The 141,369-nt window shown below is 57.1% G+C and overlaps 1 protein-coding gene across 2 annotated transcripts; it reads right to left on the reverse strand.

Annotated features, from left to right (window-relative positions):
- Positions 1-917: 917 nt before the first annotated feature.
- CLMN (calmin) lies at positions 918-107,312 on the reverse strand. 2 transcript variants are annotated; one of them, XM_045822039.1, is made up of 14 exons: positions 107,124-107,312; positions 43,295-43,356; positions 37,898-37,993; positions 36,069-36,152; positions 31,400-31,492; positions 29,365-29,555; positions 27,356-27,549; positions 26,483-26,565; positions 21,154-22,797; positions 17,058-17,257; positions 12,842-12,902; positions 12,167-12,237; positions 11,657-11,753; positions 918-10,188 (listed from the first exon to the last, which is right to left on the reverse strand). In XM_045822039.1, the coding sequence occupies exons 1-14, from the start codon at positions 107,203-107,205 to the stop codon at positions 10,021-10,023; spliced, it is 3,126 nt and encodes a 1,041-aa protein (XP_045677995.1). In that variant the 5' UTR covers positions 107,206-107,312; the 3' UTR covers positions 918-10,020. The 2 variants fall into 2 exon arrangements, with proteins under 2 accessions (XP_045677995.1, XP_045677996.1); XM_045822040.1 differs by lacking the exon at positions 11,657-11,753 and having other exon boundaries at positions 918-10,192.
- Positions 107,313-141,369: the final 34,057 nt, after the last annotated feature.

Raw genomic sequence — 141,369 nt, forward strand, 5'->3', positions numbered from 1 at the left:
TAATCTTCCTTCCCCGTCTTTCCTATAGCACGCACTGACACGTATCTGACACACCGTACGGTTCACTCACTCTGTTTCCGTCTATCTCCCGGCTCCCGAATATCAGCTCTGTGAGTACAGGGACTTTGGCTTCACTCATCACTCTATGCACAGCAGCCAGACGGCGCCCGGTGCCTCACACACGTGTCGTGCATCTTCGCCGCACCGCCTCTTACTCGCTTTCGGTCCCTTCTTGCCTTGCCCTTGCTGCCCTGAGACTGCGCCCACCCCCCAACGATGCCTTGGCACCCACGCTCGACTCGGGCTCTGTTTTCTGGGGAGCCCAGGTAACCACAGGGACTTGCTGTAGGTCACACAGCTGGTAAGAGACCCAGGCACCCGGGCAGGCAGTCTAACTCCAGAGCCATGGTACTTCTTCTTTTTTTGTTTAATTTTATTTATTTATTAGAGAGGGAAGGGAGGGAGAAAGAGAGAGAGAGAAACATCAATGTGCGGTTGCTGGGGGTTGTGGCCTGCAACCCAGGCATGTGCCCTGACTGGGAATCGAACCTGCGATGCTTTGGTTTGCAGCCCGTGCTCAATCCACTGAGCTACGCCAGCCAGGTCTCCATGGTACTTTTGCTACTATTATTACTACTGCTGTTACTGCTATTACTAGTGCCAGTACTACCACCACCACCACTACTATTACTACACTATTACTATGACTAGTAAGACTGCTATTTCTTCTTGGAGCTTCACATGCAAAGGCTCAAGGCAAGTTAAAAGGTAAAAAGAGATTGTTACAATCTCTACCACCAGCTGGTTTCACTTTTACCCTGGCAACAGTCCTCTTTGTCAGGACAAAGGAAAGACAGTGTCCTTTCTGGTTGGCAGAGACACAAATGCACATGGAAATAAAAATTATCAGTGAGGCAGTCGGTTCATGAAATTTATACTCAAAAATTTTCTTAAGAATACATGTAATTTTACAAGACCATTCATCGTAGCACCAAGCCTAAAATCCCTTAATAGAAAACAGTCAGCAAATACTCCAGTTAATTTCCCACAAGTATAAATTATGCAAATAGTCATTTATATCTTCATTTACAGTCATCAATAAATAAGAGTGCACATTCACACCATGTTTTACAAAGATCCCCTTTTACAAAGCTACAGCTATGTGTATACTAAGTAGACAAAATAACCCTTGTACCACAAAATAACATTTCACTGTTTTCAATAGTTCTCTTAGAGCTCTCAGTAAAAATTTTCGCACATTGTCCATTAAGTCTTGCATGGCCTTGAGAGAAACTGTGGCATTAACTCTGAAACACACATTACCGACCTTGAAAAAAATAAACACATATTACCATCCAGTACAGTACACCCTGAACAAACCCCTGATTCCAGGCATAGTGACTCATCCCAACCGTGTACAAGAGGGCAAGACCACTTTCCCAATTTCATGGCGTCTTTGGCTGATGTGACCAGCACCAATGCACATGGTACAGGCAGCTATTTGATGGTGCAATTTCAAGGGTGAAGGGCTGGTCTCTTTCTCACGGCCCTGACCAGTGCCAGGCCACCCCAGGGACATTCCACACCAACGTGCCAGCCTTTGACATAAGGGACCCAGTACTAGACCGCAAAGGGCCTTGGGCTCCGAGGGGACTCTCTGTGTCCAGTATTTTGGGTCTGCTTTGGGGGTGGCGTTGGGGGGAAGGAGGGAAGCAACAAGACGGGAGAGGCAGGCAGGTCCGGTCAATCACCGCTATCTATCCCCACAGCTGCACGCCTCGATTTGATGCACTTCCCCCGGGAAGCTGCCCCCAGTGCTGGCCGAGGAGCCCGGTTCGGTTCCAGGAGCCCTCGGAAGCAGATCTCCCGCGTTCTACTCCCAGATTTCATCCCCACGCCTCTAACATGCTACCTTTTATGTTACCAAACCCCCCTAGGCACCTTTCTTGGATACAAACGCCGCAAGCAATGCTTTAAGCTTTGGAATTCACTTAGAAATACAGAGGTACGTTATTTTAAGCAAATAGGCCACTTACTGAGATTTTATAAAGATAATCTAGGTTGCTAACCTTTGGATTTTTTAAATCTAGGACTTTTCAAAACAGGTCTCCCAACTTCCAGCCCAGAGAGGTGGATTCAAGGCGTCACTGCAGATGAACCACAGCTAGGATGTGGGTTCCCGACGCCTGGGCCAGCTCGTCCTCCTCCGGAACAAAGTCAGCTCTCCGGGTTACAGACACTCCCAGTGTTCCCTTTAAAAAAGGGTTTCCAACCTTGCGTGACGTCTAGGAATCCGGGCCTTTGGGGCTGTCCTCTCTTGTAGCATCATTTGCAGAGAATAAGCTTGTACTGAGTTTTGGTGGGACCACTATAGAAGTGGTTGCTGCTGCAGAAGGAATACATCTACCAAAAGCTTTTCCTATTTGTTCTTTTTTTTTTTTTGCAACAATGCAAAAATCACCACTTTTAAACTTAAAGGGGAAGTTACGATCCCCATCTCAGACCAGACAGTTAGGGCTTCATCCAAGCAATCCACGTTCGCGGTCCCACTTCAACTGTGGGGTGCCCGGCCCAATGGAACGGATGTCTTCTGAAAGGGAGAGCCGGACACCCTACTCAGAAGAGCACCTGCTAGTGGTGGAGGGGGGAGTAGCAGGGGGCGCGGCAGGACGCAGACTTCACTGAAGTCGCTGAAATCTTTGATGTTGAACGCCGAGATTTCACTAGGACAGGCCCTGCTGACGCACGTGGTTGCAAATTCGCCACCACAGGCTAAAACAGGAACCTGGGGCCTCCTCCGTCACTGTCACGTGAGTACTAAGGAGCTATTTAAGCAGTCTGCATAGGGGGCTGGGGAGCAGGGTGTGCAGAAGCGTGGGGACAATGGATGCACGGCGGGCGGGGAGCTGCAGGGTGCCCTGTGAGGTCTGCCCCCTGCTCACCTCTGAGACTTTCCACCCACCACTTGCCCAGGAGGCCAAAGTCACTGAGAATCAGAAATCTCATTAGGGCACAGCTTTATTTGCTCAGCAGTGCTGCCTAGGGTGAAAATCGGCATCTGAAAAGGAGTCCTGTGTTCCCGGGCCTACTGCGTCCTCGCCCGTGACCTTGCTCTCTTTCCTTCCTGTGCTTTAGTTTCCGCTCCGGGCTAACCACCTCCCGCGATTGTTGTAAGGGTCGGATGAGTTAGTGGGCACACGATGGCTTCAACTTCCTCTTGTAAAAGGCGTGCGTTAGATCTGACACCCAGCAGCTGGCCAGATGAGGGTGGGTCGGGGAGAGGTTAGGAGGGGCCACGGAAACGGAATGCCAAGAAAGGAGGGGCATTCGAAGCCTGGAGAGGGGGGAAAGGGGGACCGAGGAGCTACCGAGCGTTTCACATCCTATCAAACGTGCCAGGGAGCTCCAGGTCATTCAGCAAATACACACCGAGGGTCTGCTCTGCAGCCAAGATGCTCGGAGAGCTTGACTGGCCCCGACCTCCCAGCTCTCTGGTGACAGAGCCGAGATGCGAACTGACCTCCGGCTGACTCCCGCGCCTGCCCTCCTTTCTGACCCCACAAAACGTCCTGCAGAAGGAGGAAGTGACCTTTCAAGAAAATGGGTTCAGTTAAAGGGAGCCCTGCCAGATGACAGCTGGACGTGACACCTGAGTGGCAGGGAGTTTTAGAAGTTAGCGGAGGGATCAGGGCCAGAGACGGTGGCACCGTGAGTGCGTTGAAAGGCCATGTGCTCCCACAGCACAAAATACTGGTTGTTTTCTTCCTTATAAACAAGAATGTTTTCTGGCTTGAAATCACAGCCCCGGGCTGGGAAGAACTGCCACCCTGAGGTGTCTTCCCAAGATCCTCAGAACAAATTGTAAACGCGAGTCGGTCCCCCTGGCACCGCGAGGCCTGGCGCTTGCAGGAGTGGGAGGAACCCCTGAGCCGCGGGCCTCTGCGGACTCTCGGAGAAGCCGGAGCTCCGAGTCTCCAGGCCCCGTTCCCCGATCGAGCTCCCTCTGAGCCCAGGCCCGTGCACAGCGGTGGGGAAGTGACGAGGCCTGAAGACCGCTGTGTCACCTGGAAAGATCAAGAGCAAGGAGGGCCGAGCGCTCACGTGGGGCGTGAAGACCTGGTGGCGTCTGATGGGAATGAAAGATTCCGGGTGCAGTTCACACAAAGCCCACGCTTCTCGTGCATCGGGCGCCCCTCCCTGAGCAGCTGGCTGTCGTTCACGCGCGCGCACACGCCCCACGAGAGGCAGGGCGGGGCAGATCGGTGGAGCGCAGCGCCCAGCACAGAAGCCGCGTCATTTCCTGGCTCCCGCACAGAGCTGGCTAACTGTTAAGGCAAACTCTGCAGCGATTTCTAGCAAATGAGCATGATGTCACCCATGCCAGCTTGCAGCCGTCACCCACCCGCCCCAGCACCTGGACGTCGTCGCCGGAGCAGCCCCACTCTCGAGCTGGAGGGGCCAGAGGAGGCACCTGCTCTTCGTGGGGGATCCCAGGGCTTCAAATCTCCCCCGAAGGCGGTTTCGGCAGGGACTGTGCGATGTCGGGGCCGGGAGAGCTCTGTGCCGGCTCCCTGGCCAGAGGGTCACCGAGAAGGTTCTGAGAAGCCACATCGGCTTGAAGCTCTGACACAGCCCACTTTGGGGGCCTTGGGTGGTAAAGCTGACTGTGGGTGGCTCCCTGGGCAGAGGTCCCCGAGGGAGGTCTCCAAGCAGAGAGGAGAGAGGCCACGTCTCAGAACTCCGGTGGGGTTTCTGGAGACCTTCCGGGCATCTCAGAAAAACCAAGCTCGCACGCAAGAGTTCACAGGACCACAGTCCAACGACGGAACCGCACAGACCCGTTCTTACCCAGAAGCCGTGAGGCATTGTCATGAGTAAGACCCGTTCTCCCCTCGGTCACTCTGGCGTGTGTTTGAGAGGTTCGCCCCGGGCTGTTCTGAGTCCTTGGCCAGAAGCGGAGGGCAGGTGAGCTTCAGGGGCCGGGGACTGCAGTTTTGCAGAAAACCTAACTGGGAACCCGGCTGTCCCTCTGGGGGGCACCTACTAGCAGTGTGACTGTCATCTCCACGTCCCAATCTTGCTTTCTCATTTCTTAAACGAGGTGCTGGGCCCTCACACGGTCCCCGAGGCTATGGAATAACCTGCACTTTTGAGGAAGGACTCCCCAGATGCCTCCAAGTGCTTCTGCCCCCCACCGTTTGGCCTAAGAGCAGGCAGGCACTGCACGGAGAAGAGTGGGGGGAACGACGCTGAACCCCAGACAGGGAGACGCACTGTGTGTCCTGGGTGGCTGTCTAGAGGGCAGGGAGGACATCCTTCCCAGTGCCCGGTCCCGGCCGGTCTGGCCAGGAAGAAACACCCCCCAGCTCCGTCACAGAGGGGCCACCCTGTTGGTTCTCTGGCCAACGCCAGCGTGGACTGCTGGTCTCCGAATGCAGTGGGGGTGGCAGAGAAGACCTATGAACTGTATGAGCTTGTGGAGAGGCGGGAGATCTGAAATTTGGGGGGGGAGGGGTGGAAAAGGGGGCTAGAGGAGAATAATTCTTTGCAGTGTGGCATTCAAGAGAGCCCGTGGGTGCTATTTCACCCTCCTGCACGGCATTCTACAAAGGCACCCAGAGGCCGCGGCCCGGCAGGATAGACATCCCCAGCCCTGGTTGGACTCAGGGCGAGTTCACAGACAAGTCCACAGAGCACGGAGCCACCTAACAAAGTGGGGAGAAAGCTCAGATGGGACCTGTGATTCATGATGCTGTGTTGAACATGTGGGCTGCTTTCTTCCCGGGTGACGCCCCACGCAGAGAGCAGCAGAGGCATGGAGGTCACACAATCTCGAAGACCAAGGACGGGAAGGAGGCGGCGGCAGGCGGGAGGAGCCGGGGCAGAGCTGCTGGAGTGAGCTGGGCAGAGGGCTCCCGCAGGGGCGTGTCGTGAGCAGCCCGTGCAGCTGTCCCGCTCCACGGAGGATCTGGAGGAGGTCCAGCCCAGCGACACCAGGCCCTGCCAGGCGGGAGGAGCTCAGTGAGCCCACATACCCACTCGGATGGGACGGCCTGCCCAGAGCTCAGGTGCCCAGAGCTCAGGAGCCGGGCACTCGGCTGTGCGCTGGGATCTCCGGGCACCACGGCTCTGCACAAAGGTGCTTGGCTGAGGTGCAATGAGGAGTTAAAGTCTCGCCCTTGGCACCGCTCCTCAAGCCTTGCCCGTGCTCAGGGCTGCGTCTTCCTGGGGGAACGGGCAGTAGGTACCCTCTGCCAATCAAGCTAAGTGCTCAGAGGTAGCTTCTGCCCGATGTGGGCACCTTTTTTCCTGAGCCATCCACCCGAGGGCACCGCCCAGGCTGGGAGCAGCCCTGCGTGCGCCCCTGTCTCCCAGGCACGAAGGAGAGGAAGTATCTCTGAAGACACACAGTGAGCCCCGGAGGAAAGGCCTGAAAATACTGCGACGCGGGTCCTCCCCTGAAGACTCCGGGTGCGCCCCCGGTGACCCCACAGAAACGCCCACCACCTGCCACAATGAGCTTCCCATTCATTCTCTGATGCGTGACTCCTAAAAACGGCCAGGTCCAGGGCATCACCAGAGGTTTGAGGGGGAAAAAAATCTTGTCACGTGCAAGTCAGAGACTGAGATTAGCTGAGAAAACCGAAACAGGGAGGAAACCAAAGCGCAAGGAGAGCAGAAAGGGGCTCCCCAGAACCCCGCTGTCCCCAACACCCACAGACATGCACGGCCTGCACCCGGGCAACGAGGACAAGGCGCTAGGAAACAGAAACAGGAGGCGGAAGAAAATGATGTGGAAATTAAAAAAGACACAAAACATTCATCAGGTGTATTGAGAAGATAAGACGGAATGATTCTCCCTGGAAGCAGATAAAAAAACAGACGAAAGATAGAGAAGGTGAAAAATACTAAAGGGTTCACCAGAGAGGTCCCACATGGCAGACACAGGTGGTCCGGAGAGAAAGGTAAACAATCCAAGAAAACTGAAGACCCTCCCCAGGAGATCGGCATGGGGCATGCCACCAAGGGCATGCTACCCTAGGGACAGCCCGGAACACTAACCATGAGGGGACTGTCCATGGTCCCTGGGCGTGGGAATCAGAGGGGCATCAGAATCTCAATGACCACGTCGGGGGTGGGGGGATGGGGAGAGGCATTATATTATTTCCCCCTGCAATTCTATCCCAAGCCACACTTGGGTGAGGGCAAAATCAAGGCATTGCAAGTTATGCCAAATCTCAACATATTTACGATGTTTACTCCCAGGTTCCTTTTCTGAAGGAGCTACTAAAGAATGTGCCACACATCTGATTTGAAAAAAAAAATCAAATCCAGGGGGAACAAGTGGACAAGAGAGAGCCCGGAAGCACGGTGCACCCCGCGGTTTGGGGGTGAAGACGTCCTCACGCAGCCGCACGGAGCAGAGGCGCACAGACACCGCGGTCTCACCGCGCCGGCAAACTACGGTGGGGGGCGGGTGGGGTGCGAGCCCCATCTGCCACACTGGCCGGCCGGCGGATGCTTCTGAATCAACTTTGAAGATGAAAGTACGCGCGTGTCACGTAGGAACGCAAAGGTAAATATTCGAAAGAGCTGAAAGTGTTACTTCCAGAGAGCAAGACTCAGGGGCTGCTTTTCATTAAAAGCCTCGCCGTGTTTGTTTCTTTTTAAACTACGAACATGTATTGCTTGGATGAGAGTCTAAAACAAATTTTTTTTTTGAAAAATTATAAGCCACGGGGTGGTGTATCCAGCAGGTTTCTCTATCCACCGTTAATATCCAGCTTCTTCCGTAGGAGCCTATACTCAAATGAGACATTTTATTTTTCCCTTACAAAAAAAAAAAAATCAGTTTGCTGCCAGCCTGAACCAAATGACTTTCCGGCATCTTGCCAGCCGATGGTTTTAAACAATATTACAAGTTGTACCGGGCGAGAAGAGAAGCCTGCAGAGGTTTTTCTCAACCAAGCCTAGACCCATAAATGAAACGATGAATGTTTGGGTCAGCTCTTCCCCGGCCCTTTCTAACGGAGGTGCACCCTGCGTGGTGTTGGGGGTTATAAAACATCGCACGGGTAATCTTTATCATCTGCACCTTTGAGCTTCCCATGATGCCCGGGCGCTCGCGAATGAGCTCATTTTCCACGGGACGCGTGCCCTCTGAGGTGGAGCCCCTCCAAGCTCAGCCCGGTTTGCAGAGAGAAGGCAGGCTCTGCAGTCAGTCCAGAGCGGGTCGGGGGCCGGCGTGGGGCTGTTGGCATGCACATGGGCTGCGCTAGTGCTCTTGGCCATGCTGCAGTTCTGCAACCTGGAACCTTACTGCTGGAAATAAGGGAGTCCTTGGCTTGCTGAGAGGGGAACTAACTCCTGGAGGGAGAGCAGCACCGGCACGTCAGCCAACAAGCTGTCAGAGCTGTTGAGGGTCCCCCGGACAGACAGGGGACGAGCCTGAAGTGAGTATGACTTTGTGGGAAAAACGTGAGAACAAAGTGGGGGTGGAAGATTGGCATAACAATTCTGTTTTTTTTTTTTTTATGAGGCTGTTTTTATCTAATGATTTTATCTTTTTTTTCCCCCAGGACATCCATGGGCACAACGGAAGTCCCCTAAATGCGGTGAGAGCTCTGGACTGGGCGCCCTGTGGCCTGAGCTGCAGACGACCTTGGATGACCCACGCTGCCTCTCTGCGTTCGGCTGGACAAGATGCTGTCTGGTGGTCCCCTCTGATCTGATAGTTGGTGACTTCATATGTGTCACCTAATTCATGCTCACTGCGGAGAGGGCAATGGGAGGAGAAGCCAATGCACCATCACTGTCGCCATGACCCGCATCTCCGCAGGAAACGGGGTGCAGGGGGAGCCCAGGCTGGAAGACGGAAGGGCTGGTGGGTGCCTCTGTCCACTCACAAACCACTGCCTGCTCTGGTCCACTCCTCGGGGTGTTTTCCAGAAAGAAAGCCTTTCCAGGTGACCCCCCGTGAGGGACCACGGAGGATGCCTGAGCCAAGGCTGCGCCCTGTAGCAGGTGCGCATGCAGCCTTTCCCGGGGCAGGAACCTGCTGGGCCACGGCCAGCCCTCGCCTCAGCCGGACTGGTCCTGAGCCAGCCTCTTCTGCTCTCCTCCCCAGGCTCTTTCTGGGGCTTTGCAGGGCCCAGGGGGTCTTGGGGATCAGCACAGATGCCGCAGGAGCCAGTGATGGAAGCCGGGGGGGCTGCCGAAGCAAAGCGGAGGGACCCCCAGTCTGCCCTGCATCACCCAGAGCTCCGCTTTGATCTGTCATCAGGACTGGCCACACGCCGCCCCAAGACTTCCTTCGAAAGGAGGGTTCCATGTGTGGAAAAGGTCTGAAAGTCCTGAATTACCCCAATTCGATCAATGCAAAAGCAAATTTAAAATGCGTCCCACTTTCCCTGCTCAAAACCCCAAAACCGAGGGTGAAAAAGCTCACGACACAGCGTTCACTTTCCTGCTTGGATTCGGCCATTCCCAGATGCTCCCTGCAGCTGGCAGCTGGGCGTCCCTGACATGTCCCCACCCCATCGCCAGACCACACACGTGCAGGGACACTGGGCATCTTCACTCACACGGCCCCTCCTGGAGGAAAACGTGCCAGTTTCCTCCCCAGCAGAGGTTCTGCCCGGGGCATCCACCCTCTTCCCCACCGGAGGGACCCTCAGCGGAGGGGAATGTAGCTCGAGTCCATCCAGGACCTTAAGAACCTGCGTGTGGGATGGACTGAGACCGAGTTATGGCTAGAAACTAGTAACTGACAGAGCAAGGCACACGAGAATAGAGCCCACCCAAGGGTCCGGCATACCCCTGAGTGCTGAGTACGTAGCATGCTTAGGATTCACGAGAAGAGAAAAAAAACATAAAAGAAAGAAAAGCAAGGAGTCCAAGTTTCCTGGGAGATCCTCAACCGTCTGTCGAGGCGCCCTGTCCAGACCCCGAAAGAAAACGAAGTAGAAAGGTCTCCCACCCGGGCAGGGTCCTGTTCTTTTTATTATGCGGACGCGGGCATCAGAGGCGGGTGACGTCCAGCTGTGGGAAGAGCAGCAGGCAGTACACCAGGAGCCAGAGGAAGAGGATGAAGTACACCATGTCCGGCTGCTGCACGAGCTGGGTCAGCGAGTCGCTCTGCGGGCTGGCGCTCTCCTCCTGCAGGGTGGCTTCGCCAGAGTGGTTGGCCTTCCTGCAGGGGTGACACACGGGCAGGGCTGTCACAGGCGGGACCCCGGTTCAGCGGACCCCGCTCGCTCCCCCCACGTGAACATTGCCGCCCAGCTGGAGAGCTGAGGGCGGCCCAGGGAGGCAGCCGAGACACCCCGAGTTGCACGTGTCGTCGCAAGGTGGGGGGGCCGGGGTGCCTGGAGGCCCTGTGGGCGCTCACAATACTCAGTCCGTCCCCACGACGTGGAGAGGGAGGGGCTGCTAGCCCATTCCACAAGTGGGCACACTGAGACTCACAGGGTGGTGGAGAGGCCTGTCCTAGGCCACACAATGACCGTGACAGAGTGGGGCCCCGGCCCATGTCCCACTCCCAAGCCAGGACAGTGTCCTTGCCACCGCAGTACCCTTCACATGGTTAGATACTGGCCGTTGTGTTATTACTGAGTAACAGAGGGGACTTCCCGTGTCACCCAAAGGAACAGGGAGTTCCCCAGTTACAGAGTGTTTGAAAACAGCCATCAGAAACCAAAACCAAGATAACCACCACCAAGTTTGGTTTCTGGTTGTTAAAGCAAGGGCTAGATTTGGTTTTGGTCAGATTCCTCTTCCCTCTTTCATTTTACAGAAGGCAGTGTTAAGGTGACGCTCAGCTCTTCTCTGGAGGACAGAGCCCAGGAGGGCGCCGTGTGGTGGTGACCGAACTTCCACAAAGGGAAGGGCTGGGGACATGCTCAGACTGGGAGGGGCGCTGGGAGCCTCTGCTTGTAGCTGTGCTTCTAGAAGCCAAGTGTGAGCTCTTTGGGGTCCCTTGGGACTTGTGATGGAGGTTATGAGTCGAAAACCCCGTCACCCGCAACTGTCTCCTGACCCAGGGACAGCCCGGGCCCAGAGGGAACCGCACTTCCGCCCTGCTCTAGAAACCGAGGGATTCAGATGCAATAGACAGGATCGCTTTCCCTGCCTTAAAACTCTCCTGAAAGAAAACGTAACCCGTGTTTTTTATTGCACAGGTAGCAAGTGCCCCCAAACATGGAAAACACGACGGATTGCATTTCTCAACCCTGCAGGCTCAACGTTCAAAGTTTCTATCTCATAAAAGCCGCAAGTGCTTTTTTCCTATGAGTACATCAGGCCTAATGGAAAATGTGCATGAATATTTCCATTTGGCGGCAGGGGAGGGAAACAGAAATCGCCTCTTTTCAGGAGCCAGAGAGGTGGAATTCGAGGGGTCACACTCCTGGGTGTTGGACAATATCCTGGCAAAGGTTTTCCGTTCCAATAATTGAAGTCCTTCCAAGCCAATTAAAATCCGTGGCAGATTTAAAAAAAAAATCAATTAAATTAAGTGATTGAGTAATGCTAACAGGCATGGGGGCAGGTCAGACTTGTCGATTTTAGGGATTTCTCTGGTTTTCTAGGTCCTAAGCGGGCCGGCACCGCAGCGGGCCTGGCCTAGGCCGTCTGGTTCTCCGAGAATCAGAGATACTTTCATAGACTTCCTGGCATGTCTGCCTTCCCTCTTCTTGTCTGCTCTGATGCCATAGAACTGTAAGATCAGCTCAGTGAGCTTCTGAGTTTTGTACCTGCAGTGGCGACAAGGAAGGAACGTCGTGGTCAGGCGGGCCGGGCGGGGTGGGGGCAGCACTCAGAACACAGAGCATCACAGGCTACCTCTCCTGCCTGGCTCTTCCTCGGACAGACAGCTGATACACGCCCCCCCCCCCCGCCCTTATTTAAATGAGGTGTGTGACCCACACCCGTCTCTAAAGGGAGCCGTTCTTCTTCATTCACATCTACTTTTCCTCTCACGCACATTCAGTTTACATCCATTCTCTCTGAGATGGTTAATTCTTTGCATTATCTCGGACTCTTAATCTCGCTGTCCACAAAGCATAGCTGGAGAATAGCCCCCCGCGCCAAGAAGGTAGGCTGCATAATGAGACAAGAAAGAAGTTTTTGGGAGAAAGCGCACAGAACTCGGAGTAAAGCCACCCACCTGGTTGACATTCGATTTCTTCTGTCATCCTGATCGGCTGCGTTCCGCAATTGAACATAGCTAAACTGATCCTACAGTGAAATTTATAAACAAAACCCCCGCAAACCCAATTAGTAAAGATGGAATCTCTGAAACAGAAAATGAAACAATTTTAAACATACCAAGCCGAGCATGCCACGTTTTCTCAACACTGTAAACATCTAGTACTCAAGTCAAATTGCTAAACATTATTCTACCCTCTCCCCCGGTCCCCGCACCGGTGGCCCCCCTCCCACCACCTGAACCAGGGGTGTGGACCACGGGGCTTTGAGTTCCAACACAACCAGAGCTAAATTGTTGCAAATATAGAGCACACCCTCCCCTTTGGTTGCACCTGTCTTTGAACTTGATCTTTCTGGGTGTATGCACAGGGGTGGGTGTCTTGGATACATTTTTTTTTTGGTATAACAAAGAGGCCTTTAGGCTTTAAAATCATCACTTTATTTACATCCCCTATTGCCCAAACTGGACATCCGACTGGACTGTGCCTAACAACAAGATTTCAATTTGCTTGTCTTCCATCCAAAAGTGTAGCTGTTGCATGTTAGTCATTTCAAAGCTCTGGGCTGGGGAGGAGGAAGGACGGAAAGGGACTGATTAGCAGGGCAGCGGGGAAGAAGAAATTCACATACTAACCGATTCCAAAGACCTATTGGTATGTCGCCGGATGTAAATGCTGGAGTCGCTGTGGCTGGTCCTGAAAGACAAACACACGTTTTGAATTGGTGCCACCACCGAGAGCTCCTCGTGGCGCAGCGGGCCCACCCCCTCCTGAGGCTTCCGCATGCGGACTTCCGCAAACCACGCCTCAGACCCAGCGACGGAAACGAGACATGTCACCCAAGCCATCCATCCATCTGGGCTGGAGTGTGCTTACAAATGTCAGGAGGGATATGAGAGAGACACATGGACCCTCATCAACAAGAAAGCGCAGAGAGTTTTAAATAGAAAGACGACCACACATTCTTGAAAACCACAGGACTGCACGCTGGGAGGGAGTCTCCTTCCCCAAGCATCCCTAAGTCTGGGCACTTGGCGGATGTCCACAGCTAGCTCAGGTCGGACCTGGGCCAAGACCTGGTACCCAGCCCCCTTTCCAGGGCTCCGCTCTGTGCACGAGGCTGCTCTCCACTCGTCCGACTCTCGGCTGCACCACCTCCTTTCATGCACGAGGAGGCTACTGCGACGGCCTTGTCTTTGAGGCGGACATTCAATAGTTCTCTGACCTTCTCCTGGAGCTGGCTTGCCTAGGACCCAGGCAAACAAGACCCAGCCAGAGGCCTGGGCTGTCATCCTGGCTTCTCGATTCACTGGCAACCTTCCTTAGCCAAGGCCTCTGATCGGTTTTCCTCATCTTTAAAATGGTTCATCGTTCCCGCCCCCCCTTCACGGAGCTGGTGGGGACGACAGTGTGATGGAGGTCAAAGTGGCCTCATCGGACTGCTCAACAGGAGAGCTAGGTGTTGGGTGTCACTGCGCCCAGGCAGAGAGACAGTCACCTCGGCTTCCTCCAGGGAAACCTCCTGTGTGGCATCCTGGGGTCCAGAAAAAAAGGCATTTGATACAGAAGTTTATCCCAAACGTTTGCATCATGGGCAGCCATGGTTCCTCTACCCACTGCTGTTCCGAAAACTTTAACTAGCTTTTCCTTTGTATTGGGCACGCTGCCAGTGAATAGTTCCTGAGCACCTACTATGCGCCAGGTGCTTGGCCAGGCCTAGGGGAAACCTCGGTCCTTGTCCTTGGGTCTGAAGTCTGTGCCTGTTTTTGCTGGCTGGTCTCACAGCACAGCAATGAAACGAAACGCACCCACAAGGAGAACGACCCCTGGTGTGGTGCCCGTCAGAGCTGACCCGGCACACCGAAGGACCCGGAGAGGAAGGGCAGCTCTCCCCGTGTTTGTGAAGCTTCTGGTAAAAAGCACGTCCCCATTAGGAGGGGCCTCTGCCCCTTTCCCAGCATGCTCTGTTTCAGGTAGTTTCCCTGTTACAGCACAACCCACAGGAGACTTCTGCAGGTTTTCATTCCGAACTTCATCGTCTCAGCGAGCACCAATGCTATCAAGAGCCTACTGTGTGCCAGACCCTGGGCTATCAAGAGCCTACTGTGTGCCAGACCCTGGGCTAGGTGCCGAGGACCCGGCTCCCCCAGGAGCCAACCACAGACTGAAACCTCATGTTCACTCATGTATTCATTCTCGCACTTGGCATTCTCGGGACAAGAATTTGTCCCGAATACCAAGTGCAAGGCGGGGGCTGGGCTAAGTGCCAGGGCAATGCTGGTGTGCCCTCCCCGCCTCCAGGGCGCTGGCTCAGCACCTGGGAGGGGAGCGCATGATGAATAATTATGCAAACAATTAGGGAAACTAGTGTTTTGATAAGAGTAGGGACTATGACAACATATAAAGGAGGATCAAAAATAGCCTGGAGGAATCCGAGAAGGCTGCCTGGAGGAAGTGAAAGTGAAGCTGGGATCCGAGGGGGCAAGGCAGGAAACAGACAGGGGATAGTGGGTCCCTCAAAGGGGAAGGGCCTGGGTGAGGGGTGAGCATTCAAGGGCCTCGACTAAGAGCAGGGGGCCTGGAGCTGACTAGGGATCAGAGGGGAGGATGACCGAGGGCGGACGGAGGTGTAGCTGGGAGACAGGTCACGATGGCTCCAGCAGGCTGTGGAACAAGGGGCCTTTCTGCCTAGACTGGCAGGAAGCCACAGGTGGGGACTGAGTCAAGGTCCAGCCGGGAAAACATCCTGGGAAGAGAGGTGCCCAGGGCTCAGTCCCACTCAGTGGCCTGGGGCCAGCACCGGCTGAACCGAGCACGGCCCACACTGCAGGGAGCCAGTGAGAAGGCCGGGCCCACGGGTGGGGCTCTGGGGTCCCCACGCATTCCTACCACTGAGCACACCTGTGCACACCTGTGCACACCTGCCTCCGTCTGGCATGCAGTTTCCCTGGCTGCACTGCATCCCCATCATTACAGGAGAGATGGGAGGGGGGGCTGCAGGAGGCTGCCGCCCGCCCCATGCGGAGCGGTCAGAGCAAGGTCCACCAGGTCTCTTCCCGCGCACGCCGAGATACCGGTCTACGTTTCCGTCTCTATCCGAGTCTCACCCTCACAGGGACGGGTTTTGCTGCTACTTCCTGATACAGCATGCAGCCCCGATGCTCCCTGTCCCCCCACATCCTGTTTCTCCTCCCACCCTCGCATCCCACGGACATTTGCGGAGCGCCCGCAGGGTGCCGGCTGCTTGCCCTGGCCGTTTCTCTCACCCGGAATGCCTTCTCCCCCTCTCCCAGAGCCACACCCCACGTCCCCTCAGTGCTCCACGCAAAAGGCAGGCCAGCCCCTGGGCTGTCCTGACCCCCTCCCAGCCGGCACCCCCTTCTCTCCCGCTGGCTCCGAGGCCCCGGAGGGTGGCGCTGTGCCCGAACGATGCCGCGGCTGACCTCTTCTCAAGTCCCCGAGTCCAGCAGCCTCCGCCACGGAATGGCCACGCACAGGTCACTGAGAACTGACTTGCTCAGGGAGAAGCGGAGCGGTCTGGCAAGTGGCCAACGCCCCCCCCCCCCAGGTTGTGACGAAGTAGGAGACGGCCCCGGGCCGGCTGCCCGTAAGTGTTCGCCAGCACCTAGAGCTCGGCCAGCTACACAGCAAGACACTAATGTTCGCTGCACCGTCACGAGAGGGGCGGGAAGAGGGACTCTGGGAGTCATGGTCAAGGTTGGCAGTGGCCTTCCACTGTGCCTTGCCCCTCCCCACCCAGGCTCCGGGCTAACTTTCCTTCATACCCCATTGCTCCGGGCACGAAAGCTGGGCAGACGGGGGACAGAAAGCTGGGCGCCCACCAGCTCCGTCCCGGCTCCCCCCGTCTGAGCTCCTCCCCACGCACTCCCCGAATGCACATCCCAGCCACGTCCCTCTGCAGCCGGTACGGCCCACCCCCCACAGGCAGCGAGGGGTCAGGAAGGGAATGTGGTGGGGGGGCTCGACAGGGCTGCATCCAAGACCCCCGCTCCGCCACCTCCGGAGCTGAGAGGTGCCCGAGCCCCCTTGTCTGTCTGTCACGGCGGTGTCCGTGAGGATGGATGAGGAAATGCACGGGAGACGCCTGGACACGCAGGGGGTGTACACAGTGACCGCTGTGACGAGGAGTGACAATGGGGAGAGACCAGAGTCTTCTGAGAGACAGCAGTGAGATATTTTCCCCGGGACAAATCTGGCCCATCCTGTGGCCGTGGAGTGAGTGACACATCACATGTGCGCTACGAGACTCCTGCAGAGCGGTTCAGGGTCATTATCCTCCCTGAGATGAATGAGCCATCCTCAGTTCTTCTGAACCAAACTCATGGATGGAGCCATAATATTCAAGTCCAAATTCTATGTGGCGGACCCGAGAAGTCCCCTCCGCACGGAGGCAGCTCGTCCCTCCCGGTTCTGCGGATGCTCATGACCAGCCAGGTCTGACCGCCCCCAGCGGTCCCCCGGGGCCGACACAGCCTCCGAGTCTATTGCTCTTCACACCCCACGCCTGCCTACGGTCCAGCCATTTCCCTGCTCACCGCTAGCTCCCACTCGGGGGCACTGGGAGCGAGGAGAGGAGGCCAGATTCCTATCTTCCTGCTCAGGCCTGGTGAAGGGGAGGCCAGCGGGGGGACCCAGGCGTAGGGCTGAGGATGCTTTTGTGTTCCCGACTCTGGCAAATGACCGCCTTGCCGGATGAACTCTGTGTGGGTCTGCATGAACCTTCTCACCGGGTTCCCTTTGCCGTCAGCCCGAGCCCTGCCACCCACCAGAAGCAGACAGCATGGGGAACCCCGGCCGGGACCCCTGGGGGAGGGGACAGGAATGAGATACCTGGAAAGGACTCGGTAGTCGCCAGCGTCGTCTTCTAGGTCATCTGAGGATCGAACGGTTCCAGGTGCTATAAATATTGAACTTTCTACGTGGTCCACATGTTTCTTTTTCTCCTTTTTTTTACTGCTGATGGCTTCTCCCACGACCTTTCCTTCGGAAGGGTTCGCTACATTTTCCGAGTTTGGGGATGTTTCCTGGGCCTGAAGGACAGGACAACCACACTCAAGTCAGCCCTTCACGCTGCGGCGCCGGAGGAGCGGTGCCCCCCAGCTGTGCTCTGCTCGGCTCCGCCTCGGTTCCAAGGCCCAGCGAGGGCGCCCCTTCTGAAACGGCCTCTCCCGGGAATTCCTTCCGGGGCAGCCTGCCTTGGAGGGGAAGCCCACCCGAACTCCTGCCCCTGCGCGGAGCTCAACACTGCAGGCTGGTGGGGTGAAAACAGACTCTAGCATGAGGTCCAGAGTCTGTAGTATCTAGTTTAAAATCCTGCCTGAGCCCTGGCTGGCGTAGCTCAGTGGATTGAGCGCGGGCTGCGAACCAAAGTGTCACAGGTTCAATTCCCAGTCAGGGCACATGCCTGGGTTGCAGGCCATGACCCCTAGCAACCGCACATTGATGTTTCTCTGTCTCTCTCTTTCTCCCTCCCTTCCCTCTCTAAAATAAATAAATAAATAAAATCTTTAAAAAAAAATCCTGTCCGAGCCAGCTATCGGACCTTGAGCGACTGCCTTTACCTCTGATTCTCAGTTTCCTTGTCTGACAAATGGGTATATCAGTCACAACCTCCCCATGACACCAGTGTTTCCTATAGAAGACGTCCCTCGCATGGGCAATGAACCCCGGGAGCGGGGTGGGGGGGCACCGGGCGCAAAGGTGGCCCCGGAGTCTGGAGAGGTTCACGCACAGGCGAACGTGTAGTTGGTGGGATGGTGCCTCACTGTGCCTCTGGCTGAAGGCGGACTGTGGTGCCTCTCTAGCGTTTATGTGACCAGGGATAATCTTTGACCCCTGTCCACACCAGACGCTCCGAAACCCACCAGCAATGCTCCTGAGTGAAACCAAGAAGCGTGGGAATTGTTGGAGCCGCCTCGCAGGAATTCCTTCCGGGGCCGGAAGAACCCGCTCAGCGGGGGCCGGGATAAGAGGTTCCAGTGGCCGGGCCGCGCACCCACGGGACAAAGCTCTGTGCAGACATTAAAAATGGTCTCGGCAGTTCGAACCTCCGGTCCCTCCTCCATCATCAACGGGATTGTTCTGAGAGGTGAAACGTGGAGGTGACATTATTTTAAAGACTACAAGAACTTGCCGTTTTCTAGGCTATGTCGAAGATATAATATATATATTTAAAGGAGGGCCAGATGCCAGAGAAATGGTCCATCCGGCGCTGTCTTGTCTGCCTGGATGCCAGACTCACAGACCTCGCCTGTCATCCCGGGCTGCGCCCCCTCCCTCCGCGTCCCCACAGGGATCCAGGCCAGGCTGCCCTCGGGAGCCGACTGCAAGGTGGGTTTGCCAGCAGCAGGCACCTGCTGGGCGGACCGGTGAGAGCCAGAGGCGGCAGATCGGAGCCCAGGGTGCGGAGCACACAGCACCGCTTCCACACGGCGCCGGGGCTGCCTGCGCTCACCCCCAGCTCGGTGTAAGGATGCTGAACCCCAGGGCTGCCAGCTCCCCGCCCCGCCCCGCCCCGCATCGCCTGTCCGAGTGCTGGTGCACAGCCTACTTCTGGAAGGCAGCAGGGAGCGAGAGGCCACGTCTGTGGTGCTGTCGGCCACACTCACTCAGCTGGGGAGAGGGACTGACCCCGTAAGTGGCCACTTCAAGTGACACGGCAGGCTTTCTTCCCGCCACCCCCTCAGCCTCCTTTCTTTGGTCCCAAAAGAGGGTTTTGGCCCATAATATCCCGGAGAATCATCCCAGCTACTGTCACAGTCCCCCAACCTGAAGACCCCAAGACCTGAGCTCACTGAGGGACATCTCTGACCCCTGGATCTTGGGTACAGTTGGCTTCCAACAAGCCCGCAGACAGTGCATGGGGCGGGGGATGGAGGGGCAGGGCCGGGATGGGGCGCCTCTGGGTGCAGGCAAAAGGGAAAGACAGCAGGTGGGCCCCGGCCCCTGAGGGACCACCGGCCCTCCATCCCAAGATGAACACAGAGTGACTGTCCCCCACCCCAGAGGGCCCAGTGGCCCTGCCACACTTGCCCCCTAGGCTGTTACCGCCTGAGACCTCTGTCCCCAGCAGTGATCCTGGCAGCTCTGCGCTGCCGTCCAGAGCTAGCAAACCGACCAAAGCGAGCCACCTCGGCTGGCCTGTCTGAACCCTGAGTGTCTCCTAAGGCTGCTCGGACTCCCCCCTCCCCCATAGGCCTCTGGGCTGCCAGCCTTTGCATCGCCCCGAGCACCCTGGGCCTCTCCCTCAGCCCGGTCCCTCCGCTGCCATGAGCCCGAGTGTCGCCCTTTGCCTTGGAGTCCAAGGCACCCTACCTTCTCCTTACGCCCCCAAATCATCACACAATACACCTTTGATCCCTACTTCGCACGCCCTGTCAGGCTGGTCTCTAGGGTCCAAACCTCAATACACCAACGCTCACCCTCTGCCTGGGAGAGAAAATCATCACAACCCACGAAACCCAGCTAAGCACTAGGGTAGGAAGGATGAAGCTTCATTGGCTCCAGAGGAGCTGGGAGGGCTCCTGGGAGGAGGTGCCATTTGTGGGAGGTGTTGAAGGTAGGTAAGCCCTCGCCAAGAGGTTCGGGGGAAGGCGCTGGGACCAGCTCAAGCAAAGCCTGGAGGCAGGGGAGAGACAGGGTAGCCGGGAGCCAGGGAGCCAGGGAGGGAGCTGGTGTGGCTGGAGGGGAGGGAGAGAAGGGGAACCAGGGGGGTTGGGGCCAGGCGGGAGAGGGAAGAGTCTTAAAGGTCACGCTAAGGCATGCGGACTCTATTCTGGGGATTAGAGTAGGGCAGGGACAGGAGGAGATTTGGGCTTCAGGAGTCACTGCCCGATGGGGCGGGGCTACATGGGGAGGAGAGACAGGAAGGCCTGGGAAGAGCCAATGGGATGGCGTGAGGAGTGGGAAGGATGAAGATTTATTGGCTCCAGAGGAGCCAGCACATGCAGCCTTTCTGGACCTGGGCAGGGGTCTCCCTCTGAAGGACTCCCTCTGAATCCCTCTGCTGGGCCCCATCTCTTACGTCTGATGCCAAGGCCCCTCCTAGCACAGTTACTGGGCACGCAGCATCGAATGCTGAAGGCAGGTTCTTCTTTTTGTTCGGCTCACTTTGCACACTGCCTGGCACAGGCGAGACTGAGTGGGCAGGTGGGCGTGCCTGGGGCCCTGCTCCTCCCAGGCCAGCTCACCCCGGGTGCCCTGTCTGCCCTGCGCCTGCAGGGGCCCCGTCAGCATGGACGGGGACCCTGGATTCCCAGTGCTGCCGTGGGCGTGCTTATTATCAGGGCACCTGCAGCAGGGCCCCTCCCGCTGCACCCTGAGAGCGTCACACCAGGTCCCCCACCCTCTCCTGCACACGCCAGTGGCCCCTCTTCAGCTGCTGGGCTGGATGTAATGAGAACCTCAAGTGGCAGGTAAGTGCATGCCAGCTGCTCCAGCTCAGAAGTGCGTGTCCCCTCCTTGCCCTATTTACACACTCCCCTTCAAACCACAGGGGCCAAACAATAACAGTGCCAAACAGGCAAACGGCCTTTGAAAGTCAAGGCCAGAGCCAGCCGTGAGGTCTCCCTTTGGTTTCCCGGGCCGCAGCAGGAGGCGGGGGCACCCAGCGTGCAGCTGTGGTCACTATGGAAAATGATGACGGTGTCTGCTATGCTGGACTCCCATGCTGGACTCCCAGACAAAACCTTGCGGATCCTCCTGGCAGAGCTGTGGGCAGGGTCAGGACTGGGGGAGGCCAGTGTGGCACCTGGGGTACGAATTTGAAGGAGTCATCCCTCTCAAGGGCTAGGGCTGCCCTTGCCCCAGCCTCAGCGAGCACCTCCTTAAATGTGCCACCCCGGACGTCTGGGAGGGACCCTGTTTTACGGGAGACACGGAGCTCAGGGAGGGCAGGCAGCATTCCCCACGCTGGGCAATCAAGTACCTGCTGACTCTCCACGGGGGCACTGTCCTCGGCCTCCCTTTGCTGGTGGTCCTGCTGGGCGGGCGGGGGAGTGGGCTCCGAGGCTGGTTTGGCACCCTCTGCGTCCCTGTCCAGATGGGGTTCCTCGAGGGTGGACGGGGGCTGGTCCTCGCCCGGCCCTGAGGAGCCGCAGCTGCTCTCGGATGCCTCGGGCTCCTCCACCCGGGGCCCCAGGTCATACAGGTAGCCCTCTGCCTCTTCGAGGTCCAGCTCTTCGTTTTTCAAATCCTCCACGCCTTCCGCGTAAGCCTCCAAGACCGCAGCCAGGGGGACCTCGTAATGCGGGTAGTAGAACAGGTCGTGGGGGATGACAGAAATCTTGGAGAGGGGCGGGGAGGGTTTGAAATCCAGGCCTTCCTCGCTGCGCGTCACGAGGGCGTCCAGGCTGACGCGGCTGCAGGGCGGGTTGCGAGGCAGCTCCCTGCGGGGCTCCCGGGGGCTTTCGGCCTCCCCGTCCTCCTCCCCGCGCCCGCGACGCGGGGATTTGCGCTTCGCTTTTTCATGCACCTCCGGCTTTTTGTCCACCGGTACCTCCTCAGGGGCCAAGAAATAGTCTTGGTCTTCTTGTCCGGGGACCTTGTGAGGGTGTTGCTTGCCGGGTTTCCCCGGGGGCTCGTCTGAACCCTCCTGCTGGTGGGCAGGGGTACCCCGCCTTCTCCCCAGTGTCTCAGCGGGCTCCCCCACGAGCTCGCCCTCCTCGGATGTTTTCTCAGGGGGCGAAGGGTCCTCATCGAAAGCCTGGCTGGTGGAGGCGAAATCGGCTAGGTCGCTGTTAAATTTAGAGGCTTTTAATGGTATGCCTTCAAAATAGTCATCTTTATCCATAGCTTCCACGGTCTGCAGCTCAACCTTGATCTCCAGGGAGTCAGCCACAACCGTATCCTCCCCAAGGGGTGAATGGGGCCGACCTCCCACCCCGGGGCTGGCTGCCCTCTCGGACGATGCCCCGTTCCAGGAGGGAGAGTCCTGGGAAGTCGGAGAGTGACCCATCTGACCGTCCTCCAAGGGAACATCATCCAGGGCCTCGTCAGAGGCTGCTTTGGGGATGTTGGGGACTTCCTGTTTTGGCTTTTCCTCAGCGACCTCCAAGACGCGTCCATCCTGCCTCGACGGCTCCTTCGCCCCCTTGGGGCTCCCTGCAACGCCGCCGGCGTCCTGGCCGTGGAACGTGCCCTTGCTGCAGGACGCGTCGTGGTAGGAGTCAGCCTCGAAGTGCACACTCTTCTTGATGGGCAGGTGGTTGGAGCCCCGGTTGTCCTTTCTGGATAAGATGGAAGAATCTGAAGACGGCTCACCGAGGTTGCTGGTCTTACCTGGGACGTCTTGGAGGACCCGGTCGATGACCTGGTGGATGACCTTGGTGGCAGTGTCCGACAGCACCTGGCTGGACACGCCGCCCAGGTAGGGTCCTGCGGCGCGCTCGGGCCTGTCACAGACAAAGACTTTGGAGGGCGGCGGGTGGCTGGTTTCGTGGTTGACGGTGTAGGCGCGCTCCCCGTCTTCGCTCAGGAACAGCACCGTGCTCTCCCGCTCAGGAGGCGCTTCCTTAATGCGGACGAAGGTGGACTCGATCGGGGCTCCTCTGTCCGCATCCACAAAGTCCTCCTGCAGAGGGACACAGGGCAGCCGGAGTCAGGGGCGTGGGCAACGGACACTCCCCTCTCCCGGAACAAGAACCAATGCATAAAGAGCTGCTTCAGAGCCAACGCTGAGTGCTCTAACTAGGTTGTGGGTGGTTGCAGAAGACTATCGTTTCTGCCAAAGTAGTTTTAAAAATACTATTTTTTTCAAGCTGTGGATACAAAGAACTCATGGTGAACTAAACTGTAGAGTGAGCCCTTCTCAGGGAGTAGAGATTGTCGGCTGCTTCTTCCCTGTGGGCCAGGCCAGTCTGGGGACAGACAGGAGAGCTGACCCCCCCCGAGACGGGGAAAGCCCAGCCACCCTGTCACCGACGGCGTGGGCCGGTGTGACGGAGTGAATCCAAAGGGCCCCAAGTGCAAAACCAGATCTCCGTGTGCAGGCGGATTCTCCCACACGGGCACGTGTGCTGTGTGGAAACGGCTGTGGGCCGGGCTGAAACGCAGGGATTGGTCTGGGGTCACGGCTGTGGTCGGCTCCCAGTGCGCCAGTGGGCTCTGCGTGGTGGCCTCACCCTCATATTATTTGAAACCAGAAAGCTGAACTTAAATAAAACTGCAGCATATCCCTTACGGACTCCCGAGAGGGCCAAAATGATGAGTTCCGCAACATAAATACTTGTTTGGGAGAGGACTACGTTCTCGGGGGGTGGGGGTGGGGAATGTTTATTTATACACCAGGTCTGGCATAAAATAAGAAATTTCAAGACCCCAAGACGCAGGGGAGTGAGACCCACCCATAACGAAGAGGAACAACAGTCCTGAGGAGTACACCCAAATAAGACCCAGGGTTAGGACTAGCTCTAGATCAAGACTCTAAATTAACTATTTAACGGACGCTACAAGAAATACAAAACTAGTTCTTCATGTTGAAGAGAAATGGTCATAGATGGAAGCCAGGATCTGAAGGAGGGAATGAAAAGTACCTGAAATAGTAAATATATGATCAGTATAAAAGACTGAAAAGTTTTCTTAAAAAGTCTTCTGACTGTCTAAAGCACAACTGTAACAGTGCATTGGGATTAAAACATATACAGAAGTGAAGTAAATGACAATAATAGCACAGAGGAATGGAGAAAAGGTGAGTGGAATGAAATGTTTGCACATATGAAAACATATAAAATATGCACTTTTCTTGAAGTGCTATAATAGGAATTCAAGGTAAACTGAGGTATGATCAAGATGGGTATTATCATCCCTAGGACAACTACTGAAAAGATAGAATGAGGAGAGGTGGCTACAAAGCTAGTAGCAGAGCTAAAATGGAAACCAAAAAAATAATCGAGTAATCCAAAAAAAAAAATTCAGGGAGGAAAGACAAAGAGGCGTAACACAGATAGGACCAATGGAAAACTAATCAAAAGGGTATTTAAATCTCTGTAAGTGAATGAAAAGCACACTAATTAAATGACACACTAGTTCTTGTCAGAATGGATAAAAACCAAGACCTGACCATCCACTGTTGATAAGAGACGTGTTTACCAGCACACACACGGAAAAGAAAAAGATGAAAAAAGACATATCACGCAAGCAGCACGTGAAAGCTGATGCAGCTAGGTGCCTCTCAGACAAAGTACCTTACAAGGCAAGGACAGAAACTGCCTAAAAATAAAACCACCAAGTCATCAGGAAGATACAATAACCCTAAATGTGTATGCACGTACAACAAAGCTTCAACATACATAACGCAAAAACGGACAGAGCTAAGAAGAAAAATAAATCCACAGTCATAAGCTGCAGATTTTTATATGTCTCTTTCACACTCCTTGCTAGGAAAAACAGAAAAAAATATCAGTGCGCAGACAGAATATGAGAACAGCATGTTAACCCACTTGACCTAATTGATACTTAAAGAATGTCAATTCTTTCAGTACAGGAGACCCATTCTTTTCAAGCGCATAGGGTACATTTCACCCAAAGAAACCGAATGCTGGGCTGTAAAGCCAGGCAGGGTCTGGAACCCCGACGGCCACGGCCGAAGGGATGTTTATGGCAATGCACTAAACTCAGCAGCGGAACCGTTCAGGAACGGTTCAGAGGGTGCCGGGACGTAAGCTGGGACTTGTCATCCCGAGTCCCCTGGGGACGTGTACGGACTGACCGCTCTGCGGTGACACACTGTGTTTGGTGACTCGGGATGACTTTCCCAGGTCTCATCTCTTGCTCCACGTCTCATCCCCCTGCCCTACCCGACGGCCCTGGGGAGACCCAAGTGTCGGATTTGCTGAGTCCTGGTTGTGACTCCCACAAATACCACACTTTTTAGGTGATTTCAACCTCGACTTGCGTCTTAAGGACTCGAGGCTAATGAAACGCCTGATGCCTAGTATCTCTGAAGTTAGTAACGGGCTAGGGATATTACAAAATATTATTATGCCATATATTATATTGTATAATGCATACAATTACACAAATTAGTATGGTATACTACATGCTGTATTATTACAAAAATAATAACAACCAGCACCATTTGCTGTGCATCAGCTGTTCTGCCAGGCACGGAACTAGCATCTCATACAGACGTGCATCAGAGAGGTGAAGTAAGCACCTTAAGGTCACACAGCTTCAAGTGGCAGACTGACGTTCCAGCCCATGGAATTTCTGCTTCTGACTTACTGGGAAGTGATCTGTGGCTCAGGGGCAGTTGGGAAACACACACACACACACACACACACACACACACACACACAGCTTGGGGCTGGAATGAAAGCCACACGTGGGTTCAGATTCAGCCTTTGGAACCACGGAGACCTGGGGTCACAGAGCTCTGGAGCTGCTGGCTGTGCGACCTTGGACGGGGCTTGAAGCCTCCGAGCACCCGTGTGCTCATCTATAAATGAGGATGATGAGGCGGAGCCAGGTGGGACCGCAGGAGGGGCCGTCAGTTACCTGCCCAGCCTCCAGCTAAGAGAGGAAAGCTGCCCTGTGCCCCTGGGAGCATTAGCTCTTTGTGCTCATGGTTTTGGTCTATTACTTATAGCTACTTCCAACTGTAACGTATTTGCTGACTTGTTCACTGTTCTATCAGAGCAAAATTACTCAAGCTCAGGGGCCTCGTCCACTCAATTAATTGCTGAGACCCCCAAGCCAGCAGGAGGTGTTCAGTAAATTACCAGTGAATTCAGTAAAGGGCTGTTGATATTGTTGTACTTGTCGCCCTTATTATGGTCATCTCTGGGCTGGGCGGAGAGTCAGTGGAGCCGTGACAACCTCTAAAAGGTCTCAATCTGCTCCAAAAAGAAAAAAAAAAACTGTCGCCAAGTACAGTCTGAGACTCTGGAAAAGGTGTTTTTGACATCGACTTCTGTGGTTTTTCAGGCTCTCACAAAGTCTGCTAGATTGCTAAAATGTTCCATCTGCTGTCTACGAAATTAAGTAAGTGATCCATAGTACACGTGAGCATCTTTTATAACCTAAACCAAGTTTGGTGTGGGAAGAGATTTGAGAGAGGGTGGCTGCCTGACTTCCCGTCCTGCTGTTGAATGTGATACACGTCATATATGATTTTGGAATTAAATGTGGCAAGGCAGCGCTCACGGGCTTGAGATCAACTTTGGATTATCACTGGCCCCCAGACCACCACGGCCCAGGCCCAGCTTCGTCTGGTAGAAATACAGTATCAGAATTAAAGGTAAAGAAAAGCAACATACGGCTTCCAGCTCCGGGAAATGTTCTAGAAACTGTGCCACGTACGTCACAATAGACTGCTCGTCCGGAGTGTCCACCATGATGTCTGTTGAGAGAGACACAGGCGTTAGAAGGACACACGGACACGCAATCTTTCAGGAGGCCCACGGGACGCTGGCCAGTGGAGGGCCCCACAGACCACGGAGGTTTTCTCTTCCTCTGACACGGGAGGAAGTTTAGGCCCAGACGGGGCGGATCCTTTGACTGAAGGCGGATGAACAGAGGGACCGGGGTGCAGAGTCCAGGACTCGTTATTCCCGGGACCACCTGCCCTTCCTCATTGCCGGAGGGAGCCCCACACTAGCCCGCCCCACGTGGAAACCAAAATAGCCAAGCACCTTGAAAAGGTGTCCCTTCCGACTCTGTCACCAGGCTGAGGGGACCTGGTCCCAAAGGCGCCTCATGCAGTGAGAGTTCGCCACAGTGTTACATGTAAACATGACTATTTCTGAAACAACCTCGATGCCCACCAGTGGTAGAAGAGCCTAGTGCATTCTGGTATGCCGCAAGATGGACCATCATGCAGCCCATAAAAATGTATAATGAACACGTTATAGCTACATGCAAATACTTATGTCAAAATTAGAACGTTAAATTAAAAAAAAGAGGCTAAAACTATACATACACTGAATAATCCCGATTATGTAAAAAAAAATTGTAAAATGAAATGCACCGGAAAACGCTGGAAGAATGATCTCAGTGGCAGGAGTATAGGAAATGTAAAATGTCTTCATTGGATTTTTTTCTGTCTTTTCTAAGTTTTCCGCCTGGACAGCCAGTGGCAGGCAGGGGACGGAAATCATTCCGAAGGAAGAGAGCGAGGGAGCCGCCGTTACCTTCCGGCTCCAGGAGCCTGGGGATGTGAAGGGCGTCGTGTGCGATGGTGAAGGCCTTCTCCAGGTTCTCCCACATGGAGTCCTCCAGGGCCTGCTTCATGTCCACCAGGCTGGGGTCGATGGCCTTAATCACAGCCAGGAAGGCCAGCCCGCTCTTCCAGCTGCCCGCAAAGTCCTGCACCGCCACGCCATACCTGGGGAGAAGCAGCAGGGCGGCCGCGGGAGGTCTCTTAGTAAAGAGACTCAGTGATGAGGGGTCAGCACGCAGTGGCCTCGCAGGCCTCCGAGTGGGGCCGCGAGCTGCTGATCTCACGAGGCCGGGTGCCCTGGGCCTCGAGCCCCGGGAGAGCGACACAGAACCATCCCACTTGCATTTCTGGATGAGCAGAAGGAGGAGGTACGCGTCGTACAAGAGGGCAAGACAGGACCTTCTGTTCCCCAATTTCCAAACAGATAAATGAGCAGATTTATACCCTGTTCATCTTATCAGCGACATTCAAAACAGCAAACAGGAAGTGTTGCACAGTAAAGCAGAGCCAGAGAGTCCCACGGGCACCCGAGGCTGCCCTGTCTGGACTTCCTGCGCCGTGACCTTGGGCAGGTCCTGTACCGCCCTTGGACTCAGACTCCTTAATGGTAAAACAGGGATGCCCTCGCCGTGACCTCCCGGTGGTGGCTGTGGGGGGAGTACCGGCTTGAATCCACAGGAACGACCACAGCAGGTGGACCCCTGCGGGCGGCCCATGGAAGCCCCTCACAAAGTGGGAGGGGCAAAGGGGGCTACTCCTGCCAGGAGCTCATTTCCTTTAGAAACCATCCCCTGAGACCTGCCCGTCTCGTCTCTGTGGTCACAGAATTCTCTTACAAACAAACAAACAAACAAACAAACAAACAAACGAAAACCCTGTTTTATGTAGAAACCACACTAGATTCCTAAGCTGTTGCAAAAGCAGAGAGCAGCGTGCATTCCCCGAGTGTGTTATCCGAGCCGGGACGTTGGGACGAGACTGTTAATGAAGCCCCGGGCCTCATTGGGTCCCCACGCGTTCCTTCTGCACGGGGGTGATACACGGACCATGACACGTTAGCACAAGCACAGCGTCCTGGAGCCACGGCCGCCGTGGAGAAGCAGAACTGCTCCATCGCCCCAAAGACACCGCTGCCTCCTCAGTCCCCCTGACACCCTTTCGGCTGATCCCTTCTCAAACAACCTGTCCTGACGGTTCGCGTTCATCAACTCGACCACCGTGTTCCGCCCCTCAATCAGACTCCGGAGACCCAGCCTCGCTTCCTTCTTCTTTCCTTATGTGCTCACTCCCATGCACTGGGGAGAAGGAATCTGGTATTTGTGAAGCGATTCTGATGGGCTGGTCCTATGCCAGCACGTCGTTCGTGGGGTCCACATCATTTCATCCTAACTGTGCTGCCAGGCAGCGGATGGTGAGCCGCCAGCTTGCAGACGCGGCCGGTGGGGAAAGGGACCCGCCGGGATCTCACCCCGTGCGTGCGTGGCATTGCTGAGGTGGCCCTGAGTCGGTGTGGCTCACACCACTCGTCACATCCCACGCGCTGGGAGCCCCCTTGATTTGTACTCAGATCCTCTCAGCAGCTTCCTGCAAACTGGGGTGACTACCGTTTTCTGGGCACAAAACCTGAGAGACGCACAGCATCCCCCCTCAGGGGGGTCTAACCAGCAGCCCGCGGGCCTCATGCAGCCCAACACGGAATCATACATTTACCTAAAACATTGTGAGATTTTTTTTTGGGGGGTGATTTACGTGTCACAATGTATTTAATGTGTGGCCCAAGACAACTCTTTTTTCCCAGTGTGGCCCAGAGACGCCAGAAGGTGGGACATGCCCCTCTACGTGAAAGGGCAGGCTTATACCTTGCATGTCACTGAATAAGAGTTCACGCCCCTTTCCTTCGCCCACTCCAGGACGGTCCTCCCCTCTCTGCCTGGCAACAGTGTGGGGGTCGGGGGGTGGGGGGCAAGGCGCGTGGCTTACTTCCTCGTCTTCCTCTGCACCCATGCCAGCAGGGTCCTGATGGCCTTCCTCTGGTCCTTCACCGACAGCGCCGCGCTCCTCTCCGCCGTGGGCGTGGGCGGGAAGGAGGAGTCTGAGTCTGTGCCCCCCGAGCCGGGAGACAGGCTGGAAGACGGGGAGCTCCTGCTGAGGTTGCCCGTGAGCTCCTTGATCTGCAAGGAAAAAGCCACTTCAGACCCAGAGCGAACCGCGTCTGACCCCAGGGACCGAGTGCACCCTGACTGGAGGGACAGGCTCGTGCAGAACCGGGTCCCCGGATACGAGGAGACCCCTCCCAGTGGCTGCGGGAGGGGTCAGGGGACAGGGCAGGGCCCATGGTCGCCCGACCGTTTCGTGGGGCCTGGAGTGCCTGCAAAGACACCCCATGGTGGGGGTCGGGGGGCAGCTCTCCCCGGTCTCTCTAGCTCTGGCCGGCCTCTGCACAGGCGTCTTCCTGACCTGACTCCACCTCCCCCTGTCCCCTCCTGGGCTGTCCCTCCCAGAATGCACCACGTTGTTTCAAGCCCCACTGCCTACGCTCATCCGGGTCCGTGGCCTGGATGGCACCTTCCGTCCTCGCTCGATTCCTGGCTGCCCAGAAGGGGGCGCCCATCAGGGGGCACTTGTGAGCAACACAGAAGCCCGGGCCCTGCCCCAGAACCCACAGAATCCGAGTCGGAATCCGCATTTCAGCACCACCTCCTGGTGGTTCGTGCGCACGGTCGAGCCTGAGAGGCTCTGGTCTAACGCGCTCCTACTCACCCTTCAAAACCCAGCTCCGCTGTCACTTCCTGCAGAAAGTTTTCCTCACTCCCCTCTCCCCCTGAGGTCACTGCCTTTTTGCTCAGCGCTCTTACAACACGCTGCCTATAACTTGACCATGGCCTGCAGCGCAGAGCTCTATGGTATGGGGCTGATTTATCGGCAACCCCAGAGAGCCATGAATGCAGGACTCTGTATGTGCAGAGCCTAGCCCACAGGAGAAACTCCACAGACATTGCACTCAATGAACAAACGAAGGTCTGGGGGGCACATCCAGCCTTGACTTTCTACGCAGGCTCAGGAGACCTCCAGCGCATGCCAGGGGACTGAATGATGACCACCAGTAACAGAAGTCTGCACTGAGCAGCCCAGTTGGCCACAGGCTGTCCCACACAGCACCTCCGCATGCTCAGCCCCTATTGTAACCCCTCTCCCAGGTGTGGAAACGGAGGCTCAGGACGAGTGCCTCTGGTTTGAAGTTTAAGGCTCCCCAAGAACTATGTCTGTTGTCCCCAAACTATGTTCGTGCTCACCCTTCCCAGAAACACCAACATTGAGCCAAAGCCCCCAGCAAACCACCTCCATGCAGACCAATTTTACTCGGGGTGGGGGGGGGACAATTAAATAATGAGCCCTGATGTTCTGTTCCAAAAGAGGGGGATTTAAGAAGATGAAAACATCAGCTTCCTCCCTGCTACTCAGGGAAAAGAACCGGAGTGCGATTTTAAATGCCGCCTTCATGCCCCGCCCCCCGGCCCCCACAGATCCTGTCTGTCTCCACAACACCTGCGTTTCCAAACACAGGCTGCCGTTGCTAAGGACGGAAAGGGGCGTCCCCTGTCGCACACGGCTCTTCCTGCAGCTGTCTGGCAGACAAGCCCTTTAATCATCTCTGACAGACCCGAGTCATCTCAGGAGAGTAACTCCACCAAGTTCAGTCCTTGCAAGTCTTTCCCCTGGTTCTTGTGACACTGTAGAATGAAATTACTTTTCGAAGTAAATATTTAATCCTTTCATTCCCAAGAGAATACACAGACTCCTCTGGACAGAGAGGGCTCCCGCCTCTTCTAAAACCACAGGGAGGCAAACCTCTAGCGACCAGAGCCCTGCGGCTCTTTTCCAGGAAAAGGCAAAGTCCAACGTCTGTCAGAAACGGAATCTCATGGTCACCCTTGACCTGCCCCACCCATTCTGTTGGCCCTCAGAGGACACAAGGAGACCATGGCTGTGTGTCACAGGAAGGAAACCGTCTTACCTGGAAGAAGAGAATTATGTTCCATATCAGCCCAAGAACCAGTGAGGGGTTGCCATCCGCTATTTCTGCCGCGTCTATGCTAACCAGTTTTACCTGCAGAGAAGACATTTATGAGCTTCCCCGGGGTGGCCAGGTACACTGAAAACAGGTGGCTTTCTGATGCCCTCACGGACCTGCTTCTCTTTCTCACCTGTGCTGTTTGGGGTTGCCCAAGGCCACCTCTCAGGGACCCCCGCGTGCAAAAGTACGTGTGTATTTAAAAATCACGTACATCGGACTTACCAGGTGCAGTTACTATGCTAAGCTCTTTGCGAGTATCAAATCAGTTCACCCTCAACAATCCCCCTAGGCAGGTACTTTTACTAACCCTGTATTTCAGGTGAGGAAGTTCCAGAGAGGTCAAACGGAACGTCCCCCAGGTCATACACTGACGTCTAGATCACCTTGTTCAAGGACAGACGGTGAGTGCCCATTCGGTCTGGGTGCTACACTACTCACCGCCCCCAAACCTGCAGATCGAACACGTCTTTGGACAAACCGAGAGCGCTGCCATCAGCAATCACGGGCCGAGATGGGAACGATAATTATCTGTTGCTTATCAGAAACAGCGAGTAGGGATAAGGCTGATGGCCAGAGTATCTGCGTCATTACACAACATCCTCCTGAGTGGTTGAAACTGCCTGTGTGAGAAACCCTTAGGACCTTTTCCACTTACTTAACCAGGATGTGGTCACAGGGTGATGCTCTGAGCAAATCCCTGCGGCAGCGGTTCTCACAGTGTGGTCCCTGGATGGACCTCCTGGGAACTCCCTAGAAAGGCAAATTCTGCCCCAAACCTACTGGATCGGCAGCTCCGGGAGTGGGGCACTTCAGCCAGAGCTCCCGGCGATGCCGCTGCCCACTCAGGTGCGAGAGGGGACCCCTGCCCTGAGTCACCTGGGTCCACAAGCAACACCTGAGTGCCTAGCTCAGGGGCCTGCGAACTTCTACAGAGGGACACAGAGGGTAATGCTGAAGGCTTTGCTGGCCACCACGGTCTCGGCCTCCCATTCCTCAGGAGGAAGAGAGGAGAGAGTCAAGGTAAATTTCCAAACGTACCCTGCGAAGTTCGGCAGGGAGACCTGGGGAAGAAAACAGACGGCTTCATGCAAACACTCCTTTCTCCCTTCCCCTCAGGGCTTTTAAAAATGTTTGACAAGGGTCTCTGATCCTATCGGCTGTCTCCAGTTTCCGAAAACACCACTCAGCAGGGCCTGGGATTTCCTAACCCAGGGAGAGGGTTCCCCGGCTCAGGGCGTTTTGCAGGCTGATGCCAAGAACATCCTTCAGCTAGCAGGCGCTCATCACGGGCGGGCTGGATCCAGGACGGAAGCTGTCACCATCGTGACTAGCTCGGCCGATCACGTTTGGGCCCGGTATTCCCTCTACATCCGCCACGGCCACACATCCCATGCGGTGAATCGCGGAGCCGCCTTGAAGGGACCCAGTGGACAGGACGGTGCCCCATCCCAGGGGAGGCCAGGGACTGCACGCCTGGCCGAGGGAAGGCGCTGACTGCAGCTAGTCCAAGGCCTCAAGGAGCAAACATTCCCAAGGATCTTGGGCGCCCAGCCACGTTGGGCCCTCTGTAGGGAGCAATGTAACAGCCTCACAGCAGGCGGAAGCTTCGGGGACAAAGTCCTCCCCCTCCTTTTCCCCGTAACTCAGTGGTTTTCGTCACACTGACAAGTGGGCCAAGAGGCTCATGGGAGTGTTCCTCCTCCCCCTCTGGTTGCCACCCAGAGTCTTCGGCAGCAACAATGGCCATCACAGTGCATCCGACTTCTGCCAAGTGGCTTTCATGAGTTAATTCGTTTCCTGCTCTTAACGTTCCATTTCGCAGACGAGGAAGCTGAGGCCCAGAGGATGGAAGTCACGGGGTTGGTCCCGCAGGGCAGCCAGTCTCTGACAGCGGAGTCAGGGCGCTGCTCTGTGACTCGGAGTTGTGGGGGAGGGGGGGAAGGACATCGGCCGGCCACACGCACAGCATCTGAATCCTGGGGCACAGGGGACCTGCTTGGCATGGATCACCCAGTTCTGGGCCCTTCTTTGGCTCAGCAGAGCCACACTGCGGCCCATCCTCCCTCCCTCGAGCTGGGACATTAGGACACGGAGGGGCCGGTAAGGGCCCATGAGTGATGTGTGGCCTCTGGGAGTGGGACCCAGGTGGCACCTGAAACGTCTGTTTCCTCCTGTGTCCCTCCCCGGTGCCCACCCCTCCCTTCCACCACGGGGGTCACTCACCTGTCCTACCTGCCTGGCTAAGGGGGCACAAAGATGACAAAACACACCCACAGTTGGCATGTATCCAGATTTTTAAATGAACAAGAAAGGGAGGGGGGACCTTTAAGGCTCTGTCGTACCACAGGCGGCTGCTGCACACAGCTTGGGGAACATTTAAGGGTGGGTAAGAGCAAGCCCGCCGGGCCTTCAGAGCGCAGCACCACCACACCCGGGCGGGGCCAGCCCCTCCTGGAATGCCCGCTGCCCGCCCACCCGTTATCACAAACACACGCCCCCTGGAGTTCGGGCGTTCAGGGGAGCCCGCCCAGCGGCCCCTCCAGGAGCAAGGGAGGGAGGAAGAGCCTCGGCTGAATACCGTCCGCACAGGCACCCCCAGTCCTCGGCGGCTCTCTGAGGCAGGCCTGCTTTCCACCGCCCCTGTTTCACGGACCGGGAGGCTGGGGCTCTGAGGGCCCACACCACCTTCCAGGACCAGAAGCCGCCGCCACAGCCGGGCCCCGAACCCGTGCCCTCCGCGGCCACGTGGGAGCCGAGGCTGCCGGTGAAGCCAACTCCGCAGGGACACCAGCATTCTCAGAAACGTGCTTCTTCATGGGGCGGCTCTCCTGAGACGGAATTTATATTCCGTCCAACCCGCCCACTCAAAGGATGCGACTCGACCGTTTTCAGTGAACTCGCTGAGAGGCACAGCATCGCCAGAGTCGATTTTAGGACATCGCATCACATGGGAAAGAAACCCCGTCCTTGTCGGGGTTTCTCCCCATCTCTCTCTCCCCCTATCTCTCCCCGCAACCCCCCCACCCCCGCCGACCTCACCAACCGCTGATCCGTCTCTGCCTCTAGGGATCTCCCTGGCCTGGACATTATTGCACGGGAGTGCAATCACAGAATAAGCGGCCCTTCGAGTCTGGCATTTTCATAAAGTTTTCACCCGGCTGGCGTAGCTCAGTGGACTGAGTGCGGGCTGCGAACCAGAGTGTCGCAGGTTCGATTCCCAGTCAGGGCACATGCCTGGGTTGTAGGCCATGACCCCCAGCAACCACACATTGATGTTTCTCTCTCTCTCTCTCTCTCTCTCTCTCTCTCTCTCTCTCTCTCTCTTTCCCCCTCCTTTCCCTCTCTGAAAATAAAAATAAATAACATCTTTAAAAAAAAGTTTTCAGTGTTCATCCATGCGGTAGCCTGTGCTGGTGCTTCGTTCTTTCTCACGGCTGAGCGATTTTCCGCAGTGTGAGTACACTGCACTTTGTTCATCCGTTCGTCCACGGACGGACCCGGGGGCTGCTTCCACCTTTTGGCCACTGTGAGTGATGCTGCCGCGAACGACGCTGTGCTTCCTGGCCACCACTGTCTGAACGCCCTCCCACGTCTGGGGCTTCCCCCACAGCACGGGAGGCAGAGCCCACCTCTCCTTGCGAGACCCCAAAGTGCTTCCCTCACCTCCCCCCGCCCCCCGGCAGCTGAGATGAGGGGAGGCACCACGGCTTGGTGATCCGGGTCTTTGAGTCTGAATGTGTGACACTGAGCTCATTCCAGGGGCTGTGATGTCCTTGTCTCAGCAGCAGTGGGCACAGTGCAGGGGTGGCCGTGCCCACACAGGTCCTTGAACGGGGGGCACGGGGACCTTTGCGGTGGGCCCGGCGCCTGGCACCCCTGGGTTCCACCCCTGGTTTCCCCAGGCCCTCTGTTCGCTACTCAGCACCCTGTCCACAGCCTTTTCTGCTGAACTCAGCCAGTCTCAGCTTCTGCTGCCTGCCACCCAGAAGGCCAAGTGCACTGCACTTTATGGCCGAGTTTTAGTCGCGCAAGCCGCGGTGTTTCCGCCCGGGATTAATCGCGGACGCCTAACGGAAAGGGGAACCCTGGAAATCTCGTCCCCTGGAGCCATCCGCTCCCGTTTCTGAGGGACACGAAGCAGAGTCCAACACACCGAAAAAGCTCATGAAAGTCTAGAAAGTTCTATCCAAGAGGGGAGAATTTTGTAAGTTTCCCTGGCTCTTTTAGCCTCCCCTAACCCCCCCGGGCTCCTCACGTCTTTTGAGTTCAAAGAGACAGCTTTGAACTCTGACGTGCTCCCTTGCACTCTTATTCAAATAAGGGGGAAAAATGTCAACTAATTCCAAAGAGCCGAGCCCCGATCAGCTGGCCCGCCCTTCCCAGGACTGGGGTCCAGTGGGGTCTTCCTCCCGATGGAGACGGAGGGAGGGCGGGGAGGCGGGCCGAGTCGCCAGCGGACGGGTCAGCCGAGTTCCGTTCAGTTTGAAATCAGTCCCATCTGACCGTCTGAGCGGGGTCCCGCTCCACGCTTCTCCCGTGACCTGCTAGCCCTCTCCTTTGCCGCAGGGCAGGCCTGCGTTAGTTAACCAGAGGCGCCTCGGATACTCACGTTGCTGTCTTCCAAAAACTTAAGGGCTTTCGCTATGTTGTTCAGCTGAAAGATGCGGTGGGACGAGGACTTGTACTCGTGGAGCTGCGACACAGAGCAGAGCAGAGCCCGTCAGACCGCCCGGGCCCCACGGCCCCGCCCCCTCTGTCTGCACCTCAATCTCGAGAGAGAGAAAGTCGGGGCTCCCGGCTGAAACCCGCCCCTTATTTATGGTTCCCGGGACTTCGCTCAGTCGAGCTGGTGCATGGGGGACCCAGGGGTGAAACCAGGGGCAGATGCGTCAGGCTTTTTCTCTCTGACCCAGCTCCTGGCTTTTGACAGCCCCCCCTCCTCCAGAGCCCTTGGGTGACACGCCGTCCTCGCGGGCTGATGGTTTCTGTCAGAGCAGGAGCTTCCGCCAGGAGCATCAGCACGCAGCTGCTAAATCACCCGGCGAGTCCCTCCCTGGGGTGGCAGATGTTCCTGCTTTCTGGCCAAGAGCTTTGTGAGCAGCTGTCCCAGGTCGGGGGAGGGGGCAGCGAGAGAGGGGAAGGGGTGGGGAGAGAGAAAAAGCGGGGGAGAGGTGGGGCAGAAAGAGGCAGAGAAAGACAGAACGGGGCAGAGACCGAGAGAGACAGAGACAAGGAGACGCAGACAGAGGCTGAGGCAGGCAGATGGGGAAAGACAGGCAGAGACAGAGGAGAGAGAGACAGAGATACAGAGAGAGGGGAGAGAGATAGAGCAAAGCGGGGAGAGAGAGACAGAGGGAGAGACAAAGAGAAGCCGAGGGGGGGGAGAGAGAGAGAGAGAGAGAGGGAGGTGCCCGCAGAAGTAAAACTCTGACGACGTCAGCGGCCCACGCCGGGAGGGCCATCAGGATGAACACCCTGCAGTGAAGCCCGTGACACCCCCCCGGTGGGGGAGGTTTACGTCCCAAGGCAAACCAGTGGGCGCCAGTCCCTCCTGGCATGAACGCAGGGCCAAGCTCACGGGTCACCGCCGCCTCGCCGTGTCTGCCACCACAAGTCCACTCGCACCCTGGACTCGAGAGCGGGGTTCCTCAACATCAATACGACTGGCATTTTGGCCAGACCGTTGTACCCCATCCCGGGGACATCTGGCAACGTCCTAGGGACGTGTTGGGTTGTCACACTGGGGGCACTGCCGGCACACAAAGTGGGCAGAGCCCAAGGAAGCCGTGATGCCGATGAACATCCCGCGGTACACAGGACGGCCCACCGGGGGGACCCGCCGCACCCAGACGTGACAGCACTGGTGTGGAGAGCCTGCTTGGAGAAGGGGAGAGACAGGGCCCACCTGTGCACGGCGCGGCGGACACGCGCCACGAGACGAGGCCTGGCCGAGATCAGAGTGAAATAAGCCTTGAGGTCGGTGGGTTCAGTCCAATTTTGGCCATACTTACAAGAAGGTTCTAGAAGCTAGCAGTTCTAATTTTGGCCTCGGGATGGATGCCGGAAGGTGGTTGTAAGATGCCTTCCCCACCTTCCCGATTCTTAGCTACCATTCTGGTTTAATGGACCGGCGGGGCCAGTTAAGCCCTGATATTCAAGTTCCGATCTTGATTGAGCCTTAACAGACTCACGGAAAACACTGGGCATTTATCCATTTACTTACTAAAGTAAACTTGCTTTGAAAAAAGATACAGCTGAGTTACACGTGATTCTATGGGTCCTGGTCACTGAGGAAGGAGCGTGACCCTTCAGTTTCTTGTCGCAGGATTTACGCATGGCCGGGACGCACACACACATACAGATCTGTATCGAATAGAAACCCCTCTCCCTGTTTCCCTTGGCATTTTATTTCTTCCTGACCCTCTCTGCCATACATACCAGATTTCGCCCAGACAGGACTTCTAACAGAGCCATCAGGATCTTGCCATCTTGTATGTCAACGAATAAATCTTTAACTTCTAGAGGAGGGTTGCACTGTGGAGGAAGGCAGAGAAAGCAGCTGATCAGCGGCCCGTGTGACCCACGGAACTAGTTTGCAGGTGCAGGTTTTGCTCGAGAGAAAACTGCCAGACACCCACTGCTGTCCACGGGCAGCAAGGCCCACCCATGGAGGCCGTAAGCCTGTCCCGCTGGAGGTGACGCCTGGGCAACAGGTGCGCTGGGGAGCTGTGGACGAGCCAGCATCGGGGGCCCCATCAAACACGTGACCCTTGGGACCCTCCTAATGTGGTATCTCAGACCCCAGAATCCTATTACACGCACGTTTCTGCTTAAGGGTAGAGAGAAAGGGCGTGTCTTCATTACAGACTCCCACTGAAGGAAATGATCCCAGAAGCAGGGCTCACATCCAACCCCCTGGGCCAGCCCTCCATCTCAGATCGGGGGCCCCCTGAGGCTCCAAGAGGCTGGGTGGCGTGCCCAGGGTTTGGAGAAGTCAGCTCTTTGGTGCAGCCCTGTGCCGCATCAGGACACGCTGGCTGACCACAAGTGCAGCTCGGACGGACACCGTGACGACATGACCCTGGTGGGTTACCCTCTGGGCCGGGGTCCCGGGGGCGTCAGGGCTCCTAGATCTCCAGTGCTGCGCAGTCAAAGCGCACGCGCCTTCCTGGGGGGGCTGCTGTCACACCATCCACATTCAGCCCAAGTCTGCAGTGGGGTGCCCTTGGCAGAGGAGGCCAGGAAGGAGGCTGGTGTGGGCAACTTGGGAGGGGGCGGAGGCCAGATGGACACACAGCTGGCCCGCGGACAGCCGGGTGGTTCCGTCCACCCCCACGTCTGCAGGTGTCAGGATCCCGAGGTTTGAGAGCCTGATTTACACACATATGTAGATGCATATTTATATGGTTGGGCGTACAAGGTAATACAGGTTCATGATAGCAAATCTAATGAAAATTGTATTGAAATGCTCATCAGTGGAGTGTTACTGCCTCTTTCCCCCACAACACCCGGGCTTCCTGAGACAGGCCCTTGGCTCAAGGTGCGCCTTTCGCCTGTTTTACTCAGAGGCACCTGAGTTCAAATCCAGGTCCTGCCCCCAACAGGACTCGGCCTTGGACATTTTCCGTAACCTCCCTGGGCCTGAGCGTCCTTGGTGACAAGGTTGGGTTGTGGAATGAGACTCCCCGCAGAGGGTGGGCGCTGCCACGGCATGGATCGTGCCGGCAGAGAGCCCGGCACGGCGCCTGCTTTCCCGGAGTAGTCCCACACCACCGGCCAGACCGGACTACTACCGAGCGGCGTCCTGCAGACTCTTGGGGGGCCCTTTCGTGTACGGCACTCCCGCCGGGGGTGCACCCTCCCAGCTGTAAGTCCTGAGAGGCAGATGTCCTCCGCTGGTGCCCTTCCACAGAGAAGGCCCTGGACGCGTCGTCTCTCTGCCCCATTTGCTTCACTTCCTGGGCTCCCTGGGTCAGCAAAGGGCACCCTCGACCCCAGTTCGCCGGGCTCTTCCCTGTCCCTGGGGGAACAGACCGCTCTCCACACAGGATCGGGACTGGGAAGGGGCCTGCGCGGGAAGTGCCGGAAGCACCCCCGCCCCCAGGTCCTTCTCTGAGCCGAGACCCGGAGGGGCCTGCCGTCTGTGAGCGGACACTGCGGCAGGGTCCACTGAGAGTTTGGCCCGACCAGGCCTGGAGCGCACGGGGCTGGCTGCAACTTGTCGGTCAGGTGCTCGGGCCCCGGGATCAGCAAACCGGGCCTCCCGGAACCCCAGGCTTCAGGGGAATAGTGTCCTAGCGGGGCCCAGGCGCATCGAGAAGGAGGCTGACCCGCTGCAGCCCTTTCATGAGAGATGTCCAGCTCCTACGGGCCTCTGTCTGGGGTCCCAGGCAAGAAGACTTGCCTTGAAGAAAGGTTCCTGTTGACAAAGGCTGGGTGGTAAGTGCTTCCACGCGGCTCGGTTAAGACTTCCCGCAGCAGAATCTCCAGGGACGGGACCATACACCTGCACTGTTACTAGGCCCCCGCTGTAGCACAAGGTCTGTTTACCTTTCAGCACGGGGCCTCCCTATTAGAACAGTAAGGCCGGGCGCTCTCCACTCCCAGGTACAATGAAAGGGGGTGTTCACGGCGGAGATGAGGAGACAGTATAAATGGGGGGTGGGGGCAGCAGTAACCAGCCAGAGACCCGGGCTTAGGAGGGCCTTGGACGCGTTGGGGAGATGGGGCCCAGGCCCCCTGTCCCGCCGGCAAGGCCTCCTTCCCCGAGAGCCTTGGAGGGCCCACGTGTCCTTTTTTTATTAAGGAAGGTGGCATTTCCTGAGGCCTTGTAGGAGCCCCTGCCCTGCCCCCCGCCCCCATGAGAGTCAAAATACGGGACGATTCCACCCACAGGTGCACAGAAAAGGACTTGGCTTCAAGGGCAACCATGACTTTGAACTAAAAGGCAGATTATTTTCTTTTCCTTCTTTTTTTTCCCCCCTTGCAAGCTCCCGCAGCTCCCTGGGCACATTCCAGGCGGAGCACGAGGGCATCAGGTTATGGAGACGCTTGAGGAAATATCGTTCCCGCTAATGTGAGGCAGAGATCTCGGGGCCCCGAGCAACACACCCCCTGATCGATGGCCTAACACGATGTCCAGTCGCCGGCCCCGACCGGGGCTGACCCTTGGGCTGGAGGGGAACCTGGAGCACCATTCCTGTGCACAGTGTGTGTATGAGCCCCGGCCGGCAGCCGCCGCCGCCGCCCACGGGGCCTTGGCCTTGGTCCACCCTGCGAGATGGCGGGATGGCGGGAGCGGAGATTGAACCGGCTCCAGAGCAAACACTCCTGGGGCCCCCAGCCCGGCTCCGCGGGCTTCATGAGCCCGGTCTGGCTGTGCAAACGGCACCCCGAGGGTTTTCCTCGTGATCTAACTCCTTCGGTAAATTAAGGAATTTTTCCAGAAGCCAGAGGCGCGGTAAATATTTCTGACAGCCTTCAGATGGCAGTTAAGCCCAGCTCCCCGAGGAGGTCCCGGGTTTCCTTCACATGAAAGGTTGCTCTTGAAAGTCTCGAGGTTGGAAACGCGGCTGTTAATTTTGCCCTGTTTATTAGGCATCAGGTTCAGGTGCGATCTGATTTATCTCCAGAGCGGGCGCTGCCCACCTGCCCCGCGGAAGGAGCCGGAGCGTGGCTGAGGGTAAAGCCGGATAGGACACATGCTAGCAGAGGCTCACTTGGGGTGGTGAGCGAGTGCATGGGTGTTTGCTGTATTACCCTCCGTACGTCCCTGAATTTATTTTCTAATAAAAAAAAAAAGACGGAGAATGAGAGAAAGACACACTCCGTCCACCGGGAGGACTCCGCAGCGACCCCTCCACACATCAGGCTCCCGTTTAGGAGCCCAGGGAACTCAGGGTTGGACAATGGCCTTCCTTCCCTCCAGAAATAATACGTCACACGATGAGCCCCGCCCACAGTCAGAATAACGGGCGGGTGATGTATCCCGCTGCATCCCGACATCCCGACAGGCAGTCTTCCACCTGAAGAATCCGGGAGCCTCCTGGACTTCATTCCACAGTGTGGGGGGGGGTGCAGAGGCGTGGGTGGCCCCGGGCTGTTCGGGAAATATCACAGGCCCCAAAAGTCGACTCTGTGAATGGCAATTTCGGCCAAGGACTCCACTTCCTAAAAACCACACTTCTCTTCTCTGCTTTCTGATCATTTCAGTGATTTCCTCCAAGAACCTCCACCTGGGTTAACGCTAAGGTCCACCAGTAGTTGGACCTGCTAAGGGGCCAGGAGGGAAGGGAATCCGCCCGCCCGCACTACCGTGGAGTCCTCGGATCCTGCAGGTTTGGGAAGAAATGAGACTGCCGGCCGGGCCTGGTGGGAGAACCGGGTCATGGAATTTCGGGAGAAGGAGGCCACGGGAGGGGCATGAATATCGCTAGGTCAGCTTTCCTGTAAAGAGGGACAGAGTCTCTCCTGCCCCAGCCCCGGGCCACACGGAGCATTCCAGTCAGGGGCCACCCCAGCGTGTGAGGGGGGCTGGGAGTTCTCACTCCAGCTGTGCGTCCAACTCACGGCTTGTCCTTTTTTTCTGCTTCACAGCCCGAGACACTTGCAGACAAAATGCAGTTCAAAAGTGGCTGGCCAGAGAACGTCAGACAGAAAGAAAAGGGGCAGGAAGAGTCACCGAGATGGGCCGCAGAAGCCGAAGGAAGAGTTTCCTTCTCAGCAGCGGGACACCGGGACTCCTTAAGCCTGTTTCCTTATTCATAAGGGCATTGGGGGTGGTGGTGGGGTGGGGGTAGGGGTGTGGGGGAGGGGGGCACTGAGACTTGTCATGGGGATTAAAGGAGACGTCTGATGCACTAAGAAGCTCCTGGTACCTGCACCTGAAGGGTCAGGTAATATTACTGATCAACAGCAACAGCATGGAACTAACGAGGGAATCTGGCTTTGTTAAAAGGTGTCAAGGGTTCTTGTACAAATCAACCCAAATTCCCACAAAAGGCTCCTCATGAGAACCCCCCTCCCCTCACTGGACATCAAGAGCCCTCCTGCCTCCTGTCTGTGGAAGTGTCTGGGTTGTGCAACAACGAACGTCTCCTAACCTTCCCTCATCGTTTCTGTTTAAAGGTAGACCTTTCGGGGTGTGGCGATGTTCGTTCCTGGGGTTCGGTGGTCTCGGCTGGTGGGCGGTCACTGAGCTGGCACGCTGCAAGAGTCTGCTGGCTCTTCATCAGCTCGCCCGGGGGACCACAAACACCCCTTCATGGGGGGACTTTGATGGAATGTTCCAGAAAAGCCAAAGCTACTTGAGGAAGATAACGGGATTCCAGTGCGCGGATGTCCTCCCGTGTGGAGCCACCGTGATTCCTGAAGCTGGTGGGGCGGCACACACCACGTGTCTGCTGGCCCTGGCGTCACTTCCCAAGGAGCAGGACCGACTTCCGTGTCTCCTCCCAGCGATCCGCTCGTTCAGTTTCCCTCGGCTTCTCGAGGGGCCAGTCAGCCGATCGATGACCGGGTTCTTCTTTGGGGGGTTCAACGTGTATTGACCGGTACTAACAGCCACCAATAAAGCTGTCTTTGCCATGAAAAATACAAGACAGACCTTTCCTCCCCCAGCCAGACAGACTCACAACCCCAGGAGGACAGAGCCGCGCCTTACTTACCTCCGTGTTCCCAGCCCGAGAATGATACATGTTTCAGTGAACGAGTGGCGATAAAAGCAACAACAACAACGGAAAACACAGAGCCACCGTGTCCCCTCACTGGGCCACTGATCCGCACTCGGAGTGACGGACGAACCCACCAGTTCCCAGACCCAGGCGCCCCGCCTACCTTCTCCAGGTGCAGGTTTATCCATCGAGTGAAGGTCCTCTTCTGCACATTCTCCCTCTCAACTGGAAACAAAGAAATGCTGTCAGCTGGGCAGAAAGAAACATGTTGCAAGATCCCGCCCTCCTCTTCGCAAGGGGGATTCTAGGCGGATGGCGGGCAGAGCCCCGGAGGGTCCCGTGTACGAATGCGAGAGGGGTGGCAAGGGGTTGGGGGGTACCTACAATCCATTTCCCCCAGCCCCGCCCCCCAGTATCTTAAATGGATGAAACATCCACGACTTCAGACGCAGAGAACAAGGTGTTCTACACGACCGGAAGGTGCACATGCAGGCACCCGACTGCCCAGCTGGAGAAGCGCTGGTGGCTAAGACACAAATTGAACCCCAAGGTGACGGTGCTGCACCCCTGCCCGGAAGGAGAGATGCAGCCGAGGAGCTGGGGCGCGGGAGAGACGGGCGAGAGGGGAGGCCAGTGACGAGGAGTGGGGGTGCGGGCTCAGGAATGTGCCAGAGTGTGGTGGAAATAACAACAGTCCTGGGCTGGGCGTCTCCCGGCCCCACGTCTGATCTGTGCACTCCCAGGCTGCTGGGAGATCCCTGCGATCCTGCAAGTCAATTAATTCAGCACGGTTCTGGGCACAATGGCTGCTCTCTCTTTTTTTTTTCTTTTTTGTCACTATGATTTCTAGAGCCAGGGAGCACTTGACCTTGGCCCGGAAGGCAGAACTCGGCAGGAGTCTGCCGCAGAGCCTCCATGAGCCGGGAGGACATAAACCAGACGCAGGTCCCTCCTCCCAGGGGACAGCCTTTCCCAAACAGTCTTCTCAGGAAAGATCTTTCGTTTTCAAGGGTTACTGCCATCTAGCCAGCACTAATTGCGTCCTGGACACTTTGTTTCCATTAATCTTTAAACCCGACGACACCTCCTGCAGAGTAGAGATTTATTTTACAGATGAACACAACGGGGCTCAGAGAGGCGCCGTGACTCGCCCAGGGCACCTGCTGCAGAGGCAGAGCTGGGCGAGACCCCCAGGTCTGTCTGCCCCCCATTCAGCACCTGGAAATGGGCGGTCGGGGTCTGAATCCCAGGAATTCCAATGATGGCAGAAGCATCTGCAATAGCTAATATCTGCAATAGCTAATAGCAATGATAATGACTTAAAAACATTTACGGAGCGCTCCTAGGTGGCAGGTACCCATCTAGGCACTGGATTGGCATTCATTAATTTACTCCTTCCCTTGGAGGCCGATGGGGAACCTGGGGCACATGCTGTAAGTCCCACAACCGCTGAGGTTAATGCTCCTCATTTGCATATGAAAAAACTGAGCATTGAATAACCAATAAGCATCAGAGTTGGGACTGGGGGCTGGACTCTGGGCTTCTCCCATTCCCTCCCCAGCTCCGTGGCCTGAGCTGGCTTGGCGCCTTAGGACCCGAAGGGAATCTCGAGATGGGTGCCGGTGCCAGTCCCAGGGCTGGGTGCTGGGTGGACCCAGGGCTGGGTGCTCGGTGGACCTGGCAGCGGGCCTGCGGCTCGCGCCACTACGCCTCCTTAGGAAGCTTGAAATGTCGGCATCGCCGACTCCCGGCTTGCCAAGTTCTGGATTCCAGCATGCTGGAAGAACACATCACACATGCTTAAAACCATTTCACATTTCTTTAGCAATAAGAAAATGAGAGGCCATTTATCTCCTGGGGGAGCCAAAAAAAAGGCTCCAGTTTTCTGTAACGACTGTGGTTCCTTTTTCCTCTCAGCCTCATTATTGGGCAGATAGTGGTGCCCATAAATCAAATTTTAATATTGTGCCTTTCAATCTTTCTAATTGAAGAGGCAGCAGACAGTCATTATGCTTTCTATGACCGGCTTTCTCTCGTTTTCCTCCTTTTCTGTAAGGGGAGGGCACTGCCGGCGAGCAGGCACAAGGACTGAGTGTCTCATTCTAGTAAACCGTTTCGGGGGGAGGAAGGGGAAGGAGAAAGGAACAGAAGTTGAGAGAAATGAGGTAGGGAGGGGGGCGTTCGCTGGGAGCAGGAGTGACGGAGTCCCAGAGCTTTCTGGGAGGTTGGAGACGCCCTCCCGCAAACCCCGTTTTAGCCTCTGCGGCTTTTCCGTAGGACGGGTGTCCCGGCCCCGCGGCCGCCCCTCTGCAGAGGGGCACTCGGCTCCCGCCTGAGTGTCGCTGTGAGGAGCAGCCCTGCTCAGGCCCCCGGGGGCGCGGCTCTCGGTGCATGAGCCCACGGGTAAGTTTCTCGGGCCTGACAGCGAAAAGTGAAACTGCCAGGCCTCGGTGGTAGGCACATTTAAAATTTTAATAGCTACTTCCAAACTGCCCTCCCCAAAGGCTGCCCCAGTTTATACTTTCACCCCCAACTGTCTTTAAACAAGTTTATGGGGATTGTAAAGTATTTACACACACATTCAAACACTCAGGCTGGCTTCTCCATATGGCTTCAGAGAGAGCAAAGTATGAAACAGAAGTGCATTCAGGGAGAGCCTGAGAGAACCGGGGTTAGCTGCTGGTTTAACTGTGCAGAAAGGTGTAAATGAGGAAGTGGGTGTCTGTTAGTCCGCATGTGCTTCATCCATCCATCCATCCATTCACCCATCCATTCATCCATCTATCCATCTATCCACCCACCCACCCACCCATCCATCCACCAGTCCGTATGTCCATCCATCCATCCATCCATCCATTCATCCATCCACCCACCCATCCACCCACCCATCCATCCATCCATTCATCCATTCATCCCTCCATCCATTCATCCACCCACCCATCCATCCATTCATCCATTCATCCCTCCATCCATCCATCCACCCACCCATCCATCCATCCACCCATCCATCCATCCATTCATCCATTCATCCCTCCATCCATCCATCCACCCACCCACCCATCCATCCACCAGTCCATCTGTCCACCCACCCACCCACCCATCCATCCACCAGTCCATCTGTCCATCCATCCATCCACACATCTTGATACTTCGTCACTGATGATTACATGCCAGACACTATGCCAGACCCTGCAGGCATAATCAGAGATAAGGAATTAGGCAATCACAGCATCGGCGCTCCAAGAATTCACAGCCAAGTAGGGGCGAAGGCACGGGCACCACAAAGCACACGTGGAAGGGGAAATGAATCAGAAACTTCCAGGACTGAAGGGATGGGAGGAGGTGACCTTAGACCCCATGGGGATGTGAGATCTTCCAGGAACCGGAAGAGGAGGCCACGGCAGAAGCGGGGACATGGCGGGGCTCCCGAAGGCAAGGGCACCATTCCCAGCTCGGCCCCGATCCGGAGCCGACCTCAGGGAGGCGTCAGCTCCATTCCAGCCGCGGCCAGGGGGCAAACCCGGGGCCAGACTGGCTTGGACAGCAAAGGTGCCCCGTGGGAGGGCAAGGGGGTGGCTGAAGATACGGAGGGGCCAGGAGGCTGAGTCATAAGTGAGAGACGAGTCCCAAACTGAAATCGGGCAGAGACCACCTTCTCTGAACCTGAAACTGGGACACACCACTCAACACAGAGGAGAGAGAGTACGTGGCCGGGCCCGGAACATCCACGCGAGAGCCACACGCCATGAGCTGGGCGACCTTGGGCAAGGTCATCATTTTCCAAATACTTTGCCTCAGCGTTCACTCTGCAGAAAGAGGGTAACTGTGCCTCCCTCACAGGCGGTCACCCCAAAGGCACCCCCAACGGCCATTCTGTAAGACCTTTCTCCTGGGCCCCACGGTCCACGGCACGCCGAGGCCGTGGGCTATGTTACCTGGTGTCCGACACGACAGTCTGACACGCGCTCACAGATTTATCCATCTCGGAACCCCCACCCCCACCCTCTTCTACTTCTAGCCTGCCAAGACTCCATAAACTTTATACAGTTTCCATAAATCCAACGGCCCCTTTTTTCCACCGCACCTATCACGTTGTAAAGGTGTAGGAAACCATTTCTCAGGAAGGGTCTGGCCCTCTCACGCGGTGTTGGTGGGGCCCGGTGTGGGTTTACTGGGCAAGAACAGAGTCCTAACAGCGCAGTAAAAGCGCCGTCCCCGGCTCTGCCTGGCCAGCCGGGGTGCCTGAGTGCCGGCCAGGCTGGAGGAGGCACTCAGCAGGCCCAGGACGCCGGGGACAGAGACGCAAAGGGAGGCCCCTCCTGCAGGCCTCACGCCACCATCTGAGAACTCCCAGGCGTGAGTCCGGCCCGGCTGCGCCCACAATAGACAATGACAATGGGAGCGTGAACAGCGTGACCTTCCTGTCTTGTCTTCCGCAGGAGCTGGGAGCCACAGAGAGAGGGACACGGCCCGGAGCTCAGAGAGCTTCACCGACACGTGCGGCCTCCGTTCCCTTGTCCACATCCCCGCCCACCCACGTCCTATGTCACAGCACCTCTAACGTGTCTGCCCTTCCCGCCCAGGAGGAAGGCTTGATGGCTTTATCGGTTTATAAACATTGTCCACTCGTTAAGCAAACCCAGACAGGAAAGCATAGAGAAATGTATCTAAGATCTCAACATCTCGCCATCCCCAGGGTCCAGCGCTATGGACACTTTACTGAACACCCTTCCGGAAACACACACAACGCACGCACACACACACACACACGGAGACAATGTGTGTAGACAGATACTCCTGTCCACAGTTTCCATGTGATCCATCCAAGACCCCACGCTTCTCGAAGCAGGGCCCACGGATCACCCGTGGGGAGCCTCCAGGTGACGGTTCGCAAGCCAGTTCCTGGCCCCCACCCCTGATCTACTGACTCTCTCTCGCTGGGGCTGAGGCATTAAACCAGCTCAGGGGGAGACGGCGGTGCCCCGACAACCCGGGTGCCCGCTGGGGAAGAGACGAGTGGCACAATTCCTGGGCAGAGCAGAGCGTGCCATGGGCACATGGCCTGGCCCACGGGGGACAGACAGCACAGGGCTCCCCCGCAGACCGGGGGACGGGGCGCGGCACGTGACTCCCAGGCTTGTGACGATCACATGTGACACTGCTGACCGGCACCGGGCAGGAAAAAGCCACTTCCTTTTCTTCTCTGTCCAAAGGGCTCTTCCTGAGAGCGACTGAGTCTGTGTAGTGGGGAGGTCTCTGAGTCTCCTGAGAGAGAAGTCAGAGTTCCCCGAGAAGGGCTGAATCCCACACGGGAGACTTAGGCTGTGACATCTGTCCTGGTGGGTCCTCGGGGAGCGTTCGCCTCCAGCTTCAGGGGCGCTGCCCGGGCGGGAGGGGGGACGCAGGTGGCAGCACCGTGGCCCCATCACCGTGCGCTCATTCCTCCGGGACACGGGATGGGAGGCCGAGGGCGTCAGCCAAGCAGACCCCCTGCAGCCCACCCGAACCTAACGCCGGGGCAAAGGCTCAGGGGGAGCCACAGAAGCGCACTGCCCCTCCGCCACCGAAGCCGGTATGCAGTTGGAGAGGTGCCAACTGGGGCGCCCACCTCAGGGAGCAGCGGAGGAGGCCTCACAAGTAGCCGCTGGGGGCCTGAGAGCAGAGGCTGCTACCTCCTGTGTGCAAGCACCCAAGGAGTCGCCCTGCCGTCTCTTTTGTAAAGACATCCCCATAAAACTGGCCTAGAACTGTCCCCATTTCACAGATGAGGAGACTGAGGCACAGAGAGATTAAGTTACTTGGCCACTCACTGGAAGACTGGGATTTGAACTTGGGCTCCAGGTGGCGCTGCTCGATGTACCCCCCACACCTTGGCAGGGTCCTCCAGGTGCCCTCTGCCAGCTTCTCTCATGAGTGCCCTGGGGGTTCTGTCCCTTGGCCAGGCAGCTGGTCTCAGTGTCCCTGCACTAAGAACACCCTGTACAGGTGGGAGCCCTCAAGGCTACCTCTCAGCCAGGGGTGCTCCACCAGGGTGACTCTGCCTCTGGGGGACATTTGGCAGGGGCTGGAGACATTTTTGATTGTCATGACTTAGGGGCCATTCTATTGGCACCCAGTGGGTGGAGGCCAAGGATGCTGCTCAGCACCCTGCAGTGCCCAGGACGGACCCACCCCACCACTGACCACAGAGAATGATCCGGCCCAATGTCAGAAGCGTCAGTGGTGAGCAAACAGGAGAGCTCTGCTCTGGGTGACCTTGAACATGGGAGGTTCTGCTCTCTGGGCCTCGGTTCTCCCGTCTGTATAGTGGGAATCATTGTACCGACTTCAGTGGTTTCCAGGGTCAAATGCATTCAACCTGTCCTTACCACACCACGTGCAGGTGACAAAAAGCCACCAGCTGACTGTCCCCAGCCCATACACGGGCACCCATCGCCCCACAGACAGTGCCCAGAGCAGCCGGCACTTGGGCGGCCCCTGCCTGCCCCCCCCCCCCAGCCCTCGGCGCGCCGGACTCCCCGGGGCCAGGGCCGCGCGGAGGAGAGGCCCGCCCCGTCTGGATGCGGCCTGGCCCTGCCCGGTGGTTTCGCTCCTTTCCCATCTTTCAACACCTCCCAGAAACACAACCTCATTACATGGCCCCATGCTGGTTCACTTGAGAAATAAAACTCAGAAACAAATTAAACGGCAATTTCTTTTCAAACAGGAGAGGGGCCAGGCTTCGGGAACACCAGGCCGACGTCCTTTGGTTCCGGCTCCTGGGGACCACTTCCCCCCACAGGCTCTGGCGGTATTAAAGCCGGGGCCTCCATGGGGTCTGCACCAGCAGCGATTTTTGCATTTAATTTCCTTTGTTTTTCCTCCCTGAATGTTTGCTCTGACTCGAGTCCCTTTTATCGAGGCTTTGGTAATAAAATGCAAAACCCTCCGCGGGACCACAGCCGAGAGCGGTGTGCACCCCCTCCAAATAAATGTGCGGCGGCGCGGCGGGCGGGGGCTGGCGGGGCCTTGGTTCCTCCTCCGCTGCCTGCTCCTCTTTGTCCCCGTGCAGGCTGGGGACGTGCGGACCACGGGCATCGGGACAGAGGAGGAGGCACAAACCAGTGGTCTGCCAACCCACGCCCGCGGAGAAAAATAAAACTGCCAAGCTCATTCTAGCTGGGGACTTAAATCCAATTCTCTCACGGGTCCCAGAGGCCACCAATTAACATACCAGGTTCTGCACGGCTCTGGCCCTGCTCCTCAGCTGCTCCAAAACACATAACCCACGGCTCCAAAGGGCTAGTCCCAATTACACACCAAATTAAGTTTTAAGCTATATATATATAGGGCTGGTGCCTGTAACTAAAATAAAAAATAAACTTGCTCTAGTTTTTTTTTTTTCTTTCCTGAGAGGGATTCTAACCTCAGTGCTAACCCTCAGCCCACCTTGATTTACGACCGATGACGCCAGCCAGCCATAAAAACCCAAGCTTAGGAAAAGAGATTTTAACGTCCACCCAGATGGGCACGCCGGGTGACCCGAGCCGTCCCGGCCGGCTGCCCAGACACGAGCTGCTGAGCCCGAGACAGGGATCTGCGTGCTGCTACGCGGTCACGGACGCCCGCGTCCAGACAGTGAGGACGCCCCGCCACAGATCAGAAGATGCGGACCCCTGTTCTCTGGGGCTTCCTTGGCCAGGCTCCAGAAGGAAGGACGGAGAGAGGGGGAGAAGGAGAGAGGGCAGGAAAGGGGACAGGAAGGAAGGGTGGTAGAAAAGTACTCTCTTCACAGGCCAGGGTGCCTCGCTTCATGCACCCCGGACACCATGGTCCCCGGGGGTCTGAACGTCCTGCTGTGGACCACAGACGGTGGTGATTTCTTTACACCCGAGTTTTCTTGAAGGTATCCTGGTTTCTGAGGATAAACTTGGGCAACTTCTAAAGCAGGGGTTTCCAAACCCCACTCCGCGGAGCACGGGCTCTAAACCGCCTCTCAGAGGAGCAGCCGGTGTGTCTGGAAAATACTGCCTATCTTCCCGCTCATGGATGCCTGTGATCAGCACATTAAAGGCTCTGGGAAGTCGCGCAACAGGGACTTTGGTTCCACTTGTCCTTGGAAGCCAGACCCCTCTTCTGTGTACACGATCTCCTTGCAAGATGTTCACGCGTGGGGGGTTCACTCATGCACCTCTCACCCTTGTCAGATGTACAGCCCGTGGGGCCCACGCAACCAGGGAATCGGGCAGCCACACTTCCTACGCCACCGGTCCCCCAAACCCTGCTCCCTCTTCCCCTTGGGCGCTCGGCCAAACTACATTTCCCAGCCTCCCTTGAGGTGGCCGGGCCAATAGCAAGTGGCTGGGTGCCAGGCAGGCCACTTTCAGACCCGGCCGGCAGAGTCCCCTGTGGCTGGGGACCACTCACAGGGGCCATGCAGAGGACGCAGAGGAAGACAGAGCCACGAGAGGGAAGGAGCCCCAGACTCCTGAGTGTCCCCTTGGATGGGGGTCAGCCAGTGCAGGGTCAGCCAGTGGAGGCGCTGTCGTGAGGAAGAGCGTTGCTGGACCACCGAGGGAGTGAGAAACACACCTTCACAGTCACATGGGGGTTGTTGCTAGAGCACCTGCCCACCCAGCTCATACCTGTCTCAGGTGGGCTCACACCCACCAGGCCCCCACCCTGCAAGGAAGGGAGGGAGAAAGCCACCACTTACGAAGCCTCCTCCGGGCTGTGAGGACCCCTTGATGCCCACTGTCTAATCCTCATGGCAACCACGGCAGGCAAGAGGTGACGAGAAAACTGTCTCGGACAGCAGGTGACTTGCCCCAGCGTTGGCCGGCATGGCTCAGAGGAGATTCCAGCCGAGGCCCCCTCCCCGGCACTGCGCTGGGCTGGCTGAAGCCCTGCAAAGCCCACCTCAGCGAAGGACCTTCACGGAGAACCTGTCCCGTGCCCAGGATGGCTCAGCTGCAGAGTAAAGGCCGGCCTGGTGCCTGCCCCTTAGGAGCAGAGCTTAACAAGCCTAGTAAGAAGTAGCCCAACCTCTCGGGTTCAGCTACTTTGTTAAAAGGACATTAAAAACACTCACTTCATACAAGTGACCTTGGTTAGCATTGTAAGGGCATCTGTCTTAAAAAAAAAACCCACACTCACCAGTGGAATACCATTATTTTTATGAACATGCACAGGCCCATCAGCTGCTTGAACCTCTGGTATAGGGTGACCCACCGTCCCAGTTTGCCCGGGACTGAGGGGGATCCCGGGGCACAGGCTGCTCAGAGCTAAAACTGGAACGGTCCCGTGCAAACTGGGATGAGCTGGTCATTCTAGTTAGCAGACCCCCGAGTGTGTCCAGGGGAGCAGACCCTCAAGGGACAGCAGCAGGGAGGGGCAGCAGGCCCCGGGTTCCCCCTGAGAGAACAGACATGAAAGGCAAGGTGGTTAATATTTGCAAGGTGGTTGGTTAATATTTGCAAAGGATAAAACAAACTGTGAAATTCCCATTTACAGCTTCTACCTGCCAACGAAAAGTGACACAGGCGCGAATTGAAATTCCTGTCCTGAGCAGGAGAGGTAATGACTGGAAACTGTGATGGGGAAAGGCCAGAGGTGTCAGACTCTCCCAGAGCTCGAAGTGTCACCAGCGTTTCTTGTTCATTCACAGGAGAGACCAGAGGTTGCCTAGGCCGGAGCCGGCGAAGGAGCTGCACCCAGACGACAAATAAAAAGGTTTTACACACCACCGGTTCCTTTGTGAAACGCATTTGCTTGAAAAGACAAAGGTATTACTTACGTAAACCATCCAGATGCACAGACTCATGTGTGCCCACCTGTGCGGCATGTGCAGACGCACACACAAACATGGACACACAGACACACATGGACACACAGGCACACATGGACACACAGGCACACACAGACACATGGACACACACAGACACATGGACACACACGGACACAGAGACACACATGGACACACACAGACACATGTGGACACACAGACATACACGGACACACACATCCCTCGCGGTAATGTGGCTCACCTTCAACCCTCTTCAGGGACAGGACCTTAGGGTCACTGGGGAGACTCATCATTACAAGGTCTCCCTTATGCCACAGCACAGTGGTTCAGACCTCAAGGGCTGCACTCTGACACTGAGGTCAAGGTCTGGTCATTGTCACTGGGCGGAAACTCGTAGAACGGCAAATTCCAGCTCTGTAATCTTGAAAAAGAAACCCACTGAGACCAGACCTGTGACTCACAGCCCTGGCTGCACGTGACGGCCACCTGGGGAAACCTTACAAAATACCCCTGGGCTCCGCTCCAGACTAATTGAATCTGAATCCCCGGGGCCAGGGGCCCAGACCTCTGCATTATGGGAACGCACCCCAGGTGACCCTGACACTGAGCCGGCACCGAGAACCACTTTTCTGGGCCAGGCGTTGGCAAGAATTTTCCTGCCAAGGCTCAGACAGGGAATATTTTAGACTCTGTGGGCCCTTTGGCCCCAAGGACTAGTCCACTCTGCAGCACGGTGGACAGCAGCCAAGACGACACCTACACGGGCCTGACTGTGTTCCAATAAAACTTTATTTATAAAGAACAGGCGGTGGGTTGCTGTTGGCCCAGCCCCACTGCCAGATGCAAGCAGTCTTTCTGGATCTTACTGGTGGTTGTTCCCCTCACGGCCCAACTTTTAACGTTCGGTGTCAGGCTTCGGCAGCCAGGGTTTGTGCGAGTTCTGCTCACAAGCAAGTCGAACAGCAGCGGCAGGGCGGCGGGGGCGGCGGGAGTGTGGGGGAAATGAGAAACGGAACACCGAGGGTTCGCTCCTGGCGAGTTAGAGCAACCGGCCTGGGTTTTCTCCTCCCGCCACCAAAACCAGTTAAGGAAAGTCACATTTGGGCAACCAGCCCTTTAACTAATCCTTGCTTAATCCTTTGATTAAGGATTGACAAAGGAGAGCCTTTGATTTCCTTCTTCAGCAACCCACGCTGTTTCAAATCGAGTCAGGTCGCATCAACTACTCCTTTCACTCTGCTTCCCTGACTAAAGGCCCCCTTTGTCTGGAGAATCCAAGGGGATGTGGAGAGGAAAAACGACCCCAAACAATCACACGATCTTTTCTTCTTCTTCTTTTGTAAAGTTTAAATGGAAGCAGATACAAAAGAAAAAGTCAAACGCAGCTAGTTGTAGGTAAAATTTCCCAGACGATCAAATTCTGTTCAAGGAGAGCCATCTCCCCCATTTTCTTAGCACCACAAGGAACCCAGACTTATTCTGCCTGTCGCGGCACTTGGCAATCCTTTTTTCTGATTGGGCCGAGCCTTAGATACCGAGGGTCATTACCAGCCAACAATACCGTCAAGGCAGTCATCCAGAGTCTGCTTGAATGCCTCCCAGGATGAGGAGCTCAGCATCTATCCAAACTCAGGCTTGCAATATCTCAAAGCTCTCCTTGTGGAAAAGGGGAGAGTTCAGGAGTACGAGGAGGACCAACAGTTAGGAGGCAGGGATGACAGGTATGGGGTCCCTGCCACACCCTGGCCTTTGGGAGCAGGGACCCCCGTACTTTCCCTAAAGTAATTGCAACTTTGTAGCTTAACTGTGCTCCTGTGGGCTTCTGCTGGCTACAATTAAAAGCATCCTCACCAATTTCTTCAACAGGCAAACTGCAAGCGAGAAAAGAGAAATGAAGGGAAACCTGTATTTTAGGAAAGGCTTGGGGACCCCAACCCATTGCCATGTGTGGTCCTCACTTAGATCCTGATTCACACAAATTACCTTTTAAAAAATATAATTGTATTCTGAAAGCCTTAAAATGTAACTAAATAAATTTTTAGGAGAATATAAAATGTCAAAATTGGGACTAGAAGAAATACAGAATTTAAATACATCGATAAATGTTAAAAACAAAACAAAACACCATGAGGAGTTCTTCACGGCAGCAGTCCTGTGTTCCCCCTTCCAGAGGCACTGACCAAGGCAGGGACAAGTTAGGTCCCCGTCTGGTAAGTGACAGAGCAGGTCTCACACCCAGGCCTGGCCTGCAGCCGGAGTCCTACCCATGACCCGGCACCGCCTCCTGACCACGCCTCTGACGGGCACCGCACGCCACAGCCGACTGACCGAGCGCCTCCCAGTAAACCAGGACGAAGGTCATTCGCAGAACTATTCTTACTCCTTCCAATTTAGGTCACCACCAAGTGCACCACGGCCTGCCACCTGGGGGGGTCCCTGTGCAGGTAGACACGCACTTTCGGCAGCAGTGTTATTAGTTAGCAATTTCACACGTTTCGGTCAGTCCCTCCTCCCTAAGCCACAACGTCTGTGAGGCAGAACCCTGTCTTCAGGGGCAAAAGCCACACCAGGGGGCGGCGGGCCTGAAGGTGGGGAGAGCAGGGTGAAGTCTCCTGCTCTCATTGCCAGCTGGTCTGCACGTTTTATTTTGTAAGATATTGTGCACATAGTTCATTGCAATTTCAAGTTTTACTTTAAAGCATTACTAAGTAGTCAATCCTGGGCACGGTGCAATGTTTCTTCTGATCCATTATCCTCAACACCATTAGGGGAAGTATTTAGCAAGGTAATGTTTGACGAAGGAACTTTCTGTTTACGAAATGGATAGATATGGATAACAGGGAGAAAATGAAACACACACTAGAAAGAGAAAGTCACACGGATGATTAAATGATCCCAAGACAGCTGACTTCCTCCCATTCTTTCTTTGACATGCTTTTCAGCATTCTTGCTGGTTCGCCTTAACGTGATTCTGACCATTTTATATACGCAGTGAGGCATCGTGTGGTGGGCGCTGCTGGTTGCCTGCCCGCATCTCTTCTGACCTTTCCTGAACGGTAGTAGTTTGCTGCTGTTGTTGTTGTTACTATTATTATATTTATTTGGCTCCGTCTCCATAACTAGGTTGCCGGAGGAGGGCACACAGCCTATCAGTTTACAGACGCAAGGAACCAGACACTCTCAGACTTGACGGGGACGTCGGCACAGCCCCTCGTGACCCTGGCTGTGGAGCCCTGGCTGCAGCACCACCGTGGACCCTCGCGACCTTCCCCTTGGGAAGGAGGAGCGGGAGTTCCGATGTGAAAAGAAGGCATGTGTGCATGCGAGGTAGCTAACGGGGCGGACTGGGGCAGACGCCGCCGGTTGCGTCCCCAGTACCCACCCTTCCCTTCTTCTCGACTCACAGAATCTTAATTTCGAGTCAGCAATCTGCCTGGTGTAAAAATGATCATCCCCCAGCCTGCCCTGCAGTTAGGGGTGGTCATGTGACAAAGCTCAGGCAATGAAGAGGATGCAGAAGTTAGGGGGTGGGGCTTCAGGAGTGCTCTGTGATGGGGAGCAGAGACCGCTGGTGTGTGCCCCTTTTCCTTGAACCCTCTGGCTCCTGGGGTGGAGCTAAGATGCTGGAAAGCCCAACGGCCACTGCTCTGAATGACTGAGCAGGGGACACGGGCAGCTGTTACCCCGAGGGCCCTGCTGGGCCCCAGAACTGGCCCCAGGCTGCTTATCTCTAGGCTTCCTTGCAATAAATCCTCCTGGGTGAGGTCACTGTAAGCTGGGTTTTGCTACTTGAGGCTGAGCACAATCCTAACCAACACAACACCCATCTTCTTGCATGTATAAGCCCATTCTTTTTTTATAAACAGAACATCTACTGAACCACATCCCTGTTGCTGGATAGGCTAGTCCCAAGTTTGTTTGTTCGTTTGTTGCCTGCTGTGAATACTCCAGTCATCAGCACTTCGATACATAAACCCGTGGGCCCCAGCATGTCTACAGCACTTGACAATCTGAGAAACCCTTTCCCCTCCATCCTCTCAGGCAGCCAGAGGAGGAGGATTCGTGAGGTGGCTCAGCAGCCACACCATGGGCGTCGCCTTCATGTTCCCCCAGCATCTATCTAGGTTCTGCTCAAAAAACCAGCCGGCCTCGGGAAATAGCGGCTGCTGGGTCTAACGAAGCGAGAAATGAGAACCAAGGACCCATCGTGAAGAGCTGAGCCTGCGTCCTCCAGTTTCGAACCCCCGCAGATGAGTCCTGCTGGAGGTCACCCAGGGAGGCCAGGGAGCCTGTCTCCAACTGCGGGCGGCATGGGGGGGCCACGAGCAGGAGCTCGTAAATGCTGCATATTGCTCGGGGCCTCCACACACGGAGGGGGATTGGACTAAATCCCTGGAGAAAATGAGACCAATCTGTGTGTGTCAGTGGGGGAGGGGTGGGCCGGTGGGGGAGGCGGGAGACTGGGAAGGACCTGCATTAGAAAAGGTGGCAAGGCCGTGAGATCTTGAAAAGGCATTATTAGGAGAGGGCTGTTCACAGCGACGGTGCAGGAAATCTGCGGCCGGGGCCACCTGGAACGGCATCGCCCTGGCTAACCTCTGGGTCTCCTGAGTGCATTTGATTTCCCATGTGGCACGTGCGCTTGGGGTCTGCACACAGGGACCCCGTGGGGGTGGGGGCGGGGAGATGCAGAAGGGCCAAAGACAGTGTCCACCTTTCTCAGCTCTCAGAGGGTGAGGGTCGGCCACCACCCAGCATTCTGAAAAAGCTGGGGGCCCTGCACTCCTGTCAGCCTTCTGACGGGGCCCAGTCATTCTGGCCGTGGAGCGAACCCCGTATTCTTGCCGACCGACCCTAGGAAACCAGAGACGCAGGCTCTGGTTCCAAATGAGGCTCATCTCCCAGTCGAGTGGTCTTCGCAGGTGTTTAAAAACACTTGCTCCTCACTTGCCCAGTTCCGAATGCCTTCAATCCTACACGGAGCATCATTTGTTAGAGAACAGGGCGCGCCTGGTGTCAGAAACACGAAGGCCACCTGTCCCCCCTGCCCGTGAAACCCGGGAACCCATCTCCGTTCCGTGCTGGGCACCGCGAGGCGGGTGTTAGCACAGCTGCCCCAGTTAACACGGGCGGAAGCAGGCTCAGAGAGGGGAGGGGACTGGTGCTCAGGACCACGCGGGAGGTAGAAAAGGAGTCCCAAGCGTCTTTGGTGGATGCGCTCTAGTTCCTGGAGCGAGGGTGTTGCGGAGAGAGCCGCAGGGCCTTCGCTGGTGAATCACCCCGCCTCCCACCCACTCCACCGTGTTTTTCCTAAGTGGGAGCCCTTCCGGGCCTGGTGTTTTTCCTGAGAGACACATCTCTTTACTTCTGCTTCTCCTCGAAGCTGCAGGCCCAGGTTTTAAACGCAGGTCCGAGGGCCAGAGCCGGGTCTCTTCACGCAGAGAAGATTTCTGCCCCTGGCCGCTGGGGAGGAGAAGGATTAGCAGGCAAAGCCCAACTTGATTGGAAAATAACGCCCCTCCAGGTGCTTTATGGTTTTGCACCTCTTCCTCCCAGCGCCGGTGGAGTCTGACCCTGGGATGGGCGGGATCAGCGCCTCCGCCGTTCCCTCCAAGGGGCCGGAAATTGCCCCAGGAGCACCAGGGGGTGCTGAGCAGGCCACGGGAGGCAGGGCAGTAACTCAGTAATGGGAAAGTCCAAAAGCGATCGCAGCCGGACGGTGAGGGGTCACGGTGCTCTGGCTCCACCACGCGCCAGCTCCGTGATGGTGGGCAAGGTGCCTCCCCTCACTGTCCCCATCTGTAGAGTGGGGGGAGGGGACGGTCCGAGGCACCACGGGGTTGACGTGAGGGTGAAATAACTGACGTGATCGCACAGTGTTTAGAACCGGACACACGGCGGTGACAGCAGACGGGTCACCCCCGTCCTGCGTCTCAGTGGACACACGTGCGTTCCCCAGACCAGCCGCAGCCGCTTCTGCCCCCAGTTCTGGGTGGTCCGGCCTTTGCCCTCGGCTTCAGGGAGGTCATCTCCATCACACCTGGTAGGAGTGTCTTAGCTCAGGGCAGGAGCTGACCATGCCTGATCTTAGTGAGGGGCTGACCATGCCGAGACCAGCCACGTGAGGGTAAACAGCGATACAAACGAGGCCACCGAACCTGGCGCCGGAGCTGCCCTCCCAGAGGAACCAGCTCGCATGTCTTACAGCCCGTGTGAAAACGGAGCAAGATAACCTGTAGACTGGGCGTAAGCAACCTCGGACCTCGTACAAGAACTGTTTCCCAAGACGACAGAGAGCAGTCACCGTGACCGTTGGACTGATGACTACCGGGCAGGAGATCAAAAACACTGCTCAGAATTAGCATCTCTGCGTCACGTCATCTGCACCAACGGAGATGCCGTCCTTCCGCTGATACATTGTTCCCTCCCCGACTCGCGAACACCCACGGCCTCTGGCTCCTCGTCGGAGCGCTGTCTAGGCTTCTGCCTGAACAGCGTGTCCCGCGGAGCTGCTCTTACTGATCTTCGCACGTGCTTGTCACCTCTCCCTTTGAAAGGCCCTTTTATTTTCAGGTTTCCGTGACTTGGGGTGGAGGCTGTGCACCACACGGTATCCGCCGGCCCGGAGTTCCACCGCGTGGCCAGTCCATCAACCACGCCCCAGTCATGAAGCCCCAGTCAAAGCTGGGTGCCGGAGCGTCACGTGAGCATAAATGCGTACTGTGTCTTTCCAATGAATTATCCCACCGGACAGAGTCTGGAGAACGCCTTGAACTTGGGGCTGGGGTCAGAAGTGAGGGTGGTCTTGTGTGAGACTGTTCCCTCAACCTTGGCAGTCTGGTGAACCCCAGACAGCTTCCCAGACAAAACCCCTCCAGAGCCAGCCCCCTGCACTGTCACCCTCCTCCACCACCCAAGCCGGAAGGGACATGGGGACACAGGCAGGGAGCTTGTGCCCACCCCAAGGGGAGGGCTTTCCAGAGGTGGTGTCACGGGGGCCTCAGTGTACACGTCTGTGGAATGGGACCCACCATGCTTGCATCTCACGGCTGTGAGCTACCCAAGAGCTCAGGGTCCGACTCCGTGACCTGAGCCCTCTGCACGCAGCCACGCTATGTGCCAGGGGCTCAGCTCAGCGTGGGGCAGAGACAGGCCCACCTTCAGAAGGAGGTCCCACTCGAGTGGAAAAGGCCACTTTATACATTTGAATCATCACAGTTACAAATATGGATCAAGTCTTGCCTCCATGCTGGACACAGGTAGGGCAGCGTCACCTAACTTGCCGAGTCACGTGGAAGAACCACGTGGATGCCCATTAGCATGGCTTCCTAGCCCAGGCCCGACTGGCAGAATCCAAAGGCCAGAGAGGAGCCTGGGCAGCTGTGTGGTTGACAACCCAGTGCGGGTGGCTCTCTCAGGGCAAGACTGGGGGACACGTCAAGGTCAAAGTGGCCTCAACAGGTCCCCCGACCCCATGCAGGCAGCACCTCACGCTGCTGGGCGAGTCCCAGGGTCTGGCTTCCCCGTCTGTGCACGGGTGCAGGGGGTGGGTGGGAGTGACCACAACTGTCCTTTCTCACTCGAGGTACGGCTGTGAGGATGACGTGCTTGGGACAGACCAAACACTGTGACCCAGGAGCCAGCCACTTACCATGCGGCAGGGCAGCCAGTTCTGCTACAGGTTTCTTAGGACACACACGTGGGTGCCAACGCAATCCATATTCTGGGGAATAATTTCAGCACGAGACAAAGTTTGAATCTGCTGATGTGCAGTTTCTGCTTTAAGAAACTCCAGATGTGCACACTCAGCGGACCGGAGCTGAACAGAGCCACACAGAACACACACACACACACACACGCATTCGTGCGTGGGCACCCCCAACACCCACCGGCTCCCCTGGGTCACCGCGTGTGCCGGAGCCACACCCCCCGAGTCTGAGGTCAGCCCATGCTCCGCTGTGTCTCCAACCAAAGTCACCTGTCAAAGCTGTGACCCCAGGTACGTCAGAAGGCAACTTATTTGGAAGCAGCGTCCTTAAAAGAGGAGACTAATGCCCTGGCTGGCGTAGCTCAATGGATTGAGCGCGAGCTGCAAACCAAAACATCGCAGGTTCCCTTCCCAGTCAGGGCACATGCCTGGGTTGTAGGCCATGGCCCCCAGCAACTGCACATTGATGTTTCTCTCTCTCTCTGTCTCCCTCCCTTCCCTCTCTAACAATAAATAAATATAAATCTTTAAAAAAAAAGAGGAGACTAAGTTAACAAGAGGCTGCGGTGGTGGCCCCTGATCCGGTCCGACTGCTGTCCTTACCAGAGGAAACCTGGAGACAGAAAGATGGCGTAGGGGTGCGCACAGAGAAAGTCCACGCAAGGACAAGGACACGGGGAGAAGGCGGCCGCCCGGGAGCCCAGGACAGAGGCCTCGGGAGAAGCCAAACCTGCCCGCACTCTAGTCTCGGGCATCCAGCCCCGGAACCGTGAGAAACACAGCCCTGCCTGCTGTCCACGGCCCCCGGCCAGCGGCGCTTTGCTCCACAGCCTGGACTTGCTGTCTCCCCTTCCCCTGCCTCCGTGTCGGTGGGACGGCTCCCGGAGCGCGGACGCTGGGTCACAGCACAACTAGCTGCACTGCTCTGCGCACTTCGCTTACATGAGCTCTTTCCATTCTCTTAACCCCACGGGGCAGATACTATGATCCCCCCATTTTACAAACGAGGAAGCGGGGCACAGAGAGGTTGATTAACTTGCCTACAGTCACACAGCTGCAAGTGGGCAGAATGGCCATTGGAGCCCCCGGTGGTCAGGCTCCAGGGCCCGGGTTCTTGCCCCCCTGGGGTGGGCTGGGGTTAAACGGAGGGGGGGCTACGTGGCCACCCTCACAGAGTCCCCGCCACTCACTCCTCTGCCCTGGGTCGGGAGGGGCTCCGCGGCTCTCATTGGAAAGCCAGTTCTAGTCACCAAACAGCACAAACCCATCAGCCTCACGCATGTTTCATGGGAAGGAACTCGGCTGGTTTGCCAGCGACAATGCCTCTCGCCCGAGGAAAAGGCAACCGCGGCTTCGGGACTCAAGAGATAATTACCGAGCCCAAGTCTTAGGAAATGCTTTCGTTATGAACGGCGTTTCCTCCCAGTGAGGAGGCCGGCTCCCAGCGCGTCCCACCTGCGGTGCCCATGTGCCTGCCGACTGCTCCCGGGGGGGCCCACACCTCCCTTCTCAACCGCCTCTTACACGCTCACTTACGACCCTTAAGTGACCGTAGAGAGGACCAGGTGGCTCCTGGCTCCAAGTCCCTTAATTTATTCACTTACACATGAAACTCAGCAACGCACTGGGCGCACAAGGTGCATTTGTGCTGGTATGGCGGGGGGTGGGGGAGGAGAAACTGCCAAATACAGGGCCCCAGGCCGCACCTGCGGGGCAAAGGGACACAGGACACTGGGTGGTGGGCGGGGCAGGGCTCTATGGCAGATCCGGGCCGCCGGCCGCAGGAACTTTCCGAATGGGGGCGGAGTAGGAGCGGGCTCTTGCAGACCTGCGGGACGGCCGCAGGCAGGGGAGGGGGACAGGGCACTGCAGGCAAAGGGACGGTGACAGAGAAGGCTGGAGGACGACTAATCACAGACAGTGTGTCCTGAGACAAGCCCACGCCCCCTGGCAAGCAGGGGCACTCGGCACGCCGGGTGACAGGGCCTTGAACGCCGCCCGAGGGGTTCCTTCGGACCAAAACCACGAGGAGGCCGTTATTCACACGGATTCCTCGCCTTAGAACGGACACATGCTCCTTCGCCCTGGGCTGCAGCTCAAACTGGTTAGCATTGGAGAAGTCCACCGTGGGCAAAGGCGACAGTCAAACAGATGATTTACACCGTACTTTCTCCGTCCAGGGGAACTAGCGCCGAGTCCCTGCCGCAGCGGCGTCTAGACGAGGGAAATACCCGTCACGGTTTTCACTCGTGGTCCCGCCTTATCCTCCGCGAATAACGGGCTGGAAGTCATGCTCTCGGGCATGAAAGGTGCCAACTGTACATGAGAGTGTCTCTCCTTTGCCAAAGACCCAGCGGCGGCCATGCAAAATATTTTGTTAATGGAATGTCTCTGTGCTCGGTGTTTAAAGTACTTGAGCCGCACCTCATGAATTCATATTAATCTCTTTCAATTAACTTGCCTTACGGAGGGGGTGGGTAGGGGAGAGAAGGGCTAACATTTCTGGCTAAGAGCGCCCAGACTACCCCTCTAGGTTAATTCTTGCAGCGGTGGGGCAAACTCCCTCCTTGGGAGATGGCCTCCTTGCTCCCCTGCCCCTGCCGGGCCGAGGGGTGCGGAGGTACTGTGCTCCAACAAGACCCCACACCCCAGGCCATGCCCCTGCCCCATCTCAGAACCCTGCCCACCCCGGTCACGGGTGGACTGGCTGAGAGGGTGGGAGGCCCCCGCTGGACCAAAGAGCTTCTTCCCCACGAGCTTCCCTTGGACTCGGGACTCCGGAGACCGTCGGGGATGCCTGTCCCCCGTGACTGAGGCTGTGACGGGAACTGGAGGGCTAGTGGCAGCGGCGCCACTTCCCACTTGGTGGAGGAGAAAGTCGGTCTCGAGGATGAGAGACTCAGACAGAACGCAGGGAGGAAGGACCCAGTCGGGGATGCTTCGGTCCCGGTTTCCTCTGCCCCTGGGGCTCAGCGCCTCTTCCTGGAAACCCAGAGCGGACGGGACCCCACCATGGGCGCTCAGGGGCCCTTCGCTTAGGTTTCTGTCGCTTGCCACCACGAGCCCCAACAGGCAGGCAACGTTATCAGCATTTCGCCAATGAGGAAATGAGCCTGTGGGCGCCTGCCCCCCGCCTTGCTGCCAGGGAGTTTCAGAACCGGAGCCTGACCTCCAAGTCTCTGGCTGTTTGCAACACACTCTGGGCGTGTGCACGAGAAAAACCGGCTCTGTGGTGTGTGTGGTACTGTGTGGTGTGTGGTACTGTGTGGTGTGTGGTACTGTGTGGTGTGTGGGTGTCTATGTGTGACGTGTGGTGTGTGCCTGTGTTTGTGTGGCATCTGTTTGGGGGGTGTGTTTGTGTATGTGTGGGTGGTGTGTTTGTGTGTTGTACATGGGAGTATCTGTATACTGCGTATATGTAGTGTGTACATGTTTGTGGTCTGTGGTATGTAGGTGCATGTGGTGTGTACTTGTGTGTATGCAGAGTGTACTTGGATGCGGTGTGCAAGTAGTGGTGCATGTGTGTGGTGTGTAGATGCTCACGTGTAGCATGTATGTGTGCAATATGTGTGAGGTGTATGTTTGTGTGTGCATTTATGTGGTATTTGTGTTGTGTGTGGGCACTTGTGTATGGGAGTGTTTGGGCATCCATGTGCATATGTGTTTGTGTGTTGTGTGTGATATATGTGGGAGTGTCTGTGTGCAATGTCTGTGTGTGTGCGGTGTGTGTTGGTGTGTTGGTGCGGCATGTGTACGCCATCAGGCATCGCTGCCGGACCTGGAGGTTGCAGCAACGGCAGGCCCGCTCACAGGGCTGGGAGAGGAGAGGGGGCCCGCCCGCCAGCGCCTCCCTCCTGTGGGCAGGGACGGAGCGGGTGGCACCAGCGTGTTTTATTGTGACACAGCACAAACCTGGAGCATGCACACACTGGCTGGACCCTGGCCACCCTCCGGCCCCCCCGCCCCCCGGCACCAGGCCCGACCTCAGGTGCAAGGGCAGGGAGGAAATGCCTCACAGATGAGCCTGGCGGTGCCAGAGCGCGCCCTTTACCGGGACACAGGAGGACACCCCCCCCGCCCAGCCCTCCTGGGGTTTCCAGAAACATCTGGGAGGAAACGAAAGGCCGCGGTTCCCACAGAGCTGCTGGGAGCAGGCCAGAAAAACCGATCTCGGTGTTAGGGGATCCTGTTTTTAGGCCTCGCCGCGGAGGCTGGGAAAGGAGTTACTTACAAGGTCTCAGGTCTGGGTGTGACCTCCTGAGGACCTCAGGCTGCCTTGCCCCTCTGAGCCTGCTCACCAGCCAGCACAGGGTGGTGGCTGGGGGGGGGGGCTCCCCCCAGTGTGTGTGACTTGTGGAGCTAATCAAGGACCGACACCCTGCCCAACCACACACTGCGACTGGTCCAACCCCTCCTCGTAACCCAGACAAACACGGGGCCCCTGGGGCCTGCACCCACCCATCGTCTAGCTGCGCCTTCCTTTCCTCTCCCTGCTCCCACCCCAGACCGCAGTGCCCTTTGCTGCTGCCCATCTTTGTGCCCCCCCTGACAGGCCCACTCTCCAGGTGCCGTGCCTCCAGGCCTTCGCACATGCTGTTCCAGCTGCCTGGAACACGGTTCCTGTACCTCTCCGTCTACTGTTGAGTTCCCCTAGATGCCCGCCCTGCCCATCCTAAGGAGGGGGAGGTGTCCCCTCCCTGCCCCCTAGTTTGCACCACCCAAGGGTCTGTGGATAATGACCTCCTCAGTGTCCCGGCTTCACTGCCTCCTGTGGGTGCCTGGCATTCAGTGGGTACATCATCCAGTCTTGTGTCTATTTGTTCACTGAGAGAACGAATCCAACACACAGGTCAGATGAATGAGTCACATGTTTGTGGAAAGAATCAGACACTTACTACACTGCCTACTGTAAGTAGCGTTCAAAGAACTAGCCACATCACCAGCCTTCAAGGGGCTCATCATACTGTCACTCAATAAGATAAGCGTCTGGGAAAAAATGACTCATCACTCGCAGTTCATATCGCGTGTCAAATAATGATAAACACCATACATACTGTAGGGGCAGATGGGGTAGGGGAAAGGCCATCAGAGACTGGAGAGACCATGGGAGGCTTCCTAGAGGCGGCGGCTTTGAGTCAGGTGTTGAGTGACTGCATGACCCAATGGATCCCTATGGACCCAAGGCCAGAGAGCTGCTTCTTGTTGTTCACGGTGGTTATGTTCTAGAAGGTCACCGCGAACCCCGCATCGGCAAGCACTAAACTACCGCTCCTAGGTGAAATAGGGTGAGGTTCTCGGCAGCCCCCGGACACAAAGTTCTCGTCAACCACTCAGTGCGTGTCTTGTTTCATGTGTCTTTCCGTCTGAAGAGCTCGTACTGCGAACACACTGCTGACTCGCTGACAGTGAGCTCACGGCCACAGCGCTGCGTGGACTCGCGCCTCCACGACGCTGACCTAACGCGTGCATGTCCTGCGAAAGGGGCCTCGCAGCGTCCGGTGCCTCAGCGCCACGTGCAGCTCCAACTTCAACTGTGGACACGCCACCGAAAAGCACAAAAACGCCGCCGGCGTGGCCCGAACGAACCTCGAAGGTCTCAAACGTCAACAAGAGGACACTTGTGGACGGGGTGAGAGCTGACACCAGAAGCCAGAGGGCTGCTCTGTCCCAGCTCAGCTGGGACCACGCGCGCTAGGTGACTCAAACCATTTACCAGCCTGTGCACATCTGTGACGGGCCGTGAAAGCGCCCCGATCATTTTAGGGGGCGCTGCAACGGACTTCGGCGAGCGGATGAACGGCAAATACGGAATCTGTGAATAATGGGCGCTGACTGTCACTGACGGCCCCTCTACCTCGCTCTCAAAAGGCGGAGAGTCCCCAGGGCCCTGGGGACCTGAGCCTTTGCAGCGGGACCCAACAGAGCACGCCGCTGCCATTAGGCGGAGGGGCTCTCCAGCCCAGGCCAACCTGAGCAGCCAGCCGGAGGTGTGCCGGCTCCTCCCTCCACCCCCACCGTGTGCCCCGGATGGCACGGGGGTCCCCACAGCCCATCTCCCAGCCGCAGCAGGAACCTGGGAGTCAGTCATCCCCATCCTCTCGCCATGCTAGCTTCGGAGAGCACCCACCCCCTTGCTCTGAGAAGGAAGGAGCCCTGACGACCTTCGTGCAGACGCTTCTCCCAGGCGCTTCCCTGGGAGTCCCTGGGAGTCCCTGCTCCTCCTCCGGGCAGCCGGCTCCGGCGGGCTTGGCACAGCCGGCATCGGGAGCCTGGGTGACAGGCACTCACTGGAGCTGGGCCAGCAGTGCCCGAGTCTGCGTCCCCGCACGTCCCGAGACCGGCTCTGAACACTCCACGTGTCTCCCCACGTGGTGTGGAGTGTCAGCTTCAAGTGTCATCACGTGCTGAAAAGCATTAGCGCCATGCTTCGCGCCGGGCTCCGGGGACGCCCTCGGGGTTGGTATTTTCTCGGAGCCCCGTCCCCCTCCCCGCCCCGGGGCTGACCCAGATTTTGGCCTGGCTACTGAACATTGGCTTTTCCCGGCTGCTCTGCCACCAGAAGGCCAACCTCACCGCCCCCCACAGAAGACTAACAAATACACTCCAGTGGCCAGGTGGGGGGGGGGGGGCGGCGCAGCAAGCGATGACCTGAAAAACAATCCAGAGCAAGTGGAGCGCCAGCCGCCAGGTATCGCTCGGCATTTATTAAATGCCTAATAAAAACAGAGACTATTTCTTCTTCATGAATGTTGAGTTTGATTTTTAAATTAATTTTATTCTTCCCATCGCCATTTATCCCCATACCCTCTTCCACCCCCACTCACCACCCCCCTCGCCCCAGCAATCCCCACAGCACTGTCTGTGTCCGTGAGTTCTTTTCTCTTTTTTTTCCTTTTGCTCAACCCCTGCCCCCTTGCCCCCGCCACCCCACCAGAGGAGACTGTTTCCTGAGTGGTTGCTGTGTGCCACGTGGGCACTGGGATAGTGGCTTGCACTTTGGAGATCTATCTTATCGAATCTCACTAAGTGTGAGGGATGGGCTATTCTTCTCCCCATTTTCCCGATGAGGCCGGCCGGTGTGAGGGCACAGGAACACACTGCAGGTCACACAGCTGTCCCCCTAGGTGGCAGGACGGACAGCTGGGCCTGGGTCTGAGAGTCCTGCTCTTAACCACACGCAGAGCGCGCCAGCCTGGGCTCGGTCTGCGGCGGCCAAGCCCGCTGCCGGGCAGACATGTGGCTCATCGGGGACAGGAGCCCAGCAGGCCTGGGTGGCCCAGATCCTGCGGAGAGAACAGAGCAGCCAGAGAAGCAGTCTCAGGTGGCCCAGGAGAAGGAGCACGAAGGATCCGCTCGCTTCCCCGCAAATGCAGAATTTCAGCTACGGAGCTGACACATTTACTGGGCGAGTGTACACGCACTTAGAATAGCCGGATGTTTGAGCTGGGTGAGAGGGGACAGTGTTGGGGGTTGAATGTCTGCGTCACCCCCAAATTCACAGGCTGAAACCCAACCCTCATGTGATGGGGTTAGGAGGCAGGGCCTTTGGGAGGTGATGCGGCAAAGACGGGGGCGGGGTCCTCATAAACACGATCAGTGCCCTTATTGAAGGGACCCAGAGAGCTACCTAGTGAGGACGCAGCGAGGAGAAGCCGTCAGTGAACCAGGCTTGGGTCCTCGCCACACACCGAATCTGCCGAAGCCTTGAACTTGGACTGGCAGCCTTCAGAATAACGAGAAATATGTGGCTGTTGTTTACAAGCCACTCGGTCCATGGTGCTTTGCGACAGCAGCCCGACCTGACTGAGACGGGCAGGCTCCGCATCATTTATAGGCACACGGGATGAGGTGGGGGTGCTGGGGAGGGGAGATGAGACCTTGGGGACCAGTCACAGAGGCTGAGCCTCAGCCTCCTGGAAAGTGGGGGCACTGGCCACGCCCACCTCCTGGGATTGCAGTGAGTATTGAATGACTCAGTGCCTGTGAGGAGGAGGTTAAACAAATGGCCAGCACGGCAAAGTCCCGGGAAGTGCTGGCTGTCCCTGTCACTGTCACCACATCATCATGGCCTTAGATTCTGCAAGTCCAAAGTACACACCACCATTCCCCATGGGGCCCCAGCCAGGTCAGTGCCAGCCTTGCGCTCAGCATTCAGGGCACCTGCACCTCATCTTACCAAACCCCTCCCCCCCAGCCTGGTGTGCACCCCAGCCTGGTGTGCGGCGGAGGAAAGGCTGCGACCTCCAGGCCCGACCTGGACTCCACGCCCCCCTCTTCCACGCCACAGCTGTACAACCCTGGGACAGTCCCTTAGAATGCCCCATGTCTACCTTGGAGAGAAGCCCGACTCTACCAGGCTCAGTCACAGATGAGGCTCAATAGGTGGCCGGCATTTTAGCAAGGCCGCAGAGGCTCAGAGAGGTTGCAGTTTCATTCCCGGGGAATTCGGGAGGCAAGAACCACAGCCAGGCCTCCCCGCACCTGCTGCCCAGGGCAGCCTCCTGCTGCCATGAGCGCGTCCAGAACAAACACAGTCACACGGTCAGAGAGTTAGTTCTGTGAGTTGACTTGACTAGGCCATGCACCCAGGTTCTGAGTCAAACGTTATTCCGGGTGTTTCTAAGAAGGTGGGGTTTTTTGGGGGATGAGATTAACATTCCAATCAGTGAATTCTGAATAAAGCAGACTGCCCTCCAAAATGGGCGTGGGCCTCATCCAATCAGTCCACAGGAAACAAAAACTGAGCCCCCTCGGGCACAGAGGGGTTCTGCCGGCAGACGCCCTGCACTTGAACTGCACCTCCAGCCTGACGCCCTGCTCTTCAGACTGTGCACTCGCCAGACTCCGTAACCGAGCAAGCCGATGCCTCAAACTAAACATCTCCAAATACACCCCGTGTTGGTTCTGTGTCTCGGCAGCACCCCGACTCACACACACAGGTGTGAGCGGCAGCATGTGCCCGCGAGGGGAAGGGGAGGAGGAAGGCGAGACCTGTGAGTAGGACTCCCTGTCTGCAGCAAACTGCCCTTGGTCCGACCGTACCGGTGTCCCAGTCCCATTCTCTCCTCGTGGTGGGTCACGTTCCCGGCAGCAGGCTGGGCGCCGAGGGAACAACGCGCCCTTTTCACGCTCAGACCCGGCGCTGTGGAGGAGCGCTCCCCTTCCAGCAGCCTGAAGGAGGCAGGCGGAGGGAGGGCCTGGCCGTGACATTCTCCAGCCCTCGGGAAAAAGAACATTCTGATTTAATGAACTTGAGTCTGCATATAATCGGATTTTCTCTCTAGCAACAGCCCCACAACACAGCACAGCCCTCTCGGCGGCTGCAAGCCCCAGGCCACCTCTAGGCCTCGGCTCTCCATCAGAACAAAGTGGGGATAAGCGAGGAGCACTACAGTCCTTTCATCTGGTAGTTTATAGGGGTTTGTGTAAAAACGTGCTTCCCCTCCGACGGACAGATCGCCTGGAAAGGAAGGTGGTCAGATAGCCTGAGCCTAGTCGGAAGTGGTGGGCGTTACAGAGCTTCATGCCCATATTCCGCCTTTCAGGTCATCCAAGGGCGTGACGGCTGTGGTCCCAGCGGATAGTCAGGAGGCCGTCTGACTGTGGCCCACAGGCTCTGCCACCCTGAGCCCCGGCAGGCTCCCCTCCTGCACCCCCGAGCCTGGCTGCCTGCCACCGAAGATGCACGCTCCCCTCTAGGGGTTAGACGTGCCCGAGAGGCGACTGCAGGACCGGGCCCCTGCATCCAGGTGGTGTCATGGGACCGAGTTCTGCCCCACGGAATGGGGTGGGGAGATGTGCGTCACTTCTGACCGTGCTCCTTCTGATCGCCCTGCCGTGGGCTCCTGCCCTTCCTTTCTCCCATCTGTGATGGGTCAGCAAGAGTCATGCTTCTTCTGCCCTCCCCGGGGGGGCTCCTGGCTGCGTCTCCGGGAACTGGCCTTGCCTGGCTCGGGGGCCCCCCTAGGGAGGTGCAGAAGGAGCAGAGAAACATGACTGTGGCTTCCATCTGTGGTTCTATAAACGCTGCCCCCGCCCTCACCTGCCCGGTCTCCACTCTGCCCACACGCCTCAGGGCAGTAACAATGGTAACGACACCCACAAGCTTCCGAGTTCTCTCACTGTTTGCCCGAGCCCGTCCTGCGACGAAACTGTCTGCGATCCTCAGGAACACCCCACCCCCCTGCCCGCAGGGCCTGGGGCAGACCTGCAGCCCGCCCAGTCGAGCCCGAGCTTAGCCTCTCATGCCTGCTGGGCCGCTGCGCCCCGCCGTCCCAGTCTGAGCCCTCACCCCCTCTGGTCGGTAAAAAGCGCAGGGACCCTTGACCCACGCGGTCTGGGAGTCGTTTCACTTCCTGCCCCCCAGGCCTGTCTGCAGCAGAGAGAGGCAAGGGAGAGCCTTGCCCTTTCACCTCCTGGGTCGCAGGACTCGGGCTCTGGCTCACCCATCGCTTTCACGCTGCCCTTCACAGCAGTCCTTGTATTTCCCCGAAGATTAGCATCTTCTTTCCCGCATTCGCTGTCCAGTCCCTGTCCCTGTTGCTCTTATTTGCTCCGACCTCCGACCTCCTGCGAACGCTTAGCCATCGGATCGCTGCGCACCCGCAGCCCGCCCTCCCTCCTCTGGTCTCTCCTTCCATTGCTCCGCTTGGGAAAACGCCTGCTTTCTTTCCTCCTCCCCCGCCAGACGCCACACGGCACGAGCCATGCTTATAAAAGCCCAGGGCCACATGGCATCCAGGACCATGAAATCAGTGGGTATTTGAATTGCCACCCATGTCCAAGCTTGGCAGTCAGGGAACCCTGAGTAGCTGTCACCGTGGCATCAGTGGGCAGCAGCAAACACAGGCCTGGGGAGCTGCCTGCCTCTCTACCCAGGTGTGGTGTCCTGTCAGGCTCCTGGGCACGCGGCCCTGGCCGCTGGTTGGGAGGAAAGCGCGTCCTCGGCCCCAGGGAGCTGCCGGGTGCAGCTCAGAAGGGCGTCTGCACACCGAGTGCAACTGCTGGCAGGGGAAGAGACCCCAACTGTCTTCTTCCTCCGGGGGTGTCTTCAGTATTATTGCAAGACACCCATTTGTTCGTGCAGCAAACATCCACGGACCCTTCCCGCGGGCTGCACAGCGGTCTAGGCCCTCGGGAGGCAGCAAAGATGAATGTTTTACAGCCGACGCAGACAGAAGTCGCAGACACACAGGGTACTTGCAGTCTGGGATGGAGAGGCCAACACTGGATTGGATAAACACGTAAACTGTCTAGTCTGTTAGCCAGGGATAAGGGCTAAAGTGAAAAAGATAAAAGAAAAAAGAAGAGGCATGGAGACAGTGGGTGAGAGAGGGATGGGTGGAAAGTGGTGATTATTATTTCCCCCCATTTAATTTACATCAGTGCTTCTCAACCTGGGCCGACCGGCCCCCAGGGGACCCCTGGCAATTCCTAGACTCGGTTTTGACATCACAGCAGAGGGGAGGCAGCCACTGGCATCTACTAGTGGGCAGAGACCAGGGGTGCCGCTGGCATCCTCCCACGCACAGCAGCCCGAGACACAGAATTATCCGGCTCAACACGTCCACAGCGCCAAGGGCCAGAACTCCCGATTCCAACGCCGTGGCTAGGCAAGGCCTCGCTGAAGAGGTGACGTTTGAGTAGAGACCCGAAGGAGACCAGGGGCGGCGGATCTAGGTGACCACGTGCACACACAATCACACACACTCGTGTGCACACGCTCGGTGTCTTTTCGGTGAGACTCAGCTCTGGAGCCCTGTGTCTGACTCAGAGCCACAGACAACAGGGGACACTCAGGACACAATAATATAACCCCAGGAGTAAGGAGGCACTGTCACATGAGGTGGCAGGACAGAGTGACGTGGTCCTACACAGCTCCAGGGGCTCACGCCAGGTCCATGGGCTGGCGGGGCAGGTGGGCACCCCACCCTCCTCTCGACCCTCCAGGAGTCCCCGAGCCTCCCCCTCTGAGCCCCTCGAAGAGACCTGGGACAGAGCGAGCAGGTGCAACGTGCAGCCTTGTTCGGACCTCGGCTTGAACAGCGAGGGGCCAAAAAAAAACCAGCCAAACCAAAAACTGTTGGTGGGACAACTGGGGACACACGAACACTAGCGGCATTTGACGGTATTAAAGGGCTGGTTCTGTTGTTCAGGCGTGAGGACACATTGGGGGTTAGGTTTAGGAGAGCGTTCTCTTTTGGAGCTCTGGACTAAAAGCTGTGGATGAAATGATGTGATGTCCAGGATTTGCTTCAAAGCAATCAGGTCAGGCAGGGAGCAGGCTGGGGGCACCGGTGACGTAACAGTGGCCGCAGCTCCACCACTGCCGTGGCTGCGGAGGGCACAGGGTCACCACTGTCCTATTCTCTCCACTTTGGGGAATGCCTGCAATATTCCACGTTGGTTTTTAATTAATAGAGATTAAAATATACAGTAGCTCTAAGAAAAAAAAGCTTTGGGGGTCATTTTCATGCCTCCCCTGCCCCCCGCCAGCAGAAGTGACTGAGGGTATCTGTCCTGAATGGGTACTTACAGGGGCCCTGAATACGAGGACGCAAGGAGGGAGGGGCCTGTCACAGTGCCTAGGCCCCTGCCGCTGGGACCCTTGGTTCTCTTCCCTGCTGAGCAAGGCCTGGACCAGTGGCTGGCCTCTCGGATGGGCCGTCTGAAGGTGCTCTCGGAATAAAATGAAGTTTGTGCCAAGGAGCCTTCGCCAGGCGCCCAGAAACTGGGCTCTAGTTCCAGGCCAGCGGAGTGTCTTACGGACCGGGACCTCGGCCAGGCCAAGGAAGAAGCAGCAAGCTCTGATGTCGGACTCCTGTTGAGCCCACATTCTGGCTTTGCGAGCGGGTGGGGAGCCGAGGAGGCACAAGTTCACGTCCCCCCCGCCCCAACCGCTCTGAGTCCTGCCCAGGAACGGCACCCCACGCAGGCCAGCACGGGCCATCGGCACCGCTGCTCCGAGCGGCACGGCTGGTTTTAGGGACACAAAGTGCATCTCCTGACGATCCAAAGCCCGTTGGGTGGATGTGTTTGTCCTCTCACCCGTTCCGATGTTTAAACAGAAAGTGGCAGGCCCTTGGGTTTGGCGGGTGGGGGCAGGGTTAGAGAAAGGAGTCACAGAGTCGACGCAGAAAGTAAAAAAGATGAAATGGGGTGATGAGGACACATCCCAGAGAATCAGGTTGGGGGACAGTCTGGCAGGTCTCCCCCCAAATCTGGAATGATCGATCAGCGATTGATTGATTGGTTATTCATTCATTCACTCAACAAACCGGGAGCACTGCCTCCGTGCCCAGCGCCGTGTCAGACACAGGGAACCACGGGATGGGAGTGCCTCGCCCTCCATCCGGGAGCTCGTGGGCTGAAAGAACAAGCCCGCGTTACAATCTCCGGTAGCGGCCAACTCCGGAGCCCTCGACCAGGAGGAGCTGAGGAAGGTGCCCTGCGGCGATGCCCGGCGGCACTGAGCTTTGAAGGACACGTGGGTGCTGTGCCGGCAGTGCTCTGGCCCGGTCTGGAGCCGCGGCTCCCACCGGAGACCGCTGGAGGCAGGGGACCCTCAGCCCCTCGAAGGCAAAGTGGTCTCCCTGTTCAGAGAGGCTCCATCAGGACCCTGCAACTCTAGGTGGCAGGAAGTTCAAGCTCGGAAACATGTAGTCTATCAGCACGCAGGGCCAGAATCAAGTCCACCACCGGAAGCATTTCTGAAATTTCTTATAATCGGCTATGACAGCATTTCCTGACCTAAAATCAACAAGATCCCATTCAATTCCACTTTTTTGCTGAAATCTTTCTATTTCCAGATGGGAATTGGGAAGCAAGCTTTAGGAAACCTCTGATAACCCTTTGTGACAACATGCTGTTTTCTTACTCCAACACTGGCAAATGAGAGAAGGGTGGGGGGGGAGAGAGAGAGAGAAAGTGGGTATATGTTCCACTATTCCCAATTTTCCAGAGAACTGACTGCTCCACCTTCATCTGCTGTGGGCCATGCCTTCCAGACTTGGTCGTGTGTCCCTGGCCACATTTAGCACTTTTCCTCAGAGCACCAGCTGCGTGAGAAGGTGAGAACATGTCAGCTGGGTTTTGAAGGATGAATAGGAGTTCGCGGGGCCAGCTGCTAGAGAGGAGAATGTCCAGGGCATAGCTTGTACAAAACACGTGGGCAGTTCAGTTTGGCAGGAGCAGAGGACAGGCAGAAGGCAGATGCCAGATCTTAAATGGCTTTTCTCCCACGGACACTTGGACTTCTAGAGAACCATGGACAACGGCCAAAGCAGACTTAATTTCTAAGAACACACCTCTGGAGGCATAAGGAGAAAAGGCTGGAGTGGCGGGCAGGTGCAGGTCAAGAAGCCCATTCGGAAGCTGTATCAGTCCAGACAAGCACAGGGGCTGGGGGTGGGGCGGGAAGGGTCACATGATGATTTGTTCAGACCTGATGACCTATTCAGAGGTGACCATGAGGCAGTGGGGAGTGAGGTGGGGGGTGGGGCAGGCTTCACGGGGCAGCTGAGTCCAGGGATGGGGCGCAGACTGTTACCCCAGTGGCCCCGGAGATCCGGGGCAGGCAGGATCCCACAGCAGCAGTGTCAGGAGACCTGACTTCCAAGGCCTTTCCTGCCTTGGCCCTGGAATTTTTTACATTCCTCCTGACCGGGGCAGTCAGCCACACAAAACGCTAGAACAGGTCCTGAGGGCAGACAGTGGCGATTTCTCCAACCTCACTGCTTCTTCGCTGCTCAACGCCCTCGCTGCAGCAGGACGAGCCCGCCCACTCTGACGGCAGGTGTGGGACTGGCAGGAGGGGCGGGGCTGCGGGCTTCAGCTCCAGGGCTGTTTTGCACGATGCCCCGGGTTTTCGGACTTTGATTCTGAATAGGGTAAAAATTAAACCCCAAGCCATCCGTCCTTGACCGGTGCCTGAAATTATACCCGTTAGAATCACTTCTTTAGGTCACTGAATTCTCTCCAGGAAATGAGAGTATGAAACTTGCACGCATGTGTGTGTGTGTGTGCGCACATGCATGCATGTGTGTGCATGTGTGTGTATGTGAGAGAGAGAGAGAATGTGAATGAGAACCTGAGCTCGGGGCGCACGTCTGAGTGCTGGGGCTTCTGGGAAAACAGTGTGACTCCTTTTGTGCTGTGGACACAGTGCTCGGAAAACACTGAGTGAATTGTAGAATGTGCCTTCCTTCTCTGGAGGCACAGGACAGGACCCACGAAGTCCAACAGAGGAAAAATTGTGATTGGGGGATTCAAGAAGGTCTTTCAGAACATTGGGTGTTTCCGCTGGGCATTAAAAGGGGCGCGATCTTGGGCAGGAGGGTGGAATGTCAGGGAGAGTGGGCAGGGGGCTAGATTCCTGGCATAAAGGCAGAGAGAACCTCGGGGACAGGTGGCGAAGGTGTAGGCTCCATGGTGCGGCCAAACCCTCCACCTGCGCCCACGGCAGGTATCACTAATCGACCACCGCATTCTTTCCCACAGATCCCAGATCTGACCTTAACGTCCTTCTGCTCTGAGCACTCCAGGCTGCCACTAACAATTGCTCCACGTGAGACCACATGACAAAGTCTACACGAGATCACTGATCTGTGGGAGGAGGAGGAAGAGGGGGAGGAGGAGGAGAGGAGAGGAGGCAGGCTTGGGTGCCACATGCAAGACCAAAAAGCTTCTTGCTCTGGCTACTTGATACTAAGGACTATCGTTAATTGTTTCTGGTGCAACCATGGTACTGTGGCCCTGCTTTATAAAGAGTCCTTGTCTTTAAAGAAACATAATAAAATATTTACGAATGAATTGGCCCAATGGCCGGAACCTACTTTAAAATAGCTAAGTCCCAGCCAATGAGGTGGGAGGACGGAAGGGGCGATGTCATAACCACACCACAGAAAATCATTCATCCATAAGCATGAATGAAGTGCTGATACCGGCCACAGCACGGATGCACCGAGACAGTATTATGCAAAACGGAAAAAGCCAGACATGAAAGGCAACATAGATTGTATGATTCCACTCACATGAACTACCCAGAACAGGGAAATCCATAGAGACAGAAAGCAGATTCTCGGCTGCCAGGAACAGGGGGTGATAGGAGACACTGCCGATGGGGGGGGCTCCTTTCAGGGCGGACGGAAACTTGCTGGGGCTAAACCGAGGTGGTGGTCGGACGACACTGCGAATGTACGAGAGGCCACTGAATTTTGCACATTAAAATGGTCAATTTTATGCACTGTAGTTAAAAACTAAAAGTCCCCCAAAATAAAGATGCCGTTCTTCCAAAGACAAAATAACAAACTAACATGGACAGGAGTTGAACAGGTGAAGCCGAGCGCCTGAAAGGGGAAGACACCATCCTCTGGGAAGAGGGGAGCAGCACGTTCAAAGGCCCAGAGATCACGCACATCATTTGGGGATCCTTAGGGTCTCACTCATCACCAGCCTTGCGCCGGCCTCTGCTTGCCAGGGGACCCCGCGGAAAGCGTGCAGGCAATTTTGCAGCCAGCCGGCCGCCCACCGTGCAAGGCGCACGTATGATGTGAGAGGAAGAATGAGCCGCTCACGAGAAGAAAGGCCAGCGGCCTTACCTAAGCTGCCTCCCAGGTGGTGGCCACCGGGACTGTGGAGCTTTGCGTCCCTGACCCTTCCTGAGACCCCGGCCCTTCCCACCCACACGGCTCTCCGCGGATCTGCAGAAGCAGGAGCGGTGGTTCCGATGGCTGACTCTGCAGACCAGACAACGACCAGGACTGGAGGGCATCCAGGTCTGCATCTACCCAAGGAAACCAACACCCCTCCACCCAGAAACCCTCCGTCAGGCAGGCAGTGTCCCCCCGCCCAGCCCTGCGCTCAGGCTCCACGGAACCTGCGTGCACTGTGCAAACCAGAGGGCCAGGTGCACTGGGACTGCCTCGGCCTGTCCACCCTCCTCCACACGGGTGTGAGGCCCGGGCATCCCCAGGGTGCTGGATGCATCCCCGGGCAGCAGCGGGATTCACGTTTGTCACTGACTCAGAGAAGGAGAGAGGAGAAGCTGCGAGGGGCCTTTCCCGGAGCACGCGGGTTGTCAAACATGGCTCAGATCGGCGGGAAGCCAGTGCACAGGCAGATCGCTGGGCCCCACGCCCAGAGTGTCTGATGCAGAAGTCCGGGGCAGGGCCCGAGAACCTGCATGCCCAACAAGCTCCCAGGTGATGCTGAGACTGCTGGCCCGAGAACCACAGTCTGAGAGCCGCTGCTTCAACAGCTCAGCGTCATGAGATTTCCAGGAAGCTCAGACAGCAGCGGAGCACCCAGAGAGATCCTGGGATTCCGGGTCTCCCTTGGGACCCTGCAGCCCACGCCTCACGTCCTACGTCACCAGCCTCTCTACGTGCCCCGGTGCTTGCGGAGGGCGGAGGGGCTCCTCGCCGGCTCTCTGCCTTTTCCCTTCCCCATCAGCCCACAGACAGCTACCAGTTTACAGAAGTGTTTCCTGTCCATTAGCTCAGGGGCCTTTCAATGGCGCTGGGACTCGAGGCAGGTTTGATGCCAATTTGCAGCAGACAAAACAGTTTTCAGAGAGGCAGTGACCCGTTTAACAGTGGGGCCTGGAAGGAGAGGCAGGCCTTTGACTCTAAACCCTGAGCAATTCAACACCCACTATAGCAGTGTCCCCCGTAGAAACCCAGTCTTTAAAAGCAGGGCCTGACTCACCCAAGGCCCCCGGGCTTAGAGGGCTTACATGGGTAGCTGTGACCCAGAGCGGCAACAGCGACAACCCTGCTGGCCCAGGGGACAAAGGAGTCCAAGGAGGGCGCCCCAATGAAGTTGGGGAATCAGAGGAGGCTTCTTGAAAGAGGAATTAGCCAGAGTGAGGTGGCTGGGCTGGAGAGGGAACAGTATTCTAGGTGGAGGGAACAGTCAATGCAGAAGCCTAGAGGCAAGAGAGAGCAGGAATGCCTGGACAGCTGAAAGGAGAGCAGCTGGAGCGTAGGGCTCCGGTGGGAGACCGAGGCCGGGACCCCGGCAGATTCCATGCATCAGGTCTCAAGGCACTTGAAGAAGCCTGAGCTCCTCCCCCACGTCGCCGGCGGGGGGGGATGTCCGTGCAGCTTTGAAAACTGTTCAGATGCATTTACAGAAAGTGACACGTGTGCCGACCACCTCGGAGTATCACCCAGAAGAAAATGTGCATAAATCCACCTACCTGCTTGTCCCGCGGGTGAAACGACACAGGGTAACAGAGCTAAAATGCCAGTGACGCCACTGCGCGGGGGCGGGGCCTGCCCGGGGGCGGGGCCTGTGCAGGGGCGGGGCCTGCGCCCGGTCAGCTTCTTCACGGTCATCATCGAGTAAAGGGTTGTGGGCACAGGAGCCATGAAACCCAACAGCTGACATGTGCAAACTCTAAGGCAAAGCTTCTACTCTCTGGGGAATGTCTTTTAGGGATTACAGCTTCAAAATAATGCAGCCCTCCAAAAGGAAAAGCTGGGTAATCCTCTCATTAGAGAGAAGCTGTCTCAAATCCAAGGCTGTTCTTCTCAGCTCTCGTAGTGGTAAAATCTGCAGGGAGCAGGGTCTGCTGGACGGCCAAGGGCTCCTGGCAAACGAGCCGGCACTGCCCCAAAGGGGTGTCCTCAAGACGTTCCAGGTCCTCGGGGACCACTCCCCACCCCCACCCCTCAGCATCCTGGCACATGACCATATTCTGTGGGCAAAGAAACAGCTTTAATACAGAGAGCTTCCCCTTGGCATCGGCAGAGCCCTCTAAGTTTGCAGGGCGTCTCACGTACGACAGACTAGAGTGCTGAGCCCCGACACTGACCGTGGGTCAGCCCGGTTTACCGGTGTCTTCCGGTTAGCGTGCTTCGAGACCCGGTCATGTTCTGTAGCCCCACCAAAGGCATCCAGACCCTAACCCTCGAATATGTGGACGTTACTTCTGTGTGGCAAAGGGACTTTGCAGGTGGGATGAAATTAAGCAGGGGTCCTGAGATGGGGCGATGTCCCAGAGTTCTCTGGGTGGGCTGGATGTAACCTCGGGGTGTGCGTGAAGGGGCCAGAGGGAGGTCTGACACAGAGGGCAGAGGGGAAGCCGCACGTGAAACCAGATTAAAGACAGAAGCTGAGATGCTGCTGGTGCTGAGGCCTCCAGAAGCTGGAAACGGCCCAGACGTGGATTTTTCTCCTGAAGCCCCTGAAGGAACACAGCCCTGCTGGGACCTGGGCAGTGAGGCCGCATCAGACTTCTGACCGCCTGGACAGTAAGAAATGTGGCTGAAACCAAGTGGGTGCTAACGCCGCCCAGCGGCCACAGGAAAGGAACAGCCCCTCACGATGCTGGGAGGCGCTGACTGTCCGAACAGCCTCGCTGTTCAGAGAACGCCCCACGCCCACCCGGCGGTCTGGCCCACCGGCCACACCACCCACACGGCATGGGTGAAGGAGGCCCCCGGGGGAGGTCAGAAGCCCAGGCCTGGAGACAGACAGACGGACGGACCTGGGTCAAATCCTGGCTCTGCCCCTTCTCGGCTGACCTCTCGGAGCCTCGGTGTCCTCGTCTGCCCAATAGGCGTGGCGTTATCTGCGCTGGTTTGGCTTGGTTTGGCTCTGATGCTACGAGCTCGTGGAGGGGGTGCTCAGCACAGGGTCAGTGAGTGTTGGCGGCCCGGGAGCAACGGCGCAGGGAAAGGAGGACCAGCGAGGAGGCAGGGCGCCCGTGCGTGCAGGGGAGGCCCCGTGAAGACCTACGGCAGAGCGCGTGGGGCCCTGAACTACCGGCCACCGGCGCTGCGGTGATCATTACAGCCAGGCTCCGACCTGACCGGCCTGTGTCGGAGTCTCCATTTCCGAAAGAACAAGAACAATTTCTAAAAGAAGCCACCTCGGAAAAGGCCTTGGCTGGCTGGGGTGGAACCGGGCTGCAGACGTGCCCTTGGTGACTGGTGACGACATTCACTAGCTGAGCGGGAGGCGTGGCGCCGCTGGCTGCCCGGGGCCTGGCTGGCCACCCCGGAAACCACCGCCTGCTCCGTGGGAGCCGAGGAGCCCGGCACTGGCTCCGCACACGGGTTCCTCCTCCCGCCCACACAGGCCTGCGTCCTGCAGCCGCTGCAGCGCCTGCCCTTCCCCGAGCTGACGGACTGGGACTGCACGCTGCCGACGCCGGGCACAAAAAGCCCAAAGCCCAGACACCCGCGTCCTCCCTGGAAACGTCACTGGCCAGAGTGACCGCCTCTCTGCTCCGTATGGGCATGGCCGGTGCTAGTCACAGGCAGGGCCAGTGCGAATCCCCTGTGAAACGAGGCGTCGACCCCACCAAGAACCCTGATGATGGGCTGGGGGTGGGGGCGAGAAGGCCCTAGTCCTAGCAAGTGTGTCTGGGGAGCACGAAGGGGACCACCCTCCTGAAGACCACCCTGGCCTCACGTCACCCCGCGCCCCGGAAATACATTCCCAAAGGCTGGGACCTGATGTGTTTATGTCTCAGCGTTCCTCCTGTGAGATCATCAGAAACAGGGACGAGAGTGAATGGGAAGGGAGTCCGTCACCGCCGGCAGTACCGAGAGCGGTGAAAACCTGGAGATGCCCTGAGCGGCCACAGTGGCTGAGTAAACCTTCAGGCGCACTCTCAGGCGGCCACAAAGATGGTGTTCACCTGACACATCCGGCACGGGAAGATCCTGAGGCCTAAACTTGAGAGGAGAAGAGGCAGGATCCCAACTTAATATACATGAGATGGACTGAAATCACTAAAGGGGACAACAAGCATTTATTGAGCGCTTACTGGGTGCCCGGCACGGTGCCAGGGCTCAACAGGCGCTCACGGGGCGTCTGTCAGCTGCACGTGAGGCCAGCCTGCGAAGCAGGCCCGACTCCAACCCCGTTGTACAGGTGCAGGGACTGAGGCGTGGAGAGCACATGTTGTTAGCGTGACACTGCTCCGCCTGTGAGCAGTAACACTGGGGCCAGAATGCAGGTCCCAACGACTGTATGTTGCAGTATTTATGGTAAAAGCATTCAACATACTTACAGGGGAAAAAGCCTAAAAAGCAAAGGTATATCGAGATGTTAATGGCAGTCGTTTCTGGGAGGGACGGACCATTTGGGATGACTTCTATTTTCTTCTCTATATTCTGGGTATTTTCCACATTTCATGCAGTGGACATGGACTACTTTTAAAACCAGAACCAACGCTATTTTTAAGAAGCCTCCGGAGAGTTCATAACCTCGCCTAGAACAGTTTAAAATAACAACACAAACAAAGACCAGTAATGAGAGCAGATCCGTCCTCCCAGGACCGCCCCACCACCACCACCCGGCACCCACGCCCACCCCTGGGAGGCAGGGGCAGAGCCTTACTGTCCTACACATCGATTGCCTTCCTAGGACACTGTGCCCTTGACTTCAAACAGCTTCAGGTCAAAAGCCTGAGAGCAGCTCTCTCCTCCGCACTCTCAGGGGGCAGAGGGGACCCTCTGGCTGCACCTGCTCCCTGGATTCCCAGGCCGGTGGCAGGGCAGGTAGGGATCACTGTGCTTGCACACACCACTAAAAGCAGCAGCTGTCCCAGGAGCCAGGATTCGCAGGGAACTGGAGAGAAACTGTCAGGGATTAACACTAAGAGGGGTGGCCAGGGCAAGGCCTGTGAGTGCACTGGGCACCCATGGGGGCGTGGGGACAGGAGGCCCCGAGTCAGTGCCCCTCCAAGGACATGGTCAGTTCCATCCCAGCACACCCAACTGGCCACCGCACGTCATCAGACGGGGGCGACCAAGTAGCAGGAAGAAGGAGTGGGTGACGGAGAGCAGAGTGCACTGTTGCACGTGGCCTTTCGTGACAGAAAGGGAAAGTGTAAATGAACTTCAGAGACGACTGGGAGAGGAAAAAACCCAACGATGGGCTTGAAGATAGCTTTCTTTCTCCCTCCTCCCATTTTCCCAAGTTCTCTCTAATTTATTTATTTTTTAAAGATTTTATTTATTTATTTTTAGAGAGAGGGGAAGGGAGGACAAAGAGAAAAACAACAGTGTGTGCTTGCCTCTCATGCACCCCCTACTGGGGACCTGGCCCGCAACCCAGGCCTGTGCCCTGACTGGGAATCGAACCAGCGACCCTCTGGTTTACAGGCTGGTGCTCAATCCACTGAGCCACACCAGCCAGGGCTCTCATTTGTTCTTAAATCAAATCAAATAAAGATATCTTTGAAGCCTTCCTGGGGGTCGCCCAGGCTCTGTTGGTCACTGTTCTCTCAGGGCACAAGGCCAGGAGCAGTTTCGAATTGAGCACCCTGAAGGCAGGAGTGAGCCGCGCCAGCCCCTGCACCAGCTCGGAAGAGGAGGGCCAGGCTGGATGGTTGCCCCCCCCCCCCCCGTGTGGCCCTGTCCGGCGTGTGAAATGAAGAGAGGAGTAAATCCATGGCAGTGACAAATCCCTGGGCTGAGCTGTCCCTGTGAGGCTGAGAATGCGGCCCAGGCCCCGCCCCCCTCACCCGGGGCCATCGGGCAGACCTGTTGTCTGTAGAAACCAGGCCAGGAGTTTGGAATGATAAGAAAGGAGACAGCGGAAAGAAAAAAAGAGAGAAAAAAAAAAAAACCTTCCTACTCCCTCCCGAGCCTCTCAGTCTCTCAAATGACGCTCCAGCTAATGCTCGCTGAATGCCAGCAGGGAAGGCGCCAGGCCCAGGCCTGGCTCAGGGTGCGCGTGGGCTGCAGGCGCTGTCCGAACCCTCACTGAGAACAGACTGGTGGGATGCGGAGGAGGAGAAGGAGGCAGAGGAGGAGGAGGAAGGGGAGGAGACAACAGTCCGACCCTGAGGGGCTGTCCCACCTCTCTAGGCACCCCCCTCCCCAGCCACCTCACCCCAAACAGCCAGGACAGTAGGGTCACCCTGCCTGCTGGAGGACCTAAGCTGAATGGGTAGGATTCACCCATATTTCTAGCGGTGTTTGCTGAGCACCTACTATGTGCCAGGTACTGGACAAGGCTACAAGGGTGAGCAAAGTGCATGCCCCTGCTTGCGCGGGGGAAGCAGACGTTCACCCAAACACAGCCACAGCATGAGAAACAGTGACTGCTGCCACAATGAAGGAGAAGAAGAAAGCAAGCGAGGCTCCGGAAGACGAGATCAAGCCCAGGACGCCTTGGAAGGAGGGGCAGGCATGGCGCAGGCCTCGCATGTAGTTGGTGGCGCTCGGGGCCCTGCGCAGGCTGACCCAAGCCCAGCGGCATCTGGACGGAAGGAGCACAGAGACCTTGGAGACAGAGCTGCCCCCGAGTTCCGGCTCCCCCTCGCTCCCCTGTCCTTTCCCAGCGCATGGTCCTGCACAAGTTCCTTCCTGGTCGCCAACGTCATGCAGAACAGGAGGCTTTTGCAAAGTGCTGGGTGAGGATTAGGGTGCAAGTCCCTGTGCTGTTCAGTCTCCATTTGCACACCCCCCCCTCCCACCCATTCTCCCCCGTCCGGGGGGCTGGTCCCTCTACAGGCGGCATGGCTGAGCACCCTTGTCCTCTCCCCGCCTGCTGGGTTCGGCCAACGGGAGCTGCTGGCAGGACAACGGGGCAGATGACTGAGCCACCCTCGCCTCCCGAGCTGTGGCTCCAGCCAGGGCTGTGTCCATCTACCTTGGCCCACAGCTCCTGCAGTGGACCCCCCACTCTCCCAGGCTTTTGGGGGGTTCCCCCAGCTCCACCCGCCTCTCCTTGCCTGTAGCAGTGCCCCACTGCCACAGCCAGGGGGATGCTGCCCTCGCTTGCTGGGGTCCTTCGCTCCGGCCCCCCTCTGTACACAGCCCTCCACCAAACCCCGCCCCCACCCCCGTGAGTTTGCTGCTGGGCTCCTGGCCGATGAGGCCCCTCGATAAAGGCGATCACCCTGGCCCTGACTGCAGGGTGGAGCACGTGCCCCTGGGAGACCTGTGCGCGGGCTGGTTGGCGAGTCTAACCCAAGAGGTCAGTAGCTGGAAGGGGCTTGGGGGGCTTCAGAACAATCAGCGGTGGGGGGGGGTCAGAGTTATCGCTCACTGCCAACCGTCTCACCCCTGCATGCCAGGCACCGTGCCAGGTGCTGGAGGTACAGGGTCCACACGAGATAGCCTCCCCTCCTGAGAACGGTCCGGCAGAGGTGACAAGTGCACACACAAGGGACTGGAGCACAATGGGACAAGTACGGTAGGAGCCAAGAACTGAAGGTGGTGGGTGGCGCAGATGCTGGCCTGCAGGGGGTGCTGTCAGGAGAGGCTTCTCAGGGGTGACCCTGGGCTGGGCCCCGGCGGGCGGGTAGGAGTTCGCTGGCTGAAGGAGCCCTCGGGGAAGAGGAAACACGTGAGCAGCTGGGTGAAGGAGCACCGACTTGGCCCCACCCTTACCTAGGAAGACGCGACCCAGGGATCGGAAGAGGCAGCAAAGCCCACCCCTTCGTTTAACGGGCCGGGGAGCAGGGCCAGCACACGGAGCTCCGCCCTCCGGCTGGCCAACCTGGAGGGCCCCCGGGGAGCCTTTGCGAACGATGAAGTCCGAAAGGCGATTGCTGCAAAGCCTGTGCTCCTTGGGTGACGCGAATCACTCAGGAGCGTTACCGAGTCCCATCCCCACCTCGCAGGTTAAAATGGAGACACCGAAAACTCCAGCTGGCGGCCGCGTCTGTGGGGAGGCGGCCGCGGGGGGCAGGGCTCGAACCAGAAGCGCCGCCCGCCCACCGGGCAGAGCGCTGGAAGCTCCTTCTTCCACAGCTGTATGCTTCTCATTAGTACAAACCCCACACACTGTCGGTGGAAAATTAGGAAACACACACAAGTGAAAAGAGGAAACTAGCAGACGCCCACTGGTCTACCACACGGACAGAGCCGCTGTTGGCAGCCTGGGGTACGCCCGACAGCTCTTCAACCGGGCGGACACTCCCCGTGAGTGCGGGAATGGTGGGGCAAAGGCCCTGGCTGCGACCAGATGTGACGATGACGAGGTGGGGGGCCTCCTCCTCCCCGAGGGCCTGGCTGACCCCTGGGCACTGGCCACCTGGGCACAGGAGCAGGTTCGGAGGCAGACCAGGGTCTTCTTGCTCTGGACTCCAGGGAACGGGCACTGGGGGTCCTGAGGGCAGAGCAGACCCCCGCCCTGGGTGCAGAGGAGGCCACAGGGGCTGGGCCTGGGAGGGCCCCGGCCAGGAGGGGCCAAACGGAGGACGGGCTGCTGCCACTGGGTGCCAGGCACTTCCCGAGCGTGTCGGTCCAGTCCTCCCCACCAGGCCTGGCGCTGGGCCCATGATGCGGGGGAGAAACGAAACAGAAGCCCAGAGAGCACACGCAGCTGGCAAGTGGCAGGGCTGGGACTCACTTCACCCTGTGAACTCGTTGTCAACGACACGCCCCACAGACACACTTGCTCTGAAGAAGAACAGTCCAATGGAGAATGGAGTAACTCGCCATGACCTCTCTAGACCATGCCCAATGGGTGCACCTCACTCTCTCCATCATCACTACCTCTTCCCTCTGCGCGGATGCCCCCACCCCCCAGCCGGCCTCTCTACTGGGCTCCTTTCCTTCAAAGGGGCATCAATGCTGGGGACCCCAGGGCCCCCTGGAATGCGCCTGGCCACTGTCCCCATGTCCTGCCCTGATGTGCAGATAATCTGTCCCTGCACCGTGCTGTGGGCATTTAAGGAGCCCAGGCCCTTCCCTACGCCGCCTGGCCTCACACCCCAGTCTGCCTCCATGGGCCATGTGACCTTGGACAAGTGCCTAATCGTCTCAGTGCTCAGGCTCCCGTGTGCAGAAAGGCACTGAGCTCAGCACCTGCTGCCGAGTCAAGTTCGTGGTGATTCTGGTGGATGAGTGACTTGGTCCCGCGGGCCTATCAGAGTTAAGTGTTGAATAAATACGGCCGGACCACTGGATCTCGGGTATTCCAGAGCGCGTCCTCCCTCTATGGTGTTCTCCCACCATAACGTGCCCAGGTACTAATAACAAGAGGCCATTAATAGAAAATAAGGCGGCGGTAATAAAAATGGTTACCATGGGGAAACTGAGAGCCCCGAGGATTATCTATACATTATCTCATTTAACTTCCATAACAAGCAAGAGAGGAAGGAGTTACTGTATCCATTTTACAGATAGGAAAACAGACCTAGAGAGGTTACAGACTGGTCCAAGGCCCCAGAGCAAAAACATGGCAAAACGGGGTGTTATGCAGAGACTATTGGCTGTCTTCCCCACCTCGAATATCTGTTCTCTCTTTCCTTCATTGAAAGAGAACCACCTCCAGAGACTCTGTTTCTTAGCCTCCTTCACAGTTCACTGCAAGCATGTGACCAACTGCCAGCCAATAAGAGGTAAGCGGAAACGTCATAGGCAGTTTTTTGACTTGTCCATTAACAGAGCTGGCATTCACCCCTTGACCATTCTTTATTGTGGCTTCCTCATTCCTGCTGCCTGAAACTTAATGCAATGCCTGGAGCTCTAGCAGCCATCCTGGGCCACGAGGTCACCAGCTACACAGGGATATGGCAGTACTATGAACTAGGGAGCCTGGGTCCCTCAGATTTTGTGGTGCACAGTTGCCATGCCAGCTTTGGACTGCCTGTGCAGAAATGCATATCTGTTGATGAGACAGTTTTGGGGGTTTTCTGCAACTCACAGTGCTCCCCAATCAAGACTGATTCCGAGTTACCCCCAGGCCTGTCTCTCAGAGGCAGAGAAAGTAAAGGCAGGCCAGCTAGCTGCTCCCAGGGTGGGCTCTGGGCTCGGCGCCTGCTGGGGGCCGGAGGGAGAGGGTGGCTGTCGGACTCCTACCTGGGGCTCTCCCCGCAGGTCTCACTTTACTGGGCTTGAAAGAAGTCTGTAAAGTCTCATTTACAAGGTAAGTCTATGCCCGGGGCTCAGTGGGATTCCTGTGGCTTTTATGAGGAAGAGATTTCAAAGATCAGTGTAGAAAGTACTTAACTTGCATCAGTGGTCACAGAACCAAAACAACAAAACAAGAAAGCCCACTCCTGTGCAGGCCCGTCTCAGCGGACAGGCCAGTGGCGGGGGAGCAGGTTCTCGGAGCGTCGGCGGCCCCTCCCTCTCTCTTGTTAGATTCACTGAGGGATAATGTACATACAGTAAAACTCACCTTTTCTGCACATGGTTCTGTGAGTTTTGATAGGTAAAGTCATATAACCACCACACTCAAGCTACAGAACATTTTGTCACATTCTATCACCCCAGAAGTCCCTCTGTGCCCCACGGTAGCCAACCCTCTGCCCTCACTCCTCAGCCTCACCCACAGATCCGGTTTTTGTTCTGACCATGTTGCCTTTTCCAAAACGTCATGTGAATGGAGTTGCATGCAGACAGAGCCTTCAGAATTTGGCCCCCTTCACTGGGTTTAAGGTCCCTCTGTGTTGTGGGTGTTGGGAGTCCTTCCTTCCTTTCTTTCTTTCTTTCTTTCCTTCTTTCCTTCTTTCTTTCTTTCTTTTCTTTCTTTTCTTTCTTTTTCTTTCTTCCTTCCTTCCTTCCGTCCTTCCTTCCTTTCTCTCTCTCTCTCTCTCTCAATCTTTCTTAAGAGTGTATTTATTTACTTTTAGAGAGAGGGGAAGGGAAGGAGAAAGACAGGGAGAGAAACATTGACGTGTGAGAGAAACATCAACCAGTTGCCTCTTGCACGCATCCCAACCGGCCAACCGGGGACTGGCCTGCGACCCAGGCATGCGCCCTCACCCCTCACCGGGGATTGAACCGGTGACGTCTCTTTATGACACCACCATCTGCGCATCCACTCGCCAACTGAGGGACACTGGGACTGTGTCGAGTCTGGGGCTCTGGTGAATAAAGCTGATATGTATCTATATCTGTATCTATATCTGTATCTATATCTATATCTATATCTATATCTCTCCATGTGGTTGCCTGTGGACGCATTTCCGTTTCTCTTGGCAAATACCTACGAGGGGAACTGATGGGTGGAATGGTCGCATGCATCTCCCTCTGTAAAAAACTACCAAGCTTTTCTGAGGCCGCCGCACCATTCCTCACTCCCACCCGTGGTGCGTGAGCAGCCCCCCCCCTTGCCCCATGGCCTTGCCAGCGTTTGCCCAGGACTGTGGTCAAGTTGTGGCACCCAGACATCCCACGACGGCCATCACCCCCAGCCCGGCCCCCCGACCACCGCCATCACCCCCAGCTCCCTCTGCGTCCTCACCCGCAGCGCTCTCTCTGCCCCCACTTCCCCCGACAGGCCCCGCCCCCGCCCCCCCCCCTTAACCGCGAAGCGCAAAGAGAAGCCTGTCTCTCTCTCTTCGTTACAGAGGGAACACCTGCCTGACGGCGAGCTGGTGGGTTCCCCTGAGCCTGTCCCAGGTCTCGCCACGAAGCCGCGGAGGGTCCTTTTGTAGCCACAGCCTCCTCGAGCTTTGTCTACTACCCTAAGGGACAGACTGGGGCGAGGGGATAGAGATTGTTCAACGGGCCACACAGCTCCAGCCCCTTAGAGGATGGGGTCCGTTGTGTAAAGAAATGGTGACCTCAGAGACAGGAACGGGACCCCCTGCCTGCCAGCGCCACCTCCCCACAAACACACGCTCTACAGAGGGAGCAAAGAAGCGACCCACGGGGCTGAGGAAAGCTTGGGCCCACCCGGAACCGGGAGGGCCCGTGACGGTGCCCGTGCACTGTTCTCTTCACAGGCACAGCCACGCTGGCCAAGGAGGGCGGGCGAGCCGGCGGAAGCAAACTTAACACAGAGACGACTGCACAAAAACGGGTAATGACTTCCAGTGTGTCAGCTATGAACTCACAAAAAAAGACCAGAAGGGACAACGAGAGTGACAGTGGCAGTTGTGTTAGGGAGGTAGCCCCAAAATGTGGCTATATGACTTTCATTACCATAAAAAAAGAACAGGAATTGTCCCCAGACGATGAGCCCTGTGGCTGCCCGGGGGTCACTGAGCCCAGTTCCGTGCAGACGCACGCTATGAGTAAGGTGAGCACTGGCCTCTCCCATGCACGGGGTGGGGCGGGGGGGACCGGCCCAGGAGGTCAGGGACTCAGCCTCAGCTCTGTGGCTTCTGTCACAGGGGAGAGCTGTCTTCTCACACAGAACACTCTTCGAGGGCAGGGCTGACCCTCCCCTCCCATCCCTTCCCCTCCCTCCTTCCTTGCCCTCTGTTACACACCTGCGCCCTCATCCCTGGCACCTGCCAGAACTGCCCCACCCACTCCCCCGTCACCATTTTAACTCTTAAACCTCAGACCTAGCTCTGAGCCAACTCGAGGCCCAAACAGATGGACCCGCGGGGGACCTACGGTCACTGGACAGAGGATTCCGGGCACATCCTTGGCCCACTCACTGGGAGGCCGCCGGCTTCCCTGCACCAGGTGTACAGAGTCGGATCAAGGCCTCTGGCCCAGGTGGCTGCCTCCCAGGGCGCAGGGCAGGACCGCGCCACCCCATGTCCGTGAGCCATGCTCTGCCTGCCTCGGCATCTGGGCGAGTAGCTCCCTCTGCGTGGGATGGTCCTCTCCCCTTCCCATTTGTCCTTCTCATTTCAACCGTCCTTCAAGGGACCCGCTGCGGGTTCCCCTACTAGACGCTCTCACAACAGTCCGCCATGGCAGCTGGGCCACGGGGACTGACACCCTGCCACAGAGCAGAGACTGGGTCTGTGTCCCCTGGGGGCCTGGGAGAGTGCCGGACACCAAGCAGACCCTCGACAAATACTGTTGGAAGTAGCTGCTGCGTGAGGTCACCCCAAGAACCACCACAAGGGCTCTGGCTGGTTTGACTCGGAGAGAAAACGATGTTTTGGAAAACAGAAACAGACGTGGCCGCATCTGCACCTGGTGCATGAAGCCGTCTTCTGTGGAGTGACCCGAGAGGGCCGTGCGCTGCTGTGTCACTTCGCCGGGGTCTTCCAGCGACCGGAGAGGACTCGGCTACAATGGATGCAGTTCACAGAACAGCTATTATATCATCTATTGATCGCCGAGGGCCTCAAAGCCGGAGCTTCGCATCAAAGGGTCCTTTGAGAGAGGGACACACGTCGTCACCACCGCTCTGTGCAGGAGGGTGGACAGCTCTCTGGGGGAGCAGCCCCCCCCTTTTGTTTACACACGCGTTACCCCACTGATCCTCCAGTGCTAGGAGATTGAGACCATCTTTGTGGGCTCAGCCCAGGCTCCTAAGCCTCCCATAGCATGTGGATCATCCCACTCAAGGAAGACCATCCTGCTCCCCAAACCAAGAGAGGCCCCCCATTACTCACACATTGAGGAATGCTGGCCGCAAGCCAGCCCAGGCCATGCCCCCAGGGCGAAGGGGCAGCAGGGGTTAAATGAGTCAGAAAGGCCACGTCATTACTGATACGGACCCACGGACACCGCAGCCCCCTCCGGGACTTCTTTCTGCCTTCCGCTTCCTCTGCTTCCACATTCCTGCCTCTGCACCTCGGCTCACAGGAGGCCCCCCTCCCCTCGCCAACCCCCACCTTCCCCAAACCCCACCCAACACCGCTCCTGCTACAGGGCACCTTGCTGGATGGCTCACCCCCAATCACCTCTCCTGTCTGCAAAGGAATCCAAGCCTCCAGCCAGGCCACCCGCCGAGGGCTTGTCGGCGGCCGCACTGTGGTCTCCACAATGTGGTTCCGAGTGCGGACATCAAACTTGACCTCAAAATACTAAGTCATCCATTCGTTCACATCACTCAGCTGGACCGCCGCTAAATGATTGACCCTCATGCCCCCCAAAGTCCCCTTCTACTGTAAGTGAAGAAACGTTTATTCCAAAGGTCCCGATCAGGACGGGGCACTCAGCAATCAGACTTCACCGAATCCGCCACACAACCCTGGGGAGGCGTCGCTGTCACTAAAGCCGAGTTACAGACAGAAGAGACCCAGACTCCACAGGGGCGTGCAGTTGGGCTAAAGTTCCACAGCCTCGAAGGGAAGGGGCTGAGGTTCAAGTCCACACCCGGCTCCCAGCACCCTCGCTCTCCTCCGCGGCCTTGTTCTGTTCTTGCTGACCAGCCGTGCTTACCCAGCGAGGGCTTCGGGATAAACGGGCTTCGTTTCAGAGGCCCTGGAGGGTCGCGGACTGATCTGATCTGATCTTTCCTGGAATATCCCAAGGGCGTGTCTACAGCGCTGCACCCCCCCCCCCTCCCGCCCCAGACGATCTGACCCACTCAAAAATCCAGAAGATCGAGAAAAGTCGGCCTGGCTGGTCTGACGGAGGTCCGGGCAGGATAGATAACCTTTAATCTGGCCACAAAGCACAGCTTAATTTTAAAAGCTTGGCGCCAGCCGATTCTCCCCTAGGTAGCCCAGTGGCTTTGGGCTGGGGCAGGGCTCCGACATCAAACAGTACAGAAATCAAACTACCTGTTCCTCCGGCGGTTCCGTGTTTCTCTCCCAACGAGCTAGGGCACCCCGTGGGCAGCACAGGCTGCAGCTTGAAAACAAGGACAGCGGCGACAAGACGTGAGCAATGCTCTGGGTAGGGAGGGGGGATCCAATTACAAGCCCACCTGCCACACCGAGAGGCGCGTTGGGCCGCGGATGGGGATCTGAGGCCTGGGAGGACCTCGGGGTAAGTTCACTGAAGGAAGGTCCTTCACCTCTGCAGCTGCACCCCGCCTGGACTCACCCCCATGGCCCCAGGCCTCGGGGCCCCAGCCCCAGGTAACCAGAGTGTGGGGCTGGGGAAAGGACCACGAGGTGTGACCAAAACCCTTCTGCAATTTCCCCAATTTCCCCTGGTGACCCGTCTCTGGAATTCGGCAGCAGCAGCCTCTGGAAAACAGTCCGAATGGAAGGGGCCACGGCCAAGCAGCTTCTCGGCCGGGGTGGGCGCAGCGCCCGCTGGCCAGCTCCCTCCCCCTCTGTCCCCGGACACTTGGAGATGCCAGGGTGTGACTCCTCAGAGAAGGGGACCCACTCGGCGGGGGCTTCTCGTTTCAGCCCACCCTGGAGCCGGACTGGAACCTAGCGCGCAGGGGCCGAGCCTGTCACACAGACTGTGCGGCTAGAAAACCAACCCTCGGGGAGGGACGGAACGGAGGAGAGGGCAGGAACCGGGTTCTGCAGGGGGGAGAAGACAGGCCCGCGGGAACGGAGCAAGCTCACGGAATCTGTACCTGGCATGGCTTCAGGAAGGACAGAAACCCACCCGTTTACGGCCCAGGGGTCCCAAAGGTTCGGGAGGCGGTGGTGACTGGTAGCTCGGGGACTGGGCTCGGGTGGGGGAGTGCGACGAGGGGGTTACAGGCAAGAACCAGTCAGTCCCCTGTGTCCTCTCCCCACGTCCCCAGCTGGGTGACTGTCTCCCACCACCAGGCGTAAGACGGGAAATTCATTCTCTGAAGAGGACGAAACAGAAGGTCTCACTGCTACATGTGTGAACATGGGCGAACTGATTTCACGCATGCTGGGTGCAAAGGGCCTCCCTGCCCGGGCCTTCCTCCTCCACTTAGCTCCCAGGCCCACCTCCTCACCCCGAGCAGCGTGGCCTTGACCCTCCCGCAGGACACTCCCATGGGGAGTCTGGCCAGCCCAGCAGGAAAGACCCAAAGACACTGACCTAAAGACGTGGGGTTCCCTGACAAGCCAGCAGGGCACCCATCGAGGAATCTGCCAGTCCAGGAGCTCCCCACCCCCGTGCTCAGAAGTGGCCCCCAACTCTTTAGTCTGAGAGCACAAGCAAGGGCTGCAAAACAGCTAGAGAGAGAAGCTTCTCGCATGGAAGCTCCAGAGCAAACACACGTGGAGCGAGAGAGGGGAGCAGGAGGGATACACCCAGTGGGGGCCGGCACGGCCCTGAGCGCTTGTCTCAGTGCTGCTGTTCTCATTCTACAGACCAGGTGTTTGAAGGACAGCGAGGCTGAATAACTTGTTCCACGTCACAGAGCGGGTCAGGGGCAGCGCCGAGATTCGGGCCGGGCCTCTTGGTTCTGAGCCCTCGGCCACCGCCTGCCAAGCGCCACCCGACCCTCGCCGCCCGGCACCAGCGCCCTCCGCGTGTAAGAGAAGGGCCGTGGCCCCCAGACCAGACCGGGCTCCTCTCAGGAATGAGAAAGAACCCCTGCAGATTAAAAAGGTGGTAGATAAGAACGTGGAAGAGAAAACTGACAAAATCTGCCAGAAAGGAGAGCCAAAGGCAAAAGGGGTGGCAAAGGGAAAAGATAAGAAAATTGGAGGATTAGTCCGCCGAGACCGAGTGCCGAATAAAAGGAGCTCTGGGAGATGGGAGAAAACCAAGGAGCAACAATCGTGATGGAATAATCCAAGAACATGTCCCAGAACCCCAAACCACAGTTCTGGGTGGTGCTCAGCAACACGGATGAGCAGGGACCCACGCCAGGCAAGGGCACCCTGATGTCTCAAGGTGCTGAAGACCCAAACAGGGTCCCGAGAGAACAAAACAGGGTCACAGCAAGGATCAGGAATGGCCTCCACTTCCCGACCGCACCCCTGGCACCAGAGGCAACGGAGCAAGACCTTCAGCCTGTCTGGAGGGAAATGATCTCCCGCCCAGAACCGGCTGCCCAGCGCACCCGCCCACTGAGAACCAGGGCAAATCAAGTCACCTCCCCAAGTGCAAGTTCTCAGGGAGCTCACCACTCGGGCCTCCCCTCCTCAGACGGATGTGCTCCTGTACTCAGGGGGCTGAGCCATCGCAGGGGGACCGGGAATGGGAGAGCTGACCCAGGAGACAGGGGAGGGGAATCACAGGTGCTGGTGACAGAGGGCCCAGGTGACAGCCTGGGAGGGCTGACCCAGGAGACAGGGGAGGGGAATCACAGGTGCTGGTGACAGAGGGCCCAGGTGACAGCCTGGGAGGGCTGACCCAGGAGACAGGGGAGGGGAATCACAGGTGCTGGTGACAGACGGCCCAGGTGACAGCCAGGCTCAGGTGCTCAAGAAGTCTAGGTGCTGCCATGCTCAAGAAGAGGACACTGAATTTACTTGACGCGTCCGGACAGCTTGAGGGGCTCCCTGGGACACCAACAGAGTGCGGGGTGATTATACCCCCGACAGCAGATGAGGTTAACCCCACGGGAACCACAGAGCGGAGCGGGGCCGGAGACGCGACCACAGGCTCCCCCACAACTGAGCGCGGGGTGGCACGGACCTGGTCGTGTCGGCGTAAATCCCAGTCATTGATCTTTCCAAAGCTAGGACGTAACAGTATGGGAACTGGGGGGGACAGCAAAGGTCTGAGGTGAAGCCCTCCATCCTCACCTTCCACGGTTAAGAAATCGGAGCCCAGAACCAAAAAAGACAAAGTAACATGTGCATGTGATTTAGAGACACAGAGGAACATACCCAAGTCATCAGCTCAAAACCCCTGCAAGCAGCCGACGGCCCCGGGGAGAGGGGCAGAGCGAGGGAGCCACCGTTTCCCCTGCAAACCCAGGAGAACTGTGGTCACGCACGACTCGGGAAAGGCAAGGGAAGGGGGAGCAGGCACTGGTGAACACGAGAGGCATCAGTGAAGGTTCTGACGACCCAGAGAAGCTGGGTGGTCCCTTCTCACTGAAAAGATGCTGTCAGCTCAGACATCCCCAGCGAGTCGATCCTAAAACAAGGTTAAACTAAAACCCAGTCCCGCCAGACCTCAGAATGCACCCTTGCCCTCTGAGTGTGCACTCGTGTGTTCAACAGAGAGTCTACACGCGCACTGAGCCTGAGACGGGGGGCCAGGCCCCGGGACACGCTGCTGGCGGGCCGGGCCCCAGGACCGAGCCAGTGAGGCTTCTGGTGGACTAGGGCACACTGGCAGTAAGCAGGCCAACCCTGACAACAAGCCCAAGTGCAGCAGTGCCCATCCCGGTCAGTCCCATCCATCGAGGGTAACACCTGTCTGGTTCCTGGCCTCCTCTGCTAGCCCCCCATTGGTCCTGTGGCTTTGCGGAAGCTTGTCCCCTTCATTTCCTCCCAGGCGAGCCGCCACATGCCATTTCAGGGCACTTCTGGGAACTCAGTGGGCCATCCCTCCAGGCCCGCCTACACCCCGCCTCCGAGGCCCGAGGCCCGAGGCCCGAGGCCCGAGGCCCTCAGCTTTGATTTGGAAGGTATCACATTTGTTTTGTTGTAGATCAGAGTCGACCTCCAAGGCCAGGCCGGCTCTCCAAAGGAGAGCTCCCCACAGTCCCTTGAGTACGTGAAAGCACAGTGAACACCTTGCTCAGCCCTGCCTCCGGCAAGGGCTGGCAGGTACGGAGGGGCGGGGAGCCTCGGGTGCCGGAGTGAGGAACGGAATCTCAGCAGCCGTGGGGCAGGGCTGGGCTGCTGGCTCCTCTGGGCCTCGGTGTCTCCGTCGGCGGCTCTGACGCCGACCTTGGAGGGCTGCAGTGGAATCAAATGACACAGTGGCCATGACGGTGCTTGGTAACCTGCCGTCGCCACGACACGACCCAGGATGAGGATGACAGGATGATCTCCCGCGGCTGCCTCCCATCACTTGTCATCACATCCAAGGTTACCAGGATTTCACCTTGTCGACCTCTTAACACGGGGTCCTTGTCCCCGCCATCCTCAGACCTGCCCCTGGGAACCGCTCGTCAGGAATCGTCGGCTAGGCATTTGGACTTTGTTCTGTCGCAGTGTGGGACACCCGGCACGTAAGGGACTATGCAACACAGAGTCCCAGGCCCCGCTCTGCCCAGGCGCAACGCCCAAGGCTGGCTGACGTCTTGCCCAGAGCCCTTCGCCGGGGTCAGCTTTCTCCACAGCTGCCCTCCCCACTGACAGCCAGGCTTCCACCGAGTGCCCACCGAGTCTCTCTGCCTCCCCCCATCTCAGTCCCATCAGCCCCCCTCTTCACAACCCCCTCGACTTTCTTCCCCAACTGCATGTTGGTTCCCAGCTCCACCCCTTGTTAACTCGGCAGCTTGGCACATGGGATGCTCTAGCTCAGCCTTAGTTTGGGGGGCATGGATAACATGCAACACGGGGGCTACCTGGGAGATGGGGTGGGACCGGCAGCAGGCGGTCACCTCCCCATCCCCGCACCCCCCACGCGCAGGACATCGGCGCCCTACAACCGGTTAGGACGGCCCCCGACCTCACTGAGTTTCGCACAACCTGTACACTGTGTCGTTCAGGCTCCAACGACAGCGCCCCGGATCACCACCCGTCACTCCAGGCGGGACTTGGCTAAGTCAGCCTGACGGCAGAGGGGCCAGGCTACCGCTCGGGGGGACTTCGGTTACACTGCCGCCGTTGTCACGGCGCTGCCTGTTCGGGACATGACGGGGCCACCCGACTGCACTTCATGCGTGTTTTATAAAAATAAGTAGACAGAGAAAGAAATATTGTGTTCATACACTCAGTACCATGGAGACAACAATGGAGCCAGAGCAGGGAAGGTTACGGGTTGACCTTCCCCTAAGAGGGGAGGGGAGTTCATGAAATTGCATGAAATGACAGGAGTGTGGTACAGTGTCACTTGCTGAGGCACAATTAGGGTTCTTCTCCCAACCTCTGGGAAGTTCAGTTTCTCACACCTTGTCTGTCTGGCCTTTTGGCTCTTGGCGTCATGTGACCAGATGTCGGGAACGGCCTACAAGCCAACACTCTTGTTTGCTAAGTGACTTCGACATTTCACACCAAGTGCAAGGCCGTTTGTCCAGAACATGCAGGTTAGACGAGTGCTCCGGCCTGGCTTCCAGAGCCCGCGGGCCTGAACTCGGAAAGCACACGGGGGTTAGGACGGAGACGGCGAAGCTGCCAGGGCAGGTGGGTCCCGGGGTGTCCGCACAACAGGGCGTGGACCTAGAGGCCACTGTGGTGCCGCCGTCTTCATGCCAGGACCACCGAGCACAGACTGGGTCCTGTGACACTGGTTCCTGGTTGTTCAAAGCCCTGCGTGTGTCTGAGATCACGCCACCACCGCATGAGGACGGCTGGACAGAGTCTCCGGTGGCCCAGCCGGCCCCTGCTCCTGACCCTTGTCGGGCAGCCTGCCCGGGTTCCACAGCCCTGCGACGAGAGCCCGGGTCTCCACTCCCACTCAGGCTCCATGCCCTTACCCTGGGTGTCCATCAGACCCTCCAGGACCCAGCGGGCACTCCAGGCGTGCAAGCATCTCCAGGTGCGTCTCCCAGAGGGAGAGGACTGGGGCCACTGCAATTCGAGTTTCCTCATTCCTGTGGCTGCTGTGACGCATGACCGCATGCTCAGTGGTGTAACGCAACAAAAACCGCTTATCTTCTAGTTCCGAAGTCCAAACTGGGTTTGACAGGCTAAAATCAAAGTTACTGGCAGGACTGTGCTCCTTCTGGAGACTCCAAAGGAGCTTCCATTTCCTCCTCTTTCCAATGTCTAGAAGTAGTCTGCTTTCCTTGGCTCATGGCCCCTTCCCACAGTGGTGTCCCCCTGAACCCTGCTTCCCTCGGCACATCTCCTGCCCGCCCCTGCCTCGTTCTTGTAAGGACGCTCGTGATACACCAACCAGACTCCTGGGTGATCCAGGCTCCACCCCCTGTCAGGACGCCTCACTTAAACTGCATCTGCAAAGCCCCTTTCGCCATGTTCCGGGGTAGGATGTGGACTTTGCCAGGGGGCTGTTGCTCAGCCTGCAACAATTTGGCGGAAGGTCGTGAAGACCTGCTTCCCTCCGAGAGCGACTCAGGAGTGGGCCCCATAGCACCCAGAGGAGGCTGCTGTGAAATCCACCCAGGCAGGCGCAGGCGGGGTTCTGGGAGGCTGCCCTAGGTGCACAGTCACGGTCTTTCCCTGCAGGAGGAGCCTTGAAGACAAAGGTCCAGGGACAAGAAAGGGCACAGCCTGTGGGGGAACCAGGAACACGTCTGGGTGCAGCTGGGTCTGGTGCCCTCCAGGAAGGCCAGGAGAAGGGAGGGCCAGGGCACACAGTAGGGTGTCCTGGTAGAAGACGGGTGTGGGGAGAGAACCATCTCTGGGGGGCAGGGCCGAGGCAGGAATGGAGGCACCAAGGCAGGGAGACAGTGGTCTCCCTGCTACTTACCGGCAGCAAGGATGCGCCCAGTAGCAGGTGAGGATGGGAAGGCGTGTGCGAGAGGGACACCGAGGGCCAGGACTGACGGGGCACGGGTGATGAGGGGACAGTGAGCGGACAATGCCATCTGAGGGCTAAGTCATTTCGCCGCCACGCTGGCAGGTCATGTCCATGCCCCCTCCCCACCCCCCGCCCCAGTTCCCAGCTAGAGGGCCCCAGGACGCTGCTCTTTAAGTGTGTCATGCCGTACAGGATGAAAATAGTTTAAAAGAGGGGAGGGATATAAATATCGCAAAGGCTCCTGCCCGCATGGAGAGCCCCAGGAGAGGCAAGCAGCAGTGGGCGTGATGTCGTGAGAACCCTAAAGGGCCTTCTGATCAGGCCCCCAGATCTCCAGCAGCCGAAGGTCCTGGTGGTAGGTGCCAGAATGACCCCAGGGCTTCCGCAAGTTCCCCAGATCCCACCTGGCTGTTCCTCCTCCTCAGGGGCTTCGAACCATCATCTCCAAGAAGCAGGGGGTCGCGGGGCTCAAGAAGGGCAGGAAGGAAAGGGGAGTGTCACCTGCGCAGGCCACCTCTGGGACGCACTTCCAGGTGCTACACCCCCCGCCCTGGCCACAGTGCTACTGAAGAAACCCCCTTCCTCACCCCGCCGCCACACGCTGCCTGCTCCCTGGTGTCACACTGCCCGACCCTGTGGTGACTGATTTCCCACTGCCGCCCCACCCCCACTCTCAAAGTTGGACCGGACCTCCCTTCTCCCTGCCCCTGCAGCACCCACCCACCTGCAGCACCCTCAGTCCCAGCACCCTCATCACAGTGTCTCACGATGGCTCAGCCTCTGGGACCTGGGGACCCCTGGCGTGTCCCATTCATTCCTCCATCCCAGCGCCCGGCATTCTGGGAAGACTCAGTAACGGCTGCTGACCAAATGGCCAGGCTCCAAGTGCGCGAGTCCATTTCTACATCAGCTACAGGACCCGCCCCCAGCACGCGCCGGCCTCTGAAAAGAAGGCTGGCCCATCACACGTGCAGCAAGCGTCCCCTGCCGTGGAGACCCATCACGAGGGTCCCCTCCTCGTCGTGTGTCCCGAGTCGGAGCTTAGAAAACAAGGAAGCACCGTGGATTCCCACGTTCCGAAAGAGCCCGTCAGACAGTTAGTAAGTCTTTCTGGGCTCGCGGGTACCTCTCTGTCACAACTACACTGCCACTGTAACACAAATGCAGCCATGGACAAGGAGCGAACAACGGACACGGCTGTGTCCCAATAAAACTTTATTCACAAGAACAGGCAGCAGGCTGGATCTGGCCCGCAAACCATAGTTTACCAATCCCTGCTCTGATGTTTAAAAAACAACAACAACAAACATTAAGAAAAGGAGACAGACCATGAGGAGGGAAAAAAACCAGCAGAAATTCTTTAAAGCTACAGCTGTGATTTTGGATGTGCTGCTCCCAATTCCTTCTGTGATGGACACAATTTTTTAAAAGAGTGCGGGGAGGGGCGGGGAAAGTAGGGAAAGGTTTCTATGGGAACAGGGAGTTTACTGTTCATGGTTCCACCACTACACAAACAATTCCTTTATTTTTCGCTCTTTCCCTCTGAGGCAGTGCAGGCGCAACCTACAGCTCGTGGGGCGGGACCCTGCCCACTGCCTCAGCTGTTTGGACCTACAGTCAATGCCGGAGCGCTCGCTCCACTGGCCAGGGCGCTGGACAGGGTCAGGCAGCCCTGCTCCCACGGACTCAAGGTCAACAACATGAGCCCTGGCTGCTGACAAGCGATTCCGTGGTGGAACCTCCGAGATCTGCTGCCCACTGGACCCAGGGCCTCCCTCTCTACTCTAACAAACCGCTCAGGCGATGGGCTTCTGTTTCACCCGAGCCCCAGCACTCTAGTTCCTCGGCACAAATGCGCACAGGCCAAGGCAGGAGCCCCCCTCCCTGAGCACATGGCTGGGTCAGAGCAGGGGTCCCGCACCTTCCCTGGGCTTGGCACAGAGACCATAACTGATCTGCCCAGAATAAAAGAATGCACACCATTTACCAATATGTGGTTTTACAGCCAAGTTTCTGAACTGCCACCTTTGATACGCAGGAGAAGGGAGTGAGTCCCCAGCACTCAACAGTGAAAAGAATCCAGGAACGCAGCCAGCTGTGCTCAGCGGCACCCAGAGGCCCACACTGGCCACCCACCCATGAGAGCCAGGAACTGGGACGCGATGGCTGTCTGTGGGCACGCTCTGTCCTCACAGCACCTTCCGGGGGACCCATCGGAGCCTGACAGTCCCACCATCCCCTTTTGTAGGTACGGAAACTGAAGCACACATGGGGGAAAGACTTCCCAGAATCCCAAGCGGGCGAGTAACAAAGCCAGGACCCAGACCCAGGGTGTCATAAGCTGTGTCCTGGCTGTGGCTTCCCCACTGGCACGACCCACACGACCCGCTCCACCTGGCAAGGCCCCTGGAGAAGAACCCACACCCCAGGTGAGGGATGGAGCAGGACAGAACATGGCCTCTGTGGGCAGAGCCCAGAGCCAACGCAAAGCCATGACCTGACTGACTCCCGCCAGGGCCGGAGAGCAGTGCTCCACACGGTGAGTCACTCTCGCTCTGGAGCGGGGCCGAGCACACGGCCCGGGGCAGGGCCCTGGGAGGCAGCAAGTTCCTGGAGGACACGAAACCTCTGCATTTGGTTTTCTTTGGTTTTTATCCAGAAACCTCCCGTGCTCTTGCTGTGCCCTCCGGGAGCCAGGTGAGGGAGAAGCAGGAACCGGCCGCCCAGGCTCCTGCTCTGCTCCGGGGGCTGATAACTTCGGCCACGGCGATGACCCCGATCCCCGCTGCTGTGTGCGGCGGAGGTCGGGAGGGATGAGCATGGGACCGGGAGGAGTGGCGCGTAGTTGTGGGAGAGGAAGCTGGTGTGGCATCCCTGACCTGGCCACAGAGGGCCCGGCAGGCCAGGCTAAGGGCCTTGGACTTGGTCCTGCCAGCCAGGGCAGCCCAACCTTTTCCCCATCTCGGCATTCGTGGACGATGATGCTGTTATGAGTCCGGGGGTGGCCCAAGGAGCTGCCCTAAGCCCATGGGTTGACCATGGAGGCCCAGTGAAGGGATGAGCAGACACGTGTGTTGGGGGGCTGGGTGGGGGGCAGCATGGAGGAGGTGAGGCGAGGCCCAGAGCCACAAAGAGGTCACTCGGGAGTGTGCGCACGCGTAAAGAGGGCCGGCGCCTGGCTCTGAGCCAGCGGTCCACAACCGCAGGGGCCGATCTTCAACCGCACAGGCACGGTTCTGCCCGAGCCTGCCTCCCGGCTACCCCAGCCACTTTCCTTCATCTTACGTGCAATGTCAAATTCACGCAGTCACGTGTCTGCTTAGCCCTCAAGGTCCCATTCCAACAGCCCCTCCTCGGAGAGGTCTCCCCAGCTCCCAGCCATGAGGCTACCAGCTCCTTTATGGGATTCATAGAGCAAGCGCACCAGGATTCATGTCCTCAGCCTGAGTTCAAATCCCGCCTCCTCTTACAAGTCCGTGACCTTGGGCAAGTCATCTCCCCTCTCCACTTCAGCTACAAGCACCAACCTCAAAGCCTTGTGGGTGGCATTAAGAGAGACGCAGTTAGCCCTGGGCACCCACACTGCTCTCAGACAGGTTCACTGTCACCATCTCTGCTTGGCAGACAATTCCAAGTGTCCCAAAACACAGTTCCTGTCTGCCAACCCCGGGCAGTACCGCTTCCTGACAGATTCTCAAGGAGACACCGTGGCAGGGGTGGGGAGGCCACTCGGGGGCGGGGGGGGGGCACCAGCCAGCATGGCTTGGCTGGGGGCGGTCAACACGCCCTCACGGCTCTCCCCCGGAGCAGCGGTGGGAACAGCTGTGCATCTGCCTAGCCCCACCTACCTCCATCCCCCTCCAGATCCGGGTGCTCCCGCACAACGAGGTCAAGGTTCACGGCATCACAGACGACAGATACCAGGGCAACAGGAGACGGCCCGAGCTGAACTGCCGTCTGCGCTGCCAGAAGCGGCATTCCGAGCCCCAGTCTGGCTGGGTGCCCGCGACGGCTTCACGTTCCTTAAAGGCAGGAAAAAGAACCCACTTCGCATCCCCCGGTGTCAGCAGGAGGCTGCATGCTTAGCACACGTTTGCGAACGTGAGCAGAGAAGGGCTGAGAATTTGGGGGGTGGCAGGGGCTTTTTACAGACACGGGAGCAACTTCCAAGCCCCGGCCTGACACTACCCTTTGACCGGCGGTCAAGTGGCCCCAGCTGGACGCTACGCCAAGTCGAAGAGGGAGAGGAGACGGCCAAAGTGGCCCTGTCATCAGCCAGGCGCCGGAGCCCCTGTCGCCCGCAGCAGAGATCGGTTCACCGACCGCCTCTGTCCTCAGTTCCATCCCACGTGGCTCCGAGGAGGCGGGGGCCACCGGGGGGGGGGCAGCCCACATCCTGTGATTCCGCTTTCACCTCTCTGAAGAGGTCAACAGCTTGTGCCACCCCCGTTTCCTTGCAAGGGACACTGTGAGGGTGGCACCGGCAGCCTTCGCCCAGATGGACACCCAGTGCTGTCCACCAGAGTCATTCGTTTACAAACAATTTTATGAACCACCGGAGTGAACCCAGCAAGAGGGACTCCACCCGCCCGCGTGTGAGTGCAGCAGGGGTGTGGCAAGCCCCCTGGGAGAGGCCAGGCTTCCTGCCCGGCTCCTCTGGCCTCAAAGGCAGGCCACGAGGTCTTCCTTCCAGCACTCCCTGGGGATGACCTCAGTTGCAGTCCCAGGGATTCCAGGACCCCATGGTTCAGGACCACAGAAAAAGGTTCAGACGCGCAACTGAGCAGAGGGCAACACACCTCCCCGTTAGTGCAAACATATACATAGAGAGAGAGGTGGAAAGATATAGGTGCGTCACGGGCCCGATTTTCCCTGAAATGCAGAGTCCCAGGCCCATGAGAGTCAGGCTCTCTGGGGAGAGCCAGGACCCACTGATGACGACAGCAGCCACCGCCTGCCCACGAAGGCTGGGCGGTCTCCTCCTCGGTCCCCACAGTTGCAGAATCCTGAAACCCCTCTGTACCCATCTGCCCACCACCACGACAACCGTGACTACCTGTGCTGGAGTAAGCTCACGGCTGGAGAAACAGCCCTTCTGCCTAGACTCCTCCCGCCTCCCCCGGGACTACCACTGCACAGAGTTGGGAGGAATGAGGCCCCGCCCACGGCCCGCACAGCCCTCAGAGCTGAGGGTCCAGACCGTCCAGGGCCCGCTGACACCCACCCGCCGGTGGGGCAGATGCTCTCATCTAAGCATGGCGTGGGTGCCTTCTGGACTTGGCCCTTTGGTTGGGGCTTCCTGAGTATCACAGAGACAAGGAGAAAACGTCTGTTGAGCGTCCAGTCACGAGAAAGGGAAGCCAAGGGGAAAGCGGAGATAGACAGAAGGCACATTCCCGCCCTCGCCTCCTCCTCCGGCCTCTTCTCAGCGACGCCGGGCAGGGCAGCAAAGCCAGGGCCAGCAGGACCGACAGCCGCTTTCCCCTCGCAGCCCAAAGGCCTCTCCCTGACGGCCAGGTGAACTGCGGTGCGTGCATCTGTGGTGGACGGGTCCTCAGCGATGACACGGAACCACACCCAGGGCTGGCCCGGGACTGGGCGCTGAGGCGGACGCACATGCAAAGGCACTGGGGTCCTTCGCAGGTAATAAACACGCTGCTGAGCTGGATTGTTGTGATGTTGGCACAACTCTGTAGATTTACTAAAAATTGTTGAATTGTAAACTGAAAACAGGTGAATTTTATGATATGTAAATTAAACCTCAGTAAAGCAGTTTTCTAATCCCCCTCAAAAGTACTGATGATACATGCAAGGGCACGAGCCAATTGCTTCTTTGTGACGCAGAGCAAGAAAGGCCAGTTGAAAGAGCGCACGCCGCTCAACTCAGTGGTACAGGGAGTTCTGGAGGCGAAACGGCAGCAGCAGAGGTCCGAATTGGGTGTGCGTTGGGGGCGCTACTGACCCGGAGGGAGACGAGGCACCCCTCCAGGGTTACGGGGATCTTCTGCATCTTGGTCCAGTAATGGTGTATCCGTATGTTACAATGTACTGGGCTCATCCTTAGGGTGAACATGTTTTATAACCACATATGTAGTCATATATAATATAAACTGGGTTGGCCAAAAAGTCCTTTTTTCCCCGTGAAATAAAAGACCCATTTTTTTTTTCATTTTCACCAATGACTTTATTGATTCGGAGGTTTGGAGTGCGTCAGCTGTCTCCCGTGTCGTAGAACACTGGCCGTTCCCAGTAACGGCCTCGACTTGATCACTCTCCACGTCAACTGGTCTTCCCGGCCGTGGAGGAGTCTCCAGCACGAAGCTTCGCAAACCACTTTTGACACATTCGATCCGTCACAGCACCTTCTCCATACACTGCACAAATCTTCTTTTGCATGTTGGTTGCATTTTTACCTTCCTTGAAATAACACGGCATAATCTGCCAAAAATGTTCTGTATTTTTACCATCTTCAATAGTAAAATAGCTACACAAAAATTCACCAATCTTGATAAGTTTTTTTCAACGCACGCTGATAAGGCAGCTGTCACAATACAATCTAAAAATTGTATCAAATGAAGTTAAAGACAGCTAGGTGCTACTAGAGTAGAGCCATGATGGAAAAAAACTAAACAAACTTTTTGGCCAACCCAATATAATGTAGATACATACATTGACTTTCTTTTTAATGGCGAAGCTTTTGATGCTGAAATCGCAACTGGCATTGCCTAAAAATGAAGACAGTTCACTGGGAGCTGAGAGCCAGGAGCCCACTCAGCGAACTCCTACCCGACCTTCAGAACCCATCTCAAATGATCCCCACTGGGCGGAGCCTTCTCTCACAGCTCTGGGTGTAATTAACTGCTCACAGTGCTGAACACCCCTTCACAAAAACTGATCTCCTTTACGGTGGGAGCTGATCTGAGGGGCATGCAGGAAGCGGCACCAAGAATTGGTCAGAGTGTGTTTATTAACACCCACTAATTGCCTAACACACACACACACACACACACACACACACACCCCTGACAGCCCAAACCAGATGCCATCTCAGCAAAAGATACTAACCCCAACCCCTCAAATAGGATGTCAGTTCTCAGGCCACAGGATCCAGGCATGAGACATCATCAAAAGGAATCATTCTCAACATCTGCAGCCTGATCCTCCTCCTTTTACACAGATCACAGCCAGAAGGGATCCGGGGAGCAGGGAGCAAACTCAGCTCCTACTGGCCAGTGCGGTCAGCTCCCTCTCCTCTCCAGGTCACCTCTGCCCCACTGTCCTTGCCCAGCCTAGGGGCGGAGCAAGTCCACGTGGGCTCCCAGGGAACATTCCACCGGGTGTAATGTTTAAACTTGACGGCTCGGCCACCCCCAGCCTGTTCCCTGGCTGCTGAGGCTCCCTGCCCCCAGAGCACTGAAGTCGTGTCAACTGCTGCTAGTGGTGGGCGCTAGGGGCAACGACAGCCCCACACCTCTGTGTCCAGGCCTCCCAACTTCTCTGGGCCACCCCCAATACGGGAATTTCTAGAAACCCAAGTCTGTAGGGAAAACTGCTACAGAAACTTCCCCTGCCCAGGTCCATGGGCAAGAAGAGGGACGGGAAGTGGAATTCTGTCCAGTTTGGCAAAGCTCACATAGGAAAGAGAGAGGTCAGAAGCACACCTCCAGGGAAAGGAGCTTTGTTTTGGTGGGTGCGTGGGCTAGGAGGTGATTGGGGGTGACTTTTTCCTTTGAAATACGTTTGTGCTAAGTTTCCACAATGAACAAACTGCTTTGAAAGATGTATACACGTCATCTGTGGCTGGAGCCACCCCTAGCCCTTGTCAGAGGCGCTGGCCACCCGAGTTTCCCTTTCACCTGGTCTCAAGGTAGACGCTGCTCTCCGCGCCCCGCGTCCCAGTGGGCGGGGCCTCTTGCCCTCCCCTAAGTCTAGCCCGGGGCTAGGGGAGGGGCAGCTCCTTGAAGAAAGTGGCCGCCCTGGGCTGGGTGCCCTTCTAAACTCACAGAGCCAGCCCCCCCCCCGCCCCCCCGGAGCCCCCGGCCCCCTCGCCCAGCCTGCCCGCAGAGGCGCCGCCCCATTCAATCCCCCCAGCCTCAGAGGTATTTAGGGAGTGTGCGAACCCACACACACGCACATGGAGTGGGACTTTATTCTCCCCTCCGTGACCTGGGCCACCCCGAGAGCCCACATACAAACTTCTCCAAACTCGCAGCCATGGCTGGAGGACAGCCGTGACGTCCTGCAGGGAGAAAAATGGGACCCTGGCCCCACAAACACACACACGTGTGCCGCCCCACCCCCGGGGCCGGCGATTCTGGGGTTTGGGGGCGGGTGCCTCAATCCTCCCCTCCTCCTCCCAGTAAAGTGACCGAAACGAGGTCGGGCCGGGTCGGGCCGGGCAGAGGGCGGCGCGGGTCAGAGGTGCCCAGTGTGGGAGCGGCTACGGAGCGACCCCAAACCGGCGGCGCTCCTGTCCCGGGAGGTTGGGGAGCGTTACCTTGTAGGTTCTGGACTCGGATGTCGCTGATCTGTCCGATGAGCTCCTCGCGCTGGAACCAGTCCCATTCCTGAGCAGCCATGAAGCGCGGGCGGAAGGGCCGGGGCGCCGAGCCGGGCGCGGGCGGCGGGCGCTGGGAGCCTGGCGGGCGGGCGCGCGAGCGGCACGCACCCGGCGAGGGCGCCGCGGAGCGGGAGGAGCGGCGGGCGCGGGCGGGGCGCAGGCGGGGCGGGCGTGTTCGGGCCGCCCCCACCGGGGGCAGGCAGCTGGCTGGCGCGGGGCGGCGGTGCGGGCGCCCTGGTCTCGCGCTCACTCCCCCATCTGGGGGCGGAGGCCCCGGGGGGCAAGGGGAGGGCTGGAAAGGGAGGCTGGGCTCAGGCCGATTTTCCTCCCCCCGCCCCCCACCCGGTGTTTGTTAGGTGGACTGTTTGGTTGCAGACAGGCGGTGATGAGCGTGGGGTCCCAACCCCCAGATTGTGATGTCTCAGGGGGCGGAGGGCCGGATGACGCAACCACGGGGTGAGCCTGTGAGTCCCAGGACCTCGTCCAGAAGGGCCCACCCCATCCCCCGCACAGTCCCTCGGGCCCAGCCCCGGGGGTGACCCCCTCCTACACACACGCACACGCTGTCCCCTGTCCCCACGCAATGCCGAGGGGCAGCCCCCCTGTGGAGGGGAGGGGCTGAGCGCTCGGTGCCCATCCGCTGCTGAGGGCACCTCTGGGAGAGGCTAGGGCCTGGGTAGGGGGCGAATGAGTGTGGAAATGGAGTTGGACGAGGCTCTCCTCTGTCTCCCCCCTATCTCCAAATTCGGGGGTGGGGTGGCAAAAAGGACCTCTTTCCTGAGTTCGGATATTGGGAACCTTTCTGCTGGGATCCAATCTAGACATGGCCCCAGGTTCTGGGGAGGAGAGAGAGGCAGCGGACTCCCGGGGAGCTAGGGTGCCCCATCAAGTCCTGGGCCATGGAGTCTCCAAGCGACCCTGTCTGGAGCTTTACTGAAAATGAGTGTGGGCCTCTCCGGGTGTGTGTCTTTTCGCTCTGGAGAGTTCTGGGATCTTATCTCGTTTGGGGCTCACCACACACCTACGGCAAGGTACTTACTGGTTTTACAAACAGGGCAAAGGTGACTCTGGAGTTGTGGAATTTGCCCAAGGCTGAGGAATGAGTGGGGGCCACGAGGGTCCAGCCTTCAGCTCAGGGCTGTGACCCTTCCGGGAGCATGCGCAGGCGCATGCACACGCACACTCACGAGCGCACAACGGCCTATGTATGGGATCTTCCAGGAGGAAAAGAAAATGGCCCGAGCTCACCGAGCATTTAAACGTGGGCTGTGTTCCTCATCGCTGTGCTCATTCTACTGAAATACTGGCAACCTGGATGGATGGGCTCCTCCCTCCCTAACGGATAACTACCAAGGCCCCACTAGTGAGCCTCCCTGGGCCCTTGCTGCAGGGCTTGAGGTGAGCAGATCCACCCTCGGGTAGAGGACTGGCGGGGAGAGAGGGGATAGACAGCCAGCACACAGGAAAACAAGGTAATTGCAAATGCAAGTAAGTTCCAGGGAGAAGAGCAACTTGGGATAAGTAACTGGGGTGGGGCCAGAGGTCAGGAGAGGTCTCTGAGGCCTGGCCTTGGAGGCTTAGAGCCGAGCAGAGGGGCGAAGGGAGCCACCACCTCTGGGACAGCCTCTCGGACAGGTGTCAGCGGGATCAGGACCTGGGTGGCTCCCTGAGTGCTGCCCTCTCCCAGGTGCCAGGGGCACAGCCGAGGACAGGCCGTCACCGCCTTGTGAGCTGGCACTGTGATGGGACGTTTATCCAAAGGGTGAACGGGAATATGAGGCCAAGGTACAAAGCTCTCGATTGCTTTTTTTTTCCTCTCTCTTTGTTCTCCATTTGCCACATTTCCCACCACGAGCACGTATTTTTACCATCAGACAGAAAACCAGTAGGTTCTTTTTCAACCTCTCTCGGCTCTCTCCAAAAGATGCCCTCCCCTGCAGGTCAGGAAGCCCAGTGGAGGCCCCAAGGTGCCTGTGGGGCTCATGGGAGCCGGGGCATGCGCTCCCCTGACTTCTGCCCCTTCTGCTAGGCATGCCCGTTTTTACCCTTTGTTTTCCACGATTGCCTCAGGGTAAAGTCGGGCCGAAAGTCACTTTCTTTCCAAAGCCAAGAGCCAGAAGAGTGAGCCTTCCTCTCCATCAAGAGTCAGGTCTCAGGGGACCGAAGGCTCTGAACAACGGGGTGTGGATGTCAGCTGCAGGGACAGGCCATTTTTTACGATGCAATGATGGCTATTCCTTTTTCAATATGATTTTTATTGACTTTATGGGAGTGACATTGGTGAATAAAAGCACATAGGTTTCAGGAGTACAGCTCTATAACACGTCGTCGTTATATTGTACTGTGTGTTCACCACCCAAAGTCAGGTCTCCTTCCATCCCCATTTATCCCCTTTTACCCTCTTCTGCCTCCCCTACCCCCTCCCTCTGGTCAGCACCACGCTGTTGTCTGTGTCTGCGAGGTTTTTTTCCTTTGCTTAATCCCTTCCCCTTTTTCGCCCAGCCCCCCATGACCCTCCTCTCCGACAGCTGTCAGTCTGTCCGTGAGTCTGAGGATTCCTGTGAGTGGATCGCTGCATCTGTGGGGAACATCGCTCAGGCAGTAACACCCCCCTGCAGGGGAGGAGCTGCGATCACCCCTGATTGAGCACCAGCTGTGTACCAGACGTTAGATCACCTGCCTGTAGGGCCCTAAAGAACTGCTTTTTTCGCATCAAGGTGCAGAGGGAATTTTAGGGCCGCTCTAAAGTGGAATAGCCCGAGCCAGCGCCGAGGAGGAGGCTGTGGCCTCCAAGCTCTGGCCCTCCCTGATGGGTCTCTGAGCCACCTCCTGGCCCATCAGGCCTGGCTTTACACCCTTTGATCCAGCGGTGACGAACTCCTGCCAGTCCTGGCCCACACCCTGTCACCTCCAGGCCTCTGCTCAGTCTGTTCCCTTCCAAATGCCCTCCCCCTCCGCTGCCCCCTCCACTTCACCTTTCCTTGGCTTACTCCTGCTTTGTGGGGTCCAGCTCGAGAGAACCTTCTGCAACAGCCCTTGGCCCGGCTGCTGCTCGCCTTGTGCAATTCATAACATTCGGCACAACCTCCTAGTAGCCGTGGCCCACTAGATCCCGTTTCCCCATTGCATCATAATCATGTTTGCTTGATGGCTCCCCCCCCCCCCGGTAAACTGTGAACTCCTTGAGAACAGGGCTGGGCGTCATTAACTCCTCTGTCTGTGCGCTCGGCACGGCGCCTGGCAGAGACGGAGGTCTCGACACCGAGTGAATGCATGCATGCGTGACTCTGGAGGCCTGGACTCAGAAAGCAGGGACCCAGTACCAGACAGTCACCCCCATGTCCTGCGTCCAAGTAAACTGAGAAGGAGATCAAAAACACGTTCTCCTGTTGGCCCCGGGCAAAGCACATGCATGCACCACGCTGCGCTGTGCCTCTTCCCCCAGCGGGCACAGCCTCCTGGGCCGGAGGGCGTGTGACTCCCGAGGGGGTCAGGTTATTGGCCCTCTTGCATGAATGGGCAGCACTATTTTTCTTCTGCACTTTTATTTTGGGCATGAAAAAGTGCTCTGTCTGAAGGCTCGGTTTCCCGGGAGTTTCCAGAAACAGATTTTCTTGAAGTGGCCCAGTTCTGCTAGAGTCCTTGTCTTTGTTTAAAACTTGAGTCCCGCCAAAGGACGGGAAGAGGATCACAGAGAATCCCTGGTCTGAGCCTCAGCGATCACCAGCTCCCACAGCCGCCCTCGTGGAGGGGCTTCTGGAGCGGCTGGCCCGGTGCGCTTCCGGCCTCTGCGCGTGGGGACTGCAGGCCGCAGGCAGATAAACTGGACGGAAGGTTCTCGCCTCACATCCTAGCCCCCCTTCAAGAATGAGAACAACAGCGGTAACCCCCTGTGCACACTCCCAGCCCCTTCCAGGAGAGGGGTGTGGTGGCAGGGGCTCCCCTCGGGGAGGCACCACTGGGACGCCGCCATGGCCCCTTCTGCGTGCCCAGCCCCTTGCGGTTTGGACAGCCCTTCCTCAGCCAGTGCTGCTCTGGTCTTCCCAATGATCTCCTTAGGCCGGTGGGCAGGGGTCACCTTAGATGGACTAAAGTCTGCTTAGTCAGCTGCCCCAGGGCACAGCCTAAGGCCAAAGCAGACGTCCTACCCATGCACTTCAGCCCCCAGTATGGCTGGCCTTCAGCTATAGTGCAGACTGATGCCCCAATTTGACACTGGCCGTCTCTACCCATGGACATGTTCATATGTTTTTGTTTTAAAGTCTTGGCTCCATTAAAATCATAGTTCTCATCAGCATGTAAACACTGCTAGGAATTTCAAATTAAATCCAACTAAGAGGTTGTCCTTCAGAGCCCTGGCTGGCATAGCTCAGTGGATTGAGCTCGGGCTGCGAACCAAAGTGTCGCAGGTTCGGTTCCCAGTCAGGGCACATGCCTGGGTTGCAGGCCATGACCCTCAGCAACTGCACATTGATGTTTCTCTCTCTCTCTCTCTCCCCCTCCCTTCCCTCTCTAAAAATAAATAAATAAAATCTTTTAAAAATGCTTAAAAAAAGAGGTTGTCCTTCATATAGACCAAGATCATCTCCGGGGTAGGGGTCTGCATTATGACGTCACAAGGCTGCACCATAGCACAGAGACTCACCTCATGCCTGGCCTCACACAGCCCCCTAACACACCGGTTGAACGCCCGCCCGTGGCCAGGGCTAGGGCCCAACAGTGGACAACACCCAGAATCGGCCTCCAAGGAGGGGCCCCGTCTGGAGAAGAGATACATCAGCCAGATTCTTTGGTAAGATTCAGATCATTTCTGTGGCATAAAATGAACCACACGCAGAAGAAAAACTACCCCTGAACTTGGGAGGTTACCTGTAGTATAAAATAGTAACGTGTCCTCTGGGACTTTATCCCTTTGTTTGGTGTGTGGAGGTGTTGATGGGCAGTTTGAAAAGTCCTGCCTCCCTAGGTAGAGAGCCCTGGACATCCCATTTTCCACAGGGAAAACGCTTCATTTCCCCTGGGTCTGAGGATCCAAAGGCCGCTTCCGTGGAGACACCCTGCTAGGGTTTTTTCCTGGCATTAGAACACCAGGGAGTGTACATTTTGCAGGAAAGCAAATGATAACAACATTTTTCCCCGAGAAGGGAGAGAGATTGGCCCATGTAAAGATGGGGGTAGGGACAGGATGCAGAGGGAGAGAAACATTTCAGAGTCAAAAGCAGACTTTGTTGATGATAATCCCAGGTAGGGTGATGTAAAATCCACAGCTGGATGAAGAAAAGATACAATAAAATCCCTGGGGCCAGTTCCTTGGGCTGACCTTCCCTGCACAGGCTAGTCAGTTTCAACGGAGGGGTTGTGTGCGTGTCTCGCGTCTGCTGTGCAGGTGACACTTACCGAGAACGCACTGTTTGCTGAGGGTTGTGTTCAGCGCTTTGCACTCTCATGTAATCCTAGCAACAACCCTTTGAAGAAGGTACTATTATCACCCTGACTTGACTTATTAGAAACTAAGGACAAAAGAGAACTTCACGAACATCCCCGAGGTCATGCAGGTCGTAGATGGGCAGAGAAGGGACTTGATCCCAGATATTGTGCAGACGTCAAGTCTGATCTTTCCGTTCCACGTCAGCAGCTTCTGACCTTTCGGAACTGGCTCAGGGAGGTTCTAAGTGGAACGGGCCATGTTGGAGATGCCCTGGGAAGTAGGTCCAGCCAATCCACTCCTGGGGAGCCGGTTTTCCCTGCTAAGCCAGGAACGCAAACCTCTCTCCTTTTCCCTCCGCAGGCAGCTTTCTGAGGTTCGCGTGGAATGCTGGGAGGCATGTCCACTTCTGACCCCGGGCATCTCAAATGATGTCACATACCTCTGCGAAGAAGGCTCGGGGTGGCTCTGCTGGGAATGTGTGTGTTTTCCATACTGTTCAAATGGATGGCAAAGCGTAGGTCCAAGGGCAGAAAGCGCAAGGACCCGTATCCAGCAGGTCCTGTCAACTTTATCGGATCTCCAGGCCACCCTGGGGGGCCAGTGTTCAAAGCCGGCCGTCATCCTCAACCTTGCATCCCGGTACACGTGCGCTGCTCCTCACGTGAACAGGGAGGGTCTCATTCCCCTTCCCTTGAACCTGGGCTGCACTGCTTGACCACCAGAGTGCGGTGGCCCCAGTGATCTGAGACCTTGGAGGCTGGCTCATAAGAAGCCTTGCAGCATCTGTCCTGGCCCCTTAGAATGCTCGCTTGGGGACAGCCCGGTGCCAATGACTCCGAGCTGCCATGCTGTGAAGGACGCCAAGCCAGCCACGGGGTGGGGGTGGGGGGTGGAGAGAGAGGGAAAGCCCAGCCCCTCTAGCCAGCCCAGCCCAGGCGCAGAGCGGGAGTTAGAAGAGCCATCTCATCTGGAGCAGGAGCTCATCTTCGGTCCAGCCGAACCTGAATGACTCCAGCCCCAGCTCCCGTCCGACCACAACTGCACGAGCGGCCCACACGGAGAACCTCCCAGCAGGATCCAATCGATCCCAAATCGGGGGAGAAAATGCACGGCCCTTTGACCCACGAAGGTGTGTTTCACAGCACCAGATGACCAGAACGCCACCCCCGCATCTCCATCTCCGCAGTGCCCTGGTCCAGGCCACCGTCTCCACCCCACCTGCCCGCTCCCTCGCTCCCGGTCCTATCCCTCACGCAGCCCACAGAGCCAGTGTCACCGTCACCGGAGCCTGTCACCACCTGGCTTCCCCCTGCCCTTTCCAGCCATCACAGCCTCCGTACCACACCCTCTGCAGGGTTCTCTTCTGCCCTAACGCACTTGCTCCGTTCAAGACACCTCTTCCTTCAGTTCCTCGAGAGTTGCTTTATTATATATATATGCAGACCCCACAGTCCAGCAATTCCACTGCTTGTCTGCACGGAACAGAAAGGTCCATATTATCTTCCTCACAATATGGGTTCCAGTATTCCTAGCAGCATTATTTTTCATAGCCAAAATGGCCCAAATGTCCATCAGGCAGAGAACAGATAAATAATGGAATTCGTCAATGAGGATGACAGAGCAACACAGATGCATCTTGAAACCATAATGTGGAGTAAGGGAAGCCAGACACCGAAGAGAGCAGGCTGCGGGGTTCCGCTGGTAAAAAAGCTTAAAATCTACAAAGTCCCGAAGTAAGAAGTTCAATGACCCCTCCTCTCTCTGTGGTTGCAGAAGTCAGGACAGCCGCCAGCCCTGGAGGGAGGTGTGGAAGGGACCTAAGCAGTACGCTGGGGTGCTGGCCTTGACTCTGACATGGGCCCGGTTACACACGTGTTTATTCACTGTGTGACAGTTCACCAGGGTGTGCGTTTTTCTGGGTGGGTGTGCAGTAAAGCGTTACAACATCAAAGCGCAGCTCTGCCTCCTGCCAAATGGCTTCTGCACACATGGTCTGCTCCGCCTGGAACCCGCCGTCCTTTCTTCTTCTGTCCCCGGTTAATTCCTACCAGGTGTTCGGATGCAGCCCCGAGCCCCCTTCATGTGGGAGCCCTTTGTTGTATCAGTTTGCCTTGGGTGGGTAACAAGCCACCCCAAAACGTAGCAACGTACGGCAGGGTCGCTGGTTAGCTTGTGGCTCTGTGGCTGCTGATCTGGGTGGGTCTTGCTCTGGCCTCACCGGGACTCGCTCACGGGTCTGCTGGCGCCTTGGCTGCCAGATACTTGAGCACGGCCTCCTGGTGTGCCAGTTAGCGCACTGTGGGCGGGTCGCCCCCCCCCCCCCCCGTCCTCCTCCGTGTGACCTCCCCTGCAGGCCGGCTCGGGCTCGTCCCATCACGATCTCAGGATTCCAAGGGCCACCGGAGAGGGCAAGCCTCAAAGTGTAAGTGCTTCTCAAGCCGCTGCTGCTGTCGCCTTTACTAATGTCCATTGGCCAAGGCAAGTGCCCTGGCCAAGTTCAGACTTGAGACGTGAGGGAATAAACTCCGCGTCTGGAGGGGAGGAACTGCGGTGGCCTTGCCTTCTGAGCAGTCTGCGACCTGCCCTGCCCCGCCCCCACCCCACACAGGGAGCACTCACCTGCCACACATGCTCACCACCCCCTGACCTCGCCCTTCATGCCACTCACTCCACGGCAGCCGACTGTTTGCACCGTGACTTGTCCCTTGTCCTCCTCTCCTACTTCCCTGATTCTCTGCACAGCCACGGGCTGGGCTGGGCTCGCCGTGGCCAGCACAGTGGCTGGGAATAATATTACTGACGAGTATTTGGAGAAGGAAGTAGAGAGAAAGAGAGAGAGGAAGGGAGGGAGGAGGAACGGAAGGAGGAAGAGAAGGAGGGAGGGAAGAAACCCTGGGGGAGCAGGAGGCACACCTGTGGCAGAGGACTGCCTGGACCACCTCTGGGAGGCTGGGGGCCCTCCTTACTCCCCCGCAAACACACTGTTCTCATGATACCATTTGTGTCTCGGCCACCCCGTGCCCTCCCACCTTCTGCTTGCTCCATTCTTGGCTCCTTCGGTGGGTCGCTCAAGGCTCCTGCACCCCACCCCACCCCACCCAACCCTCACCGCCACTCCTTCCTCCTGAGGATCCGAGTGGCTCTAGCCATCCCTGGTATTCACTGTCCCCGTTGTCATGAATGCACGCATGTCTCCTCACAACCTTGAACACCCTACCAGCCCTATGAGAAACCAAGGTCGGACACATTGATGTTTCTATTAAGTGGATGAGAACAAGGGGCTCAGGGAAGGTCTGTGTCCACAGTCAGCCGCCAGCAAGATGTGGCGCCGGGGTCCATCCAGCTCAGAAGTCCCCAGACCGCCCTGCCCACAGTGAAACTCCACATCCCTGAAGGGCGGGGCCGCCTCCTCCCTGTCCGGTGGAGGTGGATGCTTTGGGGGCAGCAGGAGCTGAAGAAGCTCTGGAGCTGGGGGACTGCCCCCACGACGACTGGGGCTGGAGGGCCTGGGGTGCTGACCCTGGACCATAGTGGATGGAGGCAGCTGACGGGGTGGAGGAGGAGCCTGCCTTTTCCCCGCCAGCAAGGGGCTGTCCTGGAGTGACTGGGCCCGGGTGACACCCCCATGGGCTGCGAGCCGCCACATCTCCCATGGAATGTCAGAGGGAGCCCAGCCCGATTCTCAAGGGGGGAAGGGGTTTCCAAGGTCACAGAGCAACTCAGGGCAGCCCAGACCCCTGCACTGAGGCAGCCTGTCCTTTCTGACGGCCTCTGCAGCCCCTCCCTCCCGCCTCCAGGCCCAGCCTCCCAAGCCCAGGAGGACGCGCTCAGTGATTTGCAGGGGACCAGGTCAGGGCACTCGAGCTCAGGGGACGAGGCCAGTTATTGAGATAGCCAGGCCCCCAGGCCAACAGGGAAGGGACACAGCATTAAGATCCATCCCGTGCTAAGCCTGTCGCACGACTGTGCCCGTGTTTAGGGCTGTGCTTCAGTGCAGACTGCTGGAGGTGCGTGGTTGGTGTTTGAGGTAACACGATCGGGAGTCATAGCAAATTCAAACATGGCTCTGCCACACGGGCCTCCCAGGGTTCGGCCTCCTGGCACAGGAGATGTTGCAAATACACTCTCATTGGTAAAAAGAGCTGTGTGTAAGAAACGTGTTCTGTGACTGAGGCCTCATGGGCCCGTCCCCAAGAACCGAGTTCAAGCATCCCGTGAACCCAGGGGCCTCACACCTTCAGGGGAGCGCTCAGAGCCAGCTGCAGCTGGGCCCATGTCACCCGCTGCCTTTGGGGTCCTGCCCTCACTCAGGGTCCTGCCTCCAGGAGAGGGTTGCACTTTTCAGAGTGACACTGCCTTGTTTGGTGCTTGTCACATGCCCCGAAGGACCATAAGTGGTCTGTGCTGTGTCCCTACTATGTGCCCCAAACAATTCTTGATGCTGCTAATGTATTCCCTTCTTGAAAACTTTACATGGTGAGTGGATAAACAGACTGTGGTATATCCTGGCCATGGAATATTACTCAGCACTGAAAAAGGAACCAAAGCTTTCAAGCCATGACAAGACCTGCGAGAAATGCAGATGCATGTTACTAAGTGGAAGAAGCCAGTCTGAAAAGACTGCACACTGTAGGCTCCAACTGTACGGCCTTCTGGAAAAGGCAAAACCACGGAGACGGTGAAGACATCGGTGGTTGCCAGGGGCTGGGGGACAGGAGTGAATAGGTGAGCACAGAGGGTTTTGGGGGCAGTGAAACTACTCTGTAAGATGCTTCATGATGGACGCATGTCATTATGCATTTGTCCAAACCCACAGATGGTGCAACACCACATGTGAACCCCGATGTCAACTCTGCACTTCGGGTGATAAAGGTGTGTGAGTGGCAGTTCATTGGTCGCACCGCTCTGCGGCTGGTGGGGGGGGAGTTGACCGTGGGGGAAGATATACAGGCACGGGCTAGGCGGTATGTGGGAAATCTCGGCACTTCCATTTAATTTCTCTGTGAACCTGAAACTACTCAAAACAATAAAGTCTGCAACGCACTGGGCCCCCAAGACCCCCACGTCACAAGGGAGCAAGCCCCTTCCCGAGGCCTCACAGCGAGGTCATGGTGGAGCTGGGATTCGAACTGTGGTATCCCGCAGCCTCCTTCCTGCTACTGAGGAACCGGAAGCCTGTGAAAAACAGACTAAGGTGGCTGAGATGGGAAGGGACCTACACATGTTCTCTCCCCCCGGCCCCCTGCTTCCTACCCTCCACGGCCCCATCGCCAAAGACCGGCTCCTGCTCTGACCAGGCTCCTGCTCTGACCGGGCGTCTGGCCTCACCTCCCAGCTCCCGCTACACCCAGCTCTCCAGGACCACGCTCAGACCCTCGGTCACCGGACCGGCCCTCTGCTGCCCTCCCCTCTCCCTCAGCCACCACCTGCCAGGTAAACACCTGCCCCTCCTTCGAGGCTCTGCTCAGGCCTCACCACCTCTACAGAGAGAGTGAGACTGGATGGCCTGTGCCCTTCGGGACAGACCAGCCTGGAATATCCACGCTCACTTCGCTGTGTGATTGTGGACAAGTGACTTGACTTCTCTGAACCTCAGTTCAGTTTTCCTCATCTAAATGCAGGACAATGATGCCTACCTCATGGTGGTCACATGGGTTAGAGAAAACACACTTTAAGCGCACAGAGCTTCTGCCACATAATCAGTGCTCAAAAAAAGTACTTATTTTTGGGAAGCGTTTCCTGTCCCAATTGCCCAGTGGCATCGGGCTCCGCACACATGCGTCTCTGTACCTGTAACACCCGTATGCATTAACCTGCAGTGAGAAGTCCGTTACTGCCCCGCTGCCCTTGGCCTTTCTTCTCACGAGCTCGCATTATTTACATGCGTCTCTGTTCATTTTCGTTCTCCCTCTGCCCCTGGGGCCGCACCTGCTAAGGTACAGCTCTTTGGGGCAAGGAACGTGTCTGTCTCATTCGTTGCCAGATGCCAGTGCTTCGAATGCAGCCTGCACTTAGTAGGCCCTCAGTTAAAGTTGGCTGGGGAAATGAATGAACAACGAATGAATGAATGAACAAATGAATCCTCGCTCCTGCATGCCGCTGATTTCTCAGTCTGGCCCCGGCCCTCAGCACCATGGCTGGCATGGGTGGGCTCAGCTCTGACGGTACAATGAATCTTCCTATAGGTACTTTCTTTTTGCGTTTATAAAATACAACAATATAACCGACACAGTAGATCACCATGAACAGACTTTCCACAGGACTTGAGGAGGACATACGGGCACTGTGGCCATTCGCTCCCTGCAGTCCTCGCTAGCTAGAAAACCACCCACGTCCACCCCCAGCCTCAGTGAGCCGTCGGTAAAGAGCCTGGCAGAGAACGTGCAGCCCAAGAGGCCTGGGCCAGCTCAAACGTCCAGCTTCTCTCTGCTTTTACAGGCTGCAGTTCGCGTGCACCCCAACTGGTGTGACTGTTGAAAACGCACACAGAAACGAAACAGCCCGTGGCAGAACCTCACAAGAGGGGGGCTTGTGGTTGGCGGGACGGGCTCCCATGTTTCCCAGAGCTTCTAGGTGAGGCCGCAGTACCAGAAAAATCTGTAACCTTGCTGCCGACCCACAAGCCTGTACAAATGACCCTTCCTCCACTGGATGTCTGTGCCAGGAGCACCCTCGGCCTTGGGAAGGGGCAGACACTGGCCACTCAACAGGAAAGGCTGGCTACACACCCCGGTGCCTAATTTGGGAAGGAAAGAAAGGCAGACACTCCGAGAAAGGGTGACCTTTTCCAGCGAGGCCATGTGGCCAAATTTCAGTAACACCTTTCCTTTAAAATTGATGTTCCTTTTAACCAGCAGTGATGGGGAGGCGGGGATTGTTTCTTAAAAGCTGCTAAATCCGGCGACAGGTCCCAGGTGAGAAGGCAGAGTTCTGGCTAATTCTGCGCCGGATGCTCTGCAACCGAAAAGGCCTCTGGCAGCCCCTGCTGTGAGGAGGGCTGCTTCCGGAGGCCGGCCGCTGTGCATCTGGAAACTAGGAATTGTCTGCACGCTGCCTGCGATTTCTTTTTGATTTTACGTGTCCTGCTGCCCCCGGGACCATTATGGTTTAAGAAAAGCAAAAATTAAAGCTTCTTACCTTTCAGGATGAATGAGGGGGGTGCCATGTGCCAGCATCTGGTAACTTGTTCGCCCCCAAAATGACTCCTCCACGTGAATCCACATTAACCCTGTTTCGGAGGAACAGCAGAACCCTCTGTAGGGCCCAGGGAGCGTGGGACTCGTGGAGGAGTTCCACACCAGGCCCTCCTGGGGGCAGGCAGTGTCCCCAGGGGATGCCCATGAGTCGGGGTGCTCCCTTTGGACCTGCATCCCCCGAACGGGGACAGCCACTGTGACACAGACCTCAGCTGGACCCAGGGACACCCGCAACGAGTGAGCAGTCTCGGTTCCCATCCGGGAAACGGGCCGCTGTGAGCACTAACAACGCCGAGTGTCCGTAGGACCCACCCCTTTCCTCGTGGAAGGAAACACCTTCTGGAAAGAGGCCTCCGTCAACCTCGAGGCCTCGTCCAGTTCCAACGGCGTGAGGATCCGGGCGGCGTGACTGTCACTGATGTGAGGACCGGGCCCCGTATCTCGCGCTGGCCCGTGGGCGCGACCCCAGCAGCAGCCGTTTGCCCCATGCCAGGCCCACACAGGTGCTCCGATGGGCACCACCTTCGGTTAGGTCGGTGACTTCCAACAGGTGCACTGCAAGAGTCTGTAAAACGCGCAATACCTGACTATTTAGTCAGGAGCACTGACCTCTTTTCCCTTAGATTGTGAAATTAAAAAGTAACAACAGCCAACACAACAATAGCTGTTCAATGTGAAAGAATCAAAATTATAGCTAGTTTATTTGTCAAATGGGCAAAAAGTATATTTTTTGGTGTGCCACAGAAAGGTTGAAAATCGCTAGTCTGCATAGTGGCTACTGCCAGCTGCTTTCTTCCTGTAGAAGCTCAAACCTCTAGACACTCACGGTCCCAGACAGCTTTGTAGATATCAGTAGCCCCATGACCCCCATTTGACCAATGAGATGACAGTGAAAATCTCTCTCTCATCTCATTGGCCCCTGGGAGCGAGCTGAAACAGTATGAGAGGCTTGGGTACAACCTCCTTTCTTCCTACCTGGGGTGCCATCCCACTAAGGCGCCCAGTGCAGAGTGGGGGCCTGGCTGGGGGTGCGCTGGCCCATGGGCGTGCAGCCAGTGCAACTGCCGGGAAGGACCCCCTTCTTCCTTGGGGTTTAATGTTCTGTGGCCGCAATCTTAAACCCCCAAATAATGTTTTCTTTGAATTTGTGTTCTGTGAGTGAAGTCTGATGGGACAGTGGGGTGGGTGCTGGAGGCTCGAAACCTGGGAGCCTCAGTTTACACACGGTCCTGCCTTCCACTGCCTCCTGCTCCCTAGGAGGGGTCTCGGCCGCCTGCTCTCCAGCCCACGGTGCTCCAGTCCCAGCCTCGTCCCCGAACGTCTGTCCTGTGGTTGGGGGGACAGGAGCCCAGCGGCCAGCGCGCCCAGTTGCGCGGCGGGGACCCCTAGCCACCTTCGGGCCCTTCTGAGGAAGCACGACATGACATAGCAAATAAAACCGCTTTATACTTTAATACATTTTACAGTACTGTAGTTTTGCTTTTTAAAAGAGGACTTTGTCTTTTCATGGCACTGGGCTCCAGCTGAGTCAACAGGTTGGACATAGCAGAGGGCAAGGGTGTAACGTGAAACTGAATTCTTGGCGTGTTGAGCTTTAAACCAACCCTGGAAGAGGCCCCCTGAGTCCCCCATAGCTGCTGGCCAAGACAATTATTATCTTCATTGTTTAAGCCACTGTCAGTTAGGCATCTTGTTGCTCGCAGCCAAAAGCATCTGAACACCAGGCCATTCTATTGCTTCCTCTGGGGATGATGCATCCGACCCCATTAATAGCTGGCTGACAGCAGAGACAGCAGTATACATGTTTCTTAGGGACACTGAAAGTGGGGAGCCCTCTCAGGTCACCGAGCAGCAGATGACAGCCTCGTGCCTTTCATTAACAGCAGTAATAGTTTCATGACTCAGTTTGCAATTCTGATGTCCGTATTATTTCCCTCACTTTTCAGATGGGGAATCTGAGGCTCAGAGAGGTTAAGTAGCTTGCTGAAGGTTACACAGCTCATAAACATTGCAGGCAAAGTTCAGACGTGTGATGTTCCATGGCTGGGACGATGGTGGCCTTTCCATGACATCCAGTCTCTCTGGAAGGAGCAGGCTGCTCCTCCACCGTCCCCTCCCCTCGTCCCTGGTCCCCACTGGAATCCTGATATGTTGCTCTGGGGGGTCCCTCCCTGGCTGCCCATCCTCCTCAGAACCCTCTCCCCAAAGTCATTGCCAGGACGAAAAGGCAGTGAGTGGGCATCAGACAGCAGCAGGGCCCATAGCTTCTCTCCGAGTCCTGCGTCCTGTGGAGGTCCCCTGTGCTTTGTTCTCAGGCCGGACGTGAGGGCTGCCCCTGGCCAGCATCCACAGCTGTGCCCTCCGGGCAGCAAGCAGCAGAGGGCAGAGGGCTGGTGCCCACCTCCCCACCGAGGCCCGACTGTACCCGATGCCAGACAGAGCCCTGAGCACCCCGTATTTCCCTCGCTGGTCACTAGCATTCAGTTCCTCTCCCCACATATATTTCCAGGACCCCAGCTTCCTATTTGCCCAGAGAGCACCCCACACTCTCCTTGCTGGTCTCCGGACCAGTCATCTGCGTCGAAGTCAGAGCTGTGGTAGGTGGAAGGAAGCCCTGGAGCCCTCTGCCCTCGAGTCCGTCCTGTGGGGGACCGCTGTCAGCAACGCGCCTCGCAGCCCTTTGGAAGAAGCCAGGCTGTCCTGCTTAGTAATGGCCACAACTGCAGCCAATTTTCGGTAATTGGTGGCATTTGCCAGAGAATTCCTGCCTGTCGCAGCAGCTCCTTTGGGCCGCCTTTGATCTCCGCCCGTCTCCCCGAGACACAAAATACCGTTGTCATCTTCAATTACTCCAAAGGGCAGCGTAGCCTTGACCTCGCCACCAGACGTCCCAGGCCCGCCTGAGGCAGCATCCGCCATGGAGGAAGGCCGGGCAGTGGGTGCGGGGAGTCCCCGGGCCCATTCCTGGAAACCTGACTGATACCACGTACGAGAACCGGGCTCCAGCGCTGGGGGCCGGGGTGACTGTGTCAGCCGATAACGCCAAGTGCAGGTGGCCGAGCACCTCTGAGTGTGCATCACACCTTTTCTCTAACTCTCCGAGTGTCTCCTCCACCAGGCTGTGGAATGTCCCCCATTTCCCGGAGGAGGAAACGGAGACTCAGAGACAGTCGTCCAGGTGGAAAGGCATGGCCAACGGGTAGTGGTGGGAGGCGCGTGGTGGGGGAGGAGGGTCCGGCCCAGGTTCGCTGGGCTCCAGGTCAGAGTCCTCCCAAATTGCCCAGCTCCTAGGCTCTGGGGGCGAGCTCAGGCTTGGAGCCGCCAGAGGACAGACCCTCCCGCAGCTCCTAGTGCAGAACTGGGCACAGTGCGCATGCTCAGCCTCACTGGGGTATCCCCCAGGGACTAGCTCCTTGGTCTTCCTTTCCCGTCACACTCACTCCCCCCAACTCCCGTCTTCCAGACTTAGTATGTGGGTACTCTGACCTTGCTGAGGACACCCTGCCCATTTTACCTAAAAAAAAGGAAAAAATTCCATTATTCAACTATCTTACCCACCTTCACTGCCATCCTCATCTCTTGCTGAGATTACCACAGTTGCTTCCTGACTCGCCCCCCTGGGCCTGCCCTCACGCCCGGGGCTGCCGTCCAGGCTCAGCCCCGCAGCCGGACGGACTGTGTCAATGCTTCGTTCAGATGCCATTGTCTTTCTGCTGCAACCACCCTGGGGCTCTTCCCTCCCCCGTGGGGAGGTCCTCTGAGGTCACGGACGCCGCCCCTGGCCTCTGTGAAAGGAGACCGCCACAACCAGGGGAATGACCCAGGCCCGTATCATGGGACCATGAAGGCACAGGGCAGGGAGATGGGAAGGCTTGCAGGAGGAGGTGTCCTTGGTGCTAAGCTCTGAACCCGGACTCTGTCTCCAGTGCAGTCATGGGTTTGCAAATGGCAATGTGTGCAGGGCTGCAGCCTGGCAAGCATGTCCACCGAGGGCCGATCCCACCGCTGACCCGGCTTCTGGGTGGACACCTGTCCACGCCCAGACCTTTCCTGAGCTCCTCCGGTGAACCCACTCGGGGCAGGGTCTCGGGACACAGCCTGGGACCCAGCCTCCTCCCTCGCACCACCCTGAAGCGTGTGTTCCAGCGGGCAGACGATGAGCAGCGATGCCAAAGAGAAGGCCCTCGGGGAGTGGCAGGGGATTATCGTGACTTGGGGTGCAGTGAAAATACCTACGCCAGCCTCTTCCTCACCCACTGGTGCAACTCAACATGCAAATGACTTTAAAATTAGCTCAGACTAAGGAAGGTGCACATCCAACCACGAGAGTCCAAACCAACAGGCATTCATTTAGCTCCACCCCTCCCCCTGCCGCTGCTCAAGCTCTGGGTCCCCTCCAGCTCCATGGATTACCCCATTTCTTCCTCCTGCACCGCAGATACTACCCTCTGCGCTTCCCAGACCCAGGGAGGCGGAGCCCCTTGCTCGGGGTCACAGCCAGTTAAGGGCAAAGCCGGGATTTGAACCAAGCCGGTCACCAAATAGCCTGCACTTACAAAGAGGGCACGTGCGGATTTCCAATTTCAGGGCTGATGCGGGATCCACGGCCTCTGGACTTTCAGGCCCGTGAGCACTGCCCTGAACTGCTTGTTCCTGACTGGGTGTCCTGCCATCCCCACCCCACTGCCCACTGCTACCCTCCTTCCCTCCGGCCAAGGGGCCCTGGGCGCACACCCAGAAACCTTTGCGCTGCAGTTGGGCAAGTTTTTAATGAGAAGTGTTTGCATCTCTCTTTTCCTCTTGCCAGAGGCTTCTGTACCCATACCTCCGCGCACCGCTGTGCCAGAAGGCAAGGTGGTTTTTATTGTCCCTTTTCCTTCCATGGCAATTCCCTCTGAATAGGCCTATCACCACTTCCTCCTCCCTATTTTTATAATTATATAGCTTTACAACGATGTCTACACCTGTATTTATGGTTGCACGCGGGGCGCTATCCTCTGCCTTCATTTAAGCATTGCAAGGGGAGGCTGGGATCTGAAGCTGCAAGTGAGAACTCTCTGCTCAGCCACCTAAGGCCTCACAGATAATTCACAGCTTCCTCCAAATCGAATTCCAGCCCCAGGAACACACAGTGAGAATGGAAGCGCTGACCCTAAGGCTGTGGGTGGGGGGTGGGGGAGGGGGCTCAGGGCCACAGCTCAGAGCCTGGGGGTCCCGGTTCTGAGCGCAGTCCCCTCTCTCCTGCTCTAGGCTGGAAACCGCATCAGCAGGACAGATTAGGGCTTTAAATCTGGCTCCACCAGTTGCCTTGGGCGAGTTACTTAGGGCTCTTTAACCACCCTGGCTACTGTTTCCTCCGTAAACAGTGATGATGATGATGATGATGGTGATTACCCGGCAAAGTCTGCAGAAGATTGGTGTCATAAAGCCCACAAAGGGCCAACCTGGAGCCGGCAAGGTGGCACTCACCCCGCTGGCTGTGCACCGCGATCAGTTGCTAGAAGCTCAGGCGTGTGGGTGGGGATTGGCAGATCCGCAATTCGGCGCAGACGGGCTGCTGCCTGGGGCGTGTTCTCTGCAGCGAGGCCCCAGGGAGGGCTGGGGGTGGGCGGACAGACCGGGAGAGCGTGCTTCTGTGGGCACGCACTGCTTCCCCCCCCCCCCCCCCGCTGTCAGGACGGAGCCGTCTTCCCGAGAGCTGCCGTGACAGCATCTTGCAGCTTCTTTGCTTCGTTTTTCTTCCCTCCCATAACTATGAATGACTATACTTTTATTTATGTATCCATTTTAGCGTTGGTAGACATTTGGGTAGTTTCCGGGTTGGGGTTATTAATAATAATTCCGCCAGGAATAGTTTTGTTCGTGTCTCTCCCTCACACGTGTGGAAGCGTTTCTGCTAGGTGTGTACCTAGGAGCGCGGACGTGCATGTCCATAGGTCAGCCTCAGTGGGTACGGCCCCAACGGGGAGCGCTGGAGATACGTCTAACTAACTGTCCTCTTCCCTCGCTTTGTGGCTTGCCTTCTGATGATCTCAGAAGTGTCTTTCGGTGAACAGATATTCTGGATTTTAATGTAATTCAGTTTATCAATGTTTTTCTTTATAGTTAGCATTCTTTGCATGCATTTACAGGGGGGTGGTGACTCCAGTGAAAAGCGAAGAAAACAACGATTGTCACTCGAAGTCTGGGCTGTAACAGCCTCCCGACCTCGGGCCCTGGAGAGTCCGGGCACCGGATGCTCACTGTAAACACCCGAAATGAGCCACACTCCTACTACCCCTCACTGCGTTATATTTTCAGGCGAATGGTACTTTTTTTTTTTTTGCAGAGAAGGTCCTGAAATTAATTTTATCTCTTTATTTTTGTTGGTGTGGATTTTTAAAAATTTTATTTTTCCGTTATAGTTGACATCCAATATTATACTAGTTTTTGGTGTGCCGCAGACATTTATGAAACTTCCAAAGTGATCACCCAGGTAGCCCGGCACCCACCTGACACCATACGTGGTCGTTACAGTACTACTGAGTAGATTCCCTGTGCTGTGTTTTAGCCATTGAAGTCTCCCTGAAATGCTCGGCTGCGATGGGACCTTGGGGCGGGATCCACTGAGGAAGAGTACACTTCTTTTCCTTCTTTTTCCTGGAGCACATGGATTGATTGGTTTGTTAATCCTCTGTTGCGTCCACATGCTCATTCATTCGGCCATTTTTGCTGAATACAGGCACACTAGGGCTGCGTAAAAGTATAAGAAGACCAAGTTCAAGGTTGTGTGTGTGTGCACATACAGGGCCCAGGACAGCAGGTGAGGCCGTGCAGGGGTGGGTTAGCGCCAGGCTGAAAGCAGGATGGGTTAGAGGCTGCGGGAGCAGCAGAACCAGAGAGGGGTCAGCTTCACCCGGGGAGGCGAACAGCCTGCCGGTGTGGCCATGGGCCGGCGGATGATGGGGCGTGAAGGGATCGGTGAAATCCTTCAGACTGCGATGGGAAGGGGTCCCGGGCAGCTGGAACAGCATGGACAGAGGCAGGAAAAGCCTCTGGAGAGTTTCAACCATAAATGGAGAGCAGACCTTCAAGACCCAGACAGTAACGACAGTTCTGAGTAGCGATGATACCAGCACCGGCTGGCGTGTGTTCAGCAAGTTGAACGCTGACATTTACTGTGTGGCTGCTGTGTGCTGGGCTCTTTTCCTGCAGCATTTATGCAGCACTAGTCTACTCTCTGTCTTATGCTCAAGAACAGGCTCCCACACTCTGGAGAGGATACCAGGTCACCAGATGGAACTTGCAAAGGAAGTGGCTGACCACCGATTGTATGAGCTCTGTCTGCTCATCCACCAGAACACTAAGGAGAGGCCAGGGGACCAGAGAACGTGGTCCCTGCATGCGGAGCCCCTCCCCACGCCCCGACCCCAACCCCTCCTCTAATCAGAGGGAGGGGCTAGTGCTTCTCTCTCACCTAGCCCTCGTTGGGGGAGGCTTTGAAGGGACAGCAGTCCTGGTGAGGGGGAGGTCTGGGTGCTTAGACCTTGCACTTGGAATGGAAGTGACAACAGGAACTCAGGGGATACTAAAGGTCACAAACATACCTCAGGGCAGGGGCTGGGGAAAGAGATCGCAGGAAGACACCCAGGTTTCGGCTTTGGCTTCGGAAAGGAAGCAACCTCCTGCTAGCTTTAACCTCATTTGAAGTTAAATGGGGGAGCCCAAACCAAACACCCACATGTCAGGAAGCCCCCAAGAAATAGAGGGGGGAACAGGGCATCTAGAAACATGAGCCGGGGGAGCAGGGGCAAGAGGCTGGGGAGACAGCGCACAGTAGGAGCACCTTGGCCCCCAACAGAGGCTCAGCACCCTGCTCTCATGGCACAAGCTGCCTCCCAGGTCCTCCTCTGTTTTGTCTAGCTGTGTCACCCTGGGAAACACACCTTCGCCTTTGGACACCCTCCCGGTGTTTACCCAGGTTTGCGGTGGAAACCAGGGGCCCATCCCCCAACTCTCGCCACTCCCAGGGCGGCTGCCGGCTCCTTGACAGCAGCCGGGGCCGCCCCCGCCCCTCCACGTCTTGCCTGCTTGGCCTGGACTCCAGGAAATGACCTGTAGAAATGACCTATCTGCAAGATAGTCCTTATTTGTTTAACGTCTTACCGGCCCCACCTGGCTCCAGGCCTGTGTACAAATGCCCATTATACGGCCAGACAGCCCTTGCTAACCCTCCAGCATCTACAGTTGTGCACATCAGCTTCCCCAACTGAAGAACCAGAAAGAACGGAATCAATTTATTTATTTATTTTAAGATTTTCATTTATGTTTGGGGAGAGGAGAAGGGAGGGAGAGAGAGAGGAGAGAAACATTGATGTGAGGGAGAAACACTAATCAGTCCTCTCTCACACGCGCCCTGACCGGGGACTGAACCCGCGGCTCAGGCGTGGGCCCTGATGGGGTGCCAAACCCACAGCCTTTCGCTTTGCAGGACGACGCCCGACCCGCTGAGCCACACCGGTCAGGGCGACTGCCAGTGCTTTTACAACCCTGACCACCTTTTAAGTCTTTCTGGTTAACATGCTCTCTAAATTGTATCACACATCTCTCTGCGGCCTCAGTAGAACACAGACAACAAAACACTTGATTCTCGGTGCAAAGACACTGCATGGAAATAACACCAACGGAATCTGAGTTCTCCCTAGAAGGACTGTCATGGTGACAGACTAGGTCCCTCATTCAGAATCCAAGGCCCGATCGCTAATAGAAATACACATAAATGATCAAATACAATTACCCTTTAATTAGTGTAATTAGCTGTTAGAGCTCTAATATCTACCCAACACAGTGTCTGACACCTACTAGATGCTCAATAAACCTTTGCCGAGTCAATGAGGGGACAAATCTATTCTAGGTGACATACATCTGTAAAATGACATACAGAGATCAGTAAAAAGATTTGTGTCCTCGATCTGCCAGGAGAGGGGCTGGGCACCGGGGAATCCTGGGATACAAGTGGTGCTGGGTCCGGAGCTCCAGGGACAGGGAGCTGTGTGTTCGAGAGCAGGACTAACTCATTTCAGATGTTTCATTTCTTCCTGAGTCAGTTTCAGTAGGCAGTGCTTTTCAGGCAAGGGATCTGTGTCATCTAAACGGTCAAATGCATCGGCATGAAGTCATTCATTACTATGCATTCAATGTTTGTAGCCTCTGTCGCTACACTCCCTGTGTGTTTTCTCTCCCCCTCTTTTCTTCCTCAATCTAACTAGGGTTCATGCATTTCTGTTAATCTCTTCAAAGGAACACCTTTTGACCTTGCTAATTTGCGCCATTGTTTGTTTGCTATTTCAACAATTTCTACTCATCTTTATAACTCACTTTGTGTTCGTGGAGGTTTAATTTGCTCTTTTTTCCATGCTTTTTAACATGAACGTTTAGATCATTGATTTTAAGACTTTATTTTTAAAAGAAATGGAAGCATTGAAACGTATACATGTTCTCATAGAGGTGTTTTAGCGGCCTCCCAAAATAGTACTATGTTATATATTCATTATCATTCAGTTTAAAATATTTTCTAATTCCCCTTGTGATGTTTTGAGTGACTCGTGGGTAGGAGCACTGGAGAGAATACAAGATGTTGAATAAACAGGGGGTCAGTTGTGGGGCCCTTCTCGGAAAAACCAGGAATGCTGATCTTATTGTTATCAAAAATGTTGATGTTTTGTTCTAGATGGATGGGTTTTTTTGCATTAAATTTGATTTTTAAAAACATTGCTTTAAATATCATTAATCTTGATCATGGAGTTTCTCGGTGCCCCCTTAGATTGTGCCCCCGAGCGCCTCACGTCCCCGCCCCAGTCCTGGGCGGGGCTCTGTCGGTGATTGACAGGGCGACCGCTAAAGATCTCCGGCCCTGGCTGAGGATCGCCTGCTGCTCCCTCGGACTCCGCGAATGTTTGCCGCGCTGCTCTGAAGCTCTTCCCTTCATACCCCATGCGTGTAGGGCTATTAGGATTTCTGTTTGTGAACGGACCCTTGGAGCATTCTGGAAGGCTCCTCTTTTCCTCTGGTAATAATATCCCTTGTCTTGGACTCTACCTGTCACTAGCATGTTCTCCCTGGCTCGCCCACGCTTGGTGGTTCTGTGTTAGAGGCGTCCTGCCGCTGGGCAGACTCTCGGCCCGTTTCCACCCCACGGGAAGCCCTCCGTGGCTGGCAGCACCGCGCTGGGTCTCGCTTTCTCTTTGCTGTGTTTCCTCTTCAGTGCGGCCTGATGCCGCCGCCCTGGGATCGGAGGGCTTCCTCTAGGGGTGATTGCCGATGTGGCTGGACACAAGCCCCCACTGTCTGCCTGTCTTCTTTTTCTCTCTTTTCCTCTTTGCTTCTTCTTTCGGGGTGACAGATTCATTTCAGAGCCCCATGTTCTCTTCTCTGTGGACATTTTAGCGTTGGCATTATTTTTAGGGGTCACTTTCAGCTTGAAACCACCCAGCTGTATTCCGGGATGGTTACACTATTTTATATTCCCACCCAGCGTGCTGGAGAATTCGAATTGGTCCATGGCCATGGCAACACTTGACACAATGAGTCTTTTTAAATGAATGAAGAGAGCTGGGAATGATAGCTGTGTGGGTGACTATAAACCATATTTTTTCTTTGAAAAAAAATCCCTTTAGAAGATAATTAAGTATTTAAAGTAGAAAGATGAACACTCTACGGTGGGAGTTATAACGTATATAAAAGTAAAAATCTTTGACAAGTTAGGAAAGAGGCCGGCAGAGCGGGAATGGAAGCGCCGTGCCGCAAGGTTCTAACGTGGCCCGTGAGTGCAGGAGCCCCCCCCATCGTTGCAGGGACGAGAGGGCCCGATGTAGTGGCCGTGCCTCTCACAGCCTCGGAGCAGCGCAGGGGCTCTGCACCGGCGGCCTTCCCTGGCCCGCGTACCCTTCCCCTCCTGCCCGGGGAGCCTCGGCTATTGGAGGCGCCTCCGGATCAGCAAGGGAGGATGTTTCCAACTGTGAATACATACTGACACAACCCGCTCTCAATGTGTTCCTGTTGTGTGTGTTCTAACACGTTGCAGAGGCATCAGGGGTTCCATTTAAGGTTGCGAACACTGATCCTGGGCATCCACTTCCTATCACGCAGCCGGGAGCAGTGCCTGGCAGCACAGATCACGGTATCTTGTGTAAGCTGTTGGTAAAGTGCACCCACTCGCTTTCAGGCGACCGTGGAAAAACACCGCGGTCTGGTGTTCTCTGTGGGGAGATAGAGGTGCGCAGACTCACCTGCCTCAGGCGAAGTGCGGCGTCCTGCAGACCAGACGTCGTCCAGCGGCTGACTCAGCCATCGCCAGGCCCCCCGGGCTTCCGGCCTCTGAGGGACTCCCCCTCCCTTCTGTCTGCTTCGCCGCCCTGCCCCCTATACTCAACATCGAGCAGGGCTAGGGAGTTGCTGCTTCCGGAGTGTTTTTAGGAATCGTCACAGCTTTTGCTCAAAGTGTATGCTGTTCTCAAACTGACAGGATCAGGGGATTAGAATCCCACACATTCTAGAATCCAGGTTTGCAGACTCTCTTGAGAAGAGAAAAGCCTGGCTGGGTGGGGGGGAGTTCAAGTGCAATAACATCCGGCAGGTGTCTTCAAAGGCCAGCACGTGCCCATCTATCTACTCACTCGCTTGGGTTCACCCGTTCATTCATTCACGCGCATCCGTGCCTCTGAGTTTGTGTTTGCTCATTCAACAAGTGTTTCCTGAGCCCCTGTTATGTGCCCGACACGGAGCCAGGGGCTGGGGTTGCTGGACCTGGTGAATGGGGTGACCCAGCTACGCCTGCCCAGTGCCTGCTCCCCCTTCCCGCAGTGTCACTATGATTTTGTTCAGGGGACAGCCCCGCCCCATGGATGCGCTGTCGTCGGTGGTGCTATCGTCCGCGTGGACCTGTGCTTCTGTGGCCTAAGCCCCTGGCTTATTCCCGGCTGTTCCCGGGGCCTTGAGCTGTGTCTGACCCACGCAACAGCGGCCGGTGAGTGTTTATTAGATGGATAAACAAACACACAAATGTTCTGAGTGAGTGGTTTTGGAAAGTGAAACTGTTGTTCCAGGCCAGTGGGAGATGAACATTCGGCTTCAGCTCAGAGTTCATTCCTCCTGGGCTTCCCGGATCATTCAGTTCAGGGGGCATCTGGGGAGCGTGGGGCTTTGCCTGCGGGGGGCTGGGTGGGCCGAGATCTGTTAGCCAAGGGTGACGGCGCCTTCACCCAGGGCAGAGAGACGCTGGGGAAGGCTCTCTTTCGGGGACCCTACACGGCCTTGGCCCGGGACAGGTCCAGAGCCGCCGAGGCTCCTGCGGCGTCAGCCTGCGTGACCTTGATGGGAGGACCTTCCCGAGGGGCTGCGCTGGCCTCACACAATGCACAATGTCAGCGCCGGGGGAGCCACAAGCCCTCCATTGAGCCAGCGGCGGCCCCTGGAGGAGCGCGGGGAGGGAACCCTGTGAGGACTCTTTGTTCAGGCGGTCGCACGGGCGGCTCCCTAGCTGCCCACACAAGTATGCGAGGCCTCCCTAACCCTGGCCGTGGAAAAAAGCCACTTGGTCCCCCCAGACTACCACCACCAGAGTGGCCCTATGAAGGAGAGCTCTGGGGGGTTAGGAGACAGACCCCCCAGGCTAGTCCTCTGCCGGGGACGGGCCCACGCCCGTGCGATCTCATTCCATACCTGCCTTCCGCTCGCTCAGCCCCGAGTCTCTGTCTCAAGGGGGACATGGGGGCTCAGAATGGCCGGGGTGCTCGGCCAAGGCCGCGGCTGTGTGGCAACCCCAAGAAGCGCCAGAAAGCCCCATGCCAGCGAGAGCGCGCTGGTGCCGGAGATCACAGGAGGATACTTCTGTTTGTTTTGGCAACAAGGTTGCCTGTGTTTCTGCTGTGAGCGCTGCCAGAGGAGGCCAGGTAGTGAGAAGAAAGTGGGTTGTGGATCCCCACAGTCGCAGGCTCACACCCCGGCTCCCTGGGGCCCGGGGCCCTGGGCCGTCTCTGCCCCTGGGCTTGGTTGTCACAGTCCCTCCCTCACAAGCCGCCTGTGAGGATTAAATAAGATCCTGCGTGCTCGGCCCAAACACAGAGCTGGCGCCCCACCCCCCTCCTGGTCATGGCTCTTGCCCCGGTCACAGGGAACTCGCACAGGGACCCTCAGAACTGTGCCATATGGGGGCCTCAACACAGCAGGGTCAGGCAACTCCCCGCTCCCCCCTGGGCTGCAGTTTCCCCGTCAGTCAAATGTTGGGGGACAGGAGAGCTGGGCTCAGATGGGCTGCTCACCCTCAGCGAGACTGACGTTTGGGGTCAGGTGGTCTTCTGCGGTGGGGACCGCCCTGTGCGCTGCAGGGCATTCACAGCGTCCCTGGCTGGACTCCCGAGGTGCCAGGAGCATCGCCCCCGCCCCCCACCAGCTGCGACAACCAGAAATGTGTCCAGACATCACCAGGTGTTCCCTGGAGCAGGTGACGCTCTGGCCTTGGCCTGTCGGAGCAGATGGAGAAAAAGCAGCATCTACCTGTGGGCGGGGCTCTGCTGGGGACCCTGCTTGTCAGAACCTCATCTTCAGACCAGAGACTTTCAGTGAGTGTTCACACAAGAAACACACTCCGCAGGCCCTCGCCGAGGGCCCTCTGCATGCCAGACCCCGCGGGTCCTGAGGTCCACCTTGAGGCACCTCCCCCTCCAGGAAGCCTACCTGGATTCTCTCAAGCTAGGTGAAGGGAATGACTTGCCCAAGGTCAGGCTGTGACTTAGAACCAAGTCTTTTCCCACTGGGGCCCGGAGTCTGGGTGACTCCTTTTGGGGGTGCTGTTGATGGCATGTTAGCTGCACTAGCAGTCAAGGAAGCCTCGGACTCCGGGGGAGGCAGCGCTGCTGGAAAGACGGGATCTGGGCTGTGCAGTGCAGTAGAAGGAGCCGGGACCTTACTGTGTAGGACTTCACTCTGATGCTTATGGACTATGAGGCCCCTGAGCCTTGCCTTTCGTATCTGTAAAATGGGGGCAACTACACCTCACCCAGAGCACTCCTGTGACGTTAGAGCACCTGGCACCTGGTAGGTGCTCCATAAAAGCAGATGTGGCGATGATTGGGGCTGACATCCTTACTTCCTAAGGAGGCAGGAAGTAGGTGTCACAGGGCTGCCAGGTGGGCCTGGCCTGGTGGCCTGCAAATACCAGTGTCCTGAGCCTGCATGGGGCTAAAAACTGGCCTTCGGGGACATGCCTGGGGCCAGGGCCACCCCAGGAGTGGCAGGCGTTAGAGCTCTGCCAGTGTGTGGGTGGCAGTGCCCTCCCTGGACAGTCTGGAGAGGTGGGACAGAGGCAGCCACCTCGGTACCACCTGTGTCCCTGCAGGAGTGGCCCAAGTCTGGCTGGCACCTGCCCCGGCCGGCTTGACGGAGCCTTCCGGCTAAGGAGCTGCTCACAAAGGCCGTCCTGAGCTGGCCCCTTTCCCAGGTGAACCCTGTGTGGTGGCCGGAGGAGCCACGTCCTGCCAAGGGCTGCCTCGCTTGGTTCACCCAGGTCCTTCCTTCCGTGTCCTGACTTGACCCTGGCATCCCTCCTCTCCGGGAACAAGAGAGCAGAGACCACTCCGCGCAAATCAGCTGGGGCATTATGGGAAACACGCCTACTTGCTTTCTGGCCCAGGGGAGTTGAAGGGGGCTCCGTGCAGCTGACATGGCGACGACCCCCACAGCCGCCAGCCTCCTGGCAGCGCTGGGGCGCTCGGCGACAGGGGCCTGTGCCCATGGACGGGTTTCTCCGCTGAGCAGCCCTTCCCTCATGGAGAAGGGCAGTTCTCATCTCTCCCTGAGCCCCTTCCAGCCAGCGTTTAATATGCTTGCCGTAAAGCGGACGTGAGCCTGGGTGTCTGACACACAGAGAAGCTTCTAGAAGGGCAAACATCCACCCGGGTAGAATGTCCACTAGAAACAACGGAGCTCTCTCGTCCCCTGGGCGTTTCCACAGAACACAAGGGCTCGCGGTGGGGGAGGCTGACCTCTCACACTGATGTCTCTCTCTCTCCCCGCCCCCTTCCTCTCTCTAGAAATCAATAAACAAACTACTGAGTGTGGGTTTAAAAAAAATAAAAATAAAACCGCACGAAATGTAGGAGTTTTCCCAGGAACTAGAAACCGCACTCATGTAATCAACACAACATTCTGAAATAGGGTGGGGGGGTCTGTGCCCAGGAGACACTCTCTGTTGTCACCGCGGAGGGGTGCCACCAGCATCTGGTGGACAGAGGCTGGGCGGGCTGCCTCGCGAGCCACAAGGCACAGAACAGCCTTCCGGCAGCAAAGCGTGGTCTGGTCTCACGTGCCAACGGTGCCGGAGCGAGAAACCCCGGTCTGAACCCCAGCCATCCACTTCTGGGATGATCTGGGGGGAGGGGCTTGCATCTGCAGAGTCTGGGAAACAGAAGCCCCGAGACAGAGAGGCCCTTTGCCAGCTGAGACCATTTGCAAAGGAAAACAAGGCTCTGGGTTAGACGGCCAGTCCTCTGGGGTCCAGAAGGTGCAAACCGGTTTCTCCCACTCCCCTCCGCACGGAGGCCTGCATCTGTGGCGAGCCCCAAAGGAAGGGGCCGCACACAGCACTTGCATGCCATTTGCATGTTACTCCTCTCTCTGCGAGGCCGGCAGATGGATTTGCAAATGAAATGCATTTAGGTTACAGGTGCACCTTGTAGGCAAATAACCTTTCTCTTACAAAGAGGGGCTGAGCACCTGTCAGGAGAACTTTTGAGAACTATCATGCTCAATAATAAATATAATATAATATAATATAATATAACATAATGCAATTAATATAAATATGTTTTGTCTCATTACCGAAGACCCCTTCTCTACTCTCAGACACCTGCACCACTCTAAATTTGGACACTCAGGCACACGTAGGTTTGCCAGATAAAATACAGGGCGCACACAATTACAGTTTCAGACCAACAATGAACAACTTTTGTCTAAGTGTGTCCCTTGCAATACCCTGGGATATTCATGCCAAACGAGTTTTGGTTTTGTCTGAAATTCAAATGCAGCTGGGCATCCTCCACGTTGACGGGCCAGACCTGGCAGCCCTGTGTACACACGTTCACACCCGTCTTGCACGTGCCTCCACACACACGAATACCCGTGCACACAAACATGTGCTCGTGCACACGAAGGACTGGCTTACCCAGCCGGTGGATTCAGAGACCTGCACGTGCACACGAGCGTGCACACACACACACACACGCACGCCCTTTCTCCTCCACGGTCGCTGAGCACACCCAGGTCCCCGAGTGCCTCAGAGTTGCGTCCACAACCAGAGGGTTGGTGGTTGCTTCCTGAGGCCGGCTCCCCACAAGCGCCTGTAGGGGCCTGCAGTGGCTGGTGGTCGTGATTCTTTCCTGAGGTTCCCATGCATTTTACAGCCCCGGCCTGGTTGGCGGCAGAGGCCTGGGCCGGCGCTTCCCCTCCCGTGCAGCCGGCCGCAGCCTCCCTTTCCCCGGGGCCTCCCTTCCCCTAACGGCGTCTCCATTACTTTCTGGCCGGAGGGCGGGTGGGCGGGCGGGCGGGCTGGTGGCCTTTCTCCGGAGCAGGCCCCTTTCCCTCCTGGCTCTCCAGTGGCCCATATCCCGGTTTACGGCCCCGGGACAGAGCCGAGGGGCCTGCAGGCTGGATGTTCTGAGATTTTTATTGGCATCTCCATCAAGATGAGGGCCGTGGGGGTCCTTCAGGCCTTCCGGAGCTGCTTTATTGGAGCCGGCCTTCCAGACACGGCCCCGGGAGCAGCGATTTCCAGGGGAATCTGGTTTCTCCGCTGGGCCCGCGCCGGCCCCTCTGTGTTTGGCTTGGCAGCGCCTCCCTGGCCTGTTTCGGTCCTCACCTCGCGCCGGGCGTCTGTGGCCTGCGGGAGGATGAGGTGGCAGGGAAGCCGTCCCCCCCCAGCCGCGGGGACACAAACAGAGCTTTGTGTCTGCGGGCAGCAGCAGGTGGAGAGGAAAGAGCTCAGGCCCCTCCGGTGCTCAGGGGAAATGCTCTGGAGTTCGAAGACATTAAAACACGAGTAAAACCCGCTCCAAATCGGCTGCACCTTGAGAACCCGCACTCGCTGGCTTGCTCAGGAGGAGATTGAATGGCTGGGTCTCCGTTACCACCAGCTCCTTTGGTATTGGAATAGGAAAGAGGCGGGTGGGATTAATACTCTGCAAGGGGATTTCAATTTAAAAACCTCCGTGAGGGTGGAGCTCACGCTCACCTCTGAGCAACAGGCGGCAGGGTGGAGGTGGCAGCCCCTGCACGTCCCTGTGGCACCTGTGGCCCTCTCTGCACCGGGTCGGCCCCAAAGTCCAGTGAACATCCGGCCTACTCCTAATAAAAGATCCAAGGTTAGTACGATGAACTGGACTGTGCTCCTCAAATTCGTGCCTTGAAGCCCCGACCTCCCCCACTACTTCAGAATGTGACTGCATTTGGGGATGGGGTCTTTGAAGAGGTGACGGGGCGGGCCCTCACCCAGTGCGACTGGTGCCCTTGTAGGCAGAGGGGATTCGGACGCGCGCAGGTCAGGCACCGAAGGCAGAGGAAACAGGAGGGAGGCGGTCGTCTCCGAGCCATGGGGAGGGAGGCCTCCGGAGGAACCAGCCCCGCCGACGCCCCGGTTGCGAACCTCCAGCCTCCAGGGCTGTGAGGAAATCAAATTTCTGTTGTCTACGCCCCCTGGTCCATGGCACTTTGTGTTAGCCCCCGCAGACTAATATTGTGAACGAGAAGGACATTTCCAGGTAGAACTTACATTTTGTTTTGTATGGTCGGCAGGTTTGAGGGGCAGCCTCATGACGGAGGCTGAGAGTGGACTGTGGTCCATCCAGGGCTCAGGTGGTTCATTTCCCCACAGTTTCGCCACTCTCCCCAGTGTCCTTTGCTTTCGTCTTTCATCCACTTGTAGTTTGGGTTCCCCGAGAAGTGGGCCGGAGACTTGGGTCCAAGGGGCGTCACGGGAGGCGGTTCAGGGAGCCGGGAAGGGGGCAGTGAGGGCGTCACTGCTCTGGCTTGTGGAAGCTCGGTCCCGCTGAGGACGTCCTGAGAGACCGTTTGGAGCTCCCCTCACACTCGTCCCAAACAGGGGCAGGAAGCTGGGGTGTTTTTCCAGCCACCCCGTTCCTCATGGTGGAAGGGTGCCCCTGTGTGTTTGCCCCAGGGTCGCTCCAGCTGCTGGAGCGGGCGGCCAGGCCAGAGACACGGGAGGGGCCCACGGGTCCTAGGGCAGCCCGAGGGACGGGGTGTGGCACCCAGGCCTCTGCTCCGCCGTGCACTGCTCTCACCCCCCGGGGCCTCCATCCAAGCCCCGCTCGTCTCCTTGCTCCTCGCCGTGGACCTGCCGCTGCTCCTTCCCCCACTGACCTTCCCCTTGACCTTGGTTCCACACCCAACGCTCAGATCTGGGGACAAATGGTCTCTCCAGCCCTCACCCTGTGCTCTCCCCTGTGGACAGCGTTCCTCTCTCACGGGAGGGCCTCCCCCGCACCCCCCATGCCCTGTGTTACACCTGCCATCGCTCTGGAGGCCGTGAGGCTGTCCCAGGACCAGCCCCCTCAGAGGGGTGAAGCTTTCCCTCCATATTTGCTGAAAGTGCCGACTCTGTGCCCAGCGATATGCCGGGGGTACGAAGGGGGTAACCCGGGGTCTCAGGCTGACGATGAGGGCCGGCTTCGCCCCGGTTCCTCTGCAGAGAGCCTATTGCTGTGCCGTCACACATGCAGAGGATGAACCGGTGGTGAATGTCCCCCTTGGCTTCCTTCGGGCGCTCCACACGGGCACTCCACACAGACGCCTCCCAGGAGGTCCCGTGGAATTGGGCCCCCGCCTGCAGGTGCAAACTCCATCGGGCTCCCTCGAATCAGCCCCTCCCAGCCACTCCCCCTACCCCCACCGCCCGGCATGGCCTCCCAAGCGCACTGCCTTCACTCCAGCCCGAGCTGCAGGCTCTGCTTTCGGAGAATCCAGGTCCAGCCCCGTCGCTGTGCCCCATGCTGGGTGCGGCCAGTGTGCGGGCCGACTCTGAGTGCGTCAACGCTGTGCCAGCTCTGGTGGGGGAGGGGGAGAGCCGGAGACCCCAGCTGCGGTCACGTGGCTCCGCTGCGTCCTCTAATCTGGCCATTTCAGTGATAAAAAAAATCTGATTTTGAAAAAAAACCTCCATCTGTCTGGATCCTAGATCTGCTTCTCAGTTGTTTCAGAACACAAAAGGGGAGGAGGTGCGAGTAATTAGCATCCGCCCGAACCCCAATATTTGTACAAATGTACACACAACTGTCTTTCCGCTTTATTATTATTATTATTTACTTTTTAAGAGATTTTATTTATTTATTTTTAGAGAGGGGAAGGGAGGGAGAAAGAGAGAGAGAAACATCAATGTGTGGTTGCCTCTCATGTGGCCCCCACTGGGGATCCGGCCTGCAACCCAGGCATGTGCCCTGACTGGGAATCGAACCTGCGATGCTTTGGTTCGCAGCCCGCACTCAATCCACTCTACTTTATTATTTTTCATCCACCGTGTTGATATGTCCTTTACATGGAGTTTGATGAATGTTCACCCGAGTGACGTGAGGATATTTCCAGTCAAACGCACACACCAACCCCCCCAGCCAGGCAGCTTCCTCTGGACTCCAACCACGGCCGAAGGGTTTTGCCTGCGTTGCCATTTCTTGTGCACGGAAACACATAGAATGTCCTCTTCTGTGACTTCTCTCCCAGGCACTTCCTTTCTATTCCCGAGTCGTGTTCTCTCGCATGGTCACATGTTTTCGTTTGTCCCGGGCCCACAGCGAGGCGTCGCGTTGCTGAGACAGGGGGCAGGGTTATGTGTGACTTTGCGAGAAGCTGCGTGTCCCGGCACTGTGCGAGTTCCAGTCACTCCCCACCATTCCCGGCACTTGGCCCTTTCGGTTTTCATGTGAGCTGCTCCAGCAGATGGGTGGTGGCGTCTCGTCTCGACGGCACCCTCCTACCTTCCTCTGCGGAGTGTCTGTGCAAGGCTTGGGTCCGTTTCTTTTTAGCTGGGCTGTTTATTATTGAATTGTAGGTGTTCTCTGCACATTCTGGATACGAGTCTCTCATCAGGTGGATGTATTGCAAATATTTCCTCCTCGTCTGTGGCTTACCTCTGCAGTTTCTTCATGGCGTCTTTGTTGTTGTTTATAATTAAGAAAAGAAAAGCACCAAGCTCCATCCTCCATTGTGTTCACGGAACACTTTAAAATGCAAAGTCTGGCTGTCTGAGTTCCCTGACTTTCTTCCTACCCCCAGCTCTCGTCTGCCTTGGTCTTTCCATCACTCGGTTGCAATGTCACTCGGTTTTGATTCCCCTTCTAGCAGTTTCTTCTCAGTGTGGGGTCCGGTCCTGGGCTCTTTCCACAGCTGGAAAGGCGTAGACCCCTGACTTCCAGCTTCTCCTAAAGATTTCAGTGTATTTCTGTAGGTTAGACACCCACGTGTAACTGACAAGCAATAAATCGAAAGCCCCGACTTCCCTGCACGTGTGACCTTCCTCAGGTGGGAGATGAGACGACAGTGAACTCGGAACAGGGAGGTGGGTCCAGCTGGGACACGGGGCTAGCCAGACTTGGACTTGAACTGAAGGGGAGGTAGCTCAGTGCATTCCTATGGGTGACCGTCCGCTCTGGAGCCCAGACTTGCTGGGCCGGAATTATCAGGATGATGTAGGGACGGCAGTGCCGTGTGACTCTCTAGTGGCTGACAGTGATTAAGGTCATTCACAGCTTAGCCCACCCCTCAGGCAGGTGCTGGGTGAGTGTCCCCTCTGGACGGGCCCTGCGCTAAGGGCCGGGGCGCAGTGACAGACGAGACAGATAATGCCTCCTCGGGGGAACTCCAGTCTCGTCTCCTGCTCAAAACACTGGAACTTTCCACACATCCGTAAAATATTGCCAAGCCTCCAAAGTCAAAATATTTGCTGTTGGGAACAATGGCTAAGTGTGTTCAGCCTTGTTGCGAGTAGAACCCTAACAAAAAGGCATCTGCATTTCTCCCCTTTAACATGTGTGTACCCAAAAACAAACAGAACAAAGTGTGGTATGTGCATCTCGGTTTCTGGTTTTCATTTTCTCTCTGGGGGCCCAAATCAGATCTGAGTTTCTAAGGCAGCTTATCGGCGGTGGAGGCGGAGTCGGGACTCGATTTTGCTTGGAACGCTCCCGTTTGAAGCCTCCTCTCCCATGGGCATTATCTTCCCCTTTTGAGCCCATGTTTCTGTGATCTCCAGCCTGGCCCCTCGGCGCGGCCGGGCTCTGTCAAAGGCCCCCTTGATGGTTCCAGGGAAGGCGAAAGCTTCACAAGAGAAACATTGATTATCCGAGAACTGGCTGGCCGGACTGATGGCCCCTTGGGGACGATGAGAGGGTCATCCAAGTTCAATATCTTGGTTTCCCTACAGTTAGGGAAGCAGAAGGCTCCCAGACAGGATCAATGTATCAAATTGTGTCCTCTGGGTGGTGTGCACCCCGAGTCCATTAGAGCCGCTCTCTGTGGGCCG

This window comes from Phyllostomus hastatus, unplaced genomic scaffold (genome assembly GCF_019186645.2).
Source record: "Phyllostomus hastatus isolate PE091 unplaced genomic scaffold, TTU_PhHast_1.1 phas_scaffold_501, whole genome shotgun sequence".
Lineage (NCBI taxonomy): Eukaryota > Metazoa > Chordata > Mammalia > Chiroptera > Phyllostomidae > Phyllostomus > Phyllostomus hastatus.

Bases quoted from the DNA above. Each gene is read 5' to 3' on its own strand.
- CLMN (XM_045822039.1), bottom strand. From the start codon at position 107,205: ATGGCTGCTCAGGAATGGGACTGGTTCCAGCGCGAGGAGCTCATCGGA. The intron at 31,493-36,068 runs GTGAGTATCCGA...TCTTCTCTGCAG, and splicing joins AGTTTTTGGAAGACAGCAAC to GTAAAACTGGTTAGCATAGA. The intron at 17,258-21,153 runs GTACTTGATTGC...CCTGTCCTTCAG, and splicing joins CCCCCGTGGAGAGTCAGCAG to GCCCAGGAAACATCCCCAAA.